This window comes from Eretmochelys imbricata, chromosome 4 (genome assembly GCF_965152235.1).
Source record: "Eretmochelys imbricata isolate rEreImb1 chromosome 4, rEreImb1.hap1, whole genome shotgun sequence".
Taxonomy (NCBI): Eukaryota; Metazoa; Chordata; order Testudines; family Cheloniidae; genus Eretmochelys; species Eretmochelys imbricata.
In genome coordinates, this window is record NC_135575.1 from 64,444,682 (window position 1) to 64,588,860 (window position 144,179).

The 144,179-nt window shown below is 40.9% G+C and overlaps 3 protein-coding genes across 3 annotated transcripts; 1 reads left to right on the forward strand and 2 right to left on the reverse strand.

Moving 5' to 3' along the window:
• Nucleotides 1-27,090: 27,090 nt before the first annotated feature.
• On the reverse strand, nucleotides 27,091-48,283 carry ASIC5 (acid sensing ion channel subunit family member 5). Its single transcript, XM_077816157.1, has 10 exons — nucleotides 48,244-48,283; nucleotides 43,542-43,848; nucleotides 41,105-41,333; nucleotides 39,823-39,945; nucleotides 38,566-38,715; nucleotides 37,073-37,220; nucleotides 34,944-35,000; nucleotides 31,784-31,952; nucleotides 27,780-27,871; nucleotides 27,091-27,281 (listed from the first exon to the last, which is right to left on the reverse strand). The coding sequence occupies exons 1-10, from the start codon at nucleotides 48,281-48,283 to the stop codon at nucleotides 27,091-27,093; spliced, it is 1,506 nt and encodes a 501-aa protein (XP_077672283.1).
• A 15,450-nt stretch (nucleotides 48,284-63,733) lies between these two features.
• TDO2 (tryptophan 2,3-dioxygenase) lies at nucleotides 63,734-76,604 on the forward strand. Its single transcript, XM_077814474.1, has 12 exons — nucleotides 63,734-63,768; nucleotides 64,153-64,261; nucleotides 66,605-66,695; nucleotides 67,544-67,614; nucleotides 69,420-69,547; nucleotides 71,414-71,600; nucleotides 71,901-72,008; nucleotides 73,110-73,221; nucleotides 73,555-73,612; nucleotides 74,030-74,109; nucleotides 74,819-74,909; nucleotides 76,451-76,604. The coding sequence occupies exons 1-12, from the start codon at nucleotides 63,734-63,736 to the stop codon at nucleotides 76,602-76,604; spliced, it is 1,224 nt and encodes a 407-aa protein (XP_077670600.1).
• Nucleotides 76,605-79,067: 2,463 nt separating this feature from the next.
• CTSO (cathepsin O) lies at nucleotides 79,068-96,999 on the reverse strand. Its single transcript, XM_077815411.1, has 8 exons — nucleotides 96,776-96,999; nucleotides 93,972-94,080; nucleotides 91,939-92,072; nucleotides 88,647-88,814; nucleotides 87,529-87,650; nucleotides 83,903-84,066; nucleotides 83,275-83,367; nucleotides 79,068-81,081 (listed from the first exon to the last, which is right to left on the reverse strand). Exons 1-8 carry the CDS (start codon nucleotides 96,956-96,958, stop codon nucleotides 81,047-81,049), a joined length of 1,008 nt encoding a protein of 335 aa, XP_077671537.1. The 5' UTR covers nucleotides 96,959-96,999; the 3' UTR covers nucleotides 79,068-81,046.
• Between the last annotated feature and the right edge of the window lie 47,180 nt (nucleotides 97,000-144,179).

Genomic DNA, 144,179 nt, shown 5'->3' on the forward strand with positions numbered 1-144,179 from the left:
ACAAAATATTAAATCATCTGTCTGTAAGCATAGAGGATAAGAGAGTTATAAATGATAGCCAGCATGGGTTAGTCAGCGACAAATCATGCTAAACCAACCTAATTTCTTTCCTTGACGGGGTTAGTGGACTATTGGATGCGGGGAAGATGTAGATATGATCTATCTTGATTTTAGTAAGGTTTTTGACACAGTCCCACCAGACATTCTCATAAGTAAACTAGGGACATGTCATCTAGATGAAATTACTATAAGGTGGTGCACCACTGATTGAATGACCATACTCAAAGAGGAGTTGTTAATGGTTCAAACTGGGTGGACATATCTAGTGGGATCCTTCAGGGGTCTATCCTGGTCCCAGTACTGTTCAACATTTTCATTAATGACTTGGTGTAGCAGGGGGTTCTGTCCCCTTAAGTGCCTGTGGAAGCAGCAAGCCCCAGTCTAATGCAAAGTCCAGTTGGCAGGTTTTGCTAGCCAGCTGATCCAGCTAACCAGTGGCTAATGATTGGCTTTGATTCCCAGCTGAAAGATGTAAATGAAGAGCCAGTTCCATAAAGGGAGGGACTAGACCAGACACACTACACTAAGAGCAATGGAAGACTAAAACAGGGTGGGTAGGCCCTGTGAGGTGAAGGGAGGGCTGTAACCCTTGAGCTACTGGAGGGTAGATGACTGTGCAGTATCAATGCAGGCAGGACTATAACTTTTATTACTTTCCCATATCAGTTTGTGTGTCAGAATAATAAAAGAGCTTCTGAAGAAGGCTAAAAGAGTTGGGCATGGCTGACTGTTTTTTCCCCAAGCTGGTGGCTAGACCCACCAGACCACTTACGTTAGAAAGCATGGGCAGACTTGCCATTCCCCAGGAAAAGCATGGATCCCGAAGCCTTGTTGAAATGAATGGGAGAATAAAGCAACTACAAAATCAGCAGCAGATTCTGGGAATGGGCCACTCTCTGACAGGAGAGGCCTAAGCAGCATGTGATGCATTGTGCGTATAGTCAGCAAAGGACTATGGAACACTAACGCCACCATACCAGACCTCCTAGGACTTACCGAAGAGGGCTATCATCAGTTATTCTGACATGAACCATTTGCACTAAATTCCTGATTGAGGGCTGTATCCAATTATTCTAATTTTTGTTCGCGCTCGCTGAAACCAGAAACTCGTTCTCTGTGGAAATTGTGGAATTGATGATGATAGTCTCCTTCACTCAGTCTTAGATGGTCTAGTATGGTGGTTTTGAGTGTCTCTTAATGCTTTGCTGCCTCTACCTCCAAGGCAAGATATGTTGCCTGGGCTTTTCCTGTCAGGCAAGGTGCAGTCTTAGTGGCCCATTACTCCTAGCCACCCACATAAAAGTCAGTGGGAACGCCTCAGAGTCAGTGTCTAGCCCCATTTTAATGAGGGCTCTTCCCTCCCACATAGGGAACTGCAGCCCTGCACACAGATGTGGGGGTCCAATTTTCTGGGGTTAATAGGCCAGTCATTAGCTGCTACTTAGCTGGATCAGCTGGTTTCCAGTGCTTGCCTGCTGGGCTTCTCCTCAAGCCAGGGCCCTTAAAGTGGAAGACCACCTTGGTTAATGGAGTGAAGAGTATACTTATAATATTTGTGGATGACATCAAGCTGGGGGTGGGAACAGCTAGCACTCTCAGGAGGACAGGATTAGAATTGAAAATGACCTTGACAAATTGGTGAGTGGTCTGAAATCAACCAGTAGACATTCAGTAAAGACAAGTGCAAAATACTGCTCTCAGGTAGGAAAAATTAAATGCACAACTACAAAACGGGGACTAACTGGCTTGCCAGTAGTACTGCTGAAAAAGATCTGGGGGATATACTGAAATCACAGATTGAATATGAGTCAACAAAGTGATGCAGTTGTGAAAAAGGCTAATATTTTGGAGTGTATTAACAGGAATATTGTACATAAAACACAGGAGGTAATTGCCTCGTTCTACTTGGCACTGGTGAGGCCTCAGCTGGAGTATTGTGTTCAGTTCCAGGAGCCACACTTTAGGAAAGACATGGACAAATCAGAGAGAGTCCAGAGGAGAGCAATATAAAATGATAAAAGGTTTAGAAAACCTGCCCTATGAGGAAAGTTTAAAAAAAATGGGTATGTTTAGTTTTGAGAAAAGAAGACTGAAGGGGACCTGAACACAGTCTTCCAATGTTAGGGCTGATTTAAGGAGGATATGGATCAATCGTTCTGTATGTCTACTGAAGTTAGGACAAGAAGTAATGGGCTTAATCTGCGGTAAGGAAGATTTAGGTTAGATATTAGAAAAAATCTTTCTAACTGTAAGGATAGTTAAGCACTGGAATAGGCTTCCAAGGGAGGTTGTGGAATCTCCATCACTGGAGGTTTTTAAGAACAAGTTGGACAAACACTTGTCGAGGATGATCTAGGTTAAGCTGGTCCTGCCTCAGTGCAGGGGCATGGACTAGATGATCTCTCAAAGTCCCTTCTAGCCCTACATTACTATTATTAACAGCTCTGAAGTGGAGATTTCATGATTGGGGTATATCCAGAAAGCGATAGAGAGGCATCGTTTAAAGCAGGGAACAAGAAGTCAGGCAGCCAGGTTAACTCTCCCTCTGTACCAAAAACTAATGACCAGTTCATTGTTAATCCTAAGTGATTTGGAGGGGGAGGAAGAAGAGAGTAAAACCATAGGAGAGGTATGGATTAGACCTCGTTAAAAATATACACATTTGACATTTTCTGATGAAAATAGGGACATATTTTTCATACACTTTTTTTTGCCATTTGGGCCCTGATCCCACACGTTTGGTTCCATTGAAATTACAGTAGTAAAGCTAATCACAGCAGTAATGTTAAGCATGTGCTTCAGTGTCTGGAGGATCAGGGCCTTCTTGTGTAGCTCTCATACAGACATGTTAGTGGGGCTGCCTTAGAACTGTGTGTAATAATGTAAGTAAATATAGGGTCCACGAGAAACTTTTTTGAATCCACCTGTTATTGGGTGCATTCTAAATGGTGGGAAATCCTCAGCTCATGAAGGCATCCTTGGCAGGGGGGACTTAGTAGGACACCGAGTTCTATAAAAACAGGAAATCTTTTAATTTGAAGGATGGGCCAGATAGAAGAGCAAGAGTGTAAAACTAATTAGGTCATATGATGTTGTTTCAGACAGTTGGATTTTGTTTTGTAACCCAGCATGTAATACACAGACATTTTCCCCACAATTTGATTGGTTAGAAACTCACACTCAAAGGGCAATAATATATATACATAAGGGAAAAGTCCATATTAGATATGATGGCATCTTGTAGGGAGAACTCCTGGGCAAGAGAAACTAGGTCTCGTGCCCTGGAACTCTGAGCCTCATAGTTACGACCCTACCAAATTCACAGCAATTAAAAACACGTCACGAACTGTGAAATCTGGTCTCCTCCCATGAAATCTGGTCTTTTCTATTCTTTTACCCTATACTATACTGATTTCATGGGGGAGACCAGCCCTTCTCAGTTGGGAGTCCTGATCCCAAAGGCAGTTGCACGGGGGTCACAAGGTTATTTTAGGGGGATCATGGTATTGCCACCCTTACTTCTGTGCTGCCTTCAGAGCTGGGCAGCTGGAGAGCAGTGGCTGTTGGCTGAGTGCCCAGTTCTGAAGACTGCACCCCACAGGTCCCAAGAGGAGATTTGACCAATCCGGGGGGAGTTACAAGGTGGGGTGATCCATCCAGAAGTGGGTCATGTGACTCCTCTAATAACTTCTACCACTGCCCTCTAATAATCAGAATAGATTTCAGCCTCATGGGACCTTCCTGAGAGCGTATTTGACTAATGAGGGGGAGTTCTGGGGCAGGGTGACCCACCCAGAAGAGGGTTGTGTGACCCCTCTAAGAACTTCCCCTACCAACCTCTACCAATCAGAGTGTAGCACCACCCCTGGATGTCCCAGCCCCACACGGAGGAGGCCATTTCATTCCAAGAACATGTGTTTTAGAAATTGTTGAAATGCTGAGAGGAAACATGGACTCCTTCACCACCCCAGTGAGAACTTCGGACTTTGTTTTAGCTCCGAGGGCCTTCAACCACCCGCGGAGGAGGTGCTACATCAGCGACAGTGCCGAGGAGGAGGAGGAGGGAGTGGCCACGGGGAGCCCTTTGGCTCCCTTCATTCAAAAAATACGCCAGTGGATTGTCTTAAATGGCACTGCATGCTGAAGAAGGGATGCCACATTGAGATCAGGCATAGAGAGAATCAATAAACTTGACTGACAAGCTTCTCTCTTGCACAGCTGCCATTCCTCAGATCCTAATGTCCCTAGTGCAGTGGATGTAGACTCCCAATTCAATGGGTGCACTATACTAAACTGATTATGGAGCACTGACCACCGGCAGCAGCACCCTCTTCCCAAGCACTACAGTCCTGATCCTGGCCTGCTGCAGATAGGAGGCCCCATGGTATGTTTGGGATGGGGAGTGTTAGAGAGTGAACCCACCCACATTCACCCCACACAAGTGGCTCCTGTCCCACGGGCTGGGTCGGCCTCTCTGCTCTGGGCATTGCAACCTGGTGCATGGGGTCACAGTGCCACTCAGGATTGGCCTGCATAGCTCTTCATGGCACAGCATGTCAGTCTAGAAGAAAAATAAACACAATTTCATATTAGATTGTCGTGCTCAATTCTGTTAGCTCTAATGTCTGCTCATACCCAAGAGCTAGAGGTAGTGCTCCACTTATGATTTTGTCTGTGCCTTTCAGTGCATGGTCAGATTCTGATCTCACATAGCCCTGTGAAAATCAAGAGTAACACCACTGAAATTAGTGAAACTGCACTGATTTATCACCAGTGTGAACTCAGACTTGGATAAGATATATGTCCATTGATGTCCTTTACTGTAAAACAGAGGAATTCTTTCTTAAAATCCTGTGGTTGATGGCAATGTGTTTTGTCCATACCATTTGAAATAGAAAGAAAAGACATCTCCCAGAGCCCTTATGTAATACTGCATATTTAAAACATCCTCCATTTGGAAAGAATCTCAATTTGCTTTGCAAAGTTTTATGTATAAACTACATAGAGGGGTAAGTTCATTCACTAGGGAAATGCAGCCGCCTTTGACATGAAACATGGATTAATACTATACACCTAGTTTGGGGCAAGAAATGAGGCATAAGTTTTCCAGTCGAAACCTCAGGGAGGAAATTAGGTTGCACAGGAATTTGGACAGCTCACTGAGTTTGCTGGGGTGAAGAATGCCATGGTTTTATTGTCTCCTTCAATAAAGCCTGCTCCCCAACAACATGATGTTCCTAATGCTATGGTGGCTGTTGGCTCAATGTTGAGGCAGAGCAAAGTGTACCATCTCCTAGATCCCCACAGTATTGTTATGTAGCTGTTAATAAGAAAGGAATTTGAATAGTTCAGCCTTGTGTATATAAAACTGTAAAATCGGGCTGGTAAGAGTGATTTAAGAACAACTAAAAGAGCAGGCCTATAGGTCTGTAGTGTGTGAGAGAGCCCTCTTGACTGAGGGAACCATCCTAGTAGACCGAGTCCTAGACTGGTATTTGGGCAACATGGGTTCTAGTGCTGGGTGACGTTGCACAAGTTACATCACAGCTCTGTGCCTCAGTTTTGCTATCTATAAAATGGGGTTATTAATACTGACTTCTCTTGTAAAGTGCTTTGAGATCTGTTGGTGAAAAGCACTATATAAGAGCTAGGTATTATTATTTAAGAGCTATTAATCACAAAAGAGAATGTTTATGCTCTAATGTAAAAGGAGTTCAGAGGGTCTATTAGTGCTACTCAGCAGGCTTTTGCCTCAGCTGCTGTGTTGCTTTTATTGGTGTCATGGCATGAGTGGGACTGAATGATTATTGTAGGGGTGGAAGGTTCAGTAGGTGGGGGGAGATGAAGAAGACAAGTGCTGGGAGTGGATATTATTGGTGAAAAAGGATGAGCAGGAGGATATAATATTGGCACCTTAAAATGTCCCAAAATTGTGAATCAGGTTCCAAAAAATATGATTGATTGCCTTAAAAATATGAGATTTTTAAAAATAATAAATGTTGGGTTCTTTTATTTGCCTTCTTGGTTTTGAGTCTTAAGGATGCACTCACTTCACCTGTTCAAGCTTTTCTCCACAACCAGAAGGGCTAGAGACTTACCTTTTTTTAACTTGAAAGCTCAGCTCCTCATACAATCACCTGACTCCAAGGCTTTAAGAAAACACTAGATATCATGAAATTCCTGATGAAATTGCAAGACTTGGCAATACTGTGCCTGGCAAGTTTGTCATAGGTGTAGGATGGCCAAAAGATTTTACCAAACCACTTCATATATGCCAGTCTGTCGTGGTGCATGAGTCCCCAGAGCAGTATCAGCAAGGAATGGGTAGAACAACATTTTGGTTAGAATTAGTAAATGTTTGGGGTAGTGGTCCCCAAACTTTTTACCTCTTGCTCCCCTTACCCCTTTCCATACCCTCCCCCCGAGCCAGGGCAAGGAGAGGGGCTGTGGCTCCCGGAGGGGGAGACATGGACAGGGGTAAGGGGGCTGAGGCTGGGGCCACAGCTGGGGCAGGGGCTGGGAGCAGAGATAAGGCCAGCAGCTGAGGCCAGGGCCAGCAGTGGAGCTGGGTAGCGCTCCCTCCCCTGTGTGGGCTGGCTTGGGATCTAGAGGTGCCCCCCTGAATGTTCCTCTGTGCCCCCCAGAGGGGCCCACCCCACAGTTTGGGGACCTCTGGTTTGGGGGAATACAGCAGAGTCATGGGCTAAAGAAATTTGTGAGCTATTGGAATAAGCCCTGATTGTGATGCTAAATTTTATCAGTTTTGTTTACACTTAACTGCCCAGCCCCCTAGGAAACAAAGAGTTAAATAGCAATTAAGGCTCATGCAGGTGCTCTAGGGAGGGGTTCTGGGGTCAGCTGCTTCAGGAAAGGAAGGGGAGATATGGAACAAAGTTGTTCTCTGAGCTCTCATCTGTGGGTAAGAAATGCTGATCTAAAGGCAATTTTCATGTTTTCAACCTGTCTGTGTATATTAGGAGATAAAGCTCTCCCTGGAAAGGGGGTTAACTGATAGGGCCTGTGGGTTTTTTGTGCTGAACTACTTCACCATTTTTACAGTATTACACCCAAATGTTACTCTGTGCTCCACTTATGAGCAAGGAAGAAAAGAGGCAGAATTTGGTGTATGCATGTGTGGCTTGCTCACTCTTCATACAAAGTGTATAAAATATGTGTGGCTTTACATGTAAGCAATGTGATATGAGTCAACTTCTACATTCAATATACTCCTTCTCAAAAGTAAAGGAGAAGTGAGCAAACAGATTCAAATCACACCAGTTTCTCATAACATGTGAGAATATAGGTATTATTGGTGCCGACATGAAGTCACTGCTGCAGTCTGGACTTGCAGGATGGGCCACTGACAAACTAAAAATAAGTGACTCGTGTCCTGCATCTTATACTGATGTTGTACTAACAGTGTGCCTTTATTGGAACCTGTGTGTAGTATGTATTGGCTTATGTTACTCGCCCTTGTCCCTTACAGACTAATTACTGAAGGAGTGAAACATCTGTTGTTCTCTTTTCCAGTCAATGTGTTTCTGACCGCATTGATGAGATACATCCATTCACTGCATTTCCAACAGTATGTATACCAATGAGAGCACTAATTTTGAGTTGACAGACATGTGTGAGTCCAACAGAGTTGACATAGGAAGAGCTATTGGCAATAGTAAATTGTGGCAATTTCTTATATCCAGGTTAGGTATGTCTATCTCTCTGTACCCTTCTGAGTGACCTCGCTTGTGTTAGATTATTGTCTCTACTGCATTGCCATTAGCCATTCACATGTATTCTTTCTGTGTGTGTGATCTCACTGATAATATTTCCTGTCTTCAATAAGAGTTTTGCCTCAGAAAACCCTGGAACTAAATGTTCAGTTGACCCCTCCACAGAAAAACATATGGGGTGTGCATGTGTAGGGGGGCAAAATGAAAGAAATCTCTCTGAGAGGTCCAGCTCATAAACCTACAGATTTCCTCCTCCCCAACCTAGGAAGCAAGGTTCCAAGATTCTGGGCTTCTGCCCCAGCTCTGGGTCCTGGCACCTCACTACATAGCAATACAGCTGTAATGGGGTCCAGGTGTGAAGGACTACTATTTGATTCCCCCTGTCCAAAGGGAGATCCCCACAAAGAAGGGGTTTTTGTAGGAAAAACAACATACCCAAAGTTTATGTTACTTCTAGTTGCTGATCTCTGTGAGGTTGCTGATGGAAAGATATTCATGGTCTGGGAGAAGGATGGCATACAGTAGTGGGCACCTTGCCTCCATTTCTGCTTGAGGATAGGGACTCTTTGCTTGTGGACTGGGGGCTCAGTTGGGCCCTGAGTAAGGCCCTGGAGAGGTAAACCGATATCCCTGAAAAGAGAAAGCTAACTGAGACCATTTCTGTTCTTCTAAAGATAGATATTTATTCAGGGTCTGCAGAGATGTGAAACTCTAGTTTGCAACCCAGGGGCAAAATCCTGAAGTCCTCAGGCAAAATTCTTGGTAAATTCAGTGTGAGTTTTGACTAAGAAAGGGCTCAGGGATTTTATCCAAAAACATAAACCCATTGATCATACATGGGAGACTGTTAAGCTCTAGGGCCCAATAAAATCAACGGCTAGACTTTAATTGACTTGGCTGGGAGATGGCTAGACCTTATATGAGGATTTAGTTTGTTTGTTTGTTTTCAGGATCCACCATAGCACACGACTAGTATATAAGTCTATTACTAGTATCAAATTCTGCATTTGGATGTGCTAGTGTAAATGAGAGCACAGCTTGGCCCTTGGAGTTTAAATGGAGTGTTGTTCATCTTAACTGTAGTAGTCTCTGTGGGGTTGCCTTCGGCGAGAACAGTGTTAAGAAACAGGGTAAAAACACCTGCAGCCAAACACCTGAGGCCGTGTCTATGCTTACGCACTTTACAATGGCTTGGCTATGCCGCTGCAGCTGCGCTGCTGTAAGGTGCTCTGTGTAGCTGGTGTTTATCGCCGGGAGAGAGCTCTCCTGGGGACAGATTAAAACCACCTCCAATGAGGTGCGATAGCTTCATCACCAGGAGAGCAGCTCCTGCCGACGAAGGGCTGTCCACACTGGCGCTTTTTGTTGTTTAAAACTGTTGTTGTTTGGAGGGGGGGGTGTTTTTCACACCCCGAGTGACAAAAGTGTTAAACAACGAAAGTGCCAGTGTAGACATAGCCTAATACCAAGATATCATCCCAGCTAGGCTTTAAAGGTAATGGGGCTGCACAACTGATGGGATGATTGTGCCTGATCTGTTCTGTTCTCACCATACGTCAGCCTCCCTTCAGTAGCAGTACTTTGTGTTTTAACAAATTTCTTTTTAATGTGTAGATTTTCCTTACTCTTTCCTCTCCTTTTTTCAAAGGAAAACTATTTAAAAAACCCAAAAATAATACCCTCCCCCAATCCAACTATACCGTGATGTAACATTGTACCACGTTAGTCTGATTGCCTCTTTTTAGAATCATATCCCGGTCGTGTTAAACCTCTCCTGAATTCCCTCCTCAGGCAAAATTACTACTTAAATCCATGGGATATGCCGTTTCTCAACACTTCTCAGAATTTGGCTCCCGAGAGTGAAATTAACAGAGTGTGGAAGGCTCCTAGGAGCAGACTGGTTGAGTCCAAGTTAAAACTATGTGAACAAATTAACTTACATCAGAAATCACTGCCACCCCTGAGGGGCAGTGTTCATCACAATGGGCTGCCAGTCCCAGGCTCCCACCGGTGTAGAGCGAGAGGTAAAGGAGCAGCCTGTTACTTCTGTCATTAATCCCACTTATTATAGCATGAAAATGTAGCTCCTTGGGACACATGCAGTCTCAGTCACATCAAACCCCATTATTGAAACACACTACCAGGAATCAAGCATGCTAAAAAATGTTAAGACTTCTTCCCCAACTCATATCATCTTCTATCTGCCACGGATATGGTGTTTTTATTTATAATAAAAGAAATTACTTATTTCAGTAAGACTATACTGCCAAATAAGCACCTGCTGCTACACCATACATTATAAAATATGTTCTGGAGAACTGTGTTGGGAGTCTCTCTGTGCATTGTTGCTCCAGTGGGTGGGGAGAACAGTTCTACAGTTTGTAGGTGGAACACAAGTGTCTTTCAAATGCCTGGTGGTAGCCTAGATGGGCACTGGAACAATTTCTATAGCGGGGTTGCTGAGAGCTGTTGAACCAAACTGTGAACCCTGGATATGATGGAAACCACTTCAAGCCAGGGAGTGCAGCACCACCCCTAGTTCCAGCACCTGTGAGCAAAGATGTGTTACACTAGTGCAGGAGGCTTAGTTGCAGTGTTTGTCCCAGCAATAGTGCCCGTGCTTAATGTAAATGAGGAAATTTTAGATGTGCCGTTATTTGGACAGAAAGCTAAACTGAACTCCAGTAAGAACTCTAGGACCTCTCCACCCAGGGATTGTGTGAGCTGGACTGCTCTTGGTATAAAAGAGAGGGAGCATTCTCGGTGAGGACACCTTTCCTTTGGAATCCCCTCTCCCGTGTAGTCTGAAATTAGCCAAAATCTGCTGACCTTGTATATGAAAATCTATAATCAACATTATGGTGGGCAGGGTTTGAAGGTGATAGCAGCAGCTACACAAGAGCCAGCAGATGTAGTGCGAGTATTTTGTCATTATTTTTGTCATTATGAATGAATAGGTAAATGGTTGAGATGCCACTCATGTGTGGAAAGAGAAAAGGAGTACTAGTGGCACCTTAGCTGTAGCTCACGGCAGCTTATGCTCAAATAAATGGGTTAGTCTCTAAGGTGCCACTAGTCCTCCTTTTCTTTTTGCGAAGACAGACTAACACGGCTGTACCACTGAAACCACTCGTGTGGGAAAATCTAAATTGAGTAGCTGTTTGGATGGCATGCTTTCAAGAAACTTGGAACACTCCTCCTAACCCCGCTTTGGTATGTGCAATCCCCACTGTCCAGCCATGTGACTGTTTCAGTTGATATTTGGAAAAGTTCATCTTACTGCATGGCACTAATGGTCATGCTCTTTGAGAAATGTATCATATGGTTCATTTAGGAGTACCTGAAACCGCTGCCATCTTTTTGGTAGAAGTATTGGTGGTTTGTGTCATAACCACTGTCTCAGGGCAAAGGATGTAATTTAAAATGAACATAAAGTATTTGAGGATCTGAATCAAAACAGTTAAAATATCTTCATTTATTAAAGGACTTTTTGTATGGATTATATAACACCCTTACGATTTCCAATTCAATTTAAATCATGAAGCTTTTTTCCAGAACTAGACAGAGTATTCCCATAAATACCATTAAAGGAAACTTGAACGTACAGTTCCTAAAATAGGTTACTTATGTACATATATCACTTGTTAGAAGTCAGCTCCTATTTTAATTTTAAAATGAGTGGGGGGGGGAAGAGGAGGCTTATAAACCAAAGATTATATGCTACCTCAGAGATTTCTAAACATTTAATAGCATAGATCACATCTTAATGGACCGTTGTAAAGAGCTGCACAAAGGAAGTGGTTTGCACTTGTACAACAAGTTTTATTCCTCCTACAAAACCCAAGACTATTCTTGAGTGCTATCTACTGTCACTTTATCTTAGGGACTACTACGCTGCAAAGAAAATCCTGTGGAGCCAAGTCTCAGTAGCTGGGTCAGTTGGGCTTGGACTGTGGCACTCAAAATAGCAGTATAGACATTCCTGCTTGGGCCGGAGTCCAGGCTCCAAGACCCTTCCCCTTCCATGGGTTTCAGAGCCTGGGCTCCAGCCTGAGCAGGGATGTCTACACTGCTGTTTTCTAGTGCCCACACGCCGAGCCCTGCAAACTCAAGTCAATTGACCTGAGCTCTGAGACTTGGTGCTATGGGTCTCTCTTTGCAGTGTAGACATATTATACTACAGTGGTTTTCAAACTTTTTTCCTGGGGACCCAGTTGAAGAAAATTGTTGATGCCCATGACGCAACAGAGCTTGGGATAAGGGGCTTGGGGTGTGGGAGGGGCTCAGGGCTGGGATGCGGGGGTGATGGCTGCGGCCAGGAATGGGGGATTCAGGGTATGGGAGGGGGCTCTGGGCTGAGGCAGGAGGTTGGGGTATGGGAGGGGGTCAGGGCTCTGGGCTGGGGGTACAAGCTCTGGGGTAGGGCTGGGGATGAGGGGTTTGGGGTACAGGAGGGGGCTCCAGGTTTGGAGGGGCTCTGGGCTGAGGCAGGTAGTTGGGATGCAGGAGGGGGTCAGGGCTCTGGGCTGGGGGTGCAGGCTCTGGGGTAGGGCCAGGGACGAGGGGCTTAGGTGCAAGAAGGAGTCCCAGGTTTGGGGGGGGGCTCAGAGCTGGGGCAAGGGATTGGGGCATGAGGTTGGGACTTGGACTTACCTCATGCAGCTCCCAGTCAGTGGCAGTGCTAAGGCAAGCTTCCTGCCTGTCCTGGCACTGCGGACCACACTGCGCCCCGGAAGCGGCCAGCAGCAGGTCCGGCTCCAAAGTGCAGGTGCATAAGCTGTTCTGTGTGGCTCTTGCCCACAGGCACTGCCCTCCCCCTCCCCACAGCTCCCATTGCCTGGCCAATGGGAGTGCGGAGCTGGTGCTCGGGATGGGGGGCAGCATGCGGAGCCCCGTAACCTCCCGCCTAGGAGCTGGACCTGCTGCTGGCCATTTCCAGGGGGCAGCCCGGTGTCTGAACAGGTAGGGACTTTTAATGGCCAGGTCAACGGTGCTAACCAGAGCTGCCACGACCCATTGACTTACATATCCTGAGCCAGTACTGCGTTGTGACCCGCAGTTTGAAAACCACTACCATACTATATATAGGTGTGTGTGTATGTGTGTGGCGTGGTTTATCTCCATGCCCAGTCACAATCATGCAGACTACTTCCCCTCCCATTGGTGATCAAATAATGTCACTCAGGTAGCCACAGCAGTTGTTGCAAGCCAAAGTAATACTAGGAAAGTAATGTATTTTTAACCAACTGTTAAAGCAATAAGAAGGCTGAACCAGGAAGAGCCAGCACCATAGCCAATGCTTTCAGAAGTGGCCTCTGATTTCTGAGAGCTACAGTTTCCGTGTTCCTGTACGGAAACATCGAAGACCTGATGAGCAGTTCTATTCCCCTTTGACTTTAAATGGGGTTGTGGGTTTGGGAGATCATGCCCAGTGTGTTTCAAGTTGAGCACCCAAAAACTGAGGCACGTAAAATTAGAGGCTGCTCTTGAAAACTGGCCCCAGGCATCCACACAATTCTCCTTGGATCACCAGCAAGCGCTCTGACCACTGGCAGTCCATGACTGCATTTTGGGAGCCTCTGTATTTTTTTCATTTAGAAACCTGATCAGCTTATCTTGCCACAATCCATTTTTCTAGGTCTAGATTCTGACTTTTCAAGCTGGGGAGGGACCCAAGCAGAATTCCTCCTGGGGATTCCTGTGGAGCACATAGGTGAGAGTAAGTTCTGCCATCCTTGGAGAGGGTGCAGAGTGCACCCCACATTAGACCCAGTTAGCGCTGCTCTGTCTATCCCTCCTCTTTCAGGCAGATAGCACCTTCAGGGGCACAGGCAGAGTCTGTGCTGGCTAGTCATGCTGATGTTCTGGCTACAGGGCATGTTACGTTATGCATTACCAGTTGCAGCTTGCAATTTAGAAGCTGAAACAGTCATTCCAAGCAATGAATTTTGAACAGTGAAGACAGGTTGAAGATGTCTCTGAAATAAGGGTGGAGGCAGAAATTCTTACAAACAATAAGAAACACATCAACTTTATTACTGTTAGTTCCAGGTTATTGTAATCCTGGGGAATATGCCAAAGGCCTCTGATTCTAATGTGCTGTAATTTTCAAAGAACTGTCCAAACTTAATTACGAAACTTTAGATGAAACAGATGGGCTTGGATTCATGTTAGGGAGAGTGTTTACTGCAATTCCTTGTCTGTTTCTATTGCAATTCCCTGCCCCCTCCCTTTATATATCCTGAATAAATGAGCTGCAGTGTTTTGGCAGCATGCATAAGAATTGTTTTGCTTGCTCGTAGCATTTGGAAACATCAATAAGTCATCTGTGTTACTAACCACAGTAGCAGGGCCAGAGTTTGGAACATCTTTTGTTCCTAAATTAAGAGTCTGTGTTGATGCAAAGTTTGCTTCAGAAAAACAGAAAGCTTGACTTTGGCCAAACAGCTTAGGGTTTGTTAAAATGCTGCAGCTCTATCAGTGTGCAACTTGATATAATGCAACAGCAGTCAGGGTGATAAAGAATTGAGCAAGGGAATAGGTGATGAAAGGAATAACCCCTCCGGGACACAGATGAATAAAAAAGATTTAAAGGATATTTTGGGAAACTCAACACCCACAGTCCAGTCCAAAGAAGAAAGGCAAACAAATAACAGTATTTGGGTGTGGTAGCAAAAGAGTAAAATGCAAAGCAAACAATTAGATATGTTACTTTATGAGCATTAAATCTCATCAGCAATAGCCAGTGTAATACTGGGTACCTGGTCATCAAAAAAGACGTTGCCATAGGACCAGATTGTCCCCTGTGCTTCTGCAAGCAGCAAGGGCCATGCAGGGAAGAAGTACTGACTCTGTAGAATTATTCCCTCCTCCCTGGAACCTGGCTACTCCTCAGAGATTTCAGTATGCAGAGATAGGGATGGGATAGGTGAATTTATGAGGCAGCATGCAGGAGGAGCTGCTCCCTGCTGTACTCTTCCCTCTTTACATAATGGTTATGCAAAGCTCAATATCTAAGTGAATGCAGCCTGAAGCACATTGACTCGGGGTTTGTGCCTGCAACATGAGTCCACAGGCAGGCATTTTGTGCAGAAACAGGATGCCTAACCAATGCTATAAAAGGAGCCAGAGGGACCAACCTCTAGTGGGTTTGGAAGAGCCCAGAAAGCCATACAGTTAAAATCTTGAAAACCACAACCTCTTCTCATGCCCCTTACAATTTAAGGTTATGTTCTAGTGGTTGGAGTGGGTGAGGATTGAGCTTTGGAGTGGCAAGCCTGGAAAAGACAGATCTGATGACCTGAACCCAGCTAGCTGAGAAGGGGAAGTTGTTCAAATGGTCAACTATTCCTTCTGTTGCTGAAAGTAAAATGGTATTTTGTAAAAAATTGCATACAGAAACAAGTACAATGTCTCATTGCTACTTATGTAAATTAATAATTAGTGGAATAATAATGCAAATCCTAACTGAACCGATGCATCTGTGTTGTAGAATGCATGTTTCAAAGTTCCTCAACCTTACATTTCTGATCACAGTATGGTTTTCATTCAAACTTTCAGTCATATGGTTCATTGCTGAAAAGTTAGATAATGTAACCCTTGATTTTTTTCTTAGCTGGCTCTTTGAAGGTTAAAACTCTTTAAATAAATGATTTCTGCTGTTTGTCCCTCTGGCAGGGTTTTAGATCAGTGGGATAAATTTATCTCTGGTGTAATTCCATTTCATTTGGCCCATTGTGTCCCTGAAAAAATTGAGGAATAAATAATTCAGATCAAACTAGTAGAAGTAACAGACACAGAGGTTTGAAGGTTTGCTTTTTTTGCCTTCCTCTGCAGGAGGTGGGTGGAGGTCACTTGCCAGGATTGTCTGGGTATTGGTGATCTGTTGTATTAATTTAGGTGGATATGTGGGCCAAAGGTGTTAATATAACTCAGGCACTGCTGAATATTAAACAGTGTTTTAGATAAGGTTTGGGCTTGATATATAGTGACTTTACCCTATTTAATACCATGACACTCACACTAATAATTTATTAAAGATAAAGAAAAGAAGGAAAGCAGTTAAAGCATTTGAAATGTAAAGTATTAAATAGGGCTTTCATTTTAACAACATCCCTTTTCCCCCTCTCCTTTTAGTTTGACAGAGTTTTTAGAAAGAAAATCCTACTCACATGAGAGTCTTTTAGACGATATCAAAGATGCTAATAACTGTCTTTTTTGCGGGGTGGGAAAGAAGTAGGTAGCTGAGATGGGCTGGAGCTGTCATGATTGAGTCTGATCTTGTTTCATCCATATGGTGTCTGGGATTCAGTTGGACTTGGTAGAGGTGGCAGTGTCATCTGGGACCCTCTCTCTGGCCTGGTCTAGTCAGGATAGCTGTAAGGATCAGAAGGACTAGGGCCTGGGGTCCCAGGAGATGGTGGTGATGGCAGCCATAATGGTGAAATTCTCCATCAGCCAATTTTTCTCCCAAAGTTTCTTTCTTTAAGGACCCAAAATGGGGAATGATGGCGTGGAATCGCCTATGCCCTCATCATTTTGTCCACCAGTTACGCCTAGTTTCTGACATACGAATTTTGGATCACTGATTTCTAGTGCCACACTTTTCTTGTTTACCAAGCACGGTCTTAACACAGTCCTTGTGTTATATCAGTAGATCTTTTTGTTTGGACTAATTCCATCTTTCAGTCTCCCTTTCATATCTTTTTTTCCATTTGTTATTATAGGTTATTGTGACAACTTACGTATTTTCACATAGTACTTACCCTAAATGTGAGCTCAGCTGTAAGTTTGTAGACCCAATTATTACAACAGTTCTCGGGTAATGGTGCACCTCAGTCCCCTCCCATTCTCTGCCCATGGCACATAATACTTTAGTCTTCTCTGGACTGTAATACTTTGGTCTAATTTGGGTTGTTGGGTTTGGTGATGTTGATGATCTGTGGTGTGCAGGAGGTTAGACTTGGATGATCTGGTGGTTCCTTCTGGCCCTAGACTCTATTACTCCCTCCTACATCCTATACCCCTTTTGGGGTCCAATTCTGAAAATGATTGATTTCACACTTTTGTGCACAATTTAACTGTAACCACTCTGTGTGAAAAATAATGGCAGAAAACTCCCCAAGTTTAAACAATGTTAACAGATCTCTTGTAACCCACAACTGAACTCTCAACTATATTGACTGTTAAAACTGTGGAGACCGGTGAAGAAAACTCTCCTGAGGCATGAATCAGGATGTGTTTATTGCTGGATACAAATTCACTAAGAACTTCAGCCCTCAGAAGGTGCATTTCAAATTGTTTATCCTGGAGGAAGGAGAGGTGAAATAAGAGGGCAAAGATTTGAGGCAGTCCCCCAGATGAGGTCTCCTATCTGTTAAACATCAAGGGTCTGATCCAGTCAGGTGTGGAGTGCACTCTGATTCCATTGACTTCCACCTCATTGTTGGAAAGAGGCTCCAGTCTCTTAAGATATTAATGTGACTAGATACTAAACATAAATGTCAAACAGCTGATGAAAACGTTGGTCTGTGTTTGCTGTAAACATGTGGTAAAAGACACCTATAAGAGTCGACGAAAATGCCTTTGTATCTGAGTTGCTCTGGCTTGTGAAATCCCTCTGAGCTAAGAAGATTTGGCATTGAGAAAGGCCTTCACATTCTCATGGAATCTATAAATCTGTCCAAGAAACTGAACCTTGGCTTGGCAAGGTAGATTAAATGTTATGTTAGTGATTTCTTAACTTCCCAGGAACATTTACATCTTTTCACAAAAGTGGGTGTATAGTTAGGGGTGGAGAGGAATACAGGAAATTGAGTTGCTCCATTTTCTGAGCTCTTCTGACTTCTTTGTGCACAGTATTTCCCATCAAAGAGTTTCAAAAGTTACAAGGATCATTCTGGTGGCTAAGTTGTTTTGGTGCTGGAAGCCTTTTTTTGTTCCAGCAGATTGAGTCTTCCCTTGCTCACCTTTGGAGGTGCATTAATTAGGCAGTTTGTAAAGTCTGATGTCCCCAGTTTGCCTATTTTTGGAACCTCAAGTGAATGAATGTTCCAGATCTCAGCCTTGAAACTGCCCTTCTTCCCCAGCTCACCTTCTGTGAAAATCTCAGGCTGGACGTCCAGAAACTGGGGCACTCCCAGTCAGTGAACATGCCAGAAAATATGGTCCTATGTTGGAAACAGAGACCTCCAAATCTTGAACCTTAATAGAATAGAATATTCTCATAGATTAATGACCCAATCCTTCAAGTTGCCCCATTGAAGTCAATGAGACAGCTCTCATGAGTTAAGGATTGCATGATTGGGCTTTGACTATACTCTAAGAAGTGGTCGGAATAGTGGAGCCAGCACATTGTGGTGTACGCTCATTACCTTGGTAGAACAAGCACTATCATTAGCTGTTGACTATGGCCACTTCATTTTGCGCTGAAGGCAAGTTGACTGTGAAGTAGTGGTAGTAACTGGGCCTGCTGTAGGGGATGGACAAGGGAAGTGGAGTAACTAGAAATGGTTTAAATTATCATAATAAAATTGAATCAAGTAAGGGTGCTGAATACCTCTCAAGATCAGTGTGCAAGTAATTAATGAAAACAGATGTATTTTACATTTTTCTCAGGTCTTTGGAGCAGGGACCATATCTTTGTATGTGCTTATACAGAATGTAGCACAATGGATCCCCTGTCCTGACTGGGGTCTTTGGCGCTACTACAAAATAAATAAATAACAATTTGTAATCTAGTCCTCATTTAAAATGAGGGTAAAGCTCTGAAATACAATGATGTAGTGCAAGGTGACCTGCTCTCTAATACTCCTTAGTTATCTTATATTGACTCAGAGGTAGAACTGGGTGAATAATTGACTTTTCAGTTTGCTGACAGTTCCAAAATATTGAAAGCGGGGGGAAACAGTTTAGGCCAAACTGAATCTGAAAAATACTAAAAAATTTTCCAAATTGAGAAAATCAATTTTTGGTGAAACAAAACATGTTCAGCTCAAAATGTTTTGTTTCTGGGTATTTTTAAAGGGCTAAGTTCATGGAAGAGGAGATGTAGTGGTCTCCTTATAGCTTTTAATTCAATGATTAGGGTACTCACCTGGGAGACCCAGGTTTAATTCTCCCACTTTGCAGGAAAGTGTCCTAGCCGCTGTACCTATGGGATATTGTGGTGTGGGTCTTTCTCAATCTCTTCTGTTGAAGCTGTTCTACTTTGTATAAATAATTAGTCTTTGGAACAAGGACTTGAACTTGGATCTTCCCCAACCTAGGTGAATGCCCTGACCATCAGACTATAAAGTCATTTCATGCTTTCCCTAGCTCAGTGACTATTCATCGTCATTGTAAATAACCTATGAATGACGATTTCAACCACAAGTCTCTTTAGCTATTTTTATTGTTAGCTGAATTTTCTTATTTCAACAGTAAACAAAATCTCTTAAGAGTTAGTCTTCAGACATTTTATAAAGTTACACTAGTTAAACGAAGTCTCCTTATATGTCTGGTTTGTATCATGCTGGGCATTATTTGCCATTTGTATTCATATACTTCCTTCTAACAGGCTGCTTGGGTTGTTACAGTTCAAATCCCATTTATTAAAACTACAATAAGGGTCAAGATATGGTGTAATATTTACAGACTAATTATAAGAACTTTCAAACTACGTAAGAGGGATAATCTTGGTTTATGAAGAGCTTGATCCAAAGCTTGTTAAAGGAAATGGAACGACTCCCATTTAGTTTGAGGTTTGAATCAGCCCCTAATGAATATATTTGACCCTGTAAATTGGGACTAGAGATGTCAAGGGTATTTCCAATTCAGGGGTGGGGGCGCTATACCCCATGTAACAATCTGTCTGGTCAGGTCATCTAGACTCTCTGGATCTAAAATGAACCAGTACTGCCTGAGAAAGGGCCAGCTTCGTTAAGTTAGAGGTAATACAGGCATATAAACTTCTTTCCATGCTGTAGTCGCTAATGGAGGACAGAGACCCACTGTGTTAGAGTGGATTACCCCAGGAATAAGGCAAGTACAGCAAGGACACATCTATGCACTTAACAGAGATGACTGCAGGTACCAGCTATGAAAACTGCTACTGGAATGAAGTCATTTTGCAATGGCTATATGGCTTAAGACGTAGGGATGCTCAAAAATGATGAAAACTTTTTTAATAAAAAAAACAATTTTTACTTTGCATATACTATGAGACCTCATTACTTTGTGTCCTACATAATTTTGAGGACCCCAAAACTCTTCCATCACTTGACATGTAAAATTCATATTCAGTTTGAAATTTTGTGGCTTTTCACATGCAATAAATGGTGCAGAGTTATCACGGCAGCTATATCTGTCATGTTTTGGGTTAGGGAGAGAACATGGGGTGGATATAGCAACACAGAGGATGTCATATATTCATTTGTAATACACCCACACCTGGAAATGGACAAGGATGTAGGTACTCTGGCTGCACTAACATAGGGTTCTATACTGGGTACATCATGTTAGTTAAGGAGACAGTGACAGAATATTGATTAGTTAAAATGAGAGATGCTGAAGTTATAATTGTTGGTATTCCTGTTCGTGTTGTGACAGCACATATTATAAGCCCCCTTTTCCATTAGAATCCTGTGATGTCCTGAAAGCATTACTGACTCTTATGGCAAGGCTAATTAGTTAGAAAGGAGAAAGCAAGCCCTAGTACTAACACAGCTAAACTACCCAACCTCAGCATAGCCAAATGATGTATTTCTCTAGTGATAGGAAAGCCTCAAAGGACTTGGCATTTGGATGCTTATCTGAGCTCTCACTGGCACAACTGTTCGAAAGTATCACAGTTCTACCATGCACTGTTGCTCAACCGCTCCTGATCTCTGGTAACACCAAGATTAGAAAACCCTACCCCAGTCCCTTCCTTACTGCCTTCCTTCGTGTTCCCAAGCTTGAGCAGTTATCAAGAGTGTCTGACCCCAAATTCTTTTAAAACAAAACAATCCCCCCCTCCAAACATTAATTTTAACTCTTAAAAACTGAATTAAAGAAAATCTTCTTCCCACAGTCTTGCCAGCCTGCAGGTTTTTTGGAAGGAATGGCTTGTGAGGGTGGGGGCTGTGCCTGTACTCTTACCAATTTGGGTGGGGGAATTTCTCCCCCTGGATGGAGTAAATTTTTTTTGGGGGGGAGGGGGGAAATAATGGGAAATGGGAATCAGTTTTGAGGGGATATCTCCCCTCAGAAGAAGCTGCCACTAGTGTTTTAGAGACTCATGGTACCTCTCCTGTTAGAGCAGTGTGGAGAGCTTTTCATGGACATACTCTCTAATTGCCCGGTTAACAATGTTCAGGGCCAGGATAGTCATGTAAGGTGCATATACAGCAGGACTCAAAGACTTTAAAGTCAGAAGTGACCATCATGATCATCTAGGGGAGGGCTCTGAGTTACTACAGAGAATTCTTTCCCAGCTGTCTGGCTGGTGGGTCTAACTGATTGCCATATTTGGGTCAGGAAGGAATTTCTCCCTTGTCAGATTGGCAGAGACCCTGGGTTTTTTTCGCCTTCCTCTGCAGCAAGGAGCAAGGATCACTTGCAGGTTTAAATTAGTGTAAATGGTGAATTCTCTGTAACTTCAAGTCTTTATAAACCATGATTTGAGGACTTCAGTAACTTAGCCAGAGGTTAGGGGTCTATTACAGGAGTGGGTGAGGTTCTGTGGCATGCAATGGGACTGTGATTCTGGTACTGAAATCTACAGTAACATCATGCTCCTATTATATACACAAACCATTTATAATTACATTTGACAGAATTTGGGGGTTTTATAGTTCTGATAATATCCAATATTTATTTTAAAGCAGTTTTTCTTTTAAATTTTCACTGTTGTGGGAAATTATGGGGAAGGCAGACAATAATTAAATGACAATAGACATTGAGATTCAAAAAGTTAAAGGTTTATAATGGCTAAAATACATTGTCAACATCACATATACGAAGTAAATATCTTTAAATCAAACTCTAATAAGTTCTCAAGTAGGCAAAGGTAAGAAAAATGCTATCTGTAAATTTTAATTATCAGAAATATTTTTTCATTTTGTATCTGTACTGCAAAATTGATGTTGACAGACATTTACTGATAAAAATCTAATCCTTCCAAGTCTATTTATAACCCTGTCATGTCTCAACAGTGAAAAAATCTAATCATGATAATACTAACTTTAAGATACTTCCTGTATCCTGAGTTTTAATAGCTGTATCTGCTGGTCAGCCTGAGCATGTATTTAACTTGGGATACAGTTATATTAACTTGGTACATTATAAACATTAGTGCATCATCTACATAATTTTAAAACTGTATACTTTTGCTCTAACAGCTGGAATGAATGCACTGCTATAACCTAACATGCTCTGGGATTTCAAATGCACACACGCTTTCTGGGCAGGCCCCTGGGACTTACTGAGCTGCAAAAGAACCATGGCAGAGACCAAAGGAGTCTGCTGGGTCCTGCCACTGAACTACCGGTGCCAGTGAAGTGGAACACCTTGCTGTCCCTAAAGTTTACCTGCACGAAAGCTAAGTGTGGTAGCATATGTTGCAGGAGAGCAAGAGGGCAAGTGTATGAAACTTTCCCCAAAACTTGAGAGCCTATATATGCAAACTGCTCTGATCATTGACAAAATTCAAGGGGCTGGTTCTTGTTTTATCTTAATCAATTTACTGATCCCAGTGATTCAGTTTGGAGTAGTTTTGCATTCTCCCCACCTCCCTACCGTCGGAGTTTAGCTAGGACCAGTATAATTTTGGAAGTAGTATATGGTGTTGTAAACACACTTCTTGTTCCATAATAGTAAGTGAAAATGCAAAAGAAAGGAATAAAGAAATCTGACTGGGCTTGAAGTTAAAAAATATGAACAGTGCAAGCCATACTGGGTTTACAAGCAATTCTTTAGAGGCATTTCCAAAGCTCATGAAGGATCGAAGTATTTTTAAATATCACAAGAGTTTGATAGTACAATGCTGAGAACATTGGCTCTGAATATGAAATCTGCACTTACAGATTGGGCAACAGAACAAGTCAAGAGTAAGTAGGACATCTGCTGGTGATTAACAGCAATTAGTGATGAGTGAAACTTAAGTAGAAATCTGCTGGTACATCTGTGTAAATTTGGAGGAACTTCAGTGGAATTTAATTGGATTTAAGTGAGAGCCAAATTTCACTCATAATCTGGTAGAACATTATCCCAAGCCCTTCATTTTTAGAATATATTTCATTTCTCCTTGTCCCCAGCTGGGTAAGCTACTTCCTGACCCACATTCAGATTCCTCTTTGGCCAACATTATCTCCTTTTAACCTATCCATGCATGAAAAGCCCTCAGCCACTGATACTCAACCTTCACAGATGCCCAGCTATTCACCTTATAGAATTTGTCTTGCTTTATAGTAGACCTCGTTAGAAAAAGAGAGGTGGGGGGAAAGGTAGCAAAACTTTTCAAAGGATGCAACCTGTGTTTTGTCAATCTCGTTTTTCATCTAAACTTTCTGATTCTGAAATGGAGTTGGAGACTCCACTGATTGGATCATAATGTTTTTGTCTTTGTTTTTTAGGAGCTATTCTACTCTGATCTTTGCTTGATCTATTTGTTACTCAGTAGTGTGAAGGGAGCTGTAAGAAAACTATCTCCCCATCAGCTGAATATTCTTTGTAATGGAACATAATGTTCTAGAATAACAGAACCTGTGTAGAAAAAGACACACAAACCCTCATTGTTGATCAATGTTATATTAAAACAAAACACATTCTTAATGGCTTTTAAATCTTAGAGTTTGCATCTTCTTTTCAGTGTGTGTTACATCAGGTAGTTAACTGTGGAACAACCACAACTTCTAGGCAGCTGGAAATGCCACCTCCTGGCTGACAAATCTCCATCTACTGCCACCCGCCTTAAAATTCAGATGAGTCATGCTGCCCAATACATGGCAGATTTTTAAGAATTGTGGGCAGCCCAAAGAAACCCCACTTTTCTCATTACAATAATTTTATTGTTAGGATTAAAACAAGTTGTTTTTTTATAGTAAAACCCATAGATTGGAGAAAGCTTGTTGAAAGGAACCTTTGAACCTGGACCTTTGGAGAAGCACTGGAAAATGGTCAGATACGTAAGTAGCAAAGTTCTGTTTGCTGAAGAATGGTTAGATTATCCTTCAGTAAAAAATCTTTCTGTTTCTCATTATTTGGACTTCCTGTTCCTACCCATCCAACAAATCCATTTTATTTTTTCATTTCAATATCTTCTCCTTTAAACTTCACAAGTCATTCCTGTGCATTTATCAGACATATGTCACAAAGCAGAAGAAAGCATTTTAAGCTTCCACTGTGTTGCACAGCACATCTGCTATATCTAGCTGTTCTGAAGAATCGATTGCATTACATAACCTCATCATGAGCCATTGCTGCAAATAAACAAAAACTGATTCTGTTATTTGACTTTGGACAAAACTCTGACCCCGTACTTTCTTTAAAGCTCTTTCTGGCTTTCATTTTAAAATAATTGATAGCCAGTTAATTGAGAGGTTCTGGCCCAAATTCAATGCAATTGCATTAAGGTAAATTTGGTCCAGTGCTTCTGATTGTTTTCATTTTAACCTCCATGTCAGGCTTGTTTCCTTTTTAATCTTTACATATCATTTGTCCTGTCTTTCACTCACTCGAAAAGGAGCTACCTGATAACTTTCCACACAGCAAAACTATAGTAATTGTTTAGTCCGGTGCTTATTAGGAGCATCAAAGCAAAATCATTGCACCACTTACAAAACACCTTGTTCTATTTAGTATTATATTGTGCTGGATTATTATGTTCAATCACTCTTTCCTTTCTGTTTGGATTTGAGGCATTAAGTCCCATTATAAGTATCAGAAGCAAGACTGAGTGGGCACATAACTGGAGTTGGGGTTAAGTTCTCTAATATCATGATTTCACAAAGTAAAGGTCTAGTCTTACAGCAATTATACGTCTTCCCTTAGAAAATAATGTGGGATCTTGCTGGCTTTTTTGCTCCACTGTATGACAGGACAGGCTCTTTTTTCCCCTCCTCCTCCTCAGGACAGCAATTTCTTCTTCTTGCTGTTTCTCTGGTATTAACAGATTTGATATTACCAGGAAAAAAAGTTTTCCCAGCAAGCAATGGCCTTAGCTGTTTTATGCACCAATCTATATGCTGACCTTAAGTTCACTCAAACTCCTACTTACTGAGAAGTAAAATTGAGGCCTTTTCTCTTTTTTTGAGTGCAGAAATGGTCATTATCTCAGTGCTTAAAGTAGAGTCACAGAAAGAAATGCTAGCTCTGTCATTGCCTACTGATGGAATTTTATTAATTCAAAACTTAATTTTATCTGACAGCTTGCATAAATACATTTATTACTCCCTTGGGGAAAGATCGTATCTGCTTTGCTTCTGCAATGTAGAAATTATCTGAATTTGCCAGTCGTGCAGTATTGTGTGGCTGCTCAGAGAGGCACAGTGTAAATGGGACTATATACACCATATTGACATGCCACATGAATAGAGGAGTACGCTTTGTGGACTATTCATATGGTCTTATAATTTTTGTAGTGATCAGAAATCATGCAGATCAGTGCCTTAAAGGTTATAATTTCTCCATGTTACTACCAGGTTTGATTATAAGCCCAATTTAACTAGTGGAACTATGGAACTATTGGCTAGCAAAGCTGGTTAGGCCTGAAAAGTGCCAGAATTCACTCTGAAAGCTAAGGAGAATTGTCTGTAAGGTTTCAAGAAAATAGGTCAAACTAATTTTGAATAACAAGATGCTTAAAAAGAAATGACTCTGATTTTGCAATGTTGACTACAAATTTCAGTTTGTCTCTACTTAAAAAATGGCTCATTACTATCCTGTCCAAATTCCACATTTTCATTTGTACTAGGAGACTAAATTCACTGACTTCAGTGGGATAACTGAGAGTTTAAATCAGGGCAAAATATGGTCCTCTGCCTTCAAAAATGTCTGAAGCTCTGGTTATTATAAATACAGGCCTTCCCTATTAATTTCCATAATTTTTAAATAGTTATTTTTTTTAAACTGTAACACACCTTAGTAAACACAACTTTAAGATTTCTGCTATCAAAGTTTTTATTTTGTCCATTTACGTTTTGCTTCCATCGTAAATTTCTCCGGTAGCTTATTCCATCTTGACTACTTTATGCATGAAGTAGTTCTCTTATTTGCTGAGAACTCTTATTTGCACTTAATTCTTTAACTCTGGTAACAAGATTTTGAACGTTTCACAAGTATGTACAGTTAGGGTCTGATCCAAGTCCAAAACAATTGGGCTCTTTCTGTTAACTTCCACAGGACTTGGACCTTAATCCTCATCAATCTGTTTAATAATTTTGAAACTTTGTTAAGTCGCCCTGAAGTCTCTTCATTTACTGTATTTATTGAGTCACTTATTTCCACTAATAACAATGTGAGATAAGGTAATTAAGTTACTGTGAGTAACCTTTACAGTAGTTTAATTATAACCTTTTAATATTTTTTTCAATACAAAAAGTCACATGCTTACCACAAGCTGTGTTTAAGGAAACCAAGAATGTCAAGTTTTGGTTATCCTTTCCCAGCTCTCACTCTCATTAAGGGCAAATGCCAAGGGTATTCTTGCCTTTCTAAGCACTGTGGTAGGCTGACTCATAGGTTTTTATTTATTTATCTAATCTGGGACTGACACACCCTAATTTAAATGTTGTTATGCATTAGGGGCCACCTCCTAATTCCATTGAGTTAGTTTCATGGCAAAACTTCCATAGACTTTTTAATGGGACATTTAACCATAATTGCAGGTGGACTGCGGCAAAATATCCTGTGGTCAGTGGGGATACCCTCTTCTTCAGCAGTGCATCATCACTTCTGTAATAATAATTATTAGGAAGATTTGTTTGAGAGTGATGGAGAGTGACCCTGAAGAGCTGAAATTATCTCTGTGAGACCATTAATTTAGCTTACCCAAACTGCAAGAGTCTTCAACTCCGTCAAACATGCAATAGTGTTATGTGCCAGCAGAAACCATTTGCTCAGCGACTAAAAATTATATTGGGTTATATAAAGATTACATCTCTCATTGTAAGAGAAAGAAACAGAGTCTTTCCAATGACTATTGTTTAGAATTCCATTGTTGCGTTATTTATAGCTGTTAAGTGGGGAAAACCAGTTGAGGTTAAATATCAATTTTCTCTTAGTATATTAAAAATGAGGGCAAGTTACAGGAGACAGTGAGGCTTTGTGCCTTGACAAGCCATTAGCATTCTTGTATTCCCTTCTTGTCTGTCTGCTCGTTCTGGGCTGGAATATTCCACTGGGGCATTTCTGGAGCTTTCAGTAGAAGAAAGATGCACAGCCAACAGAAGTTGGTGAAAACATACTCAACAATTTCTATGACTGTAATCATACTGGCTCCACAAAACAAACCAAGTTGGCCACCAACGTCAGCTGTAATAGAAGAAAATAAATGCATGTCAGCCTAAGCTTTTGGTTTAGTCTAGCAAGCAAAGAAAACCCTGCTAGGTTCCAGTACTAAAGATGCTAATTATATATAATTCGTCATTTAAAAAAAATTAACTGTTTTTGAATGTTTATGGGAGAAATATTCAAATATTCAAAATAAAACCTACAACCCAACATAACTCATTGTACAGTATTTACAAGTTTTTAAAGAAAACTTTAGTAAAAGTGATCACTGTCCCCAGAACTCCCTTAGGTACAATGAAGCAGAATATGGCTCTTAATCTCCATTAGAGGTACTGTCTATGCTACTGACCCTTTTAATGGGACAGCAGCACATTCTTCTTAGAACCTAAGTTCTGGAACAGTGATTGACAGTTGCTGATAGAATAAGGTGGACATTACTCTTGCTCAGAAACTTGACCGGAGTGTCTGGAAAAAGAATAGATTTGAAAGAAAAATAAATATTAATCAATGAATATTTACCAAGCAACTCGGATACACTCCGGGCCTTCTGCTGTCGAGTCATTTTGTAGTTCAGGTTATGATATTTAATGTCAATATACACAAGATTCTCCCTGATGACAAACACAAATATAGTCTAATTTGACAGTCAGTACTGCTACTTATTTCTGTCATTAGCTGTATAGTTAGAAATTAAATTCCTACTGGAAAAATGTTACAGGAATGATCGTCACTGTCAAAGTGCAATGAAATGAAACTGACAAAAATGAATTTGAGATGATAGGGAAATTTTCCTAGCAGTTGTCTACTAGAGTGTGGAACAATCTCTCTTGTGAAGTGCTGGAAGCCTGTCTGTTCATTACTGTGGAGGTACACCCAGAATTTCCCTCTTAAAACCCCTTTCATATAGTTAAGTCTGCACAGGCATAGGGATCCAACCATGCATGGATCAGGGCTGAAGACTGTATTATAGGGAGTAAGCCTGAGTGGACAAAGATATGAAGTAGGGCCCTGATCCACAAGGGTACTTAGGCACCTAAACCCCAAATATAGGCACCTAAATCAGAGTTTTAGGCTACAATGTGATCCACAAGATCAATGCTCATCTGCTGCCAAATGATGTAGGTGCTAAATTTTTCCACTGTAAAAGTACCTTGGTAGCCTAAGTTTTTGCCTCTGGGAATGTGTGCTGGTGTATTGCTCTAGGCATCTGGATGCCTGGTTCCCACCAATACATGAACCAGGGAAAAATAGATGGAGGAGCACCTATCTCACCTGGGAAGCCCAATCTAGTCGGCACACTCAGAGGCTGCATACCACATAGGGTCCAAAAGCTGGCTGGAGAAGCAGGAGGAGTCACCACCTACCTCATAACTTTTACCCCAATGGTAAGAGCACTCACCTGGGATGTAGGAGACTTGGTTTTAATTCTCTTCCCCCCCACCCCCATTCTACCCCCCACTACCTGAGAGAGAGGGGATTTGAAAAGGGCCTCGCACCTTCCAGGTGGGTGCCCTAACCATCAGGCTATAGAGTTTCTGGCCTAATTACTCTTAACTATTTATCCAAAATAGAACACCTTCAAAAAGCGAGGTTGAAGTAGCCCCACATCAAAATAGCCCATAGCTCAGGCGTGAGAGTACCGCGGCCAAACGTTTGTTTTCTGTCACTGTAGGAACTCCATCTCCCCAAGAGATGGGAGCTATGTTGATCGTATTCTTCTGTTGACTTAGCTGCATATACATTGGGGGCTAGATTGGAATAGCATGGCACTCAGCCCTGAGCACCATAGCTATGCCAGCCTAGGAAGTGTAGACCAGGCTACTTAGAGCCCCAATCCTGCAATGACTTATGTGCATGTATAACTTTTGTCCTCTGCCATTAGCCCCATTACTTCATTGGGGCTACTCAGTGTGTAAAATTAAGCACATGACTAAGTCTTTTCTGGATTGGGCCTATGGCATTACTCAGTGAGAATAAGGATATCAGAATCTGGCCCTATGATACCATAGTTAACAGGAAAGAGATTCCACATAGCTGCTAAATAGACACCTTAATCACAGAGATCATAAGAGTTCTTTCCATAATCACTGTAGATTAGAACACAAAAATAAGTGTTTCACTTTATTGAAAGGAAATATTGTTAAACACAGATGTGATCATGGTTTTTAATAATGTGAATTCTCTATGGAAACTCATGACTACAGTTTTTAGGTGTAACGATGTAAGGTAGCTCATTTACCCACTTTCACTGAAAATGAAGTATTTGCTGCCTAAGATTTTCTTCTGCAATCTCATCAGGTGACCATTCTAAACTGTACATGACATCTGATAATAACAATAAATCCATCTGTTAATGGATCCTATTAATTATGCTCCCTAGCATTACTGAGGAGTTGCTATTGTGTATATTTGTAATAAGGCTGTAAATAGTTAGCTCTACCCTTTTACATCCTCAAAAATCAATAGATCCCTACATTTGGTAATTTATGGTATGTACTAATTAATATATTGGCTTGATTCGTATTGGCTACGGACTTGGTAACAGAATAATTTTTGGTATTTTGACTTGGTTAATTGAGTAATTGCTGGTTTGTCTAATGTTTAAAAACAATAAAATAATTGACAAAGTGAAATACATAATGTTGTTGTGGACTTTTCAATGGCTTAATATAGATTTCTTTTAATAATATGCTTAATTCGCATGCCTTTTGTATGCCCTTTGTTCACGTGCAAAATATACGTTTAACCATGGTTTCAAGAACAAGAAATTCAATACTCTCACAAACAATTAAGCAACTTGGATATTCTATGGGCCAAAACTTCCAAACAATTCTTTAAAACATCTACAGTCTTTTGTGTATATAGTATCTGTCCATGCACCTATTCACATCTACTGCATTTTACTGTAGAACCTCAATCACAACACCAGTGTTATGAACTGGCCAGTCAAGCACAGACCTCATTTGGAACTGGAAGTATGCAATCAGGCAGCAGAGACAAAAAGAAAAAGCAAATACTGTGCAGTACCATGTTAAATATAAAAAATAAAGGGAAAGCTTTTTTAAAAAAAAGATTTGACAAGATAAGGAAACTTTCTGTGCTTGTTTAAATTAAAGATGGTTAAAAGAAGCATTTTTCTTCTGCATAGTAAAGTTTCGAAGCTGTATTATTAAGTCAATGTTCAGTTCTAAACTTTTGAAAGAACAACCATAACGTTTTGTTCAACGTCACGAACAACCTCCATCCCGAAGCGTTCGTAAAGCTGAGGTTCTACTGTACTTGTGCTTCTAATTGTGCTTACAGATATACAAACAGTTTTTATGGACTGAGTTAAAGACCCTTTGACAATTGGGTTCTGTGTTTCCTAATGTCATGTTCTACAAATTGTTCTCCTCTTCCAGACTTGAAGACTACTTTTAGTAAGTAAATCCAGTAAGAATTTATCAAAACAGACTATATCAAGTGCTTGCTCATGTTTTTCCTGTTACAAATTTAAGGAGAAATGGGTAAGATTACATTAGTTCATACATTTGCTAAACAGAGATCTTTATTATCGCAGAAGTGGGTGGGTGAGATTCTGTGGCCTGCATTGTGCAGGAGGTCAGACTAGATGATCATTATGGTCCCTTCTGACCTTAATATCTATGAATCTATGAATTATTGAGCTAATGTAATCTGTGAGGTTATGTAGGTATGTGATATATATTATTGGACCAATTGATAAAGTAGACTACACAAGCATCTGAAAGATCTCTTTCCCAAGTGAAGGTCTCCCTTTTGGAAAACTTGTATGTTATACAATATTTGGTAATCTAATAAATAGTATTGTATTATCTGCCTTATCTACTTTTTCTTGGGAATTGATACAGCGTCAAATATTATCTGAGTACTCTGTGTGAGGGGTGAATTATATTAAGCCTAATATCGATAAAACTCAACATTCGACCTGTAACCTTCAACCCACAGCAGCGAACAGTTCATTTTCCTCAGGTTTTACAGGTACTTCTACTTTATCTTAAGGGAAGGAAAAATCCTGCTTCCATTGATGTAGGGTGGCGTTGTGCCAATGACTTCAGTTGTATCAGGATCAAGATCTCAGTATTGCCTATTGTACAAACTCTCTTCCTGGGGGTGATGAACAGGTTTCAGGAGGATCACAGCCATGACATCTTTCTTTATGGCTAGGTGCAGGAGGGGTTCTAAACCTTGATGGCTATAATATTTCTAATATGGGGGTCACTGCAGGGGAAAATACCTGAGACCACTAGTCTTATAGGTTATCTAATTTGATACCCACATAGCAACAGGTATAAAACAATAAAATACTGTGTCTTGGTCAATTTCCTATGAGCATACTTCACATCTATTGCAGGCATTGTTCTTAATATTGTATACAAAGCAAGAGCTCATGTAACTGAACAGAGTTCACATTTTAGTCAGGCCCTGGAAATAAATCAATAAAGATGGCATCTGTAAGTGATCCAGCATATTCCTTGTAAAGACAAAGTTTTAAATAAGATTACCTGACGTACTCTGGACTTCTCTTCAGCTTCGTGGAAAGGAATTTTAAGGCTTTTTCATTCACAAAACTTGAATAGGTGACAGTGGTGGGATAATCTGTTTCTTCACAAGGCACAGGACAAGTGGAATTGTGGGTTCCCACCGTACATAGTCCCATTAGTTCTATGTTATCTGAAATTTCAGGAAAATGAATCAATACAATGTATGTTCGAAGGAATGTGAAGTTTGTAATATTTCGTTTTATACAAAGGAAGTTTGGGAAACTAATTCATAGAATTGACTCCAATAAGTAACATAGTTATTATAGATGGCTCTTATATGTGAATCCCAAAATATTTTACAAAAGTGAATGAATATTATTATTCCCATTTTATAGTGGTAGAAACCGAGGCACAGGACTCTTAACTGCCTGGTTTTTCTTTTTTCCCAAAGGTGCTCAGAACCTGCTATTCTCTCTCACTCCAGTGAGAGGCTGGATGCTCAGGTCCTTATAAACAACTTGTGCAAGACCACACAGAAAGTTCATGGTAGAGTTGGAAATGGGAATGTAGGACTTCTGCCACTAGGGCTCAAGGCTAATCCATTGGACCATGTCTTGCTGACCTTTTATCATGGAGTTTCTCTGTGTGCAGAAGTGATTGCAGGATTGGTGTTGATGGTCTGTGGGCTAATGTTTGTTTAGTTCTTGATGACTACCTTGCAAATCTCAGTAAGAACATTTTGACCATTTAATATATTTCCATTTTGATAATCCCATTGTTTTACACTATCTGAGAAGAATCACCGTTAAAGCACGGTATGTGCAACATTTTTTGTGTAGACAGAATCCGTTCTGTCTGTCTTATGCTTCTTTTGTGTGTTTCTACATTCTGGCATTGTTACTTGAAGTCACAGATATTCAGATCTGTATGGTCATTGTGACAATGAGTAATTCCACATGTAGGGTTGTCATTTTGTCATGGCAATTCTTAGGAAAAGTCACTGTGCTAGAAAACAGTTAAAATTGTCAAAATTCTATAGACAGGATTTTTAAGTCTTTTATACAAATTCAGCCTGGCACTGTGTTCCCTTTTATGCTGCTGGAATAGCATAAAGAAGTACAAGTTTATAGGATCTCCCTTGGCTCTCACAGCAAATGCTCCCCTACTCCAAGCGTAAGGTGAATTTTTCTGTAGGATGTGGGAGATCCCAGGGAGCATGGCCACAGCAAACTCTATTTTAGATAGTCTCATCAGTGGAGTGGCCAGCCTTTGCCCCTCAACCCCCTTTCCTGTGCTAAGCACACTAAAAAAATGTAGAACGGTATCTGGCCCTCTGACAGTGGTTTTCCTAAATAAACTTTAACTTTTCAATTTGGTGTAACTAACATAAACTTCGTTAGTAATTTTGACACTTCCTTGCCTTTTCTGCCAAGGTTTAGTGTGTATCAGCTATATTGTCTACATGGAGACAACTTCATGCATTCAGGGGAAATGGACTTGAAGATCTGGTCAGACTTTATTACCTCCACTGTGACCATAATATAAAAGTTGTTTCCCTGGAGTAAACCTTGGTAAACTCAACATGGATCTCATATGTGGTTTTTGTAGGGTTTTTTTAAAATAATAAATATTTGGCACTTATTAAATAGCTATATTTATTTATTTTATTTTAGCACCTGAGCATCTTGTATCCTAATGTGGAATTAAAGCTCTCGGTGAAAGCCTACTGTTCTAGTTCTTTGTGTCACTGCTATATTGTTTCTGAGCTCTTGTCCTATTCACCTTCATGAAACTCAGAGTTTACATTTATTCTATCTTTCAAGGTTCTCTTTGAGGCTTTCAGCTACTTCTCAGAATATCTACTGACTGAAATACCTCCTCCCTAAAATCCCTAAATGTCGAAGATCATTGATATTTAGGAACATGAACATTATGGAATCAATGCCTCCCTTAAGAGTGGTGACAAAAATCCAGCCTCAGTCATAATAGATTTAATTTGAGCACCACATGTGTCTGACACTTAGAAGCCTTCCAATAGAAGCAAAAAGTTGACCTTACTGGCTTTTTCTTACACTTTCATGCCATTGAGAATGAAGATTCAGTTCAGGTAACGATATACAAAACAGTATTGAGAAGGTGTTTTCCAACTCTGATGAGAAATAATACATCAGCTCATCACTTGCAACAGGAGAATGCACTTTGTAAAAGTGACTAACAATTTTCAAACCTAGTGTGCACTAATCATTTGCACATAGAAGTGAATTACTGTGATATTTAACAAATGTAGAACTAATTTTTGTTTTAGAAACAAAAAATATTATTCCAATTTAAAGTTTTTAAGTGATTTGTTAGTGCAATAAGAGTGTCTAACTCCCTGAAAAGGTATTTGTTTCCTCCTGCGAAGATATCTATTCATTCTAGTACTAGAAAGAAATGATAGCTGTATAATAGTAATAACATGTAACCGCTAATTTTTGGGCCCAATATTTAAAGTACTAAGCACTTCTAATAACCAGAGAAGCAGAATTTAAGTGCAGGACCCAGAGTAGCCAGACTGGGCTCTGAGTAAAAGTGCAGGGTATGGGCTAGTGATAAATCCTTCCTTCAAGGCCAAAAAACCCCTCTGAGGAAGTTTCTGCAGCACAATTGCTGGAATAGGGTTTTCGGTGAAAGGGTTACATTTACAAAGCCTAACATGAATAAAAGTGCGGCCATTTACAAATACTCATGAAAACAGATTAAAAATTTCACTAACCCTCTGCAGCACTAGAAATGCAAGAGCCTTGCACGAGGGCAGAAGACCCAAGAAGTAAAGCTGTCTCTAAGTAGAAAATTGAAGCAGACTCATCTGCAGTTTCCAAACTCAGAAAATGCAGAAATGCAAACAAATGGTGCAAATGAATAGGTAAGCAGTCTTTGTTTTTAAAATGTAAGGTGCCATTCATAACATGGGTAACGAGGTTTTTTAAAAAAAGACATTTATTCAGTGTCCTATTGCCATTCTTCATTTTGAGACTGTCTAATGACCTAACCATATATGTTCTAGTTCAGTTGCAACGTTGTATTCGTTTTCTTACCAATTTCTAGCTATTTTCCAGTGCACACTTGGAGCCATCTAATGTACTTTTAATGAAGCTCAAGAATAGAAAAATATTAATATGTTAATTAAACCGTTACTTACAGAGTGCAGGAGAAACACAATTGTAGAATTTTTGTAGGTCACATTCTGTTCCGTTTCCTTCAAAACAGTAATAATAATAATAATTAAAGCTTGGAGTATACAAATTCAAATTAACTACTTCACTAAAGCTAGTGGGTCAGTTTCTGCTCTCAGTTGCAGTAGTGTAAATACAAAGTAACACCTTTGAAATCTACAGCTTTATTCCACATTTTCAGTGACTGCAAGATCAGTTTGGTGCAGCACTGTTCATTGTTATCAACACAATATGGCACATAACAGAAAAACTTTGTAAAATTTAAAAATAAGAGTAAATTTCATTATAGCTGTGAGTCTATCAATCCTGCCTATGGACTTCAGGGCATCCACCCAATATATTATGTAAAACAAATATTTTAGGGAGGTAAGGTCAGAAACTTCAGTTCTTAATTACATAAGTAAATTGGGGGAAAGAAGTGAGGTGTGTATTATTTCTTACTATTTTGATTGATAGTTCTTAAACTACGTGCAAGGCCAGCCTAAAGACCTGGCCCCATTGAAGTAAAATTCAAAGCTCCTATTGACTTCAGGAGAGCTAGGATTCCACCCCAGTCTTATCCTTACTGGCACATCCTTCTTGGCCAATGTGTCCTTTTCATAGCTGTTCAGAGGCAGCTGGGCTTCTTTGTGCCTTATCACTTCAGTTTTTTTTTCTCATAGATATGCTAGATCTGTAACCTTGATTTCTATATTATGTAATATGGGTTGAGCTGGGGTTCTAAGGGCATCCAGGCTGCCTGATGCAGAGCCAGGAGCCAAACCCTCATTAGAGGGCTTCAGGTTTCCAGTTCCTGGAAAGTCCCGGAGTGGTGCATCTGACCTAGAGCCATAGACCCTACAATGCTGGGGTCCCTGGCACCCTGCCAGGCAGACTTCCGACAGAATCTTGGCTGATTCCATGAAAGTTTGTTGAACTCAAGCCATTCTCATGAAACGGTTCAGGTTTGACGAACCAGCATATTCCAACAAAACTTTCATTAGAAAATTCTGCCCAACTCTACTAATGAGCAATTAAGTTTACTCTCTACAGAAAAGTGGTGATTCAATAGACCAACACTTTCTAAAGTGGGTGCCTAAAGTTCGGCACTTTAATAAGTTGCCTGACTCAATGGGAATGGAAAGGCCTTTAATCCAATGTAAGTGATGTAATTCCCTCTGCTCTTAGCACTAAGGGGGATAGTCTTCTGATTTATTTGAGTGCTAGAGTGCTAGAAAACAGGGTGGCATGGAGTCGGGAGGGCTAGTGTAGGGATAGATGATCTGAGTTATAAAGAAGGGATGCAATAGTCAGGTTTCCTTTTCTTCAGCATTAGGAAATCCTTACGTCTTGACACACAAAGGTCTAGATAAGTTATTAGAGAGAATATACTAAATACAATGCACAGGCTAACTTCACCTTTTATATTATACATTTCCTGCTGCTGCTTACCATCTGCTGTTTAATACTGAAATAATCTGGTTTACGTAAAATCTATTTTAATGTTTGTTTTTTATGATGGGTGGTCTCTGTGTAAATAGTGTAAAATAAGAACTTGAACTAGATTAGATGAAAAATCTACACCCTTGCAATGTGTACCTCCCTGCCCTGGGGTGAATCTAGTAATCTGCCCAAAATACCCTTGTTGATGGCCATGTGATTCAAGAGAGTTCACTCTGAGCATTTTGATGTTTTGATCATAACACATATATTACAGTCCTGCTAGTCCCCATCAGCTGAGTCAAGTGCTTTAACCCCAGTGCTTTAGGGGTCAATTTAAAGACAAGACAGAAGCTATTACAGGTTTGTGGTGTAATCTTGGATGTTCATTAACATTTCCGGGTGCATCAGAAGAATGATGTCTGAGCAGATGTTGCGTTTAGAGCTGGTCAAACTTTTTCAATGCCTTTCACTAAAACATCAAAATTTGACACAAAAAATGAAATTTAAAATATTCATTAAAACTTTATTAAATTTTTCAACCTGTACTAACTGGGTTCAGGATTCTGAGATGACTGAGCTCTCTAAATGAAAGTAAAACTTGACAAGGCAGAATATTTAAAAAGAGCCACAGAGCACCTTTTGAAGCACAAATGTAGCATGTCTCAAAAAGTACCTGGAAGCAGAAATGGCAAACAGCCACACTTGTCCTGTATGTGCCTGGCCTTACATTCCTGCAAACATCCATAGGTGCTATAGATCTTGTGGTGCTGAAGTTTGATGTTAGGATTGCACTCTCCCCAAGGGTATTCTTGATTAACTGTCTTTAGATTAAAAAATAGCATTCTTTAAAATATCCTTGTCATTATTTTAAATACAGAGCTTTATCTGATATATTGTTAACTGACGCTTGAGTAAAAGTTAAGCAGAATTGCTGTAAAAAATAATCTCAAATTAGTAACAAAGTATAGTTTAAAAATCAAACTATTTTTAAAAAGTAATATAGCGGTTTCTCTCCGAGGTCCTGATTCTGCTGTGCAATCTGATAGCACAAACCCCTGGAGCTGGAGCTCACGAAAGCTTATGCTCAAATAAATTTGTTAGTCTCTATGGTGCCACAAGTACTCCTTGCTTTTGCGAATACAGACTAACAGGGCTGCTACTTTGAACCCTGGAAGATTGGGCTTCAGTAGGGCTCTACAAGGAAGAAGGGTCCACTCTGACTGGTTTCATTGCAGGATCAGGGACTTACTTCCTCTCTAAGAACTGAGTTCAAGAGTTGGTGATATTACTAGCACCTTGAAACAGTTCAGAAAGCAGAATTTCCAGGGTCAAATCCTAAATTCAGTGAGAAAAGAATTTGACTGTTGCTCTTTTTGATTTTCTAGCTATCTTGTCCACTGATGAAGGAGAAACACAAAACAGTGTTCTTGAAGAGTATTTTTGTTTTAAAATGCACATATATGCACATTTTGTGGTTTAATAGGATAGTGGTCAAAATACTTCCTCTTTAAGCAGGTCTAAAATATCTGTCTGAAATGGATGCTCTATGGGAATGTGCCTTCAAACAGCATCCCAAGAGTGAAATTAGCAGAAACACAGGGGAGTAATTTTAATCCCTGCAGAAAATCCACTACCTCCATGATCTCTGTGCGTATAGTATAGAAAATCTGCACTGTTTTCAGGCTGGTGTTTTTCAGTAAAAATTGTATGTAAATATAGTACGGTTGGGCACTATTTTTATTGTCCCTGTGACTTCTAGAGCAAATTTGCTCAGTTCACAAGTAAAATGATGCTTGTTTTCTAATTGCCAGTCCAGCCTGGGTTCTGAAAGTCAAGTTGCTTTTTATTCTTCATGCATCATCCCCATTAATAAAGATACTACTGTCTCAAATTATAGTAGTACCACTGTAGCACTAGCTTTCAACGGGCTTTCAAGGTGGAACTAAAAGCAGACATACTTTGGTCTGTATCATCTGCATTACTAGTGATATGGGGCCAGGAAAGAATTCAGCTTTTTACTTGTAAACAAAGAAAATTTCCTCTGGAAGTCACTGAGACATAATAAATACTGAACCTTCAAAATACCAATTTTACTCCCACTTTTCAGATTAGAAATGCACTTATACATTTGCAAGATAGGGACTGATCCTGGTACAAATTGCTTACCTTCTGCTGGCTGATTGCAGCGTGTGCACGCCTACCTACTGGTGTTGAGAAGCCCAAGCCATCAAAACGTGGAGGTTCTTTAGGTGAATGGACAACATAAATTATACCAGCATCAAGAAAGCCAAAGGTAGGGTCATCAGTGAATTGTGCCTGGTAGAAAAAGAATTCCTTAGAAAAGCAATGGCTTGATATGTATTTACCCTGTGGGGCTTTAAAGCTGCATCAACCATTTTGCTTGGATTTGAATCTCCAGTGACTGGTGACAAATCACCTCTGACAATTAAAAAAAAACAAGCTCAAATATAAAAGTAAATCAAATTCAATGTCCTTTGGTATCTAAGGTTCCTCCCAGTTTACAAAATGATTAATTTTTCTTCTTTCCTCTCCCCTCCTTAACTTCCAATGAGGGACAATCCAAGCTTTCTTCACAACCCTGAAAATCATCTCTTTACATGGCACTAGTCTTCATGTTCTAGCACAATTCTCATTATTCCCTCCAGAAGCTGCCACTGTTGCTCCTTACATTGCTTAAAAAGAAACACTTGGTGCTCAGCTGCTTCCCCTCCCTTTTTTTAAATCACCATAGATTTTTTAGTTTTCTTCCTTGATGTCATTTAGAAAATTTCCCTCCCCATGAATTTCCCTCCCCATACGGTTTTCTGTATTTGGTGGTGGTATCTAATGAAATCTGCCAAGAGTGATCTGAGGTAACCAATTTAGGGCCAAATCCTAATTGGTATTGAGTACCTGCAGCTCCCACTGAAGTCAACATTCCACACCACTCAGGATTTGGCCCCAAATGACTGTCTCCTCGAGTTCTGAACAGACTTCAATGGAAAATCAAATAAGTCAGTGAATAAAGCAGAGGGCACTACCTTGAAGATATTTTAAATTAGTTTTCATTCTCACATTACTACTTCTAGTTTTTGAAGCTGTAGCAAGTCCTGTATTTGCCCTTGGATTACTAATTTCATACAAGTCAAATGTAATGATAACCATTTGTGCAATTTACCAAGGGATGTGGTGGATTTTCTGTCACTTGAATTCTCAAATCAAGATTGGATGTCTTTTTAAAACATATGATCTAGCTCACTCCAGAAGTAGTGGGCTTGATGCAAGAATTAATGGGTGGAATTATATGGCCCTTGTTATGCAGGAGATCAGACTCGATTAACATAATGGTCCCTTCAAGCTTTCAAATCTTTGAAGCTACAAGTTAATGGATGTTTAGGTATATATCTTATTTGATGTCTATACCTGTTTGATATCAAAAAGTAAACTTAAGCCTCTTCCAGAAAGACTCACTCTTCTCCTTGCTGGAAGATCCATGTGATTAAAAGTAAAGCAGTTTCCGTATTCAGTAAAGACATGTTCAAAATCCTTTAAAACAATGAAAACAAACAGAAAAGTAAAAATTGAAACGAGAGAATCTAAACCTAAATTAGTGGGGTTGGGGATGTTTTATGGGCTAAATTTTCTAAATGATCTGCTTGTGATCCTGTGAAAATGGCCGTTGAGTATGTAAATCACTCATAGAAACAGTCCTACAGTATGAGATCTATTTGACAGAAACCAGCCTACGGAGTTCTGTAGAAGGACTATCATTCTCTATGAAATCTGTGGGTTACCTAGAGTAACCTTTATAGGATCCTATTGGTTTTAACCCGGTTAAGTTTTGCAGGATTTCTCCATAAGGAAATGGGTGATCACTTCCAAGTAGTTTAATTTTCAATAGATGATGATTAGTTCAGTAGCTGCTCCTTGTTTCAAGTGAATGGATGAAACTATAGTAAACTAGATGAGTATGGACTAGTACTTGCATATTACTCTGATGGTATTAGGGCTGAATAGTGTGACTAAATACTATTTAGCTGTTTTGATTGTCTTTCATTGCTTTGGAGTCTTAGCTACAAGGGGCTTGTTGTTACTGCTAATATATTTTAAATTAGAGTCAACACAACCCTATCAGTAATTCTAAGCATGCTGTAGGTTCTCAATAAAGGTTAGGTGACACCGCAAGATTGTCAATCTAATTTTGTTCTCACTTTACTGTAAATTGGGAGTGACTCCATTGAAGTACACTGATATAAAATACGTGTAAAGTGAGGTTAGAAATCAGGCCCTCTGTTTTGTTTTTGCTCAAAAATTCTAAAAATTTGACTTTGGCTTTCTTGAAGTATCCCTCTTATTTCTGCACGTAATTGATATGTTTTCATGGGAGGAGTAAAGCCCTGACTAGCACTTTGGCATGTGCTTAATTTTAAGCACATGAGTAATCCCATTGATTAGCCATGTGCAGAAACTCCTACTGAAATCAGTGGGAGATTTATTTTGCATATATAAGGGCTGCAGGATCAGGTCTTGTGAGGCACTTGAAAGGTGGCCTTTGAAAAATTAGACTTACCCACCACAGTGTCATTTGGTGATTCAGATTAGTTTTATTTCATGACTGTAGACAAGACCTGTAAACAGCCTATTTTTGAGACCATATCACATTTTAGTCACATTGTTACTCTTAGGATAAAAGCAAAAATATTACCTCCGGGTAACATGGCTGCCCAAAAAAATCACATTCTAGCAAAGTGCTGTTGTTGAGATAAAAGCCATTATTCCTGGTAAACTCTTTAATGCTGAAGTTTTGGTGTCCCTGAAGGAAATCCGTTAGCTCTTGAGAGAACTTGTCAATAGTAAATGTACGAAGAACTCCAGCCACAATGCTCCAAAGGAAAAAAACGATACTGAGGTTGGCTACTGCATGGGCTTGGAATCTGTAGGAAAGAGAACAGTTATAACAGTAGCAGCAGTATTTTTTCTGAAACTCTCCCCGAAACACTAATTGTCTAGTCCACCGGAATCACACCTTACTCTGCATCGCAATGAATGGATAACACAATCTTGTTTTTTATAAATCAAGTTACCCTGTGTGCCTGAAAACTAAGAATATCCCGGTGCATCACTTAGACAGTCTGGTCTGTTTACAGCAGTGTCTCAGCAGAAGAGGTTGTACCTACCTTATACATCCACAACTTCTTGGAGTAGAGGAGGTTCTAACCATCTTGCACAGCCGACATCCACTACTAGGAAGCCTGGTGGCAGGCAATGGTATAAATCATGGGTGACGATGGGGATCTAACACCTAGCATCAGTTTAAAAATCCTAAAATATTATGGGGCCTAAAAACACCTTTCCCATATAAAATGTTAAATGCTTTTATGGTGACATGAATTAGGGATTTGCTGAACAGCCATTGTAGATTTGAACTTATGGTGTTGAACAGAGAATAATAAGCCATTATTATGTGACTTATTCTGGGACTGCTATTTTATGCTAATACTAATATGAAAGTATCCTTATACTGCAGGATAATAAATGGATCAAATGGACTTTAATATCTAAAAATAGTGGGCTGGATGGGTAGAAAGATCTTGTTGAAACTCAACAAAATGCTATTCCTTCCTGGGTTAACTTTGGTTGTAATTTTACTTTTGAAAGCACACCACACCCATGACTGTCATTTTCTCCAAAAGTAGGACTGCTAACTAAATCCAGAAAGAAATAATAAAGATTGAAATGAACAGATGGGGGTTGAAGCACACTGACGTGTTAGTGGCCAGCTGTCACGCTCTGAATTGCTGATAACTTACTATAACATTCTGCAGCTATAGTTACAATAACTGCATTGTATTTTTATAGTATTTCCCACTACCCACCCTCTTCATGGTGCATATGTGATTACCTTGCCTACTTAGTTTAATAATTTTGTAGTATCTTTTGCTTTCTAAATGGGATTCTAGTGGTGGCATTGCATTTTCTGCAACACAACCTGCTATGGCTTTATAGCTGGAGGGACTGAGGGCCAGGGGAGCCTCAGACATCTGAGAGTTAAACCTGTGACTCATTCTGCTGGGAGATGGGAGACAGCAAAGCTCATTTCCCCGGTGGAACATTGTGGGGAAACGCTGCATGGGTTCTGAGATTGGACCTAATGGTTGCTATAGTAATGAGGTTCAATATACTATTTTAAAAAGTATCCAGCTGAATCTGTGTGAAGTATATAAATATTATTGCACTTTAAACTGATTTGGGAATTATGGCCGATATTTTCAAGTGTAGATTCCTGAAATGACTTCCTAAATAAAAGTTACCCAGTTTTCAGAAGTGCTGAATACCCATCAACCCACTGACATCAACAGGAGCTGCTGGGGCTCTGCACCTCTGAAAATCCAGTTTCTTCTATGTAGGATCTTAAAAAAGGACTTAGAAGCCTAGTTTTAGCCTCCCAGGCTTGAAAATTTTGGCCTATATGTTTGGTCTCTGTGATGGGATTGGCAACAGTCCCTTAGAAAAGATTACAGGATGAGCATCTGTCACCTAAATATACTTATCACCCTGTGGTTATATAATGTATGTACATTCTACCTGTCAGTAAAGTATGATTTCTGATGGCCCACACTGAGTCTGACACCTGACCTGAGAGGTATTAAAACAATCTCTTAAAATCTCTCTCTTCTATAGTGAAATTCAGTGTCAAAAATTCCCTGATTCTCAAATGTCTTCCTCTTCAGTTAAATATTTTACCCAGAACTATGGGAAAGAGCCTGTAGAGCCAAACTCTGCTTGTCTTATTTACCTAATTTGTTCAAATAAGTCAAGAGCTGCTCACTTGAATAAACCGAATAGGATATGGCCCTTAATGCTGAACAACATACTTTGCCTGTTGTATCCTTGAACTGTGCTCTGTGAGCAGTTAGATGTATTGAGTGCAGTAAGATGTTTAAAATTTTGCTCAGGAATTTCTTCTATTCAGTCAACTCCCACTAGCAGCATCAAACTAAGTCCCTGTCCACCAGGTTAAAAATTGACTGTAGGTTGTCCCAGTGTTTAGTTTTTATTTGAATAGATGTTCTGCAGAATAATTATGCCTTATAGGACATTAAAGAGATCTGTTATTGCAGCATGTATTTGATGTATCTTACCTGTTCAAGTTACAAAAAGTCACAGCAGGGAACTCAATGTTTTCCACATACTGAACTACTATTGAAGTTGTGGTTGGCCAGCTGAAATAATTGGTGAATCGATTCCAGATTTGCCAAGCGACAATGGTGATAGAGCCCAGGACCACTAACATCCACAGGACCTTTCGTATCCTGCTCCGGGTTTGGACAATATGGTGCAACCCATGGAATGAAGTGGACGTGGCAAACTCATGGTCAAACTTCTTTCTTTCTTCCAAAGAAGGCAATGGTTTCCTTGTTAAGTATAGCCTTATCTTTTCCAGCAACCCTTAACATTGGACAAGATAAGAAGTGAGCAGTAGGTTTTTTTGTTAAAATTTTTAAAGGGTAGTGATTTAAATGTTACATTACACAGAAGTTCCTCACAAAACAGACTTCTAATGCCCCTCCAGAGAGGAGTTTATAACCAGCTGGTATATTGTTTCTAAAATAGAAAGCTCCCTCCTGAAGGTGTTTTAGAATTCCGAGACAGTTGTGCACGAGAAGATTAGCTCAGTCCATCCTGAACATCCACTGCAAAGAGACACTGAAAAAGCAAGAGCCCTGGCAACAGAGAACACGAAATAACGTATCCTTATAGTTTAACTGTAGTCCTTCAGTTTAAACTAACAGTCTCTTCAGCCTGGCATGTTATGACAAAGGCTTAAATGGTGAGGTACTTTAATAAGGGCTGTAATCTGCAGAATGTTGCACACCTACTATGAGACGCTGAGCAGCTGGAGCTCCTAGTAACTTCCTATTAACCATGCAGGGTCAGGCCTTGAGTCTTACAAATGAGTTAAAAGGGGAAACAATATTTTTAAATAAATTTCCCTCTCTCATTATTGAATGTTTCAGGACAAAAGCTAGAAGGCTACAACCTCAAAGGTTAGAGCTAACTCTACATGAATTTTTCTTGGGTATAGTATGGTTCCAAACCTTTAAAGCAGAGAGGTTTTATCTTATTACCCCCAGCTTTTTTCATTGGTTTTAAAATAGTTGAAGAGCTACAGAAGTGTATATAATAAAGGACTTGAAAATATAGTAGTTACACAAAATGCTAAGTGTTAAACCCTCCTTTGAGGTTTTGGAATAGAGCCTTCTATCTCACAACATCAAAAGGAGGGAATTTTAACAATGACTATGTACAACAAAGCCCTAGTAGGATCAACAGTTTGCCAAAGTGCTTTAGTTAACGGTGGTTATGTGGAGGATATTGTATGCTAGCTCGTCATGTAAAATACAGAACAATAGTAACCTAAAGACGCTTCACCTAGAAATAATATTGAGGATCTGAGAATAGGTGATTCCCTCAGCCCAATCCATAACAGTTACTAACTACCCTCCCCACCTCCCACGCCCCCAAAAAACAACAAATCACCCATCCACCCACATAAACCTTATTTTAGCAGGAAGTAGGTTCAGTAGTTCTGCAGCCTATTTAGGGATGGAACGTTATCCCTAATAGAGCCACAGAAAACAACCAATGGGGTGTAAGCCCCACCCCCTAATGCCTCCCTGTGGCCACATTAAGGCTACCAGGGATTTAGGTGGTTCTGTGCAGAGCTCAAGGGCTACATCCTAGATGCACCCACTCCAGAGGGCAAGTGGTCATGGAGGATGGAGAGGGGTGAGAAATAGGTAGATTCTTGATTCTGCCATTAACCTATGGTGGCCAACAAGCTGGCTGGGCCAGCAGGAGGAAGTGAGCTGCACCCTTTCAGGAGTTGCAGTTAACTACTGTTTCAACCTCAGAGGAAGAGTGGGGCATGGAAGAAATTGTGACCATCACAATGCCTCCTAGATGTCTTTCTGAAAAGTGCAGCTGTGCATTTCCCCCTCTTCCTCCCCCCACCCCCATATTCAGGGCTGAGTACAAAAAGAAAAGTGTAGGCCTTTATCTTGGCTAAAGGCCAATATTTTAGTCTGATCCTAAAAAAAAAAAAAAAAAAAGTCACTACTCCACATCTTTACATCTTCTGGTAGTACCCCTGGACTCCACCATACATATGCTGGCAACTGTGTGCAGTATTTGGCACTGTGGGCAGAGTTTTCATAAGCAAGCAACACTGGCCTGTCTCTGATCCCATTGAAATCATTGTTAAAGATTCCATTGACTCCAACAGAAGTAGAGTTAGACCAATGCTGAGCTCTTCTGAAAATCCCAAATAAATGTTTATGTAGCACCTTTTTATTCCCAAGGCTCCTCAAATACTTTTAATGGTCTGAGCTAAATCTTGTTACAGGGCAAGGAACCCATCCTACCCTAGATCACCCCTACACATGCAGCCAGGCAGAATCTCTCTATTGAGCTCAAGTAAGTTTCTTGGAGAGATGTCCAGCTAACATATGGGACTTCAGACCTCACCACCACAGGTAAGTCGTGGTTTAACTTCTCCCCAAGTCACCATACGTGTATGTAGCAATTGGTATCAGTGGTAGCTGGATCTGCTCCTCTGAGCATAAGCAAAGTGAATTAATTGCATGTGTCTGCATCTGTTTCCCTCAGGTCACCATAAGCAATCCAGTCCTGGCTGAGTTCACAAAGGAGTCCTTATAACAGAGACCATGTTTGCCTGTATCTCTGCTCCAACCTGCTGCACTGGCTAGGGTTGTGCTTAGTATGTATGGTATCATTCACCTGTATATCATGACCGATATACTGTTACAAAACTCAAGCTACTTTATTCAGCAAAATAGTGTTTTATACGTCATGTGCAAATACGTAACATGCAATTCCAGTGCTGTACATAGCAACTACAATAAGCACACATAATACTGCATGTATTCATGTAGATACTTTTGTAATAATACATGATGTTACCAAGTATCTTAGAGTCTGCTCCTTCAGCCCTATCTCATTATGTGAGTAAGGGCTTCAGGACTGTCTTTATGTCACTTACAGATTTCTCATGAAAATACTATTTTAGAACATGATGGTAACTGAGCATTCTACAGCAATGTCTAAATATATTAGAGCAACCTGCCTGATCATATATTTGCAATGTGAATATTTTCATTTCCAATATATTGAAAGGAAGTTACAAGTATGTAATTCAGCACAGGTAAAGTGTTTTAAGATTTGTGTCTGAGTGTATGAAACAACATAAGTGCTAATGGTATTTAACTAACAAAATAATGGAATGGCTGATATGGGGCTCAATTAATAAAGAATTAAGAGAACAATAAGAGAGCAGGAGGGTGCTACGGTATGGGACCAATGGCTTTGGAGGGCGGGACGGGGATCAGGGATGGGGCAGGCTTTTGGGGCAGTGAGGGGTGAGGGCTCTGGGGTGGGGCTGGGAATGAGGTACAAGAGGGGGCTCTGGGCTGGGGTGGGGCTGGGATTCAGCGGGCAGAAGGGGCATCAGGGCTCTGGCAGGGGATTGGGGCACAGGAGGAGGGGGAAAGCTCAAGGGTGCAGGCTCCTGGCAGCGCTTACCGCAAACAGCTACTAGAAAGATGTCTTCCTCTGGCTCCAAGGCACAGCCAGGCGGCTCTACGCACTGCCCCATCTGCCAATGGGAGCTGCGGCGGCAGCGCCTGCAGATGGGGTAGCAAGCAGAGCCTGGCCACTCCTCCACGTACTGGCTGCTTCCTGGGAGCCCCCGACCCAGCTCACCTGCTGGAGCGCCGGAGCAAGGCAAACCCCGACCCCACTCCCCGGCAGAAGCTGAGGGCCAGATTAAATGGTCTGATGAGCCAGATGTGGCCCATGGGCCGTAGTTTGCCCACCCCTGTCCTAGTGCAATGCTGTGCCCAAAAGGGCTAATATGATCCTTAGATATATAAAACAGGTAACATTGATTTGCAATAGGGAAGTTATATTATCTCTGTATCTGCCAATGGTGCAACTATTACTGGAATACCTTGTCCAGTTCTGATGTCCACACCAAGCAGGTTGTTGAAAAATTGGAGAGGGTTCAGAGAAGAGCCATGAGAATGATGGAAAACATGCCTTACAGTGATAGAGCTCCTTGAGTCTATTTAGCTTATCAAAGAGAAGAAATTATTTGCTCTCACTTATGAAGTACCTACAAAAATCTGATAATAGAGAGCTCCTGAATTTAGCAGACAAAGGTATAAGAAGATCCAGTGGCTGGAAGTTAAAAATACACAAATTCAGACAAGAAATAAGGCACAATTTTTTAATTGTGAGGGTAATTAACCATTGGAATAACTTCTCAAAGGTTGTGGTGGAAAATTTTAAAATCAAGATTGGATGTTTTTTTCTAAAGGATACATTCTAGTTCAACTACAGATATTGGACCTAAAGCAGGAATTAATTCAGGGAAATTATGTGGCCCATGTTATGCAGGAGGTCGGATTAGATGATACAATAGTCCCTCCCTTCTGGCCTTAAAATCTACCAATTATTAAATAATGCCACCACTTATGGGGCCATTGTCTAGTTAAAACTGTAGTATTAAAAGATAAGTTATTACTACTTCTAAATACATATTTCCATCTGTCACACTCATTATGTTAAATTTTCATTACATCATTTGTTTCTCTCTTCTTCTTTGTGTATTCTCACCATATATGAATAAAACTTCGGAGCAAGCTTCCAAATGAAAGGAGATTATTCCCCACTCCCATTTTGGTTGTAGATGCTAAAAACCTATTTTAAGGCAAGTAAAGGTAAAGTATAAGTTAATGCATTATAATATTTCTTGTTACATACCTTTGGCATCAAATCCAATACATTTCCCAAACAGCTCCATTAGGCTGTTCATAGATTCAGAAGGGAGGAACGCATACATAAAGCTTCCTTTTCATTGTTGATCATTGCTAGTTAATGACTTTTATAGAAAACTAAAGGGGTGGGTATATTAGATGGCACACCACACTGGGCAATTTGCCTGCCTGTGTTGCTATGCTTCGCTTTCTAAATAACGTGAGCTGCAAAGTAAAAGAAAAGATTAATTTTTATGGCAGGATAGGGTATATAATGTTAAGTACATATAATATTGGGCAAGCAATAGTGAAGAGTCTGTCTTTGTGCTGAAGTACATTGCCTCAAGTGCAAATAGTTTTCTTTTTTAATAAATAATTTCAGTTAATAACAATTTGTTTCATTTGAGACTGTGCAATATAATGTTGTTGGAGTTTCCAGGAACAGAATACAGGAGTGCACAGGAACGTTTAAATAGTTTGGGAGCCCTCTAATGGGCCTCCATCTCTATAGCAGAAGCCAACAGAACCTACAGAGAAGCAGCATATATATGTAGCTAGACTTATATATTTATATATAGTTAGTAATCATGTTTATTTGGAAATTAACTGTGTCTGTGTGGTTTCTTCATTATTGTTAGTATTTATTTATGTACTATTTATTGTATTATTTAAAACCTTTTACAAAGGCAAAGTTACAATAAAACATTAACATACTCCATTTTACATAAGTGAGTCAGGATCAGATTAATATTCACAGAATCTGGTTAAAGATTTTGGCTTGCTGGCTGTTGAGCCCACCTCCTTTGAGTACACTTAAAAAGGTGTTCAAGTTTCTAAATCACTATCCTCTTTTTGGCACTTCTCTTATGCATGCATGTGGTGTGAAAGCTTTCCTGTGACAAGGATGGTCTATATCAGGGGTTCTCAAACGGGGTCATGAGGTCATTACATGGAGAGTTGCGAGCTGTCAACCTCCATCCCAAATCCCTCTTGCCTCCAGCATTTATAATAGTGTTAAATATATTAAACAGTGTGTTTATTTATTACGGGGGGTTGCACTGAGAGGCCTGCGATGTGAAAGGGGTCACCAGTAAAAATGTTTGAGACCCACCAGTCTATGTTTTACTATACCATAATTTTATAGAAGGAGGGGGGTCACATTTTTCCAGTAATGTGTAGTACAATTTCTAGCTGCTAACAATAAAAAGCAATTAAATTGTCAGCACAACTCATACATACCAAGAGCAGACATACAGTAGAACCTCAGAGTTATGAACACCAGAGATACGAACTGACCAGTCAACTACACACCTCATTTGAAACCTGAAGTATGCAATCAGGCAGCAGTGGAGACAAAACAAAAAGCTCAACAAAAAACACAGAACAATTCTATGTAAATGTAAACTACTAAAAAATAAAGGGAAAGCAGCATTTTTCTTCTGCATAGTAAAGTTTCAAAACTGAATTAAATCAATGTTCAGTTGTAAACTTTTGAAAGAACAACCATAACATTTTGTTCAGAGTTACAAACAACCTCCATTCCTGAGGTGTTCATATCTCTGAAGTTCTAATGTATTTTAATTAAGGGGTTCATGAAAGGTAAACTTCTCACGTTTGCCAATGTATATGCTCCCAGTAGGGGTAAGTTGTTTTTTTTTGTTTGTTTGTTTGTTTTTTGTTTTTTATCAGTTTTTAGGGATTTAGGAAATTTTAGGGAAGGAGATATTCTAAAGGGGAATTTTAACAAGGTGATTAATCCCACATTGTATGGATCAAATGTTCGGAGAGGGTATTCAGGAGGAGGAAGTGCAAATTTGTTGCATCACATTGAAAATGAGGATCTGGTGGATGTCTGGAGGGAGATGAACCTGGATATCAGGAACTACATGTTATTCTGCAACTCATGGATTTTATTCCAGGACTGATATGATTTTATTTCTAGGGGCTTGGCTACTTTGATCGAAAAAACTAATCTGGGAGTTATAACTTGGTTTGATCAACCCCCTGCACATATTAGATTGAAAGACTAGGATTCACTGCAAAAACAAAGGGCCAAGCAGTTGGATAGAGCTTTGTTGTATCTTGAATTCAAGGGCTGGAAAAACCATTCAGAAACATATAGAAGAAAATGTTCATGAAGGGGTCAATGAAAGTGTTCTCTGGGACACTGGAAAGGCAGCAATGAACAGGATCCTTATAAATAATAATACCTCAAAAAAAGATGAGAGTTCCTGAAGAAAAGAGTTTGGTTGAAGAACTTTATGTTTTGGAAGTCAGATGAACTATAGCATCTAAAAGAGTGTAATAAGTAAATAATTGAGATAAGAGGGAAGATTATGTAATGCTCCAGTAAAGGATCTATATTTAATCATGTTAGGGGATTTCTAGGCAGCTGGAATTTTGTCATAGATTAATCTTTTTAATAATTTCCTCCCAAAACTATCCAATTGCTGGACACAACCACCACATGTGGAAGTATGTTCCCCCTTCCTGGCAATCCTCTGAGCACCTCTCTAGTAGTAAAAAATATAATGGATCTTAATTGGAGTCAAATGCCATCTATACAGTAATTTATATAAAAAAAATCCTTTATGAGCTACACAAATTGAAGACACATATCCCCTTTCACTTATAGATACACACTCATCCAGATCGATTTTTGTCCAAATTCTCTCCCATCTTTTCATCTGGGTTGTTTTCTTATCAACATCTTTTTCAGTGAAAATTGTATATATCTTAGAAATTAAATGCTTTATTCCAGCTTGCTCCTGGGACAACTCCCCCAGTGTGGTTAAAGGTCTACATAGAACTGACATGTATCCTGATTTCACAATGAAATATTTAACTAGTAAATACTGAAAATACAGGCTCTTTAGATCATTCACATTATTACATCTCCTGGCATGATTTAAAATCAGGATCCAGGGACAGCTGTCCAAACTGAATAATCTCAGGTCTTACCCACAACAGTCACTTTGATATTTCCTAGGGATAAATATCTGATTATAAATGAGCATAGATAAAGGAGAGGGCCTGGGCAACAAGAATTAAAAAAAAAAAAAGTGTACAGAGCTGCTCAAGTGGTGTAGATGAATAGGTGCTAATTTTTTAAATTTTGGGTGACCTAAAGCTCTTTTCAACCCAACAGTTACTATGAGTAACCATACTTGGGCTCCAGTCTCATTCAAGCGGTACCTAGTGCTTGGGTGGTCTATTGTTAGCCCAGTTGATCACATGTTTTAATTGTGATAGTAAGCCAAATTAGGTAAAGCTAGTCCACTGCACTTTGTAGGCTTATACAGAACTGGAGAACTCACCCTTTGTCTTTTATGTTTACATATGAATCTTAATAGCAAATCATGCCATACTTAATATCACGTCAGGGATGCACTGAAACAAAAACGACGACTTTGGACGACAGTGCTACCCTACCTAGGCAAGAAATGTCACCAGTTTTTCCCTGCTGCTGAGTGATAGTAGATGTTTGGGGCTTTCAGGTTCCCCTTCCTAGTGGAGAAGAAATCAGTAACATGGAGGCTGAAAAAAATCTAAGAATAAGCTGTTTTATTTACACACACTCACCTGTCCTGAAAAAGAGGTGGTCAAACAGCATGCAGGGCAATCTCTCCTTCAAGGAATCTCAGCCCAACACCAACATCTGTTTCCAGGGGGCAAATCTCAACCAAGCACTGATTCTAATCAGAGATCAATGCAAAGGGAAAATTCTCCTGCTGCTCACATGGCTCCCTCTATGCAGAACATGCATAACCCATAATAGTAAAATGTGGATTTATTCCTTGATTCTTTTGACATGTACAGTATACAGCAATCTGATAAAAGCAAACTCTGCTAATCTGAGAGTCCTTGAAACCCATAGAAATTCTTGATTTTGCATTGGAATTACAATTTGTCACAATTAAAGGGTGAGGAAAAATAAATCACTGAAAGAAAAGACACCTACGTGCTTAACTTTAAATATAAATAATCTCATTTATTTCAATGGAATACTCACATGCCCTTTAAATATAGGGGTTAGTAGGATAGAGGTGTTAATTCTTGTTCAGACAGGGCCTTATACCTTCCTACACTCAAGTGCATATTTATTGTAACTGATCTGTGAATGATTTCAAGTGATGTCCATGCTGCAGCTTTTCTGCTTTACAATTATGTATATGTGTCCACAAGTACCATGCTGTCTACTGTAGATCCAACTTGGTATGCGCAAACCCCAGCAGCCAAGGACAAGGAAAATGAGAGAAGCTGTGTAAAAACAGGAACAAGAAACAACAGTGTCAGCAGCAATGTCTTAGAATGTGTGGGAGGAGGATAAGCACAAAGGGAAGAAACTATCAAAGTACAGGGAGAAAAGTAACAAAATGTGCTTTGTACATGTGGCAAGAGAACAAAGCATGATATATACAGGGATTGGTCTTGAAAATAATCTAACCAGTTATAAAGTGCATGAGATAACGTACAATGGAAGACACATGCATCAGTACTGGGTTAAACTTGCATATAAAGTAACAAATAGTTGTATTCTTTGGATTTGTGGTTAGCCCTGTACTCAATCCTTACACGTGAGTCTGATCAGCTCTGTGTAGTCTTTGTGCATGCCAATAATGAAACCTGAGCGATGAGACTGGGGTTGAATAGGGTTCTTGGGGAACTGATTGGAAGAGGTATTGGAGGAACCCAAACACCTATGTGTGTTTATATCTGTACATTCTAGGAAAATCTGGGTGGCTAACTCATTCTGCTTCTGCAGGGCACAGCATGCCTAGATGACATGCACGCTGAGCAGCATCTGCAGCCCATGGAACAATGAACTCTAGAGAGGACTGAGAGGAAAGAAGACTGGTCAGCCAGAAAACACAGGCTTGAATAGGGGGTCCTGTCTACTCTGCACAAGAGTAATGTTCTGAACTGCTTACAGGAAGACACTCGTGGTAGGGTCAACTTCGGGCAGAGATGAAATATTAACTGAGAATTATGTGGTGTAGGTATAGCCATGTTGGTCCCAGGATATTGGAGAGACAAGGTGGGTGTGGTAATATCTTTTGCTGTTTCAGCTTCTGTTGGTGAGAGAGACAAGCTTCTGAGCCACACAGAGCTCTTCAGGTCTGGGAAAGGTACTCCCAGCTTCACAGCAAAATGCAAGGTGGAACAGATGGTTTAGCATAAGTAGTTAGCACATATTGTAAAGGACCATTCAAGGTAGAGTGGCTTGTTGAAACCTCTTTAGTCATAGGACAAAGGGGTGGGGGGGTAGTGCTATTGGGTTACAGATTATTGTAATAAAACATAACTCCAGTGTCTTTTATTAAGACCATGATTTTTAGTGTCTAGCAGCATAATGAATTTAAGTTTCCAGGCTCATCTTTTGAAAGTGTTGTGCAGGAACCCAGGCAGACCCATCATATCTGGGAAAGGCACTCTTATTGTAGGAATAACGGGACCCATAGAAACCATCCTCAAACCACTCACCACACAAAGGGCCAGCTTCCTCCAGGACACAACCAACATCCTCCACAAACTCCATAATATTAACAACCTCCCTCAGAACACCATCCTAGTTACCATAGATGTCACTTCCCTATACACCAACATCCCTCACAATGACAGCATAGTTGCCTGCCTCAAATATTTACAAGACTATGGACAATCCTCAGATATCCACCCCAAACACATTGCAAAACTCATCTTCACTCATAACAATTTTACATTCAACAACAAATACTTTGTCCAAACCATGGGAACTGTCAAGGGTAAAAGGATGGCTCCTAATATGCCAACCTCTTTATGGGCTACCTTGAAGAAGAATTTATGGACAAATGCACCACAAAACCAATGATCAACCTGAGATACATCGATTATATTTTTATCCTCTGGACAGACAGCTTAAACTCCCTCATAGATTTCCACCACAACTTCAACAACCGGCACTCATCCATTAAACTCATTCTGGCACACTCTCAGACAAGCATCAACTCCCTGAACACCACAATCAGCTTCTACAATGGAACCCTACAGACAAGCTGTCATAAATATAAAGGGTAGGGTAAACACCTTTAAAATCCCTCCTGGCCAGAGGAAAAACCCTTTCACCTGTAAAGGGTTCAGAAGCTAGGATAAGCTCGCTGGCACCTGACCACAATGACCAATGATGAGACAAGATACTTTCAAATCTGGAGGGGGGGAAACAAAGGGTCTGGGTCTGTCTGTGTGATACTTTTGCCGGGGACAGAACAGGAATGGAGTCTTAGAACTTAGTAAGTAATCTAGCTAGATATGCGTTAGATTCTGTTTGTTTAAATGGCTGAGAAAATAAGCTGTGCTGAATGGAATGGATATTCCTGTCTTTGTGTCTTTTTGTAACTTAAGGTTTTGCCTAGAGGGATTCTCTATGTTTTGAATCCAATTACCCTGTAAGGTATTTACAATCCTGCTTTTACAGAGGTGATTCTTCTTTGCTTTTTCTTCTATTAAAATGCTTCTTTTAAGAAACTGAATGCTTTTTCATTGTTCTTAAGATTCAAGGGTTTGGGTCTGTGGTCACCTATGCAAATTGGTGAGGATTTTTATCAAACCTACCCCAGGAAGGGGGGTGCAAGGTTTTGGTGAGGATTTGGGGGGGAAAGACGTTTCCAAACGGGCTCTTTCCTAATAAAATAAAACTGGTTAGACGTTTGGTGGTGGCAGCAAAAGTCCAAGGGCAAAAGGTAAAATAGTTTGTACCTTGGAGAAGTTTTAAGCTGGTAAAAGTAAGCTTAGGAGGTTTTCTTGCAGGTCCCCACATCTGTACCCTAGAGTTCAGCGTGGGGAAGGAACCTTGACACAAGCATATACAAGAAACCTACAGATCACCACATCATCACTACCTTCATAGATCCAGTAATCTCCCCAAATGTACCAAGAAATCTGTTATCTACAGGAACACAGATACAACATAAAGTGCTCCGAGGAGAAAGTTTGGGATATACACCTTAATGCACTTAAAACCATCTTCATCAAACAAGGCCACTCCATGAGAGGAGTAGATTGCATCATGGAATGGGTCACCCAAATACCCTGAGAGAACATGCTTCAATACAGAAATAAACACCCCTCTGACTGAACACCCCTAGTTGTCACCTACCACCCCACACTGGAACCCATACAGGATATCATGAAACAACTACAACCCATCCTGAAAGAAATATTTTCTGAACCCCCACTTCTGGCCTTCACATTACCCCCAACCTTTCCAGGCTCATCATCAGAAGCAAGCTCTTCACAGACCAAGACACACCAACTCAAAGTGATGCTACATCCTGCCAGAACAACAGATGTAAAACCTACAGCCATATCTCCACAGCTACAATGATCGACACTCCCCACAACATACCTTTCAAGATCCATGGATCCTACACAGGACTGTCACAAAATGTGGTATACTTCATCGTGTGCACTAAATGCCCCAACAACAATTAAGTGGGTGAAACCAGACAATCACTGTGCTCTCAAATGAACTTACACAGGTAAACGATAAAAGTCAAAAACACCCTATTCCCTTGTGGGTGAACACTTTTTTCACAGAGCAATCACTCTATATCTGACTTATCCATCCTTGACCTCCAAGGAAACCTGCACAGCACTTTCAAAAAGATGAGTCTGGGAACTTAAATTCATTACTCTGCTAGACACTAAAAATCATGCACTGAACAGAGACACTGAGAATTAGTGATGCAGTATCAGTTCGCAAACCAGTTTAGAGCCAACCATTTTGGCAGCTGCTGATGGAAACAGGCTGAAGGTTGTTGTGTGAGCAAGGCCAAAGGACGTAACATGAAAAAGAAAGAACTGAGCCTCTAATACCAGCTGATAGACAATACCAGATATTCTAGGACTGTGATGGACTTAAGGGATTTTTTTTTTTTTTTGGAAGACCACCACCATTTCCCGTCCTAGCTATGTTCTGCCCAGAAACAGAACCTTAGGTTTAAATTTTTCTATGGGGGAATGGAGGGGGGAACTAAAAGCCTGATCCAATGCTATTGAAGTTAATGGGAGTCTGGGTTTTGGATGAGACCCTCACCTATTGCTCACTTATTGTGAGTTGGCTCCATTTTGTTGTGTGGCCACCAAAAACTATTTAACAGAATTAAGCTGTGTTTTTAAGCACCTCTGGTCCTTATTGTTGTTAGAGATAAAATCTATTGTTTTACCAGGCTCTTTAGTAATTGCTGTAGCTCTTGTAAAGAGTACTGATTATTGATCACAAATGAGGCCATCTGCTGGGGCAAATCTAGAACTGCATTTGTGTTCTCATCAAATTAAATACCAAACAATAAGGCTCCTCTCAATTATGTCCAATACATTACTGGGGAGGTATTTGTTGATCTATTCATTAGCAGTGAAATGCATTCTAATGCATAAGGCCCACACAAGGTCCACTGCATCATTTAACTCACATTAGCCCTTACTGGAGAATTTCATGGCTCCTCTGCACTGGGTTGAACATCACTTTTTCATGCACATCTGATGAGAGAAAGCAATATGAACTGTGAGCCTCTCTAAAATTAGATATTTGCCTTGTGGTCTTAAATTAGTCTTTCTAAAAAATCTCCTACAAGGGGATCAATGTTCTTCATATCTAAGCCCTAAAAGAAGGAGGAGTCAGTTTATTTGGTTTATTAAACTGATTATCTCTTATTTTCTCCCTATGTGTTTTACAGTTTTCTTTTTATTTACCTTCTGGAAATTCATCATGTTCTTTAAAGTAAAGTCTTAGCTTGCTCCTCCTGGTGTTTTCCTAACTATCGTGGCCAAACTATATCATTGTACTACAACAGAGACATAGAAGTAATTAATGGAAATGTTTTATGAACTGAGCTCTTTTATATTTTTTTATTTTTTTTTTAAATTATTTTTTAAGCAAATACTTTGCAAAATGAATTTTTGATATGTATGTTGTTCGTATTTAAGTTTGCACAAATGGTTTTCAGGCTATGGGAAACTAACAATTAGTTGCTTTGTCCACCCACTACTTGCATGGTGTGGCTGGTCACCTCAGGTTAGGTCTATCCTATGACCTTGGGGTGTGATTCCCAGCTCTTGTCACACTAACTCTCATGGAGCTGGAATGCTGAAACTAGTAGCATAGTTGTGGTAGCATGGACACGGTGGCGGATTAGCCGATGGGGCCCATGCCCAGGGACGCTGGCTAATGGGGGGGCCCCAGAAAAATGGGGGCCCTGCCCCAGAAGACATCTGCCACAGGGCAGAGGAACCTGGAGCCCTAGCAGAAATGCTGGGCAGGGTGGGTGGGAGAAGCCCCAGCAACCCGGGGGGAAGGGGCAGAAGGGTGTGGAGCTGTATGCGGAAGGGGTGGAACGGGGATGGGACCCCAGGTGGAAGGGGTGGGGAGGGGGCCCCCAGTTGCTCTGGCCCAGGCCCCATGAAACCTTAATCCGCCTCTGCATGGACAAGGGCAGCAGCAGCATGGGCTTCACCTCAAATATGTACCCATGGGGTTCAAGCAGGTTTGTACTCAGGGCTGCTAGCCTGTGCTGCTTCTGCCACTGCTCAGGCTACCATGGCTACACTTCTATTTTTAGCATGCTAGCTGGATGAGAGTACATCTGTGCATGTTGGAAATCCCATCCCTAGCTCAGAGTGTAGATATAGCCTAAATTACATGGTGTTGTATTTGCTCCCCAATGAGTGGAACAAAAAGGGTAGAATAACCAATATCCTGTGTCTGGTATGAATTCTTGGACAAATTGCAAAATTTTGGATGAACGAAACTTTCAGGGTATGCAGGCATGAAGTCAATCAGGAACAGACTGGGGACCTGCCCTCCCTGCTTCACCCCACAAAGGGATGACTTCAGGATTCACTCATCAGCCAATGCTTGTGCAATATAGTGATAGGCAATCTATCAATACTTTAGAATAGGAAGTGGAGGTCAAGATCGAGGGGCTTAAGCATATGTCTGACCAAATTATAGCATATAATTAAAATATATTGGAATTGGAAAAAGGTCAGAAAAGGGCAACAAAAATGATTAGGGGTATGGAACGGCTTCCATAGGAGGAGAGATGATAAGACTGGGACTTTTCAGCTTGGAAAAGAGAAGGCTAAGGGGAGATATGATTGAGGTCTATAAAATCATGACTGGTGTAGAGAAAGTAGATCAGGAAGTGTTGTGTACTACTTCTCATAACACAAGAACGAGGGGTCACCAAATGAAATTAATAGGCAGCAGGTTTAAAACAAATAAAAGGAAGTATTTCTTCACACAACACACAGTCAGCCGGTCTGTCGGTGCAACATTATTAGAGTTCATGTCCTGAGCCCTGCCCGGTCTCTCCTCTTGGTCAGCTGTGCTGACTGTGTTACAAAACAAGCAGCATCATGTGCTCAGCCATGTTGGGAGGAATGGGAGTGCCTTATATCACTCTTCAGAGTAGCAGCCGTCTGTATCTGCAAAAAGAACAGGAGTACTTGTGGTACCTTAGAGACTAACAAATTTATTTGAGCATAAGCTTTCGTGGGCTACAGCCCACTTCATCAGATGCATGCCTAGTACATGAACTCTAGTTCCTTTCACATGGCTTTTGAGTGGCATCCACAGGTTTAGGAGGGAAAGGCAGCCAGCTCTCTTCAGCTGGAGAGCTAGTCACTGCAACACAAATCCTGAGCAGTTATTAAGAGAAGGAAATGAGATTCCTTCTCCAAAATAATAGCTTGGCAGCGTGCTGTAAAAGTCTACAAGTTTGTGCATCTATTTAAGGTTTATCTTTGTAGGTACTGTTTTCATTGCAGTGGGGGTAAAAGATCTATCTGGCTTTAAGATTAAACTCGATAAGTTTATGGAGGAGATGGTATGATGGGATAACATGATTTTGGTAATTAATTGATCTTTAAATAATCTTGGTAAATAGGCCTAATGGCCTGTGATGGGATGTTAGATGGGGTGGGATCTGAGTTACCCAAGAAAGAATTTTCTGTAGTATCTGGCTGGTGAATCTTGCCCATATGCTCAGGTTTAGCTGATCGCCATATTTGGGGTCAGGAAGGAATTTTCCTCCAGGGCAGGTTGGAAGAGGCCCTGGAGGTTTTTCGCCTCCCTCTGTAGCATGGGGCATGGGTCACTTGCTGGAGAATTCTCTGCTCCTTGAAGTCTTTAAACCACGATTTGAGGACTTCAATACCTCAGGTAGAGGTGAGGTTTTTGCAGGAGTGGGTGGGTGAGATAAGTGGGCGTTGTGCAGGAGGTCAGACTAGATGATCATAATGGTCCCTTCTGACCTTAGAATTCTCTGCTCCTTGAAGTCTTTAAACCACGATTTGAGGACTTCAATACCTCAGGTAGAGGTGAGGTTTTTGCAGGAGTGGGTGGGTGAGATAAGTGGGCGTTGTGCAGGAGGTCAGACTAGATGATCATAATGGTCCCTTCTGACCTTAGTATCTAGGAATTGGGGGAAAAAGGGGAGTTTTGGTAACAACTGTGAGGATATCTTTCTGAATATACTTTGGAAATAATGATAGAAATATTGAGGAGAGACAACAGCCCATTGTGTTTAGAAGGCCAGTCATATGTAGCATTTGAAAAAAATCCTCTTGGTTACTACCTTTCTTTACTATGTTTTACAAATCAGTTGTTTGGTAGTTTGCAAGACCTTGAACTTTATTCCTCCCACAAAGTACAAATGGCTGATTGGGTTATTAATGTTGTGTCAACCTTTTTCCTTATTTGTCTAACCTTGAGTTATTGAATCTTTATTTGACTTAAAACAAACTATTAATTGCAAGTGACGGTTAACTGCAAAGGGCACTACAAGCTATGGAAATTACAAAATACTCATTGAACACATGGGAACATTTGCTTCTGATGTGAATTTAATAGCACAGCAGTTTATATATTGATGTTTTGTGACAGAACTGATCTGTCAAAGTACTTTTTCCTGCCGAAACCGAGATCAAAGATTATATGTTTAAAGTCTTTGTTAGTAGAATCATTATCAAGCATTGTTATTTAATATTATCTTTCATTCACAATTTTATACATAATAAAACAAGAGGAAATGCATAAATGATTAGAGCAGCGTTTCTCAAATTGGGGTCTGCGGGCCGCATTGATCAACTCCTCCCTCTCCTTCCCAGTGCCTCCTGCACGCTGGGGAACAGCTGTTCAGTGGCGTGCAGGAGGGAGAGGGAGGAGAGGGGACAGGGCACGCTCGCGGAGGGGGTGGAATCATGTCTGGGACTGCTGGCTCCGTTGATCAACACCTCCCACTCCCTCCCAGTACCTCCTGCATGCCAGGGAACAGCTGTTCAGTGGCGGGCAGGAGGCACTGAGAGGGCAGGGGAGGAGCAGGGATGGGGTGCACTCTGGGGAGGGGGCAGAAAGAGGAGGGGCAGGGGTGGAGCGGGGGCGGGAAGAGGTGGGGTGAGGTCTTGGGGGAAGGGGTGGAGTGGGGGCAGGGCCTGGGGCTGAGCAGGGGACTTGGGAGTCCGCGAAAAATTTTACAACAAAATGGGGGTCCTCGAGTTGCTAAAGTTTGAGAACTGCTGGATTAGAGCATGGATTATATGTTGTAATGAAAAGTTATGCTAGGCTCAATTTTCATGGAACCTGTAAGGGAAACTAGATTAAAAAATGAGGACCCATTGGTCTGTTTGTCTGTATTTGTCTGTTCTCTTTTGTCCGACACTTGGACTGTAAGATCTTTGGGGAAGGGACCATCTTTTCGTTCTGTGTTTGTACAGCACCTAACATGATGGAGTCCTGGTCCATGACTGGGGCTCCTAGGTGCTTTTGCAATACAGATAATTAATAATAATAATAAAGAACTGAAGACTAGAGATGGTGTGTAAGGAAACCTCCTTTAATATAATCAACTATATAAATAGATAATGTGGTAATGTGCACGTTAAAGGGAGCAGGACTGCGCCCCTAGTAAACACAAGTTAATGGACAATGCTGATGCATCCAACACAACTATACAAACTAAGAGGAAAAGGAAATTTATGCTTTATGTGTTTGAGGCCTCAATTCAGGAAGAGCATCCCTGTTCAGGACAGCTCTTAGGCATATGTTTACATTTAAAATTAAGCATGTGTTTAAGTGCTTATCTGAACTGGGGGCTGAGAGAGCACAGAATAATGAGGTTCTAGAAGTAATGTCATGTATAACTTGCAAATAGAATTTCTGAGAAGTGGCTGTAATGTTGCTTGCTTCTCCATTATTTACTATGCCGGAAGTGTTGTGGGATCCAAAGACCAAATTCTACTTTCATTGAATTCACTGGAATAGCATGGGTGTAACTAATGTGACAAAGTTCCTCCTCTACCTTGGTGGGTCTTGTGCTTATTGGCGGATTTGCTCGCCTGGGAGCTTCAGAGCAGCCTTCAGTTTGGCCATTTTAATGAACCCACAGCCCAGGTCAACTCCTCCTGCGTCTGACCAGGAGTTGGGAGGTTTGGGGGGAACTCGGGCCCGCCCTCTACTCTGGGTTCCAGCCCAGGACCCTGTGGAATGCAGCTGTCTAGAGTGCCTCCTGGAACAGCTGTGCGACAGCTACAACTCCCTGGGCTACTTCCCCATGGCCTCCTCCCAACACCTTCTTTATCCTCACCATAGGACCTTCCTCCTGGTGTCTGATAATGCTTCTACTCCTCAGTCCTCCAACAGTCCGTGTTCTCACTCTGAGCTCCTAGCGCCTCTTGCTCCCAGCTCCTTACCACAAACTGAAGTGAACCACAAAAACCAGCATGCTAAACCGAAAGCTGCCTAAGCTAGCCAGTAGAAGATGGTGAAGAGAGGGGTGCGGTCAGAAGGAAATTATAAATCTTTGTCAATGAAGCAACAGTGGTGTTCAGAGTACTGTCTATTTTCTACTTCTGTTTGTTATGCTTCATGGGTGTTGCAAAGGTGGTGGGGTTTTTCCCCCCTTAAAGCTATTTGGGGCTCATCAGACGCCTCGCCCTTTAACATATTTTAAGCATTTTGAAGATGTCAGGAGGAATTTTCTTTGTGTTGCATCCTGTCTGACCTATACATTATGTGATTGATTGATCAGCTGTTGCTGAATCAGAACAGAAAGTGTTCAAAGTACCGTAATGTTTTTTGCACTGCACCAGCAGAATGCCCCATCACTCCTGCATGGTTGCTCCGGTCACTCAATCTTCTCTTTACATGGCTAATGTGTTAAAAGCACAATCTAGCCCTTTATTTGTAAAGACTTAAAGTCACTTGATTTGGGAGCTTATAGCTTCCATTACCACACACCCAGGTATGAAAATGTGTTGGTTCACAGGGGCAAGAGCAGCTGATGGCACCAGAGGGTTGTCATGGGGCATCAGAGGCAGACTCTGATGCTTAGGGGAGCGGCTGGAGTGTTTGCAGTAAAACAGAACATTGATAATAAGAAAAGGAGTACTTGTGGCACCTTAGAGACTAACCAATTTATTTGAGCATAAGCTTTCATGAGCTACAGCTCACTTGCTGTAGCTCACGAAAGCTTATGCTCAAATAAATTGGTTAGTCTCTAAGGTGCCACAAGTACTCCTTTTCTTTTTGCGAATACAGACTAACACGGCTGTTACTCTGAAACCAACATTGATAATGTTTCTCTTGAAAATCCTGGCAACTTGGGGGCACAGAGGAGAAAGAACCATATCTCAGCTACTCCAGCATGTGTGTCCATTACTCCATTGTGGTTAAGTTGATGATTAAACAGAACTGAGTAACCATTGTCAACAAATATGCATGGGGTTTTTACATGGGAATATAGTTCAAGAGTTAAGAAACCCTAGTATATTTAAACCACTGGGGAGTTATCTGCCCTATGAGAATTTACATGGATATTTATTAATAAAATAATTGTTTTGCTTTTAATTGGAGAGACTATGTAAGTAATCTTTTTAAAAAATATTATTTTGGAGTTAATTCCAGAAGGGGTTCAGGTCACCTTTGGGATATAGTCCATCTCTGCCCAACACAGACTTCACTCTTTTTTCATCAAAAGTGCCTTGAAATTTTGACTTTAGTGTTTAAAGATTACAATCCTGTGTCAGTAATCCATGAGATTCAATATTTAGAGCCATATTCTGCTCTTGACTTATACACAGAATTCCCATTGATTTGTTTTATTATTTGTATTAGCTTTGATCCCATACTATGTGCCTGACTGAAAATGACCAAGGTCAAAAGAACTTTAGTGAAAGCTGCTCAAAGTATGTGACATTTGACCAACATGAGCATTGCAACTCTTCTTGTTTTGGGTGACTCAACTAACAGAACAGCCAACAAAACAAATACTTACTGAGGTTTGTGTCAGGATAGCTTCTGTAATTATTACTGAATGACAGGGATGGGCAGATGGAGTAGTAGGGGATTGGCCTGTACACTAAGATCAGGTTACATAAAAGGCAGCTGCAGTAGGTTTGGTAATGTTCATAGACTATATCCCTGGGGAACATTGCTTAGCGAGTTATTGGATTCTGGAGTCATGAGTGGGTGCCCATTTTGGGGGAACAAATATCAGTGAGTATATTTCTCTATTTACTGCATAATGTCAGTTAACACGATAGATACAATGTGAATGTTAAGTGTAAAATTCAAAAGGAAGCTATTCATTAACTACCAAGGGTTAAATAATTATATAGACTACAGTGAATGAAGAGAGCTGGACTAAGAATTCTTTTGAGCATTGGCTATTGGGATATACTAGATATGAATGTACCTAGATACTATAGTGATGTGTGTGCTATAAAGGTTGAAGATAGATACATGCTGTTTATTTTGCTTATCATATATGTTTGCGAAACTGAGCCACCAAAGCAGATCAGTGCCTGAATTTTAGGCACAATTACTGCTCTGATATTTTTAGCTCTGTTATTTCCTTTTGTAATTTTCTTTTATTCCTAGATTTAATTTTAATAAACTGTCTTTGGAGGATGAGGAAGGAGAAGACAAGTCACAAGAAGGGCTGAATAAAGCCAGCAAAGGTGGACTTATCTATGGCGATTATCTACATGTAAGTGTGAGGACTGGATTATGTTACTGCCCTGATGCCTGTTACAATCTGAGATGTTGACATATGGCACTGTCCTTTCCCTCCCTTTGCCAGCGAAGGTCAACAATCAAGGCAAGTCCTTCTGATCACTGTTTCACTCCCAGCTCTAAGGATGTATCCACAGGCATCGGTATCTCTTGACATTTGAGCTAAACAAACATCTCCCACCCCAGATTCCATGACAGCTCACATACCTGTTAATGTTAATGGGACGCTTGGTTATTTTTTAACTTTTTGAGAAAACAAATTGGATTTTGTTGTTTAGATGGGAATTATTTTTAGTCCTGCAGCTAAATTGTGAATGGAGAAGGGTTGAAGTAGAGAGTTACACTGAGATGCATATAACACATCACCTTGATAAATCACAGCAAAGCAGAAGATTCATTATTTTAGCAGATGGTTACTCAGGGCAAACCTCCAGTATGCTCAGCAGGGGCTGTGCAGTTCCCATTAACCATTCTGCTTAAATTCCCTGAGCTGTAATCTGAAAAAATACATCTAAGTGTCTGTAAAATGTCTTAAATTTAGCTCATGGACCCAGTTTTTTCATCAGTTGCACTGATGTAAACTGAAATAAATTAAGTTGCTCTAGTCTTATACAGAATTTGTCCCAATAGTTATATAATTACATAATTACATTTAAAAAACAATGTCAACAGTCAGAAGTTAGAAAATTCCAGTAATAAGATTCCTGGGCAACTTTGATTCAGCACGCTTGTGTGTCTTCATACAATACGGTCTTTAATAAGATGATCACCATAGCATTTTTTCTACAGGACTTCTGCCTCACTGAAAATGAATTTCATTCAGATATTATTTATAGACTACATTAGCTATTTTCCTTTCCTATCCTTTCCTTATCATCTTTAATAAAAAGCAAATGAAAAAGCTGTTCAAATGGCTTTTTGAACTATACTGCCTGAAAGAACACATGAGTATCTAAAAGTCATTAGATGGCTAGATTTTGCCATTTTTCTTCATGTTAGAGATTAATAGATTTTAAGACCACAGGCAACCATTGTGATCAACTAATCTGGCCTCCTGCATAACTCAGGCAATTTCCCTGAATTAATTTCTGCTTCAAGTTCAAAAGTAGTGGTTGAACTAGAGCATATCTTTTAGAAAAACAGCCTATCTTGATTTTAAAACTTCCAGTGACGGAGAATCCACCACAACCCTTGGTAATTTGTTCCAATGGTTTAATTGTCCTTCCTGTTGGAAAATTGTGCCGTATTTCTCATCTGAATTTGTTGAGCTTTAACTTCCAGCCATTGGATTTTGTTATAGTTTTGTCTGCAGGACTGAAGAGCCCTCTATTATCAAATTTCTGTTCTCTGTGTAGGTATTTAGAGTGTGATCAAATCACCCCTTAACATTCTCTTTGATAAACTAAATAGACTGAGCGTCTAGACTTCTAGTATCTCTCATAATTAGGGCTCTACCAAAGTTGTGGTCCATTTTGGTCAATTTCACAGGCATAAGATTTTAAAAATCGTAAATGTCATGATTTCAGCTGTTTAAAACTGAAATTTCATGTTGTTGTAATTGTAGGGGTCCTGACCCAAAAAGGAGTGTGTGTGTGTGTGGGGGGGGGGGTCTCAAGGTTATTTTAGGGGGGATTTGCAATACTGCTACCCTTACTTCTGTGCTGCTGTTGGCAGCGATGCTGTGCCTTCAGAGCTGGGCAGCTGGAGAAGTAAGGGTGGCATGGTATGGTATTGTCACCCTTGCTTCTGCACTGCTGCTGGCAGACCACTGCTTCAAAGCTGGGTGCCTGGCTAACAGGCACTGCTCTCTGGCCACCCAGCTCTGAAGACAGTGCAGAAAGAAGGGTGGTAATACCGTGACCCCCCCCTTCAATAACCTTGTAACCCCCCTTCAATTGCCTTTTAGATTAGGACCCCCAATTTGAGAAACGCTGGTCTCCCCCATGAAATCTGTATAGTTTAGGGTGAAAGCACGTAAAAGACCAGATTTCACGGTCTATGACGTGTTTTTTATGGCCAAGAATTTGGTAGGGCCCTTCTCATAAGGTATGTTTTCCAAATAGTACTTTATTCTGCAAATAGCCCCACTGAGGGGGCAGAATCATATTTCTTTCATCTATTCCCAGTTGTAAACAACAGAAAAAATCAATGGATTTGCTCACTATTAAAATGTAGAATAAATAAAATGCAACTAAAGACCAGTATGCGGGGGGTTTGTTTTGTTTTGTTGTATTCACATAAATTCCCATCAGAAACATTTTGTCCAAAACACAACAGTGGAGCTTTGAGATTATTACAAAAATTCTTTCTTTTAAAGCTGGACAAAATATTGAATGCTCAACAGCTGCAGAGTGAAAAAAAAGGAAACAAGATCCATGATGAGCATCTTTTCATTGTGACCCATCAAGGTAAGCTGCAGGACAGAAAAAGGTAGTTGTTTGGTGCAATCACACCATTTGTTTGTTTTGGAGTACAGAAGCTGTTCTGATTTTGGACACAGTTATAAGTTCCTTCATGAATACCAGCTTTCTCTCCCATTTCTCTGCCAACACAGTATTTGTGTGTGTGTGTGTGTGTGTGTGAGAGAGAGAGAGAGAGAGAGAGAGTCCATAATCCATATTTGAAGAGTTTTAGTAGAGAATGAGAATACTCTTCAACATAATTAATTATATACATAAGAATGGAGATGGCTTAGTGACCTAAGCATCAGGTTTAGAACTCCTAGACTCCTCAGAACCATAGGTTCAATTGTGATGGAGCAGATTCAGCCGTCTGAAATAGTAAAATGAGTACTATGCTGTTTACTGTATTTGGGTCTTTTTTAGATGACATGCTAAAACTGAGGTTCCATCTTTATCTTTTTGGACATTACACATCCCAGGGTGCTTTGTGTAAGAGCACTGGTTTGTCCTGATAGCCTGGCCAGGTTTTCCCCTCTGCCCAACTGTTGTTAAATTGCTATATGCCACCCTAGAGTTCCAAAAGTGAATATACTGTGATTAGTTCTGTTAACAGTCTCAGGTGCTAAATTATTTCATGCAACAATGGTCTGAAGAAGGGAGAGATTCTTTAAACAGCAGGTACATTTGTAAATCAGTATTTCTTACACCCCAAACACACGGAAATAGAACATTAATTTTAAATGAAGGTTTAACAATAAATTCGGAAATTAACCTCCGAATCTACTTGCTTAACTTCTTTCTACATACCAGCAATGGCAATGAAATTAACACTAACAATGCCTTTCTCATTGTAGCTTATGAACTTTGGTTTAAGCAGATTCTGTGGGAACTGGACTCAGTTCGGGTGATCTTTCAGAATGGCCGTGTAAGTTATGTGCAAATATTTATCATATAAAAACCCAAGCCTCTTTCTGAAAGTTTGATTTTTACTATATCCACACGTACCCCAAAAATGAGATTTAAGGCTGAAATTCAGCTCTTTAGTGACACCACTTTGCCATTATGATAGTCCACATATTTTGATCTGTAAAATCATGCACTGTTCTGAGGACTGTATCTTCTAAAGTAACTGGCCTACACAGATCACTCTTCAGGAGCAATCACTTTGGCCATACCAGTCACAAGCTCTGGTGATGGTTATTTGTGTGGTATTTTACTGCCAAAAAAGCATGGCTAGGGGAAAAATTATATATAATATACTAGAGGTTTTCTTCCTATTTTATTTACCAGCAATTTATACACTGATGAATAATAAAAACAAGTATTTTGCATAAGTGAACCAGAAAATTCAGAGGTAAGGGACACTTTCAACATAAAAATAATAATTGTAAATGATTTTTTAAAAATATGAATTATTTAAAATGATTATTTTTATGTTGAAAGGGTCCCTTTCCTCTGAATTTTCTGGTTTGCTTATGCAAAATACGTAATGTTTTTATTATTCATCAGTGTATAAATTGCTGGTAAATAAAATAGGAAAAAAATCCTCTGGTATTTGGATGTGATTTGATGAAACTGGAGAGGAATTATCAAATCAACAGCAGATGCTTATATGATGACACCTGGGGGAAAAAAAAGGTGAATATTTTGAGCTTTTATTAACACTGCCCTGAAGCGAAATTCTTTATACACTTATGAATTGTAATGACAAACTCTTGAGTTTCTTCTGATGTGTTGTCAATCAGAGATGGCTGGCTGTATGAGATTTTAATAATAAACTGATAGTTGTAAATGAAAATCCAGCACTTGTGATGTTATAAAGATATATATGTTGTTTGGAAGTAGACCTGGTAGTAAAATGTGGAAAAAAAATGCAAAAAGTTTCATGAAAAATTAGTCATCCCCCCTTTTTTTTTTACTGAAATTTAGTATGTTGATTATTTTTTGTTGAAATCTGAAATTCAGAAAATTTTAACCATCTCTAAAATGGGATACATTTCTCCATGAAAGTAATATTTTGTTGAAAAGTAATTAAAAATGTTGAAAAATTGAAATTCAGAAACCGGTGGGAGGATTATGAAAAAGATTAAAATGTAGCATTTTCATCCCTCCATTGATATTTCTTGGTCGTGCTCATTGACTGCCTCAGAAATCTCAAGAGGAATCCTGATCCCATTGAAGGCAATGGACGTGCTGACACAGAGTTGGCTTGGGAACGGCTCTGCAGTTCCTTCCCCACTCACTTCTCCTGTTTCTTCCTTTATTTCCCCCTTCTGCTTGCTAGCAAGCATCTTCTCAGCTGTGCCACGACTTTCTTAGCCACATTAGTGCTCCTGCTTCCTCTGGTCTGCTTCTCCATTGACTCTAATAGAATTACACTGTGGATGACTTTGGCCTAGACTTTCAACTCTTTCAGTAACTTTCTGAGTTAAAAACATGGGGAAAATAATTCCTTTATAACTGACCCAGTTAGAATGAGTAAGCAGCCAGACAAAAAGCCCTCACAGTTGATCTTTTAAGCATAAGCCTAAAAAGTATGATTTTAGTTATATGCAGGAGTCTACATTTAATACAAGACTTTGCTATTGATTTTTACATGGAATACACTGAGCTACTGCAGTGATGGATGAATAACACCCTAAAAGAGATTGATGGGTAGAACACCAAGGTATAAACGGCTTATCAGCTCATCATTCTCAATCTGGTCATAAGTATTTCTTTTCTAATAAGGTGAGAGATGAGAGAAACATGCTCAAGGTTGTTGCTCGAATGCACAGAATTTCAATGATCCTTAAATTACTTGTGGAGCAATTTTCAATTCTAGAAACTATGACTGCATTGGACTTCTTTGATTTCAGGTAAATATGATTTATTTTTTATTGATTAGTATCAGTGCTTATGTAACTGTCCTCACTAGAGCTAACAGTGCGGTTTGAATCCAGGACTTTCAGAACAGAAAGCCTGAGCCTCTACCACTCAGCTGAAGAACTAAATCAATTAGGTCAGCACCATGAGTGTGTATTTGGGAGAGAAGCAGCTGTACTAGTAACCGATAAAGGTCATTAACAGTCTCTAACTTGATTGCAAGTCCAATGTATTGTGAGATTTTTAAACAGATGTTTGTCTTAATTATTGGTATGTGACTTTGCTAGCTGAGATCACCATTACAAAACTAAAATAACAGTATGTAAATAATCAAACTGTCCTGTCATTTGGTAATGCCAAGCTAAGACTTAGCAATTTCCTTACATTTCTCACAGCCACAAGTTCTCTGCAACATTTTATGTCAATTCATAAACTTGTGTGGGCGAGAGAAACCCACGCTCCACATCTAGAGCATGAGCTAGATGTTTTAACCCATTGGTTCTGGGACTTCACATATCTAAACTTCATAAGGTTTGCAGTGGTCCTGGATCACTGAAATATAATGTTTCAAAAGCCTATGGAAGCAGCACGTTGCTGCCAGCTTTTTGCCACCAACCCTCCATCTCTCTTCACTTCCCCCTTTCCCACCAGGAATTTCTCCTCTCCATCTACCAATAGAAGCAGACAGTGGGGCCTGGAAGCCTGTATACCTCTTTCTGGCTGCTAGTCTGGCTTCTGGGACCCATCTGCCTGTCTCGCTTCCAGGAAAGAACTCCTAACTCTTTCACTCCCAAGCTCCACTGTTGCTGCATGCACCCCCATTCCTAGCTTTCCTGTGGTTTCCACTTGGGTCACCTGTGGCCATGTCATCCAACTCCCAGCCCTTCCTGGATCCTTTTGGCAACCTATATATTTGTTTTGGAGTAACAGCCATGTTAGTCTGTATTTGCAAAAAGAAAAGGAGTACTGGGGGCACCTTAGAGACTAACCAATTTATTTGAGCATAAGCTTTCATGAGCTACAGCTCATTTCTAATTTGCCCTATTACCACTTCATAATACCCCACAAAATATCATTCCTGGCCCTTAAAGGTTACCAGAATCCTTTTCTCCCATTTTTAAACTTAAAAAGAAAAGGGGGAGAGAGAGAAATAAGTGGATTAACCATCTATTTTGAGAGATCTTCAATTGCAATTTTCAGAAATGTATTATTGTATAATAAGCAATTATACAACCAAATCAATGACTTTCAATTCCATTATTATAATCATCTTACCCTTTATTTTTGAACCACTAAAACTGCCAGGGAATGAGAATCATGGCTATTCTTATTAATTAGTTCTTCCAACTTGCCAACATAGTTTAATTTTACATCAGTCCCACATAACAAAAAACTAGCCTTGGTGACACCGCTACCTTATCCTTTTGTCCAGAAAAAACCCCGAACAAAAAATTGTTCAGATCTATGGAATAATTTAAACACCAATAAACATATTATAGTTTGTTTATTTTAATTTTAATGACTTAAGACACCTTTCTTAATACCTGTTTGGCTGTGTATGTTTAGAAATAAATTAATATTCATGTTAAATTTCCTCCTGAATGTGTTTTTTAAATATTGATTTCAATGTATAATTTGTTGTTATTTACTTAAAAATAAAGAAATCAGATTTTCATTGTGATACCTGGGTTGCAACAAAGGAGATGTCAATGTTGTAGTATATCAGAGACTCTTATTTGAAATGCTTTTCATGTTAGAAATGTCTATGTAGGTTTTTTTTAGTTTTGGATAGGAAAACCACAAAATACCCTTATTATTGAAATAATATGTAATTACTCTATCTTCTTCCATACCCAAAGAGATTACTTGATCCCAGCATCAGGTTTTCAGAGCCTGCAGTTCCGCCTATTAGAGAATAAGATTGGTGTTCCGCAGAGTCTGAGAGTTCCTTATAACAGAAGGCATTACCGTGATAACTTCAAGGGACATGAGAATGAACTGCTGCTTAAATCAGAGCAGGAGCCAACACTTCTGCAATTAGTGGAGGTAAGTGTTTAAGTATAGACCTGCCCTATTTTAAATTAGTATTCTTACCCTATTTATGGAAGGAGAAATTGACTGAGAGAGAAATTCCCAGTTTCTCAAAGGTATTTAGGCATTTTATTGAAATCAATGGGAGTGAGGTGCCTAAACACTTTTTGGGCTGAAGTAACTTGTTCAGGTCTACAGAGGGAGTCAATATTAGATAGGATTAGAAGTGGGGAGTTTGCCTCCCAACTCTGGGGTCATTTAAGAGTAACTCATGATCTGTATCACCTATTTGTTTTATGTTGTTTTATTTTTAAGGCATGGCTGGAAAGAACACCAGGACTAGAACCAGAAGGATTTAATTTCTGGGGAAAATTTGAAGTGAATGTGTTAAAAGGTCTAGAAAAGGAACTGGCAATAGTTCAGGTAAATTATGTATCCTTAGTCTATCAACAAGCATAAGATATGTGATAAAAGAAGATCCTGCCATTTTAGTTAACATTTTAACCCAATCCTTGTTCCTTTCCCTTGGTTCATTCAGTCTTAAACAAACGTTGTTTTTAAGGAGCAATGGAACTATGCACTTCTTTCAGGTATTTATGGGCCAGTTTATTATTTGACTTCAGAAATGTGTGCTATTTGAGTGATTTTTTGATTGCAAAAAACAGGGTTGAAATCCTGGCTCCAGTGAAGTCAATAAGAAGTCAGAATTTCACCCCAGGCACTTGAGTCTAAAGATCAAAGTGCAACTCTTCTAAGAACAAGTCCATGGGAATCCGTATGGAAGGAAATGTTTGCATACACCATTGCGAGGTGGAACTGTGCTGTTTCACATTGCTTTACTAAATGGTACACATGGGTTTGACAAGAAGGGACTTCTACATACTGATATTGAACTTATTGAACTATATATGAATATTACCATGAGAAGAATGTTTTGCTTTTAAAAACAAATCATTTAGTTGCTCAAGAGGACAAAAAATATCTAGACATGAGTGATTATGTATCTAACAAAATGCTCTCATGTGGTATTTTGAGGATTCATTTTTGGAAGTGAATTTCTTTAGGTCAAATCACATTTTTAATGAAAAAAAAAATCCTATATTCAAAATCTGGGAAACTTTGACCAGTTCTAAGATTAATATCTTTCTAATTGTTGGGTTTCTTTTTCTTTCTTCATTCAAATGAAGAAACTATAAAATCAGATGTCTCAGAACTTAAGGACAGATTTTTAAAAAAATAACTAATTATGTAATTGTGTCCCCATCTTGTGCATGCATTGATCTTGACTGGGTATGAAAACTGGCTAACTAATGTAGAGATTTAGGTACATTTGTGCATGCACTGATTGTAATTTTTTTTTGTTTTGCATAGACAATGGTACATCTGACTTGTTTGAAAATATGGTTGTTACACTAAATGTGTAAATTCATAGAAGTATGATGCTGAAAATTGCAACTGTATAATAAATAATTCAAAAACTGTAGGCCTCTTCTAAAAATAACCATTTTGTTTTATATTTTAAAGGCCAAACAAGAGTCAGAGGAAAAAGAGGACCTACTGGCTGAACTTCAAAAACAAAAAGAGATACTTATTTCATTATTTGATGAAAAACGCCATGAACATCTTCTTAGTAAAGGTAGGTTATGTTCACATCTGGAAAAAGATAGTTTAAGAACAGTAACTGGACCCTTTGTGAAAAGAAGTTTAAAAATATAAGGAAGGAAGTTGTCTTAGAAAGTTACTTGTGATTCGCTTTTTTTTTTAATCTTGAGTTTTATGATTTGGCAACTTTCGAGGTAATGGTGGCATTCAGTATACAGCTACTTTTGAAGCAACTCTGATAGCTAAACACTATAATATATACTTTTTTCCTACCATATATTTTTGTATCCTTAGTTTATACTATAGTGGACTCTGGACATTTGCAGGAAAATTAACACAAAAACTAATAAAATCTGTAATTTTGCAGGAGAAAGACGAGTCTCTTATAATGCATTGAAAGGAGCTTTAATGATCTACTTCTACAGGTACAGTAAGGCGATATTGCTGCAAGATTTAGTGGGAATTCTGACAGAAGGAAGAAGTCAAGGGTAGATGATGTATTATGCACCACAAATTGTGTATGTACACAATTTGCGATCCACTTATTATTGTAATTAATTGTTGAAAAGCTATTCTAAATCATATACTGTACTTTAGCAGGGTCCTTAAATACTCCTAAGGACAAATTGCTATAAACATGGAACAAAATGCAACTCCTATTTTAGGAGGGTGAAAGCACCTATTAGAATACTGATTTTTGTATTGGTAGAAGAAATTGAGGGGGAAAAATTACCAAAGTCAATGCTATGCACACTTGAAGTGGTACTTTGACAAACATGACATAAGAAAATATCAATAAGGTAATAAGAACTATCTTTATGTCTTGTCTTTCATTTTTCAAGAGAGGAGCCTCGCTTTCAGGTTCCCTTTCAGCTTCTTACTTCTCTCATGGATATTGATGTACTCATGACCAAATGGAGATGTAAGTTTCCCCTTCTATTTTGTGGTAGTATCTCTTCTAGGTACAAGACTGTTTTTCCCTTTATTACTATAGTTGTAACTAAGGTGTGTTCAATTAGAATTCAAAAGACCTCTTTCTCCTTCTTATTCGAAGGACAATTGCTTTTGCTTTGATCTGGAGGGTAGGTGTGACACCTCCTTAGCTGTTGATGCATGTATATGGAACAGCCATTGCCTTCCTTTTGAAACTAAACCTATCCCCTCCATGTTGTGCCTAAAATTGGGGCAACGTCTTTTTATCTAAGGGAACTACTGTATATTTCCCAGTTTCTCCCCACAACTCATGACTCTTCTTTACCCCTTCTTTGCACTGTCTTACCCCCATCTACAAAACAGGGTGAAATATGTTGCAATCTATGGGATGATAGTCAACAGTACTCCTTTGTCAGTATGCAATATGCTGAAGAGTGACGAGTTTCCCTGGTGACCTAGTGAGTCACCCTCTCTGATCTTTATCTCTGATGTCCCAGGAAAATGGTCATAAGCATTCCCCTGAACCTGAGTACCTCACATATAACTATGATACAATACAACTTGCTATATGGCCAGCTTTAACTGGCATTTCAATGGTCAACATCATTGTAACCAAACCCTTGTTTGTATCCTAAAGCAGCAACTTAATATAAAAAGTAAGTTAGAAATGCCAAATTCTATTTATTTCTGTTGCTAAGACAACCATGTCTGCATGGTGCACAGAATGATTGGCAGCAAAGCTGGCACTGGAGGATCATCAGGCTATCAGTATTTGCGCTCAACAGTGAGGTAAGCATGAAGAAAAATTATTTAAACTTATTATTATTCATTACCACTCCATAATCTGCATACAGTACATTACTTAATATGAATAATACTTTTCATTCAGTCATATCCAGGTAAAAAGTAATTTAGTATTCATGAAAGGTTCCAGAAAAAAGAGCATAGGCCCAAAATTACTGAAAATAAGCAATTAGTATTACATAACCAGTGTCTACTGACACTTTGAACACTGGCGTCTTTATATAAATAGCTGGGTTTAAATAGCAGGAAGATAGCGACCTTTTATCTTAAAAAAGTTAAACTATTCTTTGAATTTAGGGACCGAACACTTGAATGTATGCTGGTAAAAGCTATTAGCTTTACTGTTTATAGCTTTTCAGTTCCTTTGTGTTTTGTCAGTCAACTTGTGAGAGAGAATTTTTTTCCAAGTGACAGGAGGGGATAGTCCATAAGTCAGTGTAGTTATGAAGATTGATTTATTAAAATAATTGAGAGCAGGGGGCGGGGAGTGTCTAATTAATCAGTTACAGTGATCGTCCTTCAGAATTGTTGGTCTTCCCTGCTGTACAAGGAACAGATGATCATGGATGTTGGCTCCATGTCTCACTGACCAATTCCCCAGCGCAGCACTTCAGATGGAAAAATAGCTTCCTGCCTGTTGCATCCATCATCACGGCAACTAAAGTGGGCTGGAAGCTTCAGCCTCAACTAGGTCTTTCTCATTCCTGAATATGCACAGTTTCAGTCATTTAATATTTTCTTATATTCAGTCAGTTAGGCCACCTTAAAGCTTATATTTGTACCTATACCTTGACAGTTGAGTTTTGTGCCTGGAGAGCAAAATGCAAAAAACACTTTGGATTGTTTGAAGCACACATGGAAACATCTCTTCATCTAGCTGGAATCTTTTAGTTTTGTTTTGGGTAGAAGGTATTACGCAACTAGTGGTTTCAAACACTCTCTGGCTTTTGGCAACTGCTCTAATATTGATTTAGCCCACTCCCCTGACATGATGTTTGAGATAAGATTTGTCTGTAATTTTCATCAAACAGTCAAAGTAGAAATGCACCAGGTTTGGGGTTTTAGTACAAATGTAACTTGGGGTAGGGTTACAAAAGGGTCTCAGGCTTTTCGGTGAATCTAAATTTCAAGCCTAAATCAGCTAATGACTGTGAGTAGAAACCATGAAAAAACATGGTTTTGACGTGATGGCAGTTTTGGTTGAGTTTCACTTTGTGGCTCATTTAAGAATGAAAAATCATGGAGATTGAAACCACATGAACCCAAATCAATCTTGTGTCATTCAGCTCTAGCCTGAATTGCCACACTTGGTGGAAAGAATCTGAAATCATTACTAGTAGATGTTTTCCATTAGAAGATCATGGGGGTTAGCTTGTGTAGTATATCATTCAAACACATTGGGAGTTCCCAGGGCCCTTTGTAATGTAATCTGTTAGATCTGAACCAAGATTAGGCTTTGTAGAGGCCAATTATGGCCTCTCCAGGCTACCATATTAAAGTTAATGCATCTGATTTTCTTTTTTCAGTGACAGGTACAAGGTGTTCGTAGATTTGTTCAACCTCTCAACATATTTGGTGCCAAGACACTGGATACCAAAGATGAACCCAACTATTCATAAATTCCTTTACACAGCAGAATATTGTGACAGCTCCTACTTTAGTAGTGATGATTCAGATTAAAGAACCTGCCATGGTGATCCATTTTAAAGAACTTTGAACGGTCATATGAACCGGTTCTGACCTTTTGTGAGGTCCCTTAAATTTATTAAATGTTACAAAGCATGTATATATATTTATGCAAGCCAGGCTGTAAGATTTAAAACATGTGATGAAATTCTGGACACATAAATAGTATGATTTAGAGATGATACTAACTACTAAATATTCATATTGAAGTATTTTTAGAACATTACAGAAATAAGAAGGCACAGTTTGCTGAAGGAAACAGTATATAGAGATATTAATGACACTTAGCAATACTGGATCAGTTGAAATTCTGTTGTTAATGCTAGGGATTCATTTTGCTCAGTATCTTTAAAGAAATATTTCTTTCAGAGTAGCAGCCGTGTTAGTCTGTATCCGCAAAAAGAAAGGAGTCCTTGTGGCACCTTAGAGACTAACAAATTTATTTGAGCATAAGCTTTCGTGAGTGAGCTGTAGCTCACTTTGTTTTTTTAGAAATATTTGTTACCAAAAATCACAGAGGATTTCTAAAATTTCTTTTAAATAATCCAATTTACTTTTCTCTATTTATGCTTATTTTTGCATTTCTGGCAGCTTGGACAATGAAAGTGGACTAATCAGTTTTACTTTTGTTTAGTTCATTTCTCATCAATTTTCAGGTTTTCATGCACTAAAAAATGCTTTAGGATGATGAGGATTTACTTTTAAAATATGTCCCTCCTTAAATTTTAAAAAGACATTTTTATTATACTGAGATTTTTATACAGCTAAAAAGTCTAAATATTGAGCCAAACTGGACCTGTCAGTGTCCCAAAATAATTTATATGAAAAGAGAAAAATCTTGATTCTTAGTGTCATAATAAAAATGTGTAATAATGCATAACTGTAAAAGAGTAACAAAATAAATATCTGATATTCTGTTAAATACTTAGTCTCCATACTTCATTTTTTCCACTTCAAATAAATGTCTGTTAAAAACTTAAAGCTCTTTATTTTTCTTTTTTTAAAGGAATTTAGTTGTATAAAATGGTTCCAGAATGAAGGCATTAGAAAGAGAAGTCCTTTTTATTTATCCAAAGTACTATTATAGCAAGGGTAGCAGTAATACAAAGTTCCATCAAACCGTTCTGCCAATTTGCCTCATATCAGGACTAAAACATATTACCTTATAGGATGTGGCGACAGTAGGTATTCTTGTCCATTAAATCTTTGTATTTGAACACTACAACCTGTTGAGATTGAGGCACAAATTATCAGGTGAAGTTTTTAATACTCTTCATGCTTGTTCACTGAGAAATAGACTATCAATAGCAGTTAGATGGAAACAACTTTTAAACGTAAGACCCAAACACAAAAAAATCATTATTGCTCATATCAGACCTCAGCTAGAACTTGTACTGATGCTATTCTTCCAATAAGTAATAAATGTTACTGCTTAATTGTCCTCACCAGTCTTTCATATCCAAGGAAAACTTCTCTTACAGCAAAGGGGCTTCATCAGAAAGCACAACAAATCCTGCATCTTGGCAGGGGGTTAGACTAGATGACCCTCGCGGTCCCTTCTAACCTCTGGTTCTATAATTCTATGAAAAAATAGAAAACTGTTCCAAATGGAAGCATTGTACTTGGCCTCCTTTGTGTTTTAGTTTCTAAAGTCTGCCTTTCAGAAACTGGATGCCATAGTAACTGCCTGTAGTTAGAACCCTTTTTGGTATCTCCACTGAGTGGCCTTACCTCACTGGTTTACAAAAGTGAAGTTGCAACCTCCCTCTTGCTAGCCTAAATACGTGCATTGCTACCAACTCAATTTTGCTAACAGAACAAGTTACCAGCAAGACAACTTAAAGGAACAGTACTTTTGCGCTCAGGAATTTTCCCTCCTATATTTTGATAATCCAAGATCTGATTCATAGATTAAGGCCAAAATTGACCATTATGATTATCTAGGCTTACCTCCTGGGTAACACAGGGCATAGAACGTCCCCAAAGTAATTCCGAGAGCATATCTTTTAGAAAAGCATCCAATATTGATTTTAAAATGGTCAGAGAGAGATAATTCACCACGACCCTCGGTAAGTAGTTTTAATGAATAATTACTCATTGTTAAAAAAATATGAGTTATTTCCTGTCAGAATTTGCCTAGCTTCAACATCTAGCCATTGGATCATGTGATACCTTTCTCTGCTAGGTTGAACAGCCAATTATTAAATATTTGTTCCTCTTATAAGTAAAGTAGATACTTATAGACTGTAGTCAAGTCACTCCTTAACCTTTTCTTTGCTAAGCCAGAATGACAAATGGAGCATAGCACTAACACAAACAGCAAATATTGTGAGACACAGGATAAACTGGGGAGAGTTAGCAAAACTGTAAGTAAACAGAAACAGCAGCCATTACTGGAACTTCATTACGCTTTTCTTATCCCTTTAGCATATTTCGAATATAAGAATAGGATATAAGTGAATGTTCAAAATTCTTTATTTAGAAAGAATATTGTTAAAACACATATTCAACATTGTAATTAGCAAACCTGTTCAAAGTGAACATAGTGCAAAATATTTGTAAAAATCTCTTCACAATTCAACTAAAAGTTACAAATCTGTTTTTATAAAAAATTAACTATTGATTCACAATTATTTCTGCACAGCAAAACCAAACTACCACAGACAAGAAAAACAAAAATTCACAAAAGTTACTAAATAAATATGATACTGGAATGCTTTAAAATTCAGAAATGACATTGCTTTCTACTCTTATATTCTGCAGATCAAAAAGTTCAATGCCTTTATAATCACGTTTCAGAGATTTCCTCTGACCAACACATGGGAGAAGGGCAGAGATAAATGGGTCTTGTACAGAAATGAATCCAGCAATCTGTGGCTAGTGGGACGATCTCCGTGATAAGCCAGTTAAAGGTACTGGTTGGGGAAATACAGAGAGAAAATGAGGTATCTCAGTAGCCGTTCTTCATTCTCCTGCTAATAATTAGCGACAACTGATGATTAACCCTGGAAGAGGATAGACTGTAAGAAGACAGATATTAATATGTAAAACACAAATTTAGTGAATTATAGGCATATTTTAGCTATGACAATCATAGTCTGACTTTCCCTTTTGCTTTGGCAGAAGTGTAATTAATGGAGGTAGAGAGAGGAGATTGAAGCAGGTGCTACTCCAACACTTTTTAAAGAATGAAATGGCCCATCTGCAACCTTACATGCAAAGAGAGGGGACAGCAGATATGTTTTTGTATTTCAGGTTGGTTATTGCAGTACCCCTAATTAGCTAAGTGCTCTCTGAACTAATAGGTAATCAAGTACATGGGACTACAAGAACTATTAATCCATTCTGAATTCTCCAAAATGCCCTGGCACTTCCCCCACCCCCAAAATGTCCTGCCTTGAGGAGCATAAAAACTAGATTTAATAAGACATGAGAGGTGAGGGTCAAAGACACTCAAAGGGAGAGGGTGAGCAGACATGAAGTTGCATGGTTACACAAGAAGGCATATATACATTTTGATGGTTCCATCACTGTGTGGTATGCTCTCTTTCCTTCCCCCTGCTTCTTTTAGCCTTCATAATACAAGTGAGCTGTTAGGAGAGATTATAATGTGGTTGCAACCTGCTTGTTTAGGTATATAATGCAGAGTGGCCCGTAAGAGGAGAGGCAGAGAAAGCAGAAGAAAGAGAGAAAGTCCATGCTGGTGCAAACAGCACCTGCTGTCAAACAAAGTTACAAGAAAAGCCAATTCAGGCACTTCAGAAAGTACAGGAGTGATAAAGAATTGTCATTTCACACAAGGTTTTTGAAAATAAAAGAGGAGGAAATGGATAGACACATCATGCTTCGCCTCATATTAAAGTGCCTTCAGACTGCACCCTGTCATACCGCTAGATTTCTGGATTGAAAACCTCCAGCAAACAACATTATCTCCTGTCATTTCTTCCCTTGTTCCATTTCATTCTGAACCAATTGTGACATTAGTGACATTCTAGGACTCACTGCCAGGATTTGTCAGTGGGTATTATTTGGGACCGAGAAACTTCCACTGCTCCATGCCTTCCACCTAGGGTTCCCATTTCAAATATTTCAATAGGCGTTGCGTAAAGCTCAAACTTCCAAACTGACCACCACAGTGTGACCCTTGTTTCATCTTTCTTTCTTTCTCAGAACAGAGGGTCAAGTGTATGGTATTCTGCAGAGTTGTCTGTGCAGCCCCACTCAGATTTAGGGGCACAGACTCTGGAAGCTGAAGCATCTTCCTGAATTCTGGATGTGCCATGTCTGTAATGCCCAGCAGACCAACTCCTCATACAAAAATCATTTTTTAAAATTTTGAAGTAAAATATCTTCATATTGAAGAAGTGTAAATTTACAGAATCCTGGTATCTGCCAAATGACTACTAGCAGCGTGCGATTTGTTCGGCCAGTCGGTGTCAAACAAACACAGATGACACTGTGTCTGCTATACCTAGAAGTAAAACACAAACTAGATGTTGAATAAGTATTAAGAATGCATTTATTTCAAACTAAACTTGCTGTCTCAAATAACCAACTGAAACTTAACCCCCCAAAGTCCTACTTCATGAGCCAGGATAGGTGAAATGCAAAGAAAAAGGAAACAAAACTAAATTGTTTTCCCTTTTACTCCTTTATATTGTATGAAAACAGCTACAGATCTCACCTCCCCAAATAAAATAAAAGAGTTCTCCTTTATTTTAACATTAGAGATCTTCGGTTCTTTTCTTAATGCAACTCTGGTGAACTTACAAAGTGTTAGCACAACTGGATGTTTAAATGTGAGCTGTAGTTTTCCTAGCCTAAGACTCAAAATCCTTTCCCTTTTCCCCTAAGGACTGGAAAAACTGCTGGTAAAATTTTACCATTCGGATGTGCTGCCATGTTTTAGGTCCTCCACAGATTACACAAGGCCCATCTAGAGAAATTTGTGGCCCCAGTATAGCATGTTCTCTGGAGCCCCACCCTCCCATTTTACCCCCATTTCATCCCAGTTACAGATGTTTGGGGGGCCCTACTACAATTGTCCCTCCTTTTCTACTCTCATTAGTGCTCCTAAATGTCCTCCAGGAAAAATGTAGTGGACAGATAGGGTGAGTTAAACAGCCCTGTGTAGTGAGTGGTGGGCATGCCACATTTTCACCACCAAAAGCTCCAGGAAAAAAAGCGACTCAACAATCCTTCCCGATGATGCCCAGGGTGCAGAAGTCCACACCCCTGTTCACACTCATTTCAACCCGCTTTGAGTAGCTGTACTTCTCCCAAAGGTGCACCAAAGAACAGTCCCTGAATTCTACCTGACTGCAACTGTGACAGGCTCTTGTCCAAAATGAGGAGGGTAGGAGATGGAAGGGAAAGCTTCTGCATCAATTGAAGAGCCTGTCACAATCTAGTCCTAAATCAGGAAGAACTGTCTAGTTCAAAAAAGAGAAATTAAGAACAGAGAAAAACTAAGATTAATAGATTCATAGAATTTCTACTGCTCCTCTATGTTGAATTTAGGGCACAGGCAATTTGGTTTTGTTTCTTTGCTGAGAAAGATGAAGAGACAAGTGGGTTAATGTGAGAATTATTGAATTAGTGAGCTTTAATTTTACTGATTGTTTTTTTGGACCACCTCTACAGTTGGCTTGCTTTAGTTATCAAGACTCAAATCAACAGTGCTATCAGGTAGCTAGTTCATACAATAATAAATGAATATTATCAAATTTAAACAGCTAAATAAGGGCCCAATTTTCCTTCCAAGAGGGACTTGGTCCTAGGGCCTGATTCGTGTTGCCCTGATCTTTATGTAATCACATCAGCGGAAAGTGGGTGCAAAATGTTATTCAGGCTGATTTGATACTATTTTATACTCACTTTGCACTACTGTAATTGACTACCCAAGGTACTGAGCAATCGTGAATCAGGCCCTGTATGTGTAAAATATGGTAGGTAAGTCCAAAAAACTGACACACCTAACCTGAGACAGATTAACAAACCCAACATTGCATTAGTTGCTGTTAGGATTCCTGTACAAAAGGTAGTCAGACTAACTACTAATCCAATTATTGTAATCCGATGTGAGACCCTCATTTAGGAATAAGGGTCTGATCTCGTGAGCTGCTGACGAGACTTCATCCCCTCACAGAATCAGACCCTAAAAAAGTTCAGAATAAAAATGGCAGATGGTCTTTGTCAGGAGACTTGGTGACGGGTAATTTAGGGACTATTGAAGGAAAACCTGCAGGCAAGAACCCTGCAATCTCTGCAGAATCACCAGGCTGCGCACAGGTATAAGAGTACATGGTTGCAGATTTGCTTGCAGGACTGAATCCTTGCATAATAAGGTTCTCCATGCCCATGTAATTTAACTAAACTAACATGTACTTTAACTTGTTATGCCTTAGAGCTTTAAATTTCCAAGGAGCTTTATGAATATTAACTAATTATTTAAATGTATGAATTAGTGCCACTAGCAAAGATTTTGTTTTATTTACGTGTTGTTTTTCACCTGCACTCATCTCGTCCTCTTTTTATAAATAAAGTGATTTTGTGTTTTTACAATCTAAACTTCTAGCTGAAGTGTTTTCCAGGTCCTTTCACATATATGGAAAAATATTGCCCAGTATGTGCCTTTACTGTTCAAACCAACTGTTTGACTTACCACAGACATTACTACCTATTTTAATATGGGCATAACCATCTATTCCCCATGTGTGTCCCCACGAGTTGCGTACAATCCAGTAAGGGATGCTACCTGTAAAAGGAGAGACGTTTTCATAAATAATTACAGAAAATAGCAAATTTCGCAAACCTGATAAGTTAGACAATGCATTAAGAGTTTTATCAGTCATTATAATTTTTCAGTTCATGGTGACTGGATGTAATGGTAGTGGAATCTACTATTAACAGTATAGCCAACAAGCAGATGTCATACCGCTGCTGGTATAGCATAGCCTCATTCTTGAGGAACTAATATTGAAACACTATACTTACATTATATACTAGACTGACAAAATTTATGCTAACCTGTATTCTTATTGCTATGTTGTCAGTGGGACTCTGCAAGGGTGCAGGGGGGCGTGCGGGAGGGGGTCCGTCTGCATGGATCACATTGCAAGTACAGAGCCTATATGGGCTCAACGTTTAACTATTTTTGTTTTAAGATAGATAGCTTAAATATACTAATTTCTAACCACCTTTTTTTTTTTTTTATAAAAGATAAAATTATTCAGTGAAGAAGAATAAATATAAAAGCTACAGTTTTGTGACTCTAACTAATGAAATTTTACCTGTTCTATCAAAACCAGTGATAAGAACAGCATGATTTGCTTTTCCACTGGAGCAGTGATACTGTATGATCCCACCCAGATAATCCTGCCAGCTAACTGCATCTACTGTCACTGCCAAAGGTCCACAGTTAACAAGCTTCTTTAACATTTCATCTTCCTGGCCACTACGAAAAAGAGAAGAGTCATAATTCAAAACTGTTAGACTTTAATGTGTCGAAACAACCTCCATGTCACTCAGCTGATTCTGTCCAATTTAATATTCAAATAACCAAGCTGTTTCCTGTCAAAGTTAAATATCACAGGTTTACATGTCAAGATGAAAACAGGATAAAGTAGGTGATACAAAGCAAAGAATTTGTTTGTATTAAAGAAATGATAATTAAGTAGATTTTGGGTACAATTGTAGGGGAACAGTAGGTACTGTGTAACTGTGACTCTCCTCCTCCTCACTTAGAATGGCTTTTGACAATCCATAAAATATGTTAATACACTACGAAGAAAACTTTAATGAGTCTTTAACACGTTTTTTGAAGCTCAAAGTGACTACACCACAACTAAAGTGGGGCAAACTCAAGGAAGGGCAGCTCTGTGGGGTTTTTTTTTGCGGGGGGGAGCCAGGGGAAGGAAGGAAGGAGGTCAGAAACTGCTGTAAAAAAGGTGCTTTGTAGCAGTGACTCACATCCCGCCCCCCGGCCCGGAATGTGTATAAAGGTACGAAACCCGGGTGGGGACAGTCTCTTTGCTCCACACGGCAAGGAAGCCAGCACCCACCCTCCCAGCTACAGATTAGGGACCGAATGGCTAGGCAGCAGTTCTGCAGAAAAGGACCTAGGGGTGACAGTGGACGAGAAGCTGGATATGAGTCAGCAGTGTGCCCTTGTTGCCAAGAAGGCCAATGGCATTTTGTGATGTATAAGTAGGGGCATAGAGAGCAGATCGAGGGACGTGATCTCCCCCTCTATTCGACATTGGGGAGGCCTCATCTGGAGTACTGTGTCCAGTTTTGGGCCCCACACTACAAGAAGGATGTGGATAAATTGGAGAGTCCAGCGAAGGGCAACAAAAATGATTAGGGGTCTGGAACACATGACTTATGGGAGAGGCTGAGGGAACTGGGATTGTTTAGTCTGCGGAAGAGAAGAATGAGGGGGGATTTGATAGCTGCTTTCAACTACCTGAGAGGTAGTTCCAGAGAGGATGGTTCTAGACTATTCTCAGTGGTGGAAGAGGACAGGAGAAGGAGTAATGGTCTCAAGTTGCAGTGGGGGAGGTTTAGGTTGGATATTAGGAAAAACTTTTTCACTAGGAGGGTGGTGAAACACTGGAATGCGTTGCCTAGGGAGGCGGTGGAATCTCTTTCCTTAGAAGTTTTTAAGGTCAGGCTTGACAAAGCCCTGGCTGGGATGATTTAATTGGGGATGGGTTCTGCTTTTGAGCAGGGGGTTGGACTAGATGACCTCCTGAGGTCCCTTCCAACCCTGATATTCTATGATTCTATGATTCCCTTCCATAGTGGAGGCGAATGGCAGGCTGGGCTGGGCTGGCTCTGGGCTTTACACTAGTTGCCCCTTTTAAAGGGGGGCTTGGAAGGAATTTTTCCTCAAACCACTACAATTGGCTTCGATAGAGTGTAGTTTTTTCACCTTCCCCACAACGGGTGTCAGGGAGGATGTTTTCTGGTGAGAAGAAAAGGTGGTAGGCCATATGTCATAACTTATTCTGTAAGGTTGGGCAGATGTTCAATGCAGGTATTCCATAGGGAGGGCAGCCAGTGACCAGATAAATAGCCTGGTAAAGGACTTAAAAGGAGGTACTGGATAATGGAACAGAATGTGGGAGGGGGTTGGGGACTCCTATGACTGGTACAGCTGGGAGCCAACCCCCCACCCCATTCTCATAGCCCTTCTTAACCCTCTTACGAGGGTGGTGGGTGGTAAGGTCCAAGCCATAGGTCGGCTGGGGGACCTGGACGGAAACAAATGGGGGCTGGTGGAAGACACAGAGAATTGATTTGAACAAGCATGGATTTGCCTGCATTGTACACTTTATCTTCTGGGTAGTCCCAGACATCTATATAATAAAGTTGCAGCCTGATTAAAACCCACAACAAGTCTCCTGTCCTTCTTGCGGTATACCCAGATAACAGCTTTTCCCCCAAAGTGTAGGCTTTGGACAATTGGTCACCAAAGCTGTATTAGAATATGTATTAAATATTACATTTTAGCTAACAAAACTGCAATTCTAATGAAATATAAAACTAAATGTTTTAGTGAAAAAAGGTATGCTGTACAACGAATGTGTTGGGTAACATCACTAGTCAATCATTATGGGAATTTCTAAATTAGTTTGTCCACTTACACTTTTCTGTAGTTATTTTAAATGTATTGCTCTCAGAACACAAGCAGTTAAATCAAGTGATTAAGACCCTCTCACAATTCTTTTTTTACTGGAGTTATGCAATGGCCCTGAAATATTCTCAGCCACTCTAAGTATGATTAGTTTGGTTATTACCAAAATTATTCAACAATAAAGCTACAGAATTACTTATTTTTAGCTTTCAGAGTGGTAGCCATGTTAGTCTGTATCACCAAAAGCAACGAGGAGTCCTTGTGGCACCTTAGAGACTAACAAATTTATTTGAGCACAAAAGCTTATGCCCCTATAACTTTGTTAGTCTCTAAGGTGCCACAAGGACTCCTTGTTTTTTATTTTTACCTGTTTGTGTCTGATTGTCATCCTCCTGCTACTGGAATGATTTTTCATATGGTGTTTCTGAAAGCAAATTGTATTCTACTGACAATAATTGAAAAAAATTAGAACGTCAACCTAGTGCAAAATTAAAAAGAAAACAAGTTGTCTTTACCAATTTCAGTCAATAGCAGTGTTTGCTCAAATCACAGGCTGGAAAGTGAGGGATGTTTGCAGTGGAAAGGAATGCAAATATATATGGACTGAAGTAATCAAATGCTTGCTGATTTTTTTTTTCCGTGAAGTTTGATGACAGCACTAGAATCAACATGCATCCGACGAAGTGGGTATTCACCCACGAAAGCTTATGCTCCAATATGTCTGTTAGTCTATAAGGTGCCACAGGACTCTTTGCCGCTTTTACAGGTCCAGACTAACACGGTTACCCCTCTGATACTTAGCACTAGGATCCGTTGTTCATGAGGCATAGGTGACTTAACATTCAAAAAGTACTTGCATAAAATTGAAACCAAAGAGAGAGTGCACTTTGACTTTTTAGGAGCTGAAAATTATTTTTACTATGATCCAGAACTGAAAAGAGCTCTGTGTTACTCAAAAGCTTGTCTCTCTCACCAACAGAAGTTGGTCCAGTAACACATATTACCTCACCCACCTTGTCTCTCTAATATTCTGGAACCGACATGGCTACAACAACTGCATTTTACTCTTACTGCGATTTAAAGGATCTGGACCACAAATGCCCAAATGAATATGATTTTATATACGGTGGCAAGATTAACATATACCTGCATGACTGACTAATGCCATAAGTAAAAATAACCTTTGGCTTCCCAATGCAGTGAAGGCTCTGGCTTCAATTCATGGCCCATGGACACAGGGAAAAGGTACAGCAAATAAAAAGAATCAATAGTGGTTACCTGAAGTCATACGCAGCATAATCTGTGATTGAAACTCCAAAATCAGAGGGCTGGAAATAATGGCACAGTCCAGTTTGAGCTTTAAAAGTGTATTCAGAATCTTTCACCAACTTTACTTGTGTCTGCAAGAAGATATATTAATGAATGTTTGGTGCTAAAGAGGGTATAAAAGCTGGTCTCTTGAGTAATCTCCTGGCATTGCAGAATTCCAAGTGGTGTGGAGCCTGTGCATTCATGCACACTAACCCCCTACAGAAGTTTTAAGAACCACTGACACCTCATGAGTACCTCTGTAAAATATTGTATTCACAAAGAATTCATCTTATATGGCCAAAACCTCAAGCCAGCATCTGAACAGCTGGGGCTGGGCTGGCAGGGGAGAACTCAGGGAGGAATCCTTCTTCTCCAGCCACAGTGCAGCTGTGAACCTTCTACACAGGCTACTTCCACCGACTGGCTAATGAAACACCCTCTGTATGCCTTGTATGCCTTTGGTGGAGGGAAGAGGACCTATGCAGCAATGTTTCTATCCATTTCAGCTTCCTGAGCTGCCATGCAAGGAGTCCTGCAAGAATGGGGATGTGCACCCCATATAACAAAAAATTAAATTTGTCATCTGGTGTTGTTACTATCCTGACTCACATCCACCTTATTCCTCAGGAAGGGAGAGCTCTTTAAATAGAATACTTTGGCATGTAAATCCATATTATGACAGTTAAATAAATGGCTTATTTTACAGTGGCATGGAGTGCCTGCCCCTTCTGTTTGTCTGAATGGGAGCTTAGGTTCTTAACACCACTGAAAATCAGGCCCTAAAATTCATGGTGAATTGAAATTAAGATGCTGTTGAATTCCAGATGCTGTTTTGCTCATAGTGGATCCCTGAGGGCTGATCTGTTGCATTCATAAGCAATGAATTTAAATCTTCCAACTTATACACAGTTCAAACTTTGGGTACTCTGGATTCCATGTGGAACTAACTAGGTCCCAATAACTTAGACATGCTGTAATCCATGCACATTTTGTGCTATCTGCTGTTTTTTATTTTTTTTTTTTATAAAATACATTAGTATGGAAATCTCTAAGGAACAGTTTAAGATTTATGAAAAGACTCAGACCTGATTCAGCCAGCTGAGAGCACCAACAGTAGAGCCACCATGGCAGCCGTAATTGTTGTATGAACAGTCAATGACCTGTTGTACACTGAGTTCTTCCAGATTATTCCCTTTGATTGCATAGGCAGATTCTATTCCACCCACAATGCTGAAAGCCCAGCAGCCTCCACACTGGGGGGGGAAAAAATCCAATATTTGTCATTGAACAGTTTTCTGCCTATAACTGCTAAACAAAACAAAAAAAGAAAAGGAAGTAGCTTAAATAGAGTATGTTTCTTCTTATTGTTTTAATTATTGCAGCATCAGACAAAAATCACAGTAAACAGTGTCTTCTTGTATCCAGTATCATGTTTTAAAATTAAACTTAGCCTTTTTACTATTTCTTACAGAACAATGAATTTTCTTCTGTACTCCTCCATGATTTAGCATTCCTAATTTCCTGTTCTAAGAACCCTTTCTATACTCCTCTTCAATTTATCCTTACTAACATGATCTCTTCAGTATACAGACCCTAAACCACTCTCTGTCCTGTGAATAATATTCTCCTAATCTGGGTTTTGACTCTTTTGTTATACTGGAACTTTTTTTTTTACCAAATAATTTTGTTTTGTTTAGAACTAGATGGAATTTTTTAAAATTAACATGATGTAATTAATAAGGATATATCTAGTCTATTTTCAACAGTTATGTTTAAATAATGCTTGCTACAGAAAGTTGATATGTCTAATTTATATTTTGAAAAGCAACAATTAGGTGAAAGAATGAAACGACAACACATAAAGGGTGAGGCACAAGGCATAAATGATTGGAGGAGCATGATTTAGGGTATGTCTGCATCACAATAAAACACCCATTGCTGGTCCAGATCAGCTGACTTAGGCTCACGGGGTTTGGGGGCTCTAAAATTGCAGAGCAGATGTCCAGGCTTGGACTGGAGCCTGGGCTGTGAGACCTTCCCCAAGCATGGGTTCCCAGAGCCCACACTCCAGCCCAAGCCCGGACATCTATACTGCAGTTTTATAGCTTCGCAGCCCAAGACCCAAGAGCCTGGGTCAGCTACGGGTGTTTTATTGCAGTGCAGACATACCCAGAGGGACTATTATAGTACGAAGAGTCAAAAGAGAGAATAATACTGGGCCAGGTTCTCAGCTTTATACAAGTTACAGTTAATGCAGCAGTGAACGAGGGGCATCAGAGAATGAATAATGACTCCCTGATTCTCCTCCTGGTCTTCGGTGCAGGTTAGAGCAGCCTAGTGTTTGCTTCAGCAGGCTACTGTAACTAGATTGAGATAGCTGGAACCAACTTTGCTATGGCTACCCTTCTGCCTGCCACTGATACGTCCCTGCCTGCTCCCAACAGACTACCTGTAGGGTTTGTGGAAAGGGAGGCACTGGAATTGAATTCTACATCCCTTGGAGACTTCCCCACACTGCGGGAATTCCTAGCAGAGAGTCTGTTTAGCTATAGTTAACTAGTTAACATAGCAATAGCCTCTCGCTTTTGAGCTACTAATAGAAACGAATAACAAGGCTGGGTAGTAAATTTGTCTCATTCTGTTTAGAAAAATACAAAGGCTTGAGCATGTAAGTCTGGGGGTGTAAATAGTTTTAGTCAATCAGACTGGAGATTTAAAAACCATAGATGTATCAAGAGTATACTATTATATAACTCTATAGCTTGTAGACATTTTAACTGACCTCTACACAGGTAAAGGTACTCAATTATAATGTATATGGGAATAATTCCTTTCCTTATACTGGTGTAATTTAAAAATCAGTACACAAGCAAACCATATACTATATAAAGGTATTTTTGTTCTGATCATACATTAAAAAGTAATGTTTGTTGCCTATAATCAAAGGAGTTTAGAAGTCCTTTATATATTCCAAGAAACTTCATTATGCTGTAAAATCTAGCTAATTAGAGCTTTGTCTTATCAATCATAGAATATCTGGGTTGGGAGGGACCTCAGGAGGTCATCTAGTCCAACGCCCTGCTCAAAGCAGGACTTTTTACATACCTTTTTCAATACTTTTATATCAGTTGGATTTCTTCTTTTTAATGAATTTAGACATTTATTGGGTTTATGTTCTTATTTTTTCAGACAAGCCCTCCCATGCACTTGTGAAAACAAACTGTTTAAATCTCAAGAGGCTTTCCTGTTGCATGTCAGCACTGCATTCAAAGAACTGCTCTTGAGTCCGTAACACATAAAGTGTATAGTAGAACTGATCTCAAAATCAGAATTTCCATCCCAATTTGGGACAAAAGTCAAAATATTGACATTTTTCAGAGAACAGAGAGTTCTGAAAAATTTGGATTTAGAAGCATGTAAGTGTTTTGTTTTGACACTTTTTATTGAAACAAAATATTCCAACACTCCCAAATCAAAAACATTTAATTTCAGTTTTTCACAGCAAATCAAAACATTTCATTTTAACTGAGTTCATCACTGAGCTGTGTCCATCTGAGCTACAGGAGCATGTCAGGGTTAGGGTACCTCATGACCCAACTGCTCTTTGTGGGATGGACTCCCTGGTCATGTTTTGATTCAGGGTGACCAACTTGAAATAAAATATTTTGTTTAGATTTTCTCAAAGGAAAATAAAAAATGTTGGCAACATTAACATTTTCTCCACAGAAAATTTTGGTTTTGCAGAAGACACATTTTTCTACGAAAAACCATTAGACAGAAAATTTCCAATTAGCTCCAGTATATAGATACATGGTAGTCACATTATTTAATACAATTAAGGCAGCTCCAGATATTCATTGTCATTGTTTTGGGAAATGATCCCTGTCATTTATATATCTGTATATCCCCTTCTGATCTCTGTGATCATAATGCCCTTTTAAATGAAATTTTAAGCTTAACAGTGCCTTTCATCTAGAAGGATCCTAAAATAGAGTACATAAAAATGATAACATCCACCATTGAAATGCAGCCATTTCTGAGGACGAATAAACTGATTTTTTAGCAGAGCACAGCAACATTAGTGTACAGCAAATAAACAGACACTACGTGTGAGTTTTAGGTAGGCAAAATATAATCTCTATAATCTGACTTTGAACGGGACCCTTAGATTAAGCCTTCCTCCAGTGAATGCCACTCTACAAATTAATCAGACAATGATGTACGCTGAAATGCATCATATGCCATGTAGAACTCCTTTTCAAGCCTGAGCATGCCACCAGGAGCAGTCCAGGTAGGAGACATTTATTAATCCTAGTCCATAATATGTGCAACAATAAAATACTGAATGTTAGGAAGAAAAGAAAATCCAGAGCTTACTGTTTGCTGATTTCTCACTTGGGTGACAACATTCTTGTCCCTCCAGTCAAACTTTGTTGGTAACAGTGTTTCCTTTCTCTTCAGCACTTCTGTGTATCTGGGAACTCTGTAAGGTGTGCTTCTTAAATAAATAGCTAAACACAGACATACAAACAATTTTTAAGCTGTAATAGTTTGTGTAACATTACAGAAAGAACACTGGAAAGTTATTAAAATCTGTTTGTGAGCTTTAGTTTTGAGTACCATACAGCATTTTAAATTCTTTTCAAATATATAAAGATAAAATTCAAGTAATCCAAAACAATTACTATATTCTAGATCTATTTTAAAATAAACTGTATTCCTAGCAAAAGGGATACCTCTGGAATTTGAGTGTGGGCCTATCTATTAGGGGGTTCTATTAGAGCTGGTCAAAAAATTGGACAAAAATTGATTTTTGGAAAACAACCTGAATTTTTTCACTTTTAAATTTTTCACAAAATTTGTTATTTTTCATTTTCGTGGAAAAAATCCCATGCATTCTTAATTTTTCCCTTCGCTCCCCCCCACCCACTGGAAAAAGGAGGGAGGGAATAAAAACAATCAATAAGCACTGAAAAACAAATGCCTGTCAAATGAAAAATTTTGTTAAAATGTTCATTGCAAGTGAAACCTCATCTTTCAGCAAAAATATTTTTGATCTGTTCTAGATCTTACTAGCCTGTGCCAGTGTCTATTTCACTCATCATTTCAGTCTAGGCCATCGTTTTTCTTTCCAAAAGGCTGATGGATTGAAAAACAGCCCACGAATTTCAATAGATAAACCCACCAATATTTTGGCCACCACAGATATCTAATTGCAAACAAGTACAGCTGTGGCAGGCAAAGTTTTTTCCAGTTTAGATGATGCACAGTTTTCAGTTCCATAAAGTGATAAAGAAAAGCTTCAGAGGGGAAGGATTTAACCCCAAAAGTGTATAACATATACATTTATGAATGCAATAGGCAATAGCCACCTAAGCCACACATTTATCCAGGCTTAGTGGACTGGGACTCAGGAGATGCGGGTTCTATTCCCGGCTGCGCCACTGGCCTGCTGGGTGACATTTGACAAATCACCTTGCCGCTCTGTGCCTCAGTTTCCCCATCTGAAAAATGGGGATAAGGACAGCTAATGATTAAAAGTACTGCAGAAGAGCTAGGCCTTATTACTGTGCTATAAACAGATAACAGTCAAGAAAGTTTAAGATTTAGGGCAAAAGAAGACTGATTTTTTAAAAAGTCATGGGCGTTAATTTTACTTTTTTGTATCAGATTTTGTAAAATTGCTTCTTTGTATGTCTGTACATAAAACCATACTCTATGACTCTCCACTTGAAGTATAGTTTTATTTGTGTGGTGGTGCTTGACAGAGGTTTGGTGGGTTGGCAATGGACCTTTCATCCAAACCTCTTTCACGGATTGGCAATTCCATTGTGTCACCAGTGTGGTCAGATCCAAAGCCCACTGATGTCAGTGGTAGTCTTTCCCTTTACTTCAGTGAGCTTTGGATCAGGCACTGAATTGGAAAGTCAGTCCTACAAAGCCTAAAAATGATTTAACACAGCTAGACCAACATATATAGCAAACGTGTGTGTTTCCTTAAGGACCATCACAATGCAGAAGTATTTTCAGTCAATCTTTGAGAACACCTAGATGTTTTCTCACACAGCATAAAAGCGGTTCAGCACACTTCTTTTAATACTTCGTGTGTAACAGATCAGCCTTTCAACTTGATGGTTGTAGCTAAAGGACCTTCTTAACACCAACAGAAAGAAACAGACAACAGTTTGGTTTCTGAATCAGGTTCAAGTTCTGTGGCAATCCAACCTTGCGAACCCAAGCGAGCACTGCTGTAGCATTCAGAAATACTTACAGAGACTTTAATCAGTACTAAATATAGTTAACTGTTTGCTAATTTGAAACAATTTGTTAATATGACAAGAAGAGGGGAGGGCAAGAATTACAGAGCAAAATAATAAAAATATGAGATTAGCAGCATGTTAGTTCTTTACCTTTAAAATCTTCAGGAAACAAGTGAGAAAACTGATTTATTCCATAAAAAGCAGTCATGTTGTCACCTGATGATAAAGAATTCAAACGCCTAATTCTTTTAATACTTTCCTAGAAAAGAAAATTACAAATTCCTGAATTTCTATTCATTTAAGAAATTTAACCATCTTTGCAAGGCTTGTAGCGTTTACCCAACATCTACATGTCTGAGTACTAAGCATATTAACCAAGGTGAAAACCACAAGTGCTTGCAGAATTTAGGGACAAAAACTTTGTGTCATCTTTATTATGTGTTGTATTTAGTTGTAACATTCTCTATCAACTTTCTGTGTTTTAAACTGTCTCTTACTTTTGTTGTAGCTTCTTTCCATTCTTGGCTTCACTTTACCTTTTCTTTTCTCTATAGAGCACAGTATATCTTTTCCTCTGCTGTCTTTGGTGTCTCATTTCTTCTTTTCCTTCTCTCTACCTAAAATCCTTACATCTTTATTTCCTTTCTCTATATCACATACCATTTTCTCTTTTATTCTCTCCTCCCATATATAATTTTTCTCTTCTTCCACTACCCCTTCCCTCTCTCTAAGTATAGGTTCACAAATAGATATTTAGAATACTTTGCAAACTTTATTTTGGGTCAAGCAAATATGGCCATTCTGAAAAACAGAAGATGTAAGTTATCTGGTACTGGGGTTGCTGATGTTCTTTGTTTTGTTTATGTTTAGTGGTTGTATGCCTTTGTTTGGAGTTTAGATATTATACTCTATATATGATTTGGCTCAATTTATTCAGCTATGGGCTATTGGAAATGCATTTTCCAATATTATGATGGGCAATTGTTTTTGAAGTTGTAATTTTTTTCTTGTTTCTAACACATTTTATGTACTGATTGTATCTCTCTCTCATACACACAAACACACTCACTCTCTCTCTCTCTCTTCTAAGAGGTTTCAGAGTAGCAACTGTGTTAGTCTGTATCCGCAAAAAGCAAAGGAGGTCTTGTGGCACCTTAGAGACTAACAAATATATTTGAGCATAAGCTTTTGTGAGCTACAGCTCACTTCATCGGATGCATGCTTCTTCTAACTTATCCCATCAATTCCTCATCTCTCCCCTGCCCACTCCCACTCCCACATCTAACCACCAAAAACGCCACCACCATCATCTGACAGAGAACTGGGCAAACTCAGGGTTTTTTGTTAGATCAAGGCTGACACCTTATGGGGGAAATGAAAAGTACAGATAGTAGTTTGGGGAAATCTTTCCTCCAAACAGAGCCAGGTTTTGTGGCCCAGGAAATCCATTGCTATGCCTCTACTCTTATTTTGAAAGAAGATTTCAGTTTTCATTTTCTTTAAAATGTCAATGCAAACTTTAGTACACAGTGGTGAATGAGGCCCAAAGTGTTTTCAATCCTCTGACTAAATATCCTTTTCTTCCTGAATTGATCCATTTGTAATCACTTGTCACTTGCAATGTTACAGTTCCACTCATTCTCAGTCATCCATAAAATTCCTGGGGGAAAAACAAGGTAGACAAGACAAGATAGGTCTGATTCTCCACTATGTTTTCCCTGGTGTTATCTATTTATATCCGTGCAAAGAATGCAGAAGCCATAACCATTCTGATTTGCTGATATTTCACGCCCACTTAACACCTTTGTAAATCATTACACAAGGTGCAAGACAGTGCAGAATAAGGCATATATTTAATGTGAAAATTCAGGCATCAATTTAAAAACAAATCTTAATTCTTTCTTTAATACATCTAAAAGCAAAAAACCACAATTCCCTCCTTTTCCATATTACCTTTAAAAGATGTGTGAGGCACATAAGACTTGTTCCCATTTCACCACATACTACATAATCCCCCCACCACACAACACTGATTGAAATTTACATATACTGCTTCCTGTCAGCTATAGGATCAAGAATGGCCATATATTCACGATGGTGGGGGAATGTTTTAGCAGCAGTTTATGACCATGCAAAGGGACAGCTTTGGGAGCTGAGGTGGGGAGAGGGCAGTAGGTGGCAGATATGGAGGCTGAGCAGCAGGCAGGAGGGCTGGGTGGGGTGTATGGAGGCTGAGCAGCCAAAAGGCAGGGTGGGTGGTGAGTATGGAGGCTGAGTGATTGGCAGGCAAGAGATCTAGGTGGCACCTATGGAGGCTGAGTGGCAGGCTGGGGGGTACTATGGAGACTGGGTGGCTGGCAGGCTGGAGGGATGGGTGACTGGGTGGCAGGAGTGCCTGGCAGGTGTGGAGGCTGAGTGGCAGGCCGGGGAGTAGCAGCTATGGAGACGTGGTGGCTGGCAGGCAGGTGTGGAGGGTTAGCGGCCAGCCAGAGGGGCGGGTGACCGGAGTGGAGGCTGGGCAGTCGGCTGGCAGGCCGGCAGGAGGGGTGGATCATGGATGGCAGGTGTGGAGGCTGTGCAGCGGGCAGGATTGGTGGTGGGTATGGAGGCAAAGGGGGCTGGCCGGCCGGCAGGAAGGGTTGATGGCGAGTATGGGGGAAGAGCTGCCAGCCACGTGTGGGTGGGTGGCACATAGTGGGCCCTCTTCCTGACCCGTTCTGCCACGCAGAGGCAGCGGGTGGGAGGCCCCGGGCAGGGTAGGGGGGGCAGGGCAGGGCGGCTGGCTCTGGGGAGGTACGTGGGTTGCAGGCAGGGAGGCGCCGGGGGTGGCAGGGTGCAGGACGGGGAGCTGCCGGCAGAGACGGGGCGGGCCTGCGGCCGGAGAGGCAGAAGCCGACCTAACCCCCTTCCTTACCGCCCCCCCCCGGGGGAGCGCAGGAGCAGTCGGTACCTACCCGCAGGGCGGCCTCCTCCCGCCCATCCCCGCCGCCCCAGCGAGCCCGGGTGAGGTTCCGGAAACCGGGCAACTCCGTGCGGCCGCCGCTGCTCCCCTCTGGCTGGGTCCCCGCGGGGCGCGGAGAGGAGCCGCCCCCGCCGGCGAGCAGGCGGCACAAGAGCCAGAGCCCCAACAGCTTCATGGAGCCCGGGGCTGCTCGCCGCGCCAGCACCCGGGGGTCTAGTTTCCCTTTCACTTTCCGGGCTCCGGCGGCTCCGCCTCCTCCTGTCCCGGCGGCGGCAGTGTGTGCAGCACGCTGCTAGGAGCGCGCCTCACTGGAGCCACCCTCCCCCCAACTTTAGTCTGACTGATACTTTCACCAGGTGTCTGCAGCCTCCCGCTCCCTGCTGTAGGAAGGGACAACTAACGTCATGCTTCGGGCCTTAATCCAGCCACTAACTCCTAGGGGTGAGACTCTCCCGTGGGCAGATTATCACACATCTTCCTATTGTGGGGTTTTTACAGCTTTTCCCAAGGCCATTGTTGGAGACAAGATACTGAGCAAGTTGCTTCACTATGGGGCTGAGCCAGTCTGGCAAGTCCTATGTTCCTAAATAGGCCCTCATCTTTCCTGACTACTTTAAAATAGCTTTAGGATTTCCAGCACAATTGTGTTTGACCCTTGTACAGTTTTGTCTTGTCCAAACAGCTTTTTCTGTTTGTTTGGGTTTTTTTTTTTCCTGGTTATCTTGGGTTGTCACTTAATCCTGCAAACAGTTATAGGCATGTTTAACATTAAGGACTTCAGTCCCATTAAGTTCAATGAGACTAGTCAGGAGTTTAAAGTTAAGCATGTGGGTATGTGTTTGCAGGAGTGGTGCCTATGAATGTTTACACTCTGAGTGTATGTGAAAAGGACAAAAATCCTTTTGTAAATTTCTATCACTTAAGCTCTAGCAAGTGAATGTTTTAGATACTTCAGGTTTTATTTATAAATAAGTAATACATTTACATGATTACATTTATTGCATTGCTTTCCAGATGGTTTGATTTCTTAAACATTTCTGCTCCTTCCCTCATGTATTTGTTAAAGCATAATAAAAATGTGGAAAGGCATTCTCTTTCACTGGCCATAATACAACTAGCCAATCTCTTTCACTGGCCATAATACAACTAGCCAATCTTGTGATTCCGTGGATAGGAAGTAGGGTTGTTATTACTGACTCTGAAGGTAAATGGTCTGAACCATGAAGCTGATTACCTTTGCTTGTACACTATAATATAATTATAAACTTTGTGTCATGGTATCTGCCTTTAAAAATCAAGCTACAATGTTAGTGCTGATGACCATTTGTGACATTCAGTGCTTCTGCTGACAATATAAACATAAATGAAAAAAATGCCATCTAAATGAAATGTAGGACCTGTAAATTTCAGTTTTGGACTACTGTATAAAAAGTGTCTAACTTACAAGCATTTGTTCAGGCATCAAAAGAAGTTACTTGTCATAGTAGCAAAAATAGCTGCCTTTCCCTCTCCTTTTTGCCCCCAAACAAAGGAGAATTAGGGTAACTGAGAAAACTGCCAGAAAAAAAATAATGAAAAGGGTCAGTCAATGATACAGGGCATAGTTCTATTACCACTGATTAGAAGGAAGGGTTGGGGAATACTTTGGTGTATTGGATGGAGTAAGAGGTGCTGGAAAGGGATGTTATCCCTGTGGGGGCAGAGTTAGGGTTGTGGTTAGTGGACTGTGGTGTACACCGGTAGTGGTAAGCTATGTGTCTGTGTGGAAAACAGTGGCGAGTATGCTCATTTATGTCCTTCCTTTCAACGGCCACATTCTTACTCTCCTCAGTGCTTACTCTGATCTGACTTCCATTTGCCAGCTAATGGTTGATGATTTGCTGACTGTGGAACTGTAGAGGGAGTTGGTATTGTAATTGTACTGCTCACTGAAGTGCAGGTATCTGTTTTGTAGGGATAGGCAGATGAGGAGCCTGGTAGCTGCAACTCTTTGGGGAGTTCAGCTACCAGCTGGTCTGTCTTTAGCTAGTGAATGTCCTTTGGCTTGCCAGTTCCCATTATTAATCTGATAAGTGTCATCATTACAACGGGATCAACCAAATTAGCCTACCTCCCATAGAGCTACTGTAACAGATTTAAGACCGATGAACTATGCATTATTCTCCTAAACTTTGAGGAAAAGCTTAAAAATAATTTACCCAATCATGCTGTGAAGACCCCAGTTCATGCTGGAACATTGTTTGAACTTTGCTTAAAGAAATGGACATTTGTTGTTATGTTGAAGGGCTGCTAAGGCACACATATTTTGAGTTTGTTCAAGGTTTCCTTAATCTGATTTAAGATTGTTTGGACTACAAGGATTATTGGAAATGCTAGTCAAGCTGCTGTAAATAATTTTGATGCTTTCCATGGAATGTGTAGCATAAAACCCAGAACAACCCAAAAGTGGGCAAGGGCTTATTTCATCTATGTTTTTACTTTTGTTGGGTTGTGTTTTGTGTCTGTCCTTTTTTGCTTGTCTTTATTTTCTGATCCATATTATAAATATCAAGCCTATTCAATGTCAAGCCAGCATGTTTTTTGGGTTTTATCAATGTACAGTCCAAGATTTGGTTTTGTCTGTTTCTCAAACACTGTCTCTGTGAGTTCCTACGATTGAGAGAGAGCGAGAGAGAGAAATTTTATCTAGCAGTGTGACTACACCTCTGAATCAGCCTTTCCAATCTGATATTAGTTGGTTTAGAGATCCTGGCTACTTGGGGGAAAAAGCCACCACTCCAGCCTGTGTTGTGCTATACAAAGCACACGGGATCTTTTATAAGAGAGAAGGCAAATACATCATATTTATTGAAAATACAACAGTTAGCCTATGCTTTTCAGCTACACACACATACACATCATGCACACAGTCCTGCCAGTTGATGTTTTTTATAGTTACCAGTCTGGATCAATCTAGTGGCCAGCCAGAATGGTCGCAGAGGGGAGCTGGGCTTTGTTGGTTGTGATCCGATGCTCCTGGAGTAGTGGCAAGACGAACCTAAAATCCCATGGCAAAGCACCCTATTCTTATAGTTCCTTTTCTCTGTTGAAGTCTATGGATTTTGCTGTGTCAGTCTGTGACAGGTTACTACTTAATTGGTGTTATCTTCTGATGTAAACATTCCAATTCACCTCCGAGAGGGTTATCCTGTCCTGGTTCTGATTTAATCGATTGTCCTGTCTTTGGCTGTGCCAGCCTTCAGCTCAGGGTCATCAATTTGCCCTTCCTTCATTATGGATGTGCATTGATGATTTTCTGGTGTCTTTAAGTCTCTTTACTCCTTTTTCCTTGACCATCTGGCTATAACAATGGCCTTCACACCTTATCTTTTCCTGATGTATACATTCCTCATTCGTACAAACAGTCTTTTTACAGAGACCTTTGAGAATACAAACAGTATCAGTTTATTTTGGATCTCCTTAACATAGACATAGTACAAGATCCTGTCTTTTTACTTACTAAACCTTAAAACAAAGAAATCTATATTTAACTAGAGTGTCTAATTTGTAGTACATATAGTAGACATTATAACTTATCCTAAAACAAAAGGGTGACCATAATCAGTCATAAGGATTGTTCTGGTCTGTCCTTGCTGTAACATCAGTACAGACACTGGCAGTCTGTCAGATGCATTCCTACCAATGTCCCAGAGGGTCATTCCTTTCTGCTATTCAAAAAGGGTGGCTGGTAAAATGAAATCAAGACATACACTTGTACCTCTATTCTTATAGTAAAATTATAAGATCCTGCTCCTTCACCTGCAGCTGACAAGGGTTGCCAGCTAACTCCTACCAGACTGCCAAAGAAGCATCTGTTCTTTTTTTCCTTTCCTTTTCTCCTCTTTTTCTGGTCTCTGTGTTTGTTTGTGTTTGGTTAAAGAAACTTACCTGACAAAACCAACTTTCTAACTAAGTTGAGCACATTTTGGTTGTAAAATGAGTAATATTCCGCCATCTCAGAAGAAAGTTGAGAAACAAAGTTGGTTTTGTAGTTCACAATTTTTTCTACGTACTTGGGCCAATAGAGAAGAAGATTAACGTACTATTTGCAATTGAAAAGTAAGGCTGAGACAGTTGAAAAGAACCCTAATATTAGACCTGGAATGCAGAGTTACATGTATATACCTCAGAATAAACCAGTAATCACAATAGAAGCCACAGAACTTTTTGTCATAGATAAGTCTCCCAGCACTGTAAAGCGATCATATCTGGCTTTATGGCCCCTTTCCTAACCTCCCACATAAGTAGTGTTCAGGAGTGGGCCACGGTTGTGACCATGGGTAGGAAAGTGTAAGACTAGAGTTCTGCAAACTCAGGTGATTCTGGCCCAGCGGAACACTTGTCAGAGGACCATTCCAGCTGCTTAAGTTAGAGCAGTGCTGGTTTTGGGAGTGTAATTCTCTTTGGCTAGAATATCTTGAGGCACATGCAAGAGCTTGGAGAGTTTGAGCCATTTAGATTCTGATAGTTGTTTCCCTGATGTAAATCCAGAATTGATTTAAGTGAAGTTACCACTGACTTACAGTGGGGAAATGGAGACCAGAATGTGGACGTACACATAATAGAGGATTAGAATGGGAACCGGATATCAGGAGTAATATCAGCGATAGCAAATGTACAGATGCAAAGGTTAAACAGATGAACAGTCAATTATTGCACGCCACAGTCTCTGCTTTTAGAAATACTATTGGAAGATGTTCCAAGAGCTCAATGGTTGTTCCTCTGACATCATTTAGACAACTTGATATGTTCTGATCTGCCATTGAGCCTGTCTGATATTCCAGGTGTATAAGTGTAGTGATATTTTTCTAATTCAACCAGTAGATGTTTTACACTGGGCAGAAAAAATGCCTGATCCATATGTCCTAGTAGATAGCTGGATTTGAATGTAGACAATTGTACAAGATTTTATGATGGAAGGTGTCCTGGCTCATAAGCTAGTTGTCTACTTTCTGGTCAGGAACACACACACACAAAAATGCTTGAAGAGAATCAACATTTTTCCAGATCAGAGATAATTCAGCATAATGTGATTCTTGATCTTGGCCCAAAGAGCAGACTGAATGTGATCACCACATACAAGATCAATGAAATTATTAATCAAATGATTACAAGGCAGTTGGACTGAAAAGATGCATCTTTAGCACATTCAACTTATTGCAGTTCCCTGAGCAATTGGTTGTATCTAGCTAGTAAGCAAGTAGATACATACAAGTTTTTTTCTTCTTCATCTTTGGTTCCTAGGGTGTAATGATCTGGGTAGCCCGATACCATCAAGTTCCAATTCGTGCATTCATTGTTGCTGCCCCACAGGTTGCATAAATTACAATATTTTTTAGTCCATTTGACGGGACACATTAGTAGAAATGACAAGAAAGGAATGTCCATAGTCAGGGAGAAGGAGCTGGAGCTGGAATGGCCCTCACCCTGAATGTAGAGAGTGGAGATATTGAACCTTAATAACCAAAGTCTATAACCATGATTTTAATCAGACAGGATCCTCTGCGATAGGGGACTTACCAATCATTTTGTCCTCTCTGTGGGAGTTTAGGGCAGCCCTGCCTCTCTAATGAAATAACCATGAAGAAACTGTGCACATAAAACTCAAGGAGTTTCCTGCCTCCTTTGAGGGTTTCTTCCCAACATAGGAGAGAATCTGGCTCTCTGTATATTTTCCCCTCTACAGTTCCACAGTAGAATGAATTGAATTCAAGCTCACAATGCAGAAGCCATTTGGAACGTTTGGTTTAAGTGCAATGCAATTTTATTTAAAAATATAAAATCACTTGCATTTATCAATTCTAAGTATTTTAAAAATAGAGGACATAATGCTATATTTGCTCAAGCAGATCATAGTATTCTTAAAATAACTGAAGAGTAGATAGGAGCACTGCTGCATATGTCCAAATGAATCTTCAGAAAAGTTATTTTCTTCTTCCTTTGTCTTTCTGATAAGTCATTTTCAGTATTTAAGACTATATAGAAATAATGAGTACTTTTAAAAAGTCCAAGTTTGGTTTTATCATTAAAAACGCCCACTGGATATATTTAATTACAATTCATATTTTAGCCATGGAACCTGATACATGATTTACAATCCATACAAATATATATACAAAATATTCATTTGAAAATTTTCATGTCATGTCATTTCATTTCAATAAGAGTATTGTACGGTTTATAATTATCGTGAAATTTTTGCAAGAAAACAGTGGGTTAACATTTGCATTATTCAGCATCAAAATATAACAAGCAATACATATCTTCAGCATTACCCCACATATGTCTGGTTAAACTATCTCCACAGAGTTAATCAATATTTATAAAGTCAGCCTTTCCTGACTATTATGTCACATGACCCAACGTTACTTGGTAGTGTAATTATAACGGTCAGAGATGAGACTTCTGTGAGAATCTTGATTTTTGAATTTCCTGACTAGTGGGTTTAAAATCTCAGATTTAAAATAGCATTCACATCATTTTTGCACTGAAGAATATAATTGCACATGACAGTTCATTTTGCCAGTCACTTCAGAAACAGCACAAAGATGTACGCATTTAAATATAACATTGAAATTAATTCTAATGGAAACTTTTATAGTTGTTCCAATATGTCTTGAATACTGTGGGCCAAATTCTCTTCCAGCCTAACACTATTGACTTCAATGAAGTTTTGCCAGCAGAGCATTTGGCGTTATACCAGCATAACTGGGAATCTATTGTTTGCAAATGATGCTTACAAATTTAACTGTATTTGCTTAATTTTAATATATAATTTTTGCACCCTAAAATAGGCAATTTGGCTCTACCTGATGACTACACACAATTGTTCTTAATATATGCCTCAGTTGTCCTGCTGAGGAAAGATATTTTACTAACTCATGCATAGCCAATCTCAAGATTCAGTATGAAGGAAATATTTTACTAAACACTTGAGGGCAGCAAAGGACTTTTGAAAACATTTGTAGAAGGCGCTGTTATAAAACTCGCCTTTATTGAAAAAGTACATGTATCCCAGGCTAATTTACAATAAAAATTCTGTGTGGCAGATCAGGAGGAAACTGTGTTTCTGCTGGGTTTGCCCTCTGTGTGTGCTAAACAGGTGTGTCAGTTTATCTTGCTCATGGGGACAGAGAGACAGTGTTAATAATGCTTATGCCCTTCTCTGATGACTCTCAGTATTATCTGGGAGAATGGAAGAACAGCAAATAACAGTAGGGGACTGACTGACAAAGCAAAGTACTGGTTTGTTGTTCTGTTTCACAAGGCTATCTTTTTCCAGTCTGTTTTCCTTATAGATATAGATGGATACAGATATAACACCTAATTGTGTACTGAGTTACTCCAGTGTAAATCTGGATTTACTCCATTGAAATTGAAAGAATTTCACTAGTATAAGTAAGATCAGAATCAAACCCATAAAGAGGGATACGTAATGGTCTTCTTTACTTGAGTTTGTATAGACTGTATTACATAGGAAAGCCATGAATTAATTACACAGATAATCCCAAACAAGCACCATTAAAACCTTTTTACTGTACCATCTATTGTGTATTTTATGTCACAATATTTTACAGAAAAACTAGTTTAAGAAATATGTAAAATTATATTTGGTTGGTTTCAGCATTTAATTGATCTTATTGGTGTTTTTCCATATCCTTTTACCTTCCTGGAAAGCCATGTCCTTTTCACTTCAGGGGTCCAGCTTCATATTACATTTTAGGAACATGTAAAGCTGATTATTATTTTTATTGTTTTTATTATTATTTTTAAGGCTAATACCTTGCTATGAGCGAAGCACTGTGTCTGATTACAAAGGGAAACGCCCAACTTCTTGATGATATAAAGTACCCACTTCTGTCTTGTCATGAACCTCAGAACAATGTTATTGTGGGTGGGGGGAGAAGGGGGAAGAGGAGCAATTCCACAAGACCACAGGGCAAAAAATAAATATTTTGTAGCCTATTGTCTTTTAAAATGCTGCTGTTTAGAAGATGCCCAGAGTTTTAAATAGTTTTAGCTAAGATTTGTTAATGGCCCGAGTGTGAGGAGGTCAAACATAAGAATTATGTACAGTTTTTACTTTATCGTAGCAAATGACAGAGAAAGGTAGATTTACAAATTTAATTCAGTAAGTTATGTCTGAGATGACGAGATATGTTGTTAGAAGGTGTTAAAGAGCTGTGTTAAATAGCAACTGGTTAAGGCACTTGGTGAGATAATTCAATTCTGATAGGGAGTTAAGCAGCAGTAACCAGGTCTATTAACTTTTATGAACAGCATTCCCATGGAAATAAGATGTTAAAATAATGTGCAAAATTTGCCAAATAGCTTCTTTTTATACTGTACTGTTGGTAACCTTTCAGAAAGAGACATTTTATGTCCACCTGCAAACTCTCAAATGACATACCTGGAGGCAAACTGTGGCTTGGTCTACACTAGGAACTTATGTCAGTATGACTGTGTCACTCAGGGGTATGGACAGTTTTAAAGACTTAATCCCCAGTGTAGACAGTGCTATGTTGACAGGAGGGGTTCTCCCTTCAGCATAGCTACTGCTGGTTGGGGAGGTGTAGAACCTATGCTGATGGGAGAAGCTCTCCCGTCAGCATAGGTGCTAACATCTTCACTAACTGCTACAGTGGCGCAGCTGCATTGTTGCAGCTGTCTAAGGGTAGGCAAGCCCTGAGCAATTTGTCCTAAGAAGATTTGTTATAATGAGTTAGTAAGTGTAAGGGCTTGTCTACACTACAAAATTAAGTCGACCTAAGTTAGGTCGACATATAGCCACCGCAGTAATTAAAGTGGCGGTTCACATCCACACTATGCTCCTTCTGTGGGTGGTGCACATCCTCACCAAAAGCGCTTCCACCACGTGAGGTGAGGCATTGTGGGACATTGGCAGCTGGAGCCTGGCAGCCCTGAGACTGACAGCCTCAGCTGTCAGCTCTATTTTCAGCTGGGACCCCCACCCCGCACCCCTGTGCTGACAGCCCAAGCTGTCAGCTGGGTCCAGGGCTCACAGCTGCCCCCTCCCCGCCCCAAGTTGGGCTGTCAGCACCAGGGCGGGATGGGAGCAGCTGTGAACCCCGTGCGGAGCTGACAGCCAACTGGCAATGTACGTAAGGCAGTGTCTACACAGACACTGCGTTACCCTAAATACATCGACCTAAGTACTACGCCTCTTGCGGAGGTGGAGTTATAAAGTCGACGTAGTGAGCAACTTACTTTGGCAGGAGTACCATTGTAATGTAGACATTTACAGGTCGACATAAGTTGTCTTACATTTACCTAACTTTGTAATATAAACCACGCCTAATGCCTTGCATGTTTTGAGAATATGCCCGATGCCAGTTACCAATGTAGTTGCACTGATATAAATCCTGAGTGTAGACAAGGTAAACCACATTTGCACTCCTGGGGTTAAATCCTGGGCTTACTGAAGTCAATGGGAGTTTTGCCATTGACTTAGACATGGTCAGAATTTGATCCAGGACACTTACCCAATATCAAGCTCCCATGATGTGAATCATGATTGAAGGCTGAGACTGGGACTTATTCTCAGTGTAGACAAGACTAATAGGTATGTCTACACAGCAAAAAAAGAGCTGGGGCAGCGAGTCTCAGAGTTTCAGGTCAGCTGATTCGGGGTAGGGGCACACACATTGCAGGGCTAAAAATAATAGTATAGAAGTCCTTGCTCGGGCTGGATCCTGGGTAGGGTGACTAGGTGTCCAGTTTTAAACTAGAACACCTGGTCGAAAACAGACCCTGGCGGCTCTGATCAGCACCGCTGACCGGGCCATTAAAAGTCTGGTTGGCGGTGCTTTGGAGCTAAGGCAGGCTAGTCCCTACCTGTCCTGGCTCTGTCCTGTCCGGGCCCTGAAAGTGGCCAGCAGCAGCTCTTAGGCGGGGTTGGGGGTGGGCCCAGAGCTCCATGTGCTACCCCTGCCCCGAACACCAGCTCTGCACTCCCATTGGCCAGGAACCGCGGCCAATGGGATCTGCGGGGGCAGTCTCTGAGGGTGAGAGTAGCGCGCAGAGCTGCCTGCCATGCCTCCGCCTAGGAGCCAGGCTAAGAAGCCTGCCTTAGCCACCCGCTATGCTGCTGACTGGGAGACGTGGAGGTAAGCTTGACTTTAGCAAAGCTTTTGACACGGTCTCCCACAGTATTCTTGTCAGCAAGTTAAAGAAGTATGGGCTGGATGAATGCACTATAAGGTGGGTAGAAAGTTGGCTAGATTGTCGGGCTCAACGGGTAGTGATCAATGGCTCCATGTCTAGTTGGCAGCCAGTGTCAAGTGGAGTGCCCCAGGGGTCGGTCCTGGGGCCGGTTTTGTTCAATATCTTCATAAATGATCTGGAGGATGGTGTGGATTGCACTCTCAGCAAATTTGCGGATGATACTAAACTGGGAGGAGTGGTAGATATGCTGGAGGGCAGGGATAGGATACAGAGGGACCTAGACAAATTGGAGGATTGGGCCAAAAGAAATCTGATGAGGTTCAATAAGGATAAGTGCAGGGTCCTGCACTTAGGACAGAAGAACCCAATGCACAGCTACAGACTAGGGACCGAATGGCTAGGCAGCAGTTCTGTGGAAAAGGACCTAGGGGTGACAGTGGACGAGAAGCTGGATATGAGTCAGCAGTGTGCCCTTGTTGCCAAGAAGGCCAATGGCATTTTGGGATGTATAAGTAGGGGCATAGCGAGCAGATCGAGGGACGTGATCGTCCCCCTCTATTCAACATTGGTGAGGCCTCATCTGGAGTACTGTGTCCAGTTTTGGGCCCCACACTACAAGAAGGATGTGGATAAATTGGAGAGAGTCCAGCGAAGGGCAACAAAAATGATTAGGGGTCTGGAACACATGACTTATGAGGAGAGGCTGAGGGAACTGGGATTATTTAGTCTGCGGAAGAGAAGAATGAGGGGGGATTTGATAGCTGCTTTCAACTACCTGAGAGGTGGTTCCAGAGAGGATGGTTCTAGACTATTCTCAGTGGTGGAAGAGGACAGGAGAAGGAGTAATGGTCTCAAGTTGCAGTGGGGGAGGTTTAGGTTGGATATTAGGAAAAACTTTTTCACTAGGAGGGTGGTGAAACACTGGAATGCGTTGCCTAGGGAGGTGGTGGAATTTCCTTCCTTAGAAGTTTTTAAGGTGAGGCTTGACAAAGCCCTGGCTGGGATGATTTAATTGGGGATGGGTCCTGCTTTTGAGCAGGGGGTTGGACTAGATGACCTCCTGAGGTCCCTTCCAACCCTGATATTCTATGATTCTAAGCCCACAACCGAACCCCGAGCCCCAACCTCAAGTCCCAGCCCTGAGCCCCCTCCCACACCCTAAACTGCTCTGTTCCACCTCCCAGCCTGGAGCCCCTTCCTGCATCCCAAACCTTCATCCCCAGAGCCTGCACCCGCAGATGGAGACTTTACCCCCCCCTGCATCTCAAACCCCTGCCGCAGCCCAGAACCCCCTCCCACATCCTCTGCTCCACCCCCCAGTCTGGAGCCCCTTCCTGCATCCCAAACCCTTAATCCCCGAACCCACCCCAGAGCCTGCACCCCCAGATGGAGCCCTCACCCCCTCCCGCACCCCAACCCCCTGCCCCACCCTAGAGCCCCGTCCCATACCCTGGACTCCCCTGCCCCACCCCTCAGCCTGGAGCTCCCTCCTGCACCCCAAACCCCTCATCCTTGACCCCACCCCAGAGCCTGAACCTCCAGACAGATCCCTCAGCCCCCCCACCCCTCCCCAGCCCGAAGCCCCATCCCAGAGTCCGCCCTCCTGCCCCCCAAACCCCTACCCCAGCCCAGTGAAAGTGAATGAGAGTGGGGGAGAGTGAGCCACCGAGGGAGGGGGAATGTAGTGAACGTGGAGAAGGTCCTCGGGGAAGGGGTGGGGTGGGGCATGGCCTCAGGGAAGGGGTGGGGCTAGGCTGTTTGGTTTTGTGAGATTAGAAAGTTGGCAATCCTAATTCCGGGTTCTGAAACCTGGCGGGGGCGGGGGGGGGGAAGCATCTCAACTCCGGGCTCCAGCCTAAGCCTGAATGTCTATTACGCTATTTTTAGCCCCACAGCTCAAGACTTGAGAGACTGAGTCTGTTGACCTGGACTCCGACTTGCTGCTGCAAGGTTGTTGGGGTTTTTTTTTTGCTCTACTTAATTTCTACATTGTGTATGGTAATTGCAGTTGAACAACTATATTAGACATGTTTCTTCTAACTGTTCTTGAGCAAGAAATTACTGGTTTCATTGAGCGTTTCTTGTAGTGTGTCTAATTAAACACAGTTATAAAAAACGAACACTAGACATCTGACTTAAATGTAGGAAATTCTTAGTTAAGGCTTCTTATTACAAACTTAACCCATATCATTGTGCTTGGGTAGCACTGTGCTTTGAGAACAAGTTGAGAACAAACATGCCATCCATGCACTAATACTGTACTGTATTTTAACGTAGGGTGGATTTTTTGTTTGTTTTGTGTGTGTTAATATCTTTCAGGGTTAGCCAGAGTAAATGGATCTGGGATAAAATTAAAGCTGTAACTGAAAGGATGTTAGGGTGACCTCTGTGGATCTAGTAATGTTTAGCTCTTGCTATAGATTCACACCCCTGAGAGCCACAGCTATGCCAACCTCACCCTGGTGTATACACACTTAGAACAAAAGAAGAATTATTCTGTTAGCCTAGCTATTGCCACTTGGATAGGTGGATTACCTACAACAACAGAAAAACCCCTCTCATTGCTGTAGGAAGCATCTACATTATGGCACTACAGCCACAGCAACTATTAAAAAAAACTATTGAAAATTGCTTATTGAATACTGTACTTTCCCCAACAATTCATTTCCAGCTATAGTACCCTGCTGAGAGGTGAGGAAATACATTTAGAGAGGTCCCTTCTGTTATTCAATGATTGTGCTTTCTGTTGAATACCGTCTTTATTTTGGGCTATTTGTGACTTAAATGTTGCTATTTGGAAAAAACAAGTAATGAAAATGCACCTCATACAAAGAGCTCAGAATTATTACACAGATTAAAAATTGGGAGCCAAAATTAAAGGCAAATATTTGTTTACTATTCTGAAAGGCAGAATGCCCAGGGGCTGAGATTGCACTCATTTCAGTGAAGGAAAACCTATCATTTTATGAATAAGAATTTGAGCATATTTGAAACTCAGAAGGAAGTACCAAAAATGAACTAAGTTCATATAAATTTTAGCAGCATGAAAATCACTCAGCCAAAACAATTGTGGGGTTATTTATTCGTTGCATATGTTTGGATTTAAGCAATATTCAAAATTATTTCAAATGAAACATTGACTGTGTTGTAAAATTGATGCATTTTCCAGCACTGTAAACAAATATGTGTTGTGGGCCTCATTCTGAATTTACATGGATGTAAAACAAAAATAACTCCATTGATGTCAATGAAATTTCCCTGATGTAAAATCAGTGTCCGACCTAGAGAGTAGAATCAGGTCTTATGTATTTATTCAGTTATGGACCTTGGCTTGCAGCTTCAGTTGTTGGGGGAAGGATAAAATCTTTTTACAGCCTCTAGTCTTTCTCTTACAAAACAATAATTTCAGCTTTCAGCAGAATTCCCTAAATGGTAGTGCAAGTGAAGTTTCCCAGAAGATTAAATTACATTGTTTTGAAAAAATTAGATGATGTCAGAAACCATTCCACAAAGAAACAAAGTTCCATTAATTACTCAGGAATATTTACTCTATTTGGGATTATTTTAAACATTTTAAGAATTTATTCCACCCTTCCTGTGTTACTGGGTCTTAAAATCCCAATTTTAAAGGAATACTGTCAAATCTATCAAGCTTCAACTTAGATCCATCAGCATTGTTCTGGTTCCTGAATATATCACACTGCCCTTTGGCTTTGCCCGTAGAGAAGGGGCTCTGAAAATCACACTTTCAAAAGAGCTCTGTTACCATTTAGATTCCTAAGTGATGTAGCCAGATTTTCAAAAGATCTCAGCATCAATCAGCTCATGTTATTTGCTGTTTTGATGTGTAACTGAACAGATGGCAAATTGGAAGAGCAACTGTCTCTGCACATGCCTCTCATGATCGAGAAGAAACCTATTACTTCAGGTTTGTTGTAATTGGGTCCTCTAGCTGAGTGGTTGGGAGTTTATTAAAGTTGCAACCTTCTGTCTTGAGGGAGACTTAGGAGAACATTAAAAAGGTCATTCATAAAAAAAGGCTTTCAAGAAATATATCCAGCTTAATAGAGAAATAATTTGATATTTTCGTTTTTTGTCTCAATTTTTTTTGCATGTTTTAATTACCAAACAAAGTATAAAACAAGAGTTTATTCAGTCCATCTTATCTTATTGGATGCTTCAGGGCAGTAATAAAATAATTTGGCATTTGAAACATCACATTTGTTTCCACACCATCGCTGATGCTAGGTTTTGAGGGAAAAAATCCTTAATATTAGAGATGGTCAGAAATGTTTGAAATTTCAATTAAAAATAAGAAATCCTTTTTGTCAATACATGTTTTCTGTTTTCCAGACAGCTCTAGTTAATACAGGTATACCTGAAGGAATATAATGTTTTTGGAAATATGTTTGTGTTGAGTGTTCTTTGTTTGTCAAGCGTAAGCTAATATAAAAGTCAGTCTTTAAGTTGTTGGGGCTATCCACCTTGACAATAGTCCTGTAAGCTGTTGATGTGGCACTAGTTTGTAATAATGCTGGTGACAATGTCCTGTTGTGTTAATTATGATATTTGCCTTTGCACAGTAATCTATGGGGCTACAGAAATGAAATTCACAGACAGGTGTTAATGTGTAATTATGATCAGAATACATTCCTGCTTGTCTATTTAAGATAAAACATTCTGTTTATTTTTCATGGCATGTGGCCATCTGGTCTGGACTCAGCCACTGCTCTGCTTGTTGACAGGTTACCATTTAGAGATACAGTTTCTTTTTCATTTCTGGTGTTAGATTTCCTATTGTATAATTTAATGTAACCTGAATTTCTCTTAGTTATGGTTGAAGAGGAGAGTGTTGTATACACATCCTAACCCCCTGGCCTGAAACAATGTAGAACACTTCAGCCTCTCTGGCCACTGGGTAGAAGATTTAAGGGTGGCAATTTTGCAAAAGAAAAGCTTCAAAAACAGACTCCAATGAGAAACTGCTAAGCTTGAATTAATATGCAAACTAGATACCATTAACTTGGGGTTGAATAGAGACTGGGAGTGGCTGGTTCATTACACATATTGAATCTATTTCCTTAAGTATCCTCACACCTTCTTGTCAACTGTCTAAATAAACCATCTTGATTATCACTACAAAAGTTTTTTTCTCCTGCTGATAATATCTCATCTTACCTAATTAACCTCTCACAGTTTGTATGGCAACTTCCAACTTATCTGTGTATATATCTATCTATCTATCTTCTTACTATATGTTCCATTCTATGCATCCAATGAAGAGAGCTGTAGCCCACAAAAGCTTAAAATGCTCTAATAAATTTGTTAGTTTCTAAGGTGCCACAAGTACTCCTGTTCTTTTTGAGGATACAGACTAACACGGTTGCTACTCTGAAACCACTCCTTAGCTCCGGTGACAGCAGGAGGTGCAACAACAATTTTGATACTTCCTATCCCTGAAATAATGCATCAGCTCTGGGATTGCTCAGAAGTCATCAGTTCAAAGCCTCTAAGAACTGAGGAGCAGGGCCCACCTTATTGTTCAACCCTCTGCAGCTATGTCTGATATGACTTGAGCTAATAAATGTCTTAGTGTAGTAGTAGTATTTAAGTTTGATGCTATACCATTATTTTGCTATACCTTCAATATTTGATTAAATATTAAGAGGCTGATTTTCTACTACCAGGTACTTTGTGTCATAATTTACCCCATGTAAAGTGAATGCAAAGTGGGTGTAAAATGCTTCCAAATCAGATTTTTTACACCCACCTCATATAGATTTAAGGGACTACACTAGATGCTAGGCAGTGGAATTTATTTGAGTACAATTTAAATGTACTTTGAGTAATTTATTAACATTATGTCAAAGGAATAATGTCAACATGAATCAGCAAATGTTGATGTAATTAACTATCCCCATTTTTCTGTTTGCAGGATAATTCCTAAAATACAGAATACATTCTCTTCAGCATTAAAAGCTCAGACTGACTGGCCCCAACAGTTAAATAATTGAGATGTTCTTAGCCTTAACAGTGCAGTGGAATTTGGAGCTGATTCTATCCTGAAGCATGTGGAACGAAAGACTGTTGGGGTCAGTCCAGAAGAAAAATAACTGCTCTAGTAAGAGATACTTAATTAATCCCAACTCTGAGAATAGAGAATATTTTTAAGGTGCGTTATAAGCAGATCTGATTAAGGTTGCCATAAGATTTTTTTTCTTCCAGCTATGTCCCTCTGCCATGTACATTGGTCAAACTGGACAGTCTCTACGTAAAAGAATAAATGGACACAAATCAGATGTCAAGAATTACAACATTCATAAACCAGTGGGAGAACACTTCAATCTCTCTGGTCACGCAGTTACAGACATGAAGGTCGCTATCTTAAAACAAAAAAACTTCAAATCCAGACTCCAGCGAGAAACTGCTGAATTGGAATTCATTTGCAAATTGGATACTATTAATTTAGCCTTAAATAGAGACTGGGAGTGGCTAAGTCATTATGCAAGGTAGCCTATTTCCCCTTGTTTTTTCCTCCCCCCCCCTCCCCCCCCGCGACGTTCTGGTTAAACTTGGATTTATGCTGGAAATGGCCCACCTTGATTATCATACGCATTGTAAGGAGAGTGGTCAGTTTGGATGAGCTATTACCAGCAGGAGAGTGAGTTTGTGTGGAGGGGAGGGGGGAAGGGGGTGAGAAAACCTGGATTTGTGCTGGAAATGGCCCACCTTGATTATCATGCACATTGTAGGGAGAGTGGTCACTTTGGATAAGCTATTACCAGCAGGAGAGTGAGTTTGTGTGTGTGTGTGTTTTTGTTTTTTTTGGGGGGGGGGGGTGAGAAAACCTGGATTTGTGCTGGAAATGGCCCACCTTGATTATCATACACATTGTAAAGAGAGTGGTCACTTTGGATGGGCTATTACCAGCAGGAGAGTGGGGTGGGAGGAGGTATTGTTTTATGGTCTGTGTGTATATAATGTCTTCTGCAGTTTCCACAGTATGCATCCAGTGAAGTGAGCTGTAGCTCACGGAAGCTTATGCTCAAATAAATTGGTTAGTCTCTAAGGTGCCACAAGTACTCCTTTTCTTCTTCCACTTAAGACTCCCAGATCACAACACTGCCCTCTGTAACTCCATATGAGCAGTTACTAGCACAAATTCCAGCAGAAACCAACTTTTAAATTCACTTGATCTGAACATTTGAGCATGTAAGCTTAAAATTTGTTTTCCATGTTCATCTGTGGTAGCCAAAGTCATTTGCACAAATGTTTATGAAAAACAATCACAAATAGGGCACCAACATGTCCAAAGTAAAAACAAAACCTCTTTAGAAGATTTGAACAAATATTTGTGGGAAACATTTTTCAATATTTGTTCAAATATACATAAAACTAATGTATTTGTCTCAAACTGTACTTTTAACTTCATTTCAGCCAGAGTTTTAAAAATCACTACCATTTCAGACCACTGATATGTTCAGATTTTCCTAATAATTTTCACTCTTTCAAAAGGGTTGGTTTGTTTTGTTATGTGTTTTAGGAGTGTGATTTTTCTAATTATGCTTAATGCAATCCTTTACTTTTGAAAGGTTTCAGAGTAACAGCCATGTTAGTCTATATTCGCAAAAAGAAAAGGAGTACTTGTGGCACCTTAGAGACTAAGCAATTTATTTGAGCATAAGCTTTCGTGAGCTACAGCTCACTTCATCGGATGCATACTGTGGAAAATACAGAAGATGTTTTCATACACACAAACCATGAAAAAATGGGTGTTTATCACTACAAAAGGTTTTCTCTCCCCCCCCAACCCACTCTCCTGCTGGTAATAGCTTGAAGAGTGGGGTGGGGGGAGAGAAAACCTTTTGTAGTGATAAACACCCATTTTTTCATGGTTCGTGTGTGTAAAAACATCTTCTGTATTTTCCACAGTATGCATCCGATGAAGTGAGCTGTAGCTCACGAAAGCTTATGCTCAAATAAATTGCTTAGTCTCTAAGGTGCCACAAGTACTCCTTTTCTTTTTACTTTTGAAACTAATCTTTGTTGCAAGCTAACTGCAAAATCTGCATGTAGTGCAATAGGACTTTCTACAGCACTAATTAAAAGGATCTATCATCACTAATACTATTTTTGATGGATTAATTTTTCTGGTTGTCTTAGATTCATAGATATTTAGGTCAGAAGGGACCATTATGATCATCTAGTCTGACCTCCTGCACAACGCAGGCCGCAGAATTTCACCCACCGCTCCTGCGAAAAATCTCTCACCTATGTCTGAGCTATTGAAGTCCTCAAATCGTGGTTTAAAGACTTCAAGGAGCAGAGAATCCTCCAGCAAGTGACCCGTGCCCCTTGCTACAGAGGAAGGCGAAAAACCTCCAGGGCCTCTTCCAATCTGCTCTGGAGGAAAATTCCTTCCCGACCTCAAATAGATGAGATGAGGAGATAATTCTTCAATCTCTAATGCAGGTCAAAATATGAAATAGATTAACATTTTTTGAAGGACTAATCTATTTGTAATCTCTGTTTAACTGAAAAGACAAGCTTTAAACATACACTGGTCTGTAAATCATTGGTAAGTTACATATATCTCAACTTTGCCTGTTTAGCTTTCCTAAAGTACATTAAGAATGTCTTCAGTGGGTTTTGGCCTATAATCATTCTGTGTGGGAATGGCCCTTTTGTTATTAAAACACCACCTTTGTGCACTAGAAAGGGGAATCTGATGAGACCATAAAAATCTAATATGCGCACACTGCTTGATACATCAAGCATCTTTTATGAATGTGTCAACAATTCATTGAAGTGTTAGGCCTCAGGCTGTGAAATGGTCTTCAGTAATTGTAAGGAAGAAAATAGAGTGATTCAAATGCAAGTTTAGCCCCAGAAAACTGATTAGTTGCAAGTGATTTGTTCTTAGGGAGATTACATGTTTTTGATATCCCTTTCCAGTGCAGCTGAGTCTTTGCATGTATTCTAGAGTCTGATGATGCAGCAGCATCACCATGAGTCTCAGCATAGTAGTAGTGTAAACTTATATCTGCTGAATGTGTCCTGCATACTGCTAAAATCTTTGCCCATATATCACTCACTGAAATACAATAACTATTCAGTTCCTGTTTCCTGAAATAGTACTGGGCATATTTTTGTCTTCTGCTCTCTCATAAATTCTTGTTCAAAAGAAGCTGAAGATAAATCATTTACAAATCAGCAACAGTGTTCCTAAATCCAGTCCCAGCGAGACTCCATCATTTATTGAAGGGCTGTCCGAAAATGCATTACCAGCTTTAATTGGATGTTTTACTTTTAGGTAAGTACAATCTAAGCCAGTACTGTGCCATCACAGTTTGTCAAGTTAACTTATTTATAAGGAAGTGTTTTTCCTGTACCCACCCAGTGATTTACTAAACATGAAATGAGTAAAATGTTTAAAATTTTGGAGCCTGACTGTAAAATCAGGAATAATTTCACTGAAGTCAACTGGTATGAGCTGTCAGGAGCTGCTCAGGTCGGAGGTCATCTTGCAGTGTGTCTCACAACATAAGCAAGAGCACAGTCAGGTCCTCCGTATACAGCTCTGTGTACAGTTGGAAATAATGACAACAAAAACATAGAAGAATTTAGCAGGATAAATGGTCAAAATCACGTATGGCAGTGGGAAATTTTTATCCTTAGTGTTTTATATGTGAGCTTAATGACTAGTATTCAGTACATTTTCTTTAAGCTTTATTATGCTGGATGCTCCACTCAGGAAACAGTGGGGGTCAAAATGCCATACTGCTTTCACCTACTATATATACATGCATATATACAGCATAGCTTCTTACATGCACAAATATCTGTGTATCTACTATATCAATATAAACATCAGTGAATTATTGTTTATATGCAAATAAAATTTAGTAGCAGGGTTTTCTAACTCATATTTTGCAACATTTTGTCTTGCATTATAAACCAAAGCAGTAAGATAAACTTCAAAGTAATAAAAAGGAATACCGAAGTTCTGTTTAAAATGATGTTCAAGCGGGTTGCTATGGAAACTCCTGAGAAAAGGTTACGCTATTCTTATACCATTCTGTGTTAGTTTTTCTGAAAACTGTTACATAACTGGAGTTTTAAAACAGCCAGAACATTTGAGTGTTATATAAGTCTTTTCACATTTAACTCTATCCACGTTCAAACTAGAATACATTTTAACATCAATAATAGTTAAATCATGAAGAAGTCTATGTTGTGGATTTTTAAACAGGGCTGGAAAACAAACTGTTAACCCTTTGCAGCTGAAATGGTTAGTATTAAGGTCATGAGCTTTTTAGAGAGAACGTTAAAAATTGACAATTCTGAAGGTACACATCTAGGAACAAAAAAGTAGGCCATACTTGCAGGATTGGGGACTCTATCCTGGGAAGCAGTGTCTCTGAAAAAATTTTGGGGCTATGGTGGATAATCAGATGGGAATCTTGAGTAGGAGCAGAGAGATTATTTTACCTCTGAATTTGGCACTGATGTGACTGCTGCTGGACTACTGTATCCTGTTGTGGTGCCCACAATTCAAGAAGGATGTTGATAAATTGGAAACGGGTCAGAAAAAGAGCCACAAGTTGATTAAATGATGAGAAAACATTCCTTATGGTGATAGACTCCAGGAGCTCAATCGGTTTAGTGTAACAAGGAGAAGGCTAAAGGGTGACTTGATTACAGACTATAAGTCCCTACATGGGGAAAAAAATATTTAATAATGGGCTTTCCAATTAGGAGAGAAAGGAATAACATGATCCAATGTCTCGAAGTTAAAGCTAGACAAATTCAGAGTGGCACTAAGGTGAACATTTTTAATGGTGAGATTAATTAAACATTGCAACAATTTATCCAGGGTTGGGGTGGATTCTCCATCACTGACCATTTTAAAATCAAGATTGGATGGTTTTCTAAAAGATATGCTTGAGGGATGATTTTGGGGCAGTTCTATGGCCTATGCTATACAGGAAATCAGACTAGATGATCACAATGGTCTATTCTGGCCTTAGAATCCATGACTCACTGGGTTTGACTTTTTGTCTTTCAATACTCTGCCTCCATGGACAAAACACTTGCTTTTAAATGAGTTCTTTATTTTAAAGATCTTGCTTGATCAACCAGCACAAACGACCTGTAGGTTTTGATTTAAATTCTGATCTCAGATGTGCTGCTGAGCATTACAGTAGCTGATACTTTACAATATATGCCTCTCTGTTTGGTCTGTGTGATCAGAACTGAGCTTTCTAAAAATGTTTCTAGTACATACCAGGCTTAATATCTTATATGAATTGCAGACATAAATAAAATTGACTTGTTTGTTCTTTTCTGAGGTCTATATTATACCCTCCTGAGGGAAAATTCATGAAAGAGGGATAGAGGGAACAGGAAATTCAGCAAGGAGTAGAGGTTTCCTCCTAACCTCAGCGGAGGGGCAAATCTGCAGAGCCCAAGAACCCAAAAGGATCACTGCTTCCAACCCACTGGGTCTCTGAGCCTCTGCAGGTGAGAACTGATTCTCTTAGATGCTTTGTCAATCACATCATATCCTCTGGTTTCAGAGTAGCAGCCGTGTTAGTCTGTATCCGCAAAAAGAAAAGGAGTACTTGTGGCACCTTAGAGACTAACAACTTTATTTGAGCAACAGGGCTTCATCAGGTGCTGTGCCCCCAAGGCACAATGCAGTGTGGCTTCTCTCCAGTTCCTCCTCATTCTATCCTGGTCATGTTCCTTTCTGACTCTCAGAACCTTGATTTTACACAATTAGAATGAAGGGGCTTCTGTGTACGCAGCAAGTAAGGGGATCACACTGCAGAGTCTTATGCTCAACCTGCTTCCACACCTGTTCCACTTCATCTACCTGATCTAGTTCCCCTTCTCTCCTAATACTGGTGAGAAGAATAAGGCCATGATTTTGTGCCACCATAAGAGCAATGCTGGCAGCACTGAAATACCTGCACAGATGCATTTATTACATTTTCTTGGGCCTCTTTTTAATCTTAACATGAATTCATTTTATTAAGTCAACATATGAAAATGACAGTGGTTTAAATACTGCCATAATCTCATCAAATCTCTCCTGGTGAACTAGAAATGTACAGACTATTCTGAGATGTATAAACAAGTGCATAAAAGATTAAAGCAATTGAGACAGTCATAGAGGATGTGATGCTTTAATTTCCTTTAAGGGTTGTTATCCCTTGGGGAATACATTAGCAAAGGCACATAGTGAAAGTAAGGAGTGTTCTATGTTCTTTATGAAGGATGACTGAATTTCAGATAGTAGATTATACACCACAGCTGACATTAATAAATTGATAATTTGTGAGAAGAAGACAATCTCTCTGTTCATACCATCGACATGCCAGTTTGAACATACTCGTGAATTTTCTCCCTGGAGTCTCCTCTCCTCTCCGGCCTGGGTGTATATCATAGATCCCCATAGACACTGGAAACATTTGATGCAGAGATGGTCTTATAGACGGCCTGCCTTCCTGCTTGTGATTCCATGGCAGTCTATGGCTACTACAGCAATTGCTTCCCTGGAAAAATAACATTAGGAAACTAATCTATTTTTCAGCTTTTTAAAATGCAATATAGCAAGAGGAAATAATAAGGAGGAGTCATGATTTGCCAACTCTCTGTGGACCACTCGTGATCCACAGATCACAGTTTGATAACCCCTGCCCGAATAGGACAGTATAGTAGCTCTTCATACTAGATGGTTCCAGTCTCCAGTAGCTATACACAGCAAGTCATATTTTAGCATCAGAAAACTGCAGTCAAGATTAACTGCTGGAAAGCATTCATTTAATGGATGGAACCCCAGACTCAGATGCTCCTCTGATTTGCACTTTGTATAGTGATTTATACCTTTGTGCATTATTAATACTATTTTATACAAGCATAGAAATATTTGTATTGAAGTAAGAGAATGGGACAAATTCTTAGGTGTTTACATGAGTCTATACTGCTGTAACTTGCATCTTTTACAAACCCCTTTAAATGAGTATGTTACCAGGGCTTTGATTCCCTCTACACCTCCTTAGACTTATCTTGATTCCCCATGTCTGACTTACTGTGATTTTCTCCCACTTACCAGCATGTAATTAAATGTCCCTCTTCCATTACATCTCTGAATGTGGCTCCCTGAGCCTAACAAGTGTAAGGGAATCTAGGTTTCTGTAAATCACATGTCAAGGGACCAGAATAGTGGAGGGAGGAAGAAAAGTAAATAACAGGAGAGCGTAAGAAAATGTTAGTTTCTTATGCTGGGCTGCTATCGGGAGCAGTGTAACTTAGACACCTGCTTGGTTACCGAAGGTTATGCCTAAACTATGAGCTAGGGGTTACCCATATTGCATACACTTACTCAGTTCTCATCAATCTGGCATGAGTATAAATAGCGAGTTCTCATCAATCTGGCGTGAGTATAAATAGCAGTGCTGCTGTGGTAGCATGCGTAGTGGTAGTGGAGGTACCCCTGAGCTGGGACGAGAACATGCGTACCAGTTTCAGGCGGGTTTGTACTCAACGTGGCTCAGTCATGCCTTTGCTACCTCTGTCTATGCTACTGTGGCGACATAGCTGTTTAAACTCATGATCGCTCAATGATATATACGTGATGTTATATGTTTGCTTTACAGAAGGAAAGTCAAAGAAATATGTCTTGCACTGGGAGTAGTAGACAGTGGTACTTAGTTCCTCTAGGAGCTTGCTCCACAGTCTCAGACTGGCCCCTGAGAAAGCTCTGTCTCCTGTACATAGGAGCTGTAACCTGATGGTAGAAAGTTCCCCTATCTGAGGAGCAGAGTTGGCAGTCAGGGTCTTCATCCTGGTTCTTTAAGGTGATCCTTTAGATATGCCTGGCCCTAACCATTGAGTTCCTTGAAGATAAAAACCAAGACCTTGAATTTGACTCAATGTTTTATGGGAAGCCAGTGTAGAGAATGGAGGACAGATGTGAGGTGCTCACAATAGTGTGCATTGCTGAAGAGACTAGCTGCAGGGTTTTGTACTAGTTGGAGTTTCCTAAAAGCTAATGGCATCATTCCCAGGTATATTGCACTGATGTAGTCCACACTGGAAGTGACAAAGGCATGTAAAACTAAGACCAAGTAATTATCTGCAAGAATAAACAGTATCCTAGTCAGCCAGAGGTGGTAGAAACTTTACTCATGGATGCTAACCAGAGGTTACCATCAAAGAGGAATCCGGGAGCTCTCTGACATACTCACACAGAACCCCAGGCTCACCCCAAATTAAGTTTGGTTTGTGTTCCTCTTCAGAACTTGATCACCCCAAATTCTGGAAACCTGGACTGATGAAATTTGAACAACATTCTCCCACCCTACCTGTCCCCTTTCTTCTCAGGTTCATTCCTACCTCTCCCAGCCCCAGGGTTTCCTTATAAACATTAAATACATTCAGAAGGACTAAGAGGCTTTTCTATGGATCTTCATCATACTGTGGAGTACCAACCCACTCTTTTGCAGACTTTCAGAAGGTCACCAAGCAAGGCTGAATTCTCCTCACAGTCCTACCATGAGAGTAAATATGTAAACAGATAGGTAAATACTATAAAATTAGCATATGCCGGCATTTCTTTGGTGCCTATCTGCATAGTGTCTGAGTACCTCCAGTGTGTCTTGGCTACTCCATTGGACTTATGTGACTCATATTAACTGTTGTGAATGTTGCAGTCCTTTAACATATTAAAATGTGACATGCTATAACTCCCATGAAACACATATGACCTTTGCGTAGTGAGGGTTTTTTGGAAGTGGCCTTGCCCTTGAGCAGGGCAACAGAAAATCAGGTCTGGCTTTATGGGCAATCCCTGCATAATTGACTGAGTCAGATAGAATAGTTCTTCACACTGGCAGTGGAAGCCCTTAACCTCTAGCTTCTGGCTGTTATGGAACTCCCTACACCCACTGTTCTGACAACTGGCTGGTCAAACGCTCAGTGATTGGCAAGAGGAGCAGAGCTGTTTTCCAGCTCACATCTTTCTGGTAGGTCCATGGGCCCCTTGAAGTCCCTTTCTATGATTGGAGTTGGGTGTGAGGATCATAACTTCTCCAGCCAAATAATATTTTTTGTTGCTCTTCTCTGTATTTCCTCTCTTTTTGATAATGAGGTTGCAATGACTTTTTACACGAATCTTATGAAAAGTGATCCTTTTTTGGATTAGAATTCGAGTTTGCATTTTAATATATGAACTGTTTGTTTTGTTCAGAATTGAAGAGGATAGCAAGCACAGTTATATTTTCCTGTAAGTCAGTTCAGTTATCTAATACAGTGGGAGATAAATGACAAAATAATATTAATTTTACAGATATGTTTGGGCTCTATCATATAATGGCCAAACGAAAAGCAAGTACTGTGCAACTGGTCACCATCTTTCAACTCATCCCAAACCCTCCCCCACTCTGTTTTTTTTCCTTTCCCTTCACAGAAAGGGTAACTGTCATTTTCAGCTGTTGATTCCTTGACATAGACAATCTTTAAGTTCCTCAAAACGGAGTTAAAAAATGTATATGCTCCCACTTCATGAAACAGTGAGCTTCCCACACACAAAATCTGTTTGCTGGTTTAGCATGCTGATCTTCCGAAAGATAACAGTACACTTTGAATTTGATTATAATAAATAGTAATTTAAAACATTGTTCGCAAATGCAGGTTATAAAGGTTAAGTTATTAAATTTCTTAGTCACAAGACATCTTGGATGTCTTTTAATGTATTTTTTCACCAGTTTAAAGAGAGAGACACAGGGTCGCTAAAAGAAAAGGAAAGATGACATTTGTTTACATTTTTCCAGTTATTAGATTACATGATTTCCTGGGGCAAATGAAAGAACAGACTGCTTGTGATTAATGGGGGAAAAGAGGATATCAATGTCATTTGTACTTGTGGTGGGATATATGATAAAGATGAAGAAAAGTGAATGAATAAAAAGACAATATTCACCCATTTATCACAGCAGAGCAATCAAGCCTGCTACTAGCAAACAGGTCATCACACTGTCAATTGATGTAATGGAGAATCTATCTTGTAACAGAGATGGATACTAATAGTAAGTTCCCGTCAGCATGTACACATAGACAGAGAAAGATAAGAGAATCTACTGTAACTGTAAAGGGATCTTTCAACTTTAACAACGTGAACACTATCTGGTTAGTTTCATATGAAATGTTTGCTTGTGGGTTAATTAGATTTTTTGCTGTCCTATTGTGCATTTGTGACATTGGTCTCTTTCAAGGGGTGAGATGAATGCTAAAAGCATTATATAGGTGTCTGAATGTCTGACAGAATGTACATATATACTTATTTTTCTGTGTGAGTGGTGTCAATGTTTTACATGGACAAAACCACTATCACAGCTAGCAGAATTCTGCTTTGTGGGCATGGAGGAGAAAAACCCTCCTAAAATAAGTCTGTCCTTTCTCCATCTACAAGTTGTCTGTAAGATAAAACCTACCTCTCTAATGTTCCTCTTCCCACTTGCCCTGGTTAGGATCATTATTTTATTCAGCCTCCCTTTCTAATATATTAATAAGGGAACATTTCACTTTGTTCACATTTAAGTCTCGGAATAGTTTATTGAAACTTTCCATCTTTCAAATCTATCTTTTAACTCTCCACCTTCCTCTTTGTGATGGTTTTTATCTCAACAGACCGTGTGGCAGAATCTCAAATGACTTTCCCTATTTAAGGCTTTACCTCTTTCTGAAAAGTATTCTAACTTTGGAGCATTCTGTTCTATTCAGAGAACCTGAGCACCATGTTTCTCTATATATCTAGGACTGACATTTTCTTCTGTAAGAAACTTAAAAATGGGGTTTAAAATGGTTCCTGAAAACATGGATTGAACACTGTTATTCTGGTCAGTTTGAATGGAGACCTGTGATAGGGTGTTCACCCACACCAAAGAGCAACAGGTTAATGGAGGCGTCATGGGCCTGCCACACCCTGTCTCAGAGAGGAGCAGTGAGTCCTCCAAAACAGCCTAGTGAGGCTGCATGGGAAGCAGCCAATTGGAGGGAGGCTGCATGGAGCAGCCAATCAGAGCCCAGTGGGCTCGCATAATAGGGAGTTGCAGGGTAGAGCAGGTCAGTGGCTGCTGGGTGCTCAGGGAGTGAGGACTGTGTCCCTGAGAGAATAGGATAGTATCTTGGATAGAGCAGCTGCTAGCAGGGACTGGGAGAGCAAGAGGGAGCTCCTGACTGGCTGCAGGGACTAGCTGACTCAAGGCCTTGAGGAGAGTGAAAAGAAGGTGCTGGGACCTCAGGCAAGTGGCCCAGATAAATGAAGCAACAGAGACAGAAGTTAAAGAGGTGCAGCAGGAGGTTGCTATCCACAGGTTCCCTGTGCTGGGATCCGGAGTAGAGGGTGGGCCTGGGGATGTGGCAGGATTGGACTGAGATACCTACCCCTAGAAGAGGAGAAACAAAGATGGTGACATGGCTGGAGGGCCGAGTCATGAACAGGGTGCTGTGGTGCATAGACTGAGGTGGGTCTGCAGGTGGAGAAGAGATAGGAGAGGCACCACCTGGAGAGGGTGCACAAGCTGGAAGAACTAATCCCCATGACAGCCAGTAGGAGGTGCTGCTCTAGTGAGTGAACCTCATCACAGGACCATTTTTAAAATCTTTGACTTCTACTTTTGAACTATTCAGAGAAATTGTTTTAACAGTTTATACTGTGTTTGTATCACAGTATCACATTATGTCTGGAAGGTGGTGCTTCAGTGGGCTCTGGATCAAGTCCTCAGCCCCCCTGCTCCTAAATTACTGAAAGTCCCTAACAAACACATATCTTGCTCACTCCTCATGTAACTGTTCTCTGGGTAGTTCATTAAGGTAGTTCCTTTCACGGGATTTCAGTCTGCTTTATTCTTACAATTTTTTTTAATTAAAGAAAATTGGTTGGGAAAGATCACATCATTTGACTCATCATCCAATGTATTGGTTTTATTTTGAAATTTAAAATCATATGACCAATATCTGAAACATGCCTGTGTTTACTTGCTAATGTTATAAACAAGATGACCCAAATTCATACTGGTGTAACTCCATTGACATTAATATAGGCACACTAGGGACTAATTTGACATTTTATTTGTTCTTCTTCAAGTGATTGCTCGTATTAATTCCAGTTAGGTGTGTGTGTGCCTCGTGTACAGTCATCGGGAAGTTTTTCCCCTAGCAGAACTCATCAGGTCAGCTGTGGAGCCTGCTGGAGTGGCACCTCCATGCCACTCAATATATGACCCTGCTGACCTGGCACCGCCTCAGTTCCTTCTTATCGCCAGTGAAGGTCGTTGGAACTGTGGTGACTTGCTTAGCAAGCTCTCCTCATTTTCCCTAGTCTTTCAGTTTAGTGTAGTAATACAGTTTTCTCTAGCCCAGTTCAGTTTAGTTAATTAGTTTCCGGTAGGCAACAGATAGGTGTTGGGAGTGGGGGTTTCCCACCACCCCGACCGCGTTCTCCCTTTGGGGACTCAGGGTATGACTAAGTACCAGGGGTTCAAATCCTGCAAGTCCTGCAATAAGCCCATGCCAATGTGCGACCCCCCACAAAGCTTGTGTAAAGTGCCTGGGGGAAGCACACCAAGCAGACGAGTGCAGGATTTGTAAAGGGTTTTTCCCCAAAACAAAAAAGGATTGGGACTTCTTCCCAGAGCAGCTCCTTGTGGAGGCAGCACTTATACCGCAACCCGCATCGGCGCAGCAAGACCTGGAACCAAGCTCATCGGTGCGCAGTGCCCCACAGCAGTGGCATAAGCAGCACCATGGAAGGACTCTGCGAGAGATCCATGGCACCACCACTGCCCGGCACCGAAACCAGTGGGAACAGCCCAGCACCGGTCCCATTCCCCAGCGCAAAAGCGAGGAGTGGATCTCTGACTCTGGAACCCACCCCTTCGGAGCCAACCAATGGGGCGCGTTCCAGGGAGGAACACCCAGTGCCGAGAATTTTGGAGCTGGCACCGTCAATTTTGGCCCTGCAAAGGGGACCGTCAAACCCGATCCAGTTGGATCATGTGAAGTGGTGGAATTGCCTCTGGTGCCACACTGTGCGATATTGTCTCGAGGCAAACCAGTGGTGCTTTGTCCTTCAGCACTGCCAGCAGAGGTAAGATACCACTCTGAGTCCCGGCACTGCTCCATGTCCTGGTGTCACTTAGAGTCTTGGCAGCCCTCGCAGTTGCGGCACCAGTCGGACTCGCAGCACTGGTCAGACTTGCGGCATCACTCCAGGTCGTGCCAGTGCTCCCAGTCACGATGCTGATCCTCATGCTGATCCCCACTGCGCAGCAGGTCCCACTCACAGCAATGGTCTTCTCGGCACCAGTCCATGTCTCCGCACAGACCTCGCTCATGGCACCCTCCCTAGCCTCGCTGCACTGCTCCCCAGCCCAGCTCCACTCGGCACTGTCTTCAGACTCGGAGGTAGGGTCTAGATACTTGGACCGGGGCGGCACCAGTCGGCCCGGGGAAGGCCTGACGTACGTGCAGGGCCATGGCCTGCACAGTGGCAGGCACCAGTGCAGTGGCCATTTTGGACCCCATGAGCATACCACCAGGCCCTGGGCACCCAATCCAAGGGTACCCATTCGGCGGTCTCCAAACCAAGGGTGCTGGAGGCATCTGCCATTCGCCCCACCCCTAGGGGTGCTGAGGAGGTACTGGCCACACTACGTCCCGTGAAACAGACCCCCATCCCCAAGCCATATCCTGGGGTAGTTGGCCCTGAAATAGAGGCAGGGCAGGAGGCTCCTGGGGATCAAGAAGGTCAGGAGGACTCCATTCCCCCTTTAGCTGCCTCCTCATCCTCCCTGGATGAGGTGGTTGTGGGCACCTCCACCTCGGGACCACCCCCCATAGACAGCCATGCCCACCAGGACCTCCTACAGAGGGTAGCATGGAATATGGGTGAGGTGGTATAGTCAGAGGACCCAGTGGTCTTGACTCCAGAAGGCCCATCGAGTATGGCTCTGCCCCTTATCAAAACTATCCAGGCCAACTCAAAGACCATTTGGCAGACTCTGGCCTTAATCCTTCCCACCGCGAAGGGTGTGGAGAGAAAGTATTTCATCCCCTCTAAGGGGTACAAATACCTCTTCACACGCCTGCAACCCTGCTCATTGGTGGTGGCTGCGGTAAAAGAGAGGGTGAGGCAGGGACAGCAAGCCCCAGTACCTAAGTCAAAGGACACAAAGTGCCTGGATTTGTTCAGGCGCAAAGTGTACTCCACTGGGGATTTACAACTCAGGATTGCCAACCAGCGGGAAATCCTGAGTAGATACAGCTTCAACTCCTGGAACTTGATGCTGAAATTTAAGGAGCTGGTGCCATCAGAGTCCAGGGAGGAGTTTGGAGCTATCATGGAGGAGGGCAAGGCAGTGGCACGGACCTCTTTACAGACCTCACTGGACGCTGCAGACTCGGTGGCACATCCTTGTCCTCTGGAATTGCCATGAGGCGTAGCTCATGACTGCAGGCCTCGGGGCTTCCACCTGAGGTCCAACAGACCATGCATGACCTGCCTTTTGGTGCGGCAGGCCTGTTTATGGAGCAGACGGACTTGGCTGTATAGCCAAAAAGACTCGCAGGCTACCGTGAAATTGTTGGGTATGCACACCCCTGCAAACTAATGTAAACATTTTAAGCCACAGCAACAGCAGCAACACTCCTATCCTCCTCGGCCGAGGCAGGAGTCCTTTAGGAGAAGGGGCAGGAACAGCAGGCGTAAGCCTTCCCACCCCCTGTCCGGGCAGGACCAAGCCCCGACCAAACCGTAGTCCGGCTCAAAGCAGGCCTTTTGAAGGTGTGCCTGAGGATGGATTCCAGATCCTTCCCCTTCTTTCTTGAATCGTCTGTCCCACTTCTACTGTGCTTAGTCCCAAATAACATTGGACTGCTGGGTTCTTTGCACAGTAGAAGTGGGATATTCTCTCCAGTTCTGCTCCTCTACTCCCTACCGCCCACGCCCTTCCCCGTCCCTCTTCAAAGACCCTTCTCAGAGCAACTCCTTTTTCAGGAGCTGCACGCACTCCTCACTATCGAAGTGGTGGAGGAGGTTCCCCGGGAGCTATAGGGCAAGGGATTCTATTCCCGATACTTTGTAATACCCAAAGCCAAGGGGGGTCTCAGACCCATTCTAGACCTGCGAGGACTCAACAAATTCATGTTAAAGTTGAAGTTCTGCATGGTCTCCGTCAGTAAGATTATCCCTTCTCTGGATCTGGGAGACTGGTACGCCGCCGTCGACATGAAAGACGCGTACTTTCACATAACTATTCAGCCTGCACACAGATGATTCCTACGGTATGTGGTCAACCACAAACATTATTAGTTCATGGTACTCCCCTTTGGACTGTCAACTGTCCCCCAAGTATTCACCAAGTGCATGTCGGTCGTAGCAGCCTTCCTCCGAAGGAGGCAGGTGCAGGTATACCCCTGCCTCGATGACTGGCTGCTCAGAGGGCACAAAAGGGAGCAGGTTGAGTCTCAAGTCCGATTAGTCAGATGCACTTTTGAGAGACTGAGTCTCCTCCTCAACATGAACAAGTCAACCTTGTCACCGACCCAAAGAATATAGTTTATTTGGGCGGTGTTGGACTCAGTACAGGGAAGAGCGTTTTTGCTGGAGACCCAATTCCAAGCCATGACAGACATTATTCAAGGCCTCAGGTGGTACCCGAGCAAGGAGCTGCCGGAGTCTCCTTTGCCAGATGACAGCCTGCACTTATGTGATCTGGCATGTCAGACTGAGGCTGTCAAGGTTCCTCCCACACTCTGAACTCTAGGGTACAGATGTGGGGACCTGCATGAAAAACCTCCTAAGCTTATCTTTACCAGCTTAGGTCAAAACTCCCCCAAGGTACAAAGTATTCCACCCGTGGTCCTTGGAATGGCCGCTACCACCACCAAACTAATACTGGTTACTGGGGAAGAGCTGTTTGGACGCGTCCTTCCCCCCAAAATACTTCCCAAAACCCTGCACCCCACTTCCTGGACAAGGTTTGGTAAAAAGCCTCACCAATTTGCCTAGGTGACTACAGACCCAGACCCTTGGATCTTAAGAACAATGAACAATCCTCCCAACACTTGCACCCCCCCTTTCCTGGGAAATGTTGGATAAAAAGCCTCACCAATTTGCATAGGTGACCACAGACCCAAACCCTTGGATCTGAGAACAATGAAAAAGCATTCAGTTTTTTACAAGAAGACTTTTAATAGAAAATAGAAGTAAATAGAAATAAAGGAATCCCCCCTGTAAAATCAGGATGGTAAATATCTTACAGGGTAAATAGATTCAAAAACATAGAGAACCCCTCTAGGCAAAACCTTAAGTTACAAAAAAGATACACAGACAGAAATAGTTATTCTATTCAGCACAATTCTTTTCTCAGCCATTTAAAGAAATCATAATCTAACACATACCTAGCTAGATTACTTACTAAAAGTTCTAAGACTCCATTCCTGGTCTATCCCTGGCCAAGCACAGCATACAGACAGACACAGACCCTTTGTTTCTCTCCCTCCTCCCAGCTTTTGAAAGTATCTTGTCTCCTCATTGGTCATTTTGGTCAGGTGCCAGCGAGGTTACCTTTAGCTTCTTAACCCTTTACAGGTGAGAGGAGCTTTCCCCTGGCCAGGAGGAATTTCAAAGGGGTTTACCCTTCCCCTTATATTTATGACAGAGGCTTAGGCCGCTCCAGGTGTGGCTTGCTTCAGCCTATCGCCCAAGCCTATCCAGGCTTGACAGCCTGGACTCAGTGGTCACAGTGCCAGAGTAAGTACTCGAGTCCCTCCAGTGGTGGCTCGACCGTCAGTCGGTGTGCAAAGGAGTCCCCTTCAATAGCTCCCAGCCCTTCTTGTCTCTGGTAACAGACGCGTCAGCTGTAGGATGGGGCATGCATTTGGGAGACCTCCAAACGCAGGGCCTTGTCGCAGGACGAGCTCTCCCTACATATCAATATCAAGGAGCTGAGGGCAGTGTAACTATCATGCCAAACCTTTCAGGCCCAGCTACAAGGCCAGTGTATGGCAGTTATGACGGACAACTCCACCGCCAAGTTTTACATCAACAAGCCAGATAGGGCCCATTCATCTCTCCTATGCTGGGAAGCCCTCTCTGGCTCTGGGAGTTCTGCATAACCCTCTCCATTCATTTGGAAGCATCCTAACTACCAGAAGTTCAGAATGCACTGGCGGTCCACCTCAGCAGATCCTTCCGCAATCACGAGTAGTCCATTCAACTGGATGTCGTACACCCCATCTTCCAAAGATGGGCATTTCCCCAGGTCGATCTGTTTGCCATCCAGAGCAACAGAAAGTGCCCAATGTTCTGCTCCTTCCAGAACCACAGCCCAGGCTCAATCATGGATGCATTCCTGCTACTTTGGGGAGGCCTCCTGTTCTACGCCTTTCCCCTGATCCCTCTCATAAACAAGGTCCTACTCAAGATCTGCAGGGATGGGGCGGAGATAACTGTGGTGGCACCAGCGTGGCCTTGACAACACTGGTACACCATGCTCCTGGAGCTGTCGGTGGATGCCCTGATCATGTTGCCGCTCCTCCCCGACCTGATCACTCAGGACCATGGTTATTTTCATCACCCCAACGTCCAGTACCTCCACCTCACAGCCTGGAAGCTTCATGGCTGAACCCCATGGAGCTTCTGTGTTCAGAACAGGTAAGGGAGGTCTTACTCGGCAGCAGGAAACCCTCCACTAGGGCCACATATCTGGCAAAGTGGAAAAGGTTTACTTGCTGGTGTGACCAGCATCATACACCCCCACTTACGGCACCTATACCCCTCATCTAGAGTACCTTCTGCACCTGGAAACAGCAAGGCCTGGCATCATCATCCATAAAAGTACACCTCGCTGCTATCTCGGCTTTCCACCCGGGAGTATCTGGACGCTCCGTCTTCACCAACCCCGTGGTTGGTTGGTTCCTCAAGGGTCTGGAATGGCTACATCCTCAGATTAGACAGCCTGTTCCTGTGTGGGACCTTAATTTTATCCTCTCCAGACTAATGGGGCTCCATTTGAACTGCTGGCAACTTGCTCCCTTCTCTACCTGTCTTGGAAGGTAGCCTTCCTGGTCACCATTACATCAGCAAGGAGGGTGTCTGTGTTAAAGGCTCTTACCTCTGACCCACCTTAAATGGTTTTCCACAAGGTAAAGGTGCAAATCAGGCCTCACCCGGCCTTTCTTGCTAAGGTTGTGTCACATTTCCATACTAGCCAAGACTTATTCCTGCCTGGTTTTCATCCGAAGTCTCATGCCAGTAGCTGTGAGCAGAGGCTGCGCTCTCTGGATGTTCGGCGGGTGCTAGCCTTCTACATCGAGTGCATTAAGCCGTTCAGGAAGTCGAACCAGTTGTTTGTAGCGGTGACAGCCCAGATGAAAGGACTCTGCGTCTCATCTCAAAGAATATCTTCCTGAATCACATCCTGCATCCGCATGTGCTATGAGCTGGTCAAGATACCAGCCCCGACACTTATGGCACACTCCACAAGGGCACAGGCCTCATCTGGCCCAGATCCTGATACAAGAAATCTGCAGGGCAACAACTTGATCCTTGGTGAATATGTTCACCTCTCATTACACCATCATCAAGCATGCCAAAGGTGAAGCAGCATTCAGTAGAGTGGTGCTCCACTCAGCAATTCCATAACTCCGACCCCACCGCCTAGGTAAGGCTTGGGAGTCACCTAATTGGAATTGATATGAGCAATCACTCAAAGAAGAAAAAATGGTTACTCACCTTCTTGTAACTGTTGTTCTCTGAGATGTGCTGCTCATGTCCATTCCAACCCACATGCCTTCCCCTGTCGGAGTAACTGACAAAAAGGAACTGAGGAGGCATTGGGTCGGCAGGGTCATACATTGAGCGCCATGAAAGTGCCACTCCAGGGGGCTCCACAGCCAATCTGACAGGTGCTGCTAGGGGGAAAACTTTCAGATGACTGTGCATGTGTCACACACACACCTAATTGGAATGGATATGAGCAACACATCTCGAAGAACAACTGTTACGAGAAGGTGAGTAACTGTTTTTTTACTTTCCACAGTGATTTATAATCAAGATTTATAGATACTAAGGTCAGAAGGGACCATTATGATCATCTAGTCTGACCTCCTGCACAACGCAGGCCACAGAATTTCACCCATCCACTCCTGCGAAAAACCTCTCACCTATGTCTGAGCTATTGAAGTCCTCAAATTGTGGTTTAAAGACTTCAAGTAACAGAGGATCCTCCAGCAAGTGACCCGTGCCCCATGCTACAGAGGAAGGCGAAAAACCTCCAGGGCCTCTTCCAATCTGCCCTGGAGGAAAATTCCTTCCTGACTCCAAATATGGCGATCAGCTAAACCCTGAGTATATGGGCAAGATTCACCAGCCAGATACTACAGAAAATTCTTTCCTGGGTAATTCAGAACCACCTCATCTAACATCCCATCACAGGCCATTAGGCCTATTTACCATGAATATTTAAAAATCAGTTAATTACCAAAATCATGTTGTTATCCCATCATACCATCTCTTCCATAAACTTATCGAGTTTAATCTTAAAGCCAGATAGATCTTTTGCCCCCACTGCTTCCCTTGGAAGGCTATTCCAAAACTTCAAAACAGTGCAGACCTCCAGAACTCCTTGGAGTTGCGTGCCCTGTAGAGTGCAATGAAGAGGAACTACAGATCCCATCCTCTTGCCCTAAATGTTAGAAGGAACCTAGGAAGCTTAACTGTGGATTTGTGGAAGCAATATATTTAAATAGTTCCAAAGACACTTAATTCAATTGAAAACAGAACATGGCATGCCTACTTCCAAAATAAATTTGGTAACAAACATAAGGAATCTGGCTATGTTGCAGGTGGTTCACCCCAACATCTTGTTTAAATCTCTACTTCTCCATTTCATCTTCCCTGCTAAATACACTTCTGAACGAAGAGGGAAGGAACTGAGAGTCAAGTACAAAAAAGGATGCACAAACAAGGGCTAGTGAATGGCTCCCTGTGCTCAGCAGCAGAAGGCTCTTAGGAAGTTAGACCAGATTTATGTCCATACTCTTATTTATTTTTCATTTCATGAATTTGTTATTAATGTTTATGTAGGTTACCTTTTAGCATATATTTTACATCTTGTCAACTTCCAGTGAGGATTATCTCATAACATCATATTGCTTTGCATAGCCCAGCTTAGTGCAAGAGATACTGTGGCATCGGAGCACAGTTAGAGGATTAAAATGAAATGGTGTACCAGTAAACATTTTCTAGTTGAAATGTATTTAAAAAAAAACACCTAAGCCAGTGAAGAATGTCATCTTGCATGTTGGTTCTAACTTTTCCACAGGCAGGAAAGGAATAAAGGTGAGAAAATAATGGACCACATGCTACACTTCTGTGGATAAACCCACAGGAGGATAAAATATGCACCCAACACTCCATGGGGTAGCACTCCTGACATTTAAGTGACCTCTCCCTTTCAGTGGGGAGGTTAAGTTTTGCCTTGCATGGAAGAAGTGTGATCTGGCAGTGGAGTGAATCTAAGCTGATCCCCCAGATTTTGCTGAACTCACAATCCTGCCAATCCTGGACCAAATCTGACAAGCACCATTCAGTTGTTCTTCAGTCCTGGCAGCACATAGCCTTGTGAGATCCATGTAGCCATTAACAGTCACTTCATGCCTGCTGGTAATCCCTTCCCCAGGAGTAGAAATCAGAGGGTTCTATAAACACTTAAGTGGATTTCTGCCAATTCCAAAAGGGCATGAGGGCAGTTTACCCCGCTCTTGGTCCCTTCCCACCTCCAAAAACTCCTTCCCCCAAACCATTGACCCTGTGTTGTGGGCACCTGGAGTGCAGGGTCTTCCATTGCATATGGGTGTGTGTTAATCTGCAGTGAATCAATTGCTCTCCTCCATCAGTTTGATTTTGATCTGCTCTTCAGCACTTGGTGAACCGAACATGTAGCCCAAAATTCTTGACTTAAGTGCATGTTGGCCTTCTAGATTTCTTGCTTGGCATAGTTTAATAATTGCTGAATTTCTTTCTGCTCCAGTTTTCTGCTTCCACGAACAGCAGTTTAAGATTAATTCATACTGTCCCTGCACAAATTATTATCTATAAACCAGCAAATATAAAAAGTCTAAACTCAACTAAAATGTCTCATTATTTTGTAAAGGCCCTAATTTGTTACAATCAGAAGTAGTGCAATATTTTCCAAAGTGATTTTGTCATATAAACTTCCAAATAATAAAGGAAGTTTTCCAGAGATGGTGAAGATTAGTGACACAGCCATTCAAATAATGACTGCAATGCAAAAATATATTTTTTTACTGTGGTGCTATTTTATATCTAACACTACAGTGCACCAGAGTAGGCAAATTAATATAAAGCAATTACATTGTCTTAATTGTAAATAAAAGTAGTTATATCAGAATAGGAGAGTGAAGCAGAGCACATCTGATATTATTTCACAGGATGTAGGAAAATGTTACGTTATTGTATGTAGTGAGTCCCCACACTTGTTGTCTTAGGTCCCAATTCAGCAATCACTTATGACTATGCCTAAGTCCATCCCTATTCACACCAGCATTTAAGCAGATGCTTGAATCCCTGTAAAGTGAATAGGACTTATTCATGCACACACTTAAGTACAGGCCTGTCAAGGTTCCTCCCCCACTCTGAACTCTAGGGTACAGATGTGGGGACCTGCATGAAAAACCTCCTAAGCTTATCTTTACCAGCTTAGGTCAAAACTTCCCCAAGGTACAAAGTATTCCACCCGTGGTCCTTGGAATGGCCGCTACCACCACCAAACTAATACTGGTTACTGGGGAAGAGCTGTTTGGACGCGTCTTTCCCCCCAAAATACTTCCCAAAACCCTGCACCCCACTTCCTGGACAAGGTTTGGTAAAAAGCCTCACCAATTTGCCTAGGTGACTACAGACCCAGACCCTTGGATCTTAAGAACAATGAACAATCCTCCCAACACTTGCACCCCCCCCCTTTCCTGGGAAATGTTGGATAAAAAGCCTCACCAATTTGCATAGGTGACCACAGACCCAAACCCTTGGATCTGAGAACAATGAAAAAGCATTCAGTTTTTTACAAGAAAACTTTTAATAGAAAATAGAAGTAAATAGAAATAAAGAAATCCCCCCTGTAAAATCAGGATGGTAGATATCTTACAGGGTAATTAGATTAAAAAAACATAGAGAACCCCTCTAGGCAAAACCTTAAGTTACAAAAAAGATACACAGACAGAAATAGTTATTCTATTCAGCACAATTCTTTTCTCAGCCATTTAAAGAAATCATAATCTAACACATACCTAGCTAGATTACTTACTAAAAGTTCTAAGACTCCATTCCTGGTCTATCCCTGGCAAAGACCAGCATACAGACAGACACAGACCCTTTGTTTCTCTCCCTCCTCCCAGCTTTTGAAAGTATCTTGTCTCCTCATTGGTCATTTTGGTCAGGTGCCAGCGAGGTTACCTTTAGCTTCTTAACCCTTTACAGGTGAGAGGAGCTTTCCCCTGGCCAGGAGGGATTTCAAAGGGGTTTACCCTTCCCTTTATATTTATGACAAGGCCTAAGAATGGATCTGTGGGTGAAGAGAGCATTCTGGAAGGCTGGGTTGCTAGGACAGCAGCACATTGGTGCTCTTTGTGATGGCTGTAGCTTTTTTCACAGTGGAGAAAGATCTGATTTTATTAATTTTTTAAAATGAAGGCTTAATTTGAATAACAGTATAATATACACAAAACTGAGGAGCAATCATAAAAGCACATCATCCACAGTGGCATAGCCAGGTGAAGAAAACAGGGGGAGCGGAGATAAAAAAAGGCACCACCCGCTTGTACTCACCCGAAGTGCCACTGAAGACCCGGAGCGCCGCCTGTCCCTCCCCCGAAGACCCAGAGCAGCACCGGGTGAGTAAAAATTAGAAAGGCGCCACTTCCGCTCGGAGGGAGAGCGGTCGCTGCCCTGCTCCCCCCCAGCTACGCTACTGATCATCCATGGTATATTTTTCACACATTTTCTTCTGTTGCTGCTATTAAGGCACTTCTTGAAGGATGTTGATATGCTTTTTAATTAAACAGTGCTCCCTCAGGCTTATTGTCTCCACATCAGCACGAGAGCCATAGACCCTGGCTCTGTCCCTCAGGAATAAGGGCCACAGCTGTGCCTGCCCAATTGTCAGACAGCCAATGAGCACTGCTGGGCCTCAGCAGAACCACCTGTTTGGCTACGGCAGCCAGGTGGCTTGATCTGAAGCCCAGCTGCTGCAGAGGATCAGTTGCTAATGTATGAGTGAGGATGATGTGCTGCAGGTGCAAGCTGAGTGGCGGGCTGTGGCTTGCCTTGGCCCCCAGCTGAAACAAGGTTGATCACTGAAATTGACAATGCCAGCCAGGGAGAGAAAATTTCCTTGGACTATAGGAGAAGCCACAGGGAATAAGGAATGGTCTCAGAGCAGGAAAGGTGGCGGGGGGAGGGGGAAAACTAGCTGTATCAAGATTTGAACAAGAATGAATGCATAGAAATTAAAAACAAAAATGTCAAATCAGTGATGTGAAAATAGGCGACGTTAACCCCCTGAAAAATGGCAGAATGGATAAAGCAAAGTGTTTGTGCCATAGAAAGAGCTAAAAGAATGCAGCGTGGAGATCTATTGATAGAATGTACACACAAGGAGCAAGCTGAAAAATGTCTTAAAACTGAAACCTGAGGGAAAATGGAAGTTATTTGTCAACTGCCTAAATTCCTGATGGGAGCAAGAGGGGTTATATAAGGAGTGTCACTAGGATTATCTGAGGATGATATCAAAAAAGAGTATAGGTGAAGATTTAGTTTAGGTGAAGTATTGTTTTTTAAATGGCTGCTTAGTAGGAGAGAGGGAGAAAACTGGACATCTATGCCTGTACACATAATGCTTCAAGGTGGGACACTTTTGGATAGGATCCAAATGGAGTATCAGTCTTTCTGGTTTACACCATATATTTCTCCCCACATTCCTATGAGGTGCTATAATTGTCAATCTTGTCAACTTCAGCTGGTGTGCCATCTGACCCTGCTACATCCTGTGTACCTCTGACCCTGTGTAGATCCTCACGCACACTGAGAATGACCTTCAGTCCATACTGGATTTTCTTGCACAAGCTTATCGAAGCCTAGGACTCTCACTCAATATTGGGAAGACTAAAGTGCTCTATCAACCTGCTTCAGGCCTTGCACATGACCCACCACAAATCACCATCAAAGGTCAGACTTTGGAGACAGTTGAGCACTTTTGCTACCTTGGTAGCCAACTTTCTTAAAATGCAAAAATCAACAGTGAGATCCAGCACAGGATCCAGTGCGCAAGTGCTTCCTTTGGGAAATTGCTCCGACATGTTTTCATGGACTGTGACCTATGGCAGGACACCAAGATCCAGGTCTATAAGACAATTCAAAATTGAAGTAATTAAGTGAACCTTGCAGATGAGGGGAAAAATGAAAGGATTAAAATCATAACAAAACCATCAGAAAAAATCTAAAGATAGACAACCTCTCAATAGATCGCATCATGTTATTTTAAATAAGGCAAAATGCAGCTTGTATAACATGTTCTTAACAACCCTTAGTTGGAATGCATGAAGTTTAATAATGCATGGACAGGAATTTTAGAAAGCCATCTTTGAAATGGGGGAAAAAAGCCTGATGTCATATGTATGCAAAAAATGTAGCTAATGAGTAAACGTGTTCAATCTACCAAAATACAGTATAGTCTGAAGGGGTTGAGCAGGTACCAGAAGAGAAGGGTGGGGGTGGGGGAGTCTGTATATTTTTAGAAGAGGCACTTAGTTAGATTGAAATAGATGTGCAAAAACTAGGTTTTGAATATAATTCTATTGAGATTCATGCAGAACAAAAACACTTATGTACAGATTTATAATGTTTAAAATACATGTAAACATTAGTTATTCCAGAATTAGAAAAACTAACTAATAACTCCAAAACCCATTAATAATTTGTGGAGATTTTAATAGTCATAATGAGTTAAGGGCAATTAAGAAAACTGACCTAAATGGTAAATACCCAGTGCAATTTATTGATAGGCATTACTTGGTAATATTGAATACAGGAGCATCTACAAGATTTAAAATAGTGGATGAATCATTTTCTGGTTTGGATTTGGGAACTGCAACAAATAATATAACTAGTAAATGCAGCTGAGAAATTCCTAAAGAAGATGGAATGGCAAAGTGATCACTCTTATTGAGCATCAAGGCCAAGGAAAAGTAGAAAATGTAAAGATTCCTAGCTGGAATTTTCAAAAAGCTGGTTGTGGCCTTTCCAAGATTAAATGTGTTAAATATTTATGTAGTGACTGTACAAGTGACAACCTAACAGAATTCTATAACAGCACAATAAAAAGAATGATAGCAGCAGCTGATCTGGCCAGCTACAAATCATCGTATTTCCCCCAGACTTAGAAATTTGTTTCCCTGATGGAATGAAGATTGCAAATTAGCAATCAAGCAAATAAATAAGGCATATAAGCATGCCAAACACACATTGAATAGTAAAGTCTTAATGAATTCTAAAATATGTAAAGTGGTGATGCAAGGATTATCAAAAAGCCAAAAAAAATTGGAGAAATTTCTGTGGGGTATTGAACAAGGATTCAAAGCTTTCAAAAATATATAAGCAAATTCAAAGAATGAATGGAATTTTAAGTAAAAATCAATGTAAACCTGATCTTATTGTAAACTTAGCAAAGACAGGCATTTCAGCAAAAGAATTCCAAAAGGTCAATAGTGATTTGAATTAAAGCAATGAGTTTCATGAAAAAAAAAAAAAGGTGATTTACTGAATAAAACTTTAAATTGATAAATGACTTCAGAGAATATACTTATGTGTTAAACAAAAATTTTAGTATGCAGGAGTTTATTGCAGGCATTACAAAAAGGAAAAATACAGCCCCAGATAAAGATAATACAAATAACAAAATGCTTCAACTCTTGTCAGAAGGGAGTCTAAAGATCCTATTGTAGTTATATAATGATATATTGGGGCGGGGGGTGAGGGGAAGGACTGCTGTTGATAGAATGGAAATAAGCATTGGTGATACCAATTAGGAAACCAGGCAAGGTACATACAAAACCTGATGCCTATAGACCTCACACCATGTGTGGGGAAAATCATGGAAAAATGATAAATGTAAGACAAATGGAATCCCTGGAGAAAAAATGATATTATAACTGGGCTATAAAGTGGTTTCAGAAAAGGAAGATGCACAGTTGACCATATAGGGAGATTAGAAATGGCACAACAAAAAAGCATAAGGACTAAGAACTTTATAAGTCTTCCTGGACATTGAAATAGCATCTGACATGCTATGAAGGGAGGCCTCCTGTATAAACTAGACAAAGTTGGAATGAAAGGAAGAATGTTTTGGTGGATATGGGACTTTTAAAGTGATAGAACTCTACAAGTCAAAGTGGGAACAGCATTATCAAAACCCAACAAGCTTACAAATGGAACGCCACAAGGGAATATTATTAGCCCTACTTTGTTTTCCATTATGATAAATGACCTCCTGGAAAGTGTGTAGACAGGAATAGATATTTCCTTTTTCGTAGGCGACTGTGCTGTATGGACAAAGCATAAAAGACTTAAAGTAGCCGTGGAAAAGACAAATGAGTCACTCCAGAGAATTTCCAAGTGGGGAAATGATTGGGGATTTAAATTCTCACTTACAAAAACTATGGGGTTGCTTTTAACCATGAAGAAAATTAGGGAAGACTGGGACTTATTTCTTTATGGTGAAAATATTCAGACAGTTCAAAAGTTTAAGTTCCTAGGAGTCGTGTTTGATAATAAATTAACTTGGAAAGGTCACGTAGATAATATCAGACAAAGGTATAAAAGTAGGATGAACTTATTTAAAAGTGTAGCTGGAAACAAATGGGGGTGCCAATAAGGTATTGATGATGATGTATAGAACATTAATAAGATCAGTTTTAGACTACAGATGCCAAGCTTTTGGTTTAGCATCAAACAGTTCTTTAGAAAATTGGAACTGCTCCAGGCCCAAGCTCTATGACTGGCATGTGGTGCAATGATAACACCAGTGTATGTGCTGCAAATAGCCACTGGAGAAGCACCTATAAATCTGAGGATGAAACTACTAGATCTAACTTTGCCACGTTTATTCAGATGGATCAAAAGAAGACAGTTCCGGTAGAGTGGGAACAGCCTTTTGTGTTCCTAATCCTGGAATACAGAAATCTGAAAGGGTATCAAATTATGTGACTGTTTTGATGGCTGAACTAATGGGGATAACATTGGCACTAACCTGGCTAAGGGATGTACGACTGGCTGCAGCTGTAATTTATGTGATTTTCTTGTCCGGCATTTTGACAATCAGAACAAGGACTCTGAACATCAGAAATGACATAAGTGAAATAATGTCCCTAACAACAGAAATAGCACATGCAAGTGTCTGTAACAATAGCATATCGGACTATCTGGAATTGAAATGGCTGACAAAGCAGCAAAACAAGCTCTAAAAAGATGAAGAGGTGAATATTAAGATACCTTTGAGTAGATAAGAATTTAAAAGTGTAGTCACATAGGAGTTTTCAAAGGAGTGGCAAGAACTATGAACTAAGGAAACAAAAGCACAAAGTTGCATAAGAGAAACTGAAGATTTCCTGGACAGACTTCAGGATATGCTTCTACGGGCACAATGTTCTGAAGATTCAGAGCAGGCTGTGCAGCGGTGACAGGAGGATGGTGAAGAAATTTGGCAGCATGTGACCTCCAGAAGAAGAAAGGAGAGCGTCCATGTACCAGCAGTGCAGATAAAGGTAAGCAACCGTTTTCATGTTCTCTCCACAGGTACTAATGCGGAGAGTGGACTAGATGATACATCTGAGAGAAGGGAACAGAAAGAGACTCCGCCGATTGGAAGGCATGAGATGCACTGTCCTAGGGATGGGAGTTCCATGATCACTGCTCCAAAGAGGAGGCGGCGGGTGGTGTTGGTCGGGGACTCTCTCCTCAGGGGGACTGAGTCATCTATCTGCCGCCCCGACCGGGAAAACCGAGAAGTCTGCTGCTTGCCAGGAGCTAGGATTCACGATGTGACGGAGAGCTTGCTGAGACTCATCAAGCCCTTGGATCGCTACCCCTTCCTGCTTCTCCACGTTGGCACCAATGATACTGCCAAGAATGACCTTGAGTGGATCACTGCAGACTACATGTCTCTGAGAAGAAGGATAAAGGAGTTTGAGGTGCAAGTGGTGTTTTCGTGCATTCTCCCCGTAGAAGGAAAAGGCCTGGGTAGAGACCGTCGAATTGTGGAAGTCAACGAATGGCTACACAGGTGGTGTCAGAGAGAAGGCTTTGGATTCTTTGACCATGAGATGGTGTTCCAAGAAGGAGGAGTGCTAGGCAGAGACGGGCTCCACCTAACAAAGAGAGGGAAAAGCATCTTCAGAAGCAGGCTGGCTAACCTAGTGAGGAGGGCTTTAAACTAGGTTCACCGGGGGAAGGAGACCAAAGCCCTGAGGTAAGTGAGGACGTGGGATACCGGGAGGAAGCACGAGCAGGAGAACGCGAAAGGGGAGGGCTCCTGCCTCATACTAAGAAAGCAGGACAAAAGCAAGTTATCTCAAGTGGCTATACACAAATGCAAGAAGCCTGGGAAACAAGCAGGGAGAACTGGAAGTTCTGGCACAGTCAAGGAATTATAATGTGATTGGAATAACAGAGACTTGGTGGGATAACTCACATGACTGGAGTACTGTCATGGATGGATATAAACTGTTCAGGAAGGACAGGCAGGGCAGAAAAGGCGGGGGAGTTGCATTGTATGTAAGAGAGCAGAATGACTGCTCAGAGCTCTGGAATGAAACTGCAGAAAATCCTGAGAGTCTCTGGATTAAGTTTAGAAGCGTGAGCAACAAGGATGATGTCGTGGTAGGAGTCTGCTATAGACCACTGGATCAGGGGGATGAGGTGGATGAGACTTTCTTCTGGCAACTAACAGAAGTTACTAGATCGCTGGCCCTGGTTCTTATGGGAGACTTCAATCACCCTGATATCTGCTGGGAGAGCAATACAGCAGTGCACAGACAATCCAGGAAGTTTTTGGAAAGTGTAGGGGACAATTGCCTGGTGCAAGTGCTGGAGGAACCAACTAGTGGGAGAGCTCTTCTTGACCTGCTGCTCACAAACCGGGAAGAATTAGTAGGGGAAGCAAAAGTGGATGGGAACCTGGGAGGCAGTGACTATGAGATAGTCGAGTTCAGGATCCTGACACAGGGAAGAAAGGAAAGCAGCAGAATACGGATCCTGGACTTCAGAAAAGCAGACTTTGACAACCTCAGGGAACTGATGGGCAGGATCCCCTGGGAGAATAACATGAAGGGGAAAGGAGTCCAGGAGAGCTGGCTGTATTTTAAAGAATCCTTATTGAGGTTACAGGGACAAACCATCCCAATGTGTAGAAAGAATAGTAAATATGGCAGGCGACCAGCTTGACTTAACAGTGAAATCCTTGCTGATCTTAAAACACAAAAAAAGAAGCTTACAAGAAGTGGAAGATTGGACAAATGACCAGGGAAGAGTATAAAAATATTGCTCGGGCACGCAGGAGTGAAATAAGGAAGGCCAAATCACAGCTGGAGTTGCAGCTAGCAAGAGATGTTAAGAGTAACAAGAAGGGTTTCTTCAGGTATGTTAGCAACAAGAAGAAAGTCAGGGAAAGTGTGGGCCCCTTATTGAATGAGGGAGGCAACCTAGTGACAGAGGATGTGGTAAAAGCTAATGTACTCAGTGCTTTTTTTGCTTCTGTCTTCACGAGCAAGGTCAGCTCCCATTCTGTTGCACTGGCCAGCACAGCATGGGGAGGAGGCGACCGGCCCTCTGTGGAGAAAGAAGTGGTTTGGGACTATTTACAAAAGCTGGACGAGCACAAGTTCATTGGGCTAGATGTGCTGCATCCGAGAGTGCTAAAGGAGTTGGCGAATGTGATTGCAGAGCCATTGGCCATTATCTTTGAAAACTCATGGCCATCGGGGGAGGTCCCGGATGACTGGAAAAAGACTAACGTAGTGCCTAACTTTAAAAAAGGGAAGAAGGAGGATCCTGGGAACTACAGGCCAGTCAGCCTCACCTCAGTCCCCGGAAAAATCATGGAGCAGGTCCTCAAGGAATCAATTCTGAAGCACTTAGAGGAGAGGAAAGTGATCAGGAACAGTCAACATGGATTCACCAAGGGCAAGTCATGCCTGACTATTCTAATTGCCTTCTATGATGAGATAACTGGCTCTGTGGATGAGGGGAAAGCAGTGGACATGTTGTTCCTTGACTTTAGCAAAACTTTTGACACGGTCTCCTACAGTATTCTTGCCAGTAAGTTAAAGAAGTATGGGCTGGATGAATGGACAATAAGGTGGATAGATTGCCGGGCTCAACGGGTAGTGATCAATGGCTCCATGTCTAGTTGGCAGCCGGTATCAAGTGGAGTACCCCAGGGGTCGCTCCCGGGGCCGGTTTTGTTCAATATCTTCATAAATGTTCTGGAGGATGGCGTGGATTGCACCCTCAGCAAGTTTGCAGATGACACTAAACTGGGAGGAGAGGTAGATACGCTGGAGGGTAGGAATAGGATACAGAGGGACCTAGACAAATTAGAGGATTGGGCCAAAAGAAATCTGATGGGGTTCAACAAGGACAAGTGCAGAGTCCTGCACTTAGGACGGAAGCATCCCATGCACCGCTACAGATTAGGGACCGAATGGCTTGGCAGCATTTCTGCAGAAAAGGACCTAGGGGTTACAGTGGACAAGAAGCTGGATATGAGTCAACAGTGTGCCCTTGTTGCCAAGAAGGCCAAAGGCATTTTGGGATGTATAAGTAGGGGCATTGCCAGCAGATCGAGGGACATGATCGTTCCCCTCTATTTGACATTGGTGAGGCCTCATCTGGAGTACTGTGTCCAGTTTTGGGCCCCACACTACAAGAAGGATGTAGAAAAATTGGAGAGAGTCCAGCGGAGGGCAACAAAAATTATTAGGGGACTGGAACACATGACTTATGAGGACAGGCTGAGGGAAGTGGGATT

Coding starts and splice junctions, on each gene's coding strand:
- ASIC5 (XM_077816157.1), bottom strand. CDS start 48,283: ATGGAGCTGTTTGGGAAATGTATTGGATTTGATGCCAAAG. Junction 39,946..41,104: donor GGCAGCCATGTTACCCGGAG/GTAATATTTTTG, acceptor ATTGTTTTAAAG/GATTTTGAACATGTCTTTAC. Junction 31,953..34,943: donor TTGTGTTTCTCCTGCACTCT/GTAAGTAACGGT, acceptor CTGAAATTTCAG/ATAACATAGAACTAATGGGA.
- TDO2 (XM_077814474.1), top strand. CDS start 63,734: ATGAGTGGGTGCCCATTTTGGGGGAACAAATATCA. Junction 63,769..64,152: donor TTTTGGGGGAACAAATATCA/GTGAGTATATTT, acceptor TTTTATTCCTAG/ATTTAATTTTAATAAACTGT. Junction 73,222..73,554: donor TGAACATCTTCTTAGTAAAG/GTAGGTTATGTT, acceptor GTAATTTTGCAG/GAGAAAGACGAGTCTCTTAT.
- CTSO (XM_077815411.1), bottom strand. CDS start 96,958: ATGAAGCTGTTGGGGCTCTGGCTCTTGTGCCGCCTGCTCGCCGGCGGG. Junction 88,815..91,938: donor AAGTGAGAAATCAGCAAACA/GTAAGCTCTGGA, acceptor TTCCCCCCCCAG/TGTGGAGGCTGCTGGGCTTT. Junction 81,082..83,274: donor AATAGGTAGTAATGTCTGTG/GTAAGTCAAACA, acceptor TTTTACTTCTAG/GTATAGCAGACACAGTGTCA.